Source organism: Pseudochaenichthys georgianus, chromosome 5 (assembly GCF_902827115.2).
Source record: "Pseudochaenichthys georgianus chromosome 5, fPseGeo1.2, whole genome shotgun sequence".
Classification (NCBI taxonomy): Eukaryota; Metazoa; Chordata; class Actinopteri; order Perciformes; family Channichthyidae; genus Pseudochaenichthys; species Pseudochaenichthys georgianus.
The window spans coordinates 23,782,966-23,914,221 of NC_047507.1; the positions used below are offsets into that span (position 1 = coordinate 23,782,966).

General features: G+C 41.9%; 3 protein-coding genes across 7 annotated transcripts; 1 reads left to right on the forward strand and 2 right to left on the reverse strand.

Moving 5' to 3' along the window:
* The first annotated feature begins 11,779 nt into the window (after nucleotides 1–11,779).
* LOC117447020 (protein phosphatase 1 regulatory subunit 1A-like) lies at nucleotides 11,780–39,165 on the forward strand. 2 transcript variants are annotated; one of them, XM_034083588.2, is made up of 8 exons: nucleotides 11,780–11,913; nucleotides 12,063–12,170; nucleotides 26,966–27,026; nucleotides 31,639–31,676; nucleotides 31,852–31,915; nucleotides 33,244–33,474; nucleotides 35,428–35,556; nucleotides 36,483–39,165. In XM_034083588.2, the coding sequence occupies exons 2-8, from the start codon at nucleotides 12,090–12,092 to the stop codon at nucleotides 36,560–36,562; spliced, it is 684 nt and encodes a 227-aa protein (XP_033939479.1). In that variant the 5' UTR covers nucleotides 11,780–11,913; nucleotides 12,063–12,089; the 3' UTR covers nucleotides 36,563–39,165. The 2 variants fall into 2 exon arrangements, with proteins under 2 accessions (XP_033939479.1, XP_033939478.1); XM_034083587.2 differs by having other exon boundaries at nucleotides 11,780–12,170.
* A 1,480-nt stretch (nucleotides 39,166–40,645) lies between these two features.
* Nucleotides 40,646–57,525, reverse strand: LOC117447287 (dual specificity calcium/calmodulin-dependent 3',5'-cyclic nucleotide phosphodiesterase 1B-like). 2 transcript variants are annotated; one of them, XM_034083980.2, is made up of 14 exons: nucleotides 57,354–57,525; nucleotides 52,746–52,859; nucleotides 52,301–52,483; nucleotides 51,759–51,825; nucleotides 51,507–51,623; nucleotides 50,614–50,754; nucleotides 49,947–50,047; nucleotides 46,974–47,099; nucleotides 45,265–45,366; nucleotides 44,954–45,074; nucleotides 42,713–42,794; nucleotides 42,372–42,489; nucleotides 41,989–42,125; nucleotides 40,646–41,435 (listed from the first exon to the last, which is right to left on the reverse strand). In XM_034083980.2, the coding sequence occupies exons 1-14, from the start codon at nucleotides 57,428–57,430 to the stop codon at nucleotides 41,338–41,340; spliced, it is 1,584 nt and encodes a 527-aa protein (XP_033939871.1). In that variant the 5' UTR covers nucleotides 57,431–57,525; the 3' UTR covers nucleotides 40,646–41,337. The 2 variants fall into 2 exon arrangements, with proteins under 2 accessions (XP_033939871.1, XP_033939872.1); XM_034083981.2 differs by lacking the exon at nucleotides 57,354–57,525 and adding an exon at nucleotides 54,680–54,893.
* Nucleotides 57,526–59,102: 1,577 nt separating this feature from the next.
* nckap1l (NCK associated protein 1 like) lies at nucleotides 59,103–95,301 on the reverse strand. Of its 3 annotated transcripts, XR_004552171.2 has the most exons (33): nucleotides 95,113–95,301; nucleotides 93,595–93,705; nucleotides 93,023–93,115; nucleotides 92,367–92,423; nucleotides 91,664–91,806; nucleotides 90,933–91,023; nucleotides 86,418–86,555; nucleotides 85,957–86,005; nucleotides 85,538–85,694; nucleotides 84,813–84,869; nucleotides 84,589–84,685; nucleotides 84,260–84,369; nucleotides 83,888–84,020; nucleotides 83,238–83,319; nucleotides 83,058–83,116; nucleotides 82,823–82,968; nucleotides 82,600–82,732; nucleotides 82,035–82,154; nucleotides 81,542–81,681; nucleotides 80,671–80,802; nucleotides 79,354–79,572; nucleotides 78,989–79,119; nucleotides 77,019–77,116; nucleotides 75,963–76,056; nucleotides 66,374–66,456; nucleotides 66,119–66,199; nucleotides 65,186–65,279; nucleotides 64,958–65,074; nucleotides 64,240–64,349; nucleotides 63,790–63,879; nucleotides 62,802–62,931; nucleotides 59,292–59,352; nucleotides 59,118–59,202 (listed from the first exon to the last, which is right to left on the reverse strand). XR_004552171.2 is itself a non-coding variant. In XM_034083160.2 (32 exons), exons 1-31 carry the CDS (start codon nucleotides 95,200–95,202, stop codon nucleotides 62,815–62,817), a joined length of 3,372 nt encoding a protein of 1,123 aa, XP_033939051.1. In that variant the 5' UTR covers nucleotides 95,203–95,301; the 3' UTR covers nucleotides 59,103–59,202; nucleotides 62,802–62,814. The 3 variants fall into 3 exon arrangements, 2 of the variants coding, with proteins under 2 accessions (XP_033939051.1, XP_033939050.1); XM_034083160.2 differs by lacking the exon at nucleotides 59,292–59,352 and having other exon boundaries at nucleotides 59,103–59,202; XM_034083159.2 differs by lacking the exons at nucleotides 59,118–59,202; nucleotides 59,292–59,352 and having other exon boundaries at nucleotides 62,415–62,931.
* Nucleotides 95,302–131,256: the final 35,955 nt, after the last annotated feature.

Below are 131,256 nucleotides of genomic sequence, written 5' to 3' on the forward strand. Positions count from 1 at the left end.
TGCTGCATGCTGCAGACCATCTCACGTTGGTACAGTGTGTCTGTTCTCTGTGGCGGGGTGGTGGCTCTGCTGAGCGTGTCACTTATGTACATCTCAGGGCCTGGCTTGTATACCACCGCAAGGCAGTAGTTCTGAAGTGTGAGGAGCATGCTCTGAAGGCGCTTTGGCGCACTGAGGAGGGGCTTGGTGAAGATGGACACCAGCGGGCGGTGGTCGGTCTCTGCAGTCACATCACTCCTCCCATATAGGTAGTAGTGGAAGCGTTGGCAGGCGAATACGATGCTCAGGCACTCCTTTTCAATCTGTGCGTAATTTTGCTCTGTTTGGGTCAATGCCCGGGAGGCGAATGCGACAGGTTGTCCCCCTTGAAGCAAGCAGCAGCCCAGACCCGCCTGACTGGAGTCGCTCTGTACGGTGACTGGCTTGCGGACGTCATAGTACCTTAGGACTGGCACCGCCGTGACCAGTGCCTTGATTTCCTTCATGGCGGCATCATGTTTGGGCAGCCAGTGCCACCTCACATCCTTGTCCAGCAGTCTCCTCAGCGGCTCACATACCGCTGACAAGCGTGGCATGAATCTGGACAGATAGTTCACAAATCCGACACACCGCTGGACCCCTTTTGCATCTGTGGGGTTTGGCATGTCCAGAACCGCCCTGACTTTTTCAGGGTCAGCCTTGAGGCCCTCCGCGGACAGTATGTGGCCGTGGAAGCGGACCTCCTTCACTCGGAACTGCAGCTTTTTCAGGCCCAGTCTCAGTTTTACTTCCCTGCATCTGTCCATCAGAGCGATGAAGTTTGTGTCATGGTCGCGATTGGCCTCATCCTCTGTGTCCCCACAGCCGACTATAAGGATGTCATCGGCTATGGGCTCAATCCCTGTCAAGCCGGCCAGCAGCTCATGCTGCTTCCTTTGATACAGCTCTGGGGCAACTGACACACCGAAAGGGAGTTTCAGCCAGCGTTTCCTACCCCACGGTGTCCAGAATGTTGTCATCAGGCTGCTTTCTTCATCCAAGCGGCACTGCAGGAATGCATCACGTGCATCCACCAGGGTGAATATACGTGCCTTTGGCAGCTTATACAACACGTCATCTAAAGTGGGCATAAGGTAGTGGGACCGTTTCAGAGCACGGTTGAGAGCCTTCGGGTCAATGCATAGTCTCAATTTGTCTGGCTTTTTCACTATGACTAGATTGCTAATCCAGTCCGTAGGTTGAGTGACTGTGGTCAAGTGTCCCTCCTCTTCATATCGATCAAGCTGAGCCTTAACAGCTGCCTTGAGGGCCACTGGAACATTCCTGGGAGCACACTGCACCGGTGCCACAGTGCTGTCCAGCTCAAAGTGAATATCACCGGGCAGAGACTCAACAGGGCTGGTGAACACGTCGTGGTAGGTGCTGACCAGACACTCCTTGGTCAGGTCTCCCTTCCTGCAGTGCTCCACCTTATTCAGCTCCTCAGGAATGGTGAAGCGTATCAGACCAAGTCTCTCACATGTCTCACCCGAAAGCAAGGGCCTCTGGCCAGTATGCACAATCTCAAAGTCCAGTCTGTGCGTCTTACCCCTAATGACGCATTGTGTGCTGTACACCCCTAGTGAGCTCATCCACTCACTGTTGTATAGTTTTAATCTGGTGAGACTCTTCAGAAGAGGGGTTCTAGGCGCCAGTGTTGTCTTGTCCTTGATGCTCATCACATTGCAAGTGGCTCCAGAGTCGAGCTGGCACCTCTGAACCCCACTTTGCAGTGGCAGGTTGACAAACCACTTTTTACCTCGAGTGTTCACAGCCCCCACGCTCTCCGCTGTGTACACGTCTCTCTCATCGCTGTCCTCCAGTTCCCCTGGCAACGGGTCATCCACAGCATTCAACTGACGTGCCTGCTGGCCTCTTTTCATGCATACTTTTGCAAAATGGTTAGCAGTGCCACACGAGCGGCACGATTTACCAAAAGCAGGGCACAGGTCCCGCCCACGCTTGTGCCGTGTGCCACAGTACTTGCATTCACCAGCGTCTCTCATGCTCTGTGGTTGTGCAGATGTGTTGGTGGACTCGGATGGCCTGCTGCCAGACCTCCGTCCATATCGCTGTCCTTGTGTGGCATTAATGCTGTCCCCAGGTCCAGAGCTGCCCAGTGACATGGTTTTTAACTTGCTGTCCATGACCTCGGCTGCACGGCAAATTTTAATGGCCTCGTCCAATTTAAGGTCATTTTCCCTTAGTAAGCGACGTCTAGCACCCTCGTCAGTTATCCCAAGAACAAGCCTGTCCCTTATGAGTTCATCTTTTATAGCTCCATATTCACAAGAGGCAGCCTTTTCCCTCAGCCTGGTAGCAAACGCATCCAAGAGCTCTCCATCCTCTTGTTTAAGGTTGCCAAAAACGTACCTCTCAAAGATTACGTTCTTTGCGGGTGTGAAGTATTGCTCCAGTGCCACCAGTATAGCACCCGCATCTTTTTGTTGGTCCGCGGTGAGTCCCAGGTTGTGTTTGTAAACATGTCGGCAGTCGTTCCCCATTAGCCTCCTGAGCGCAGCTGCTTGTACCGGATTTACTTTCTCGCTGAGCCCGGTCGCAAGCAGATAATCCTCAAATTCTGCTCGAAAGCTCACCCAGTTGCCGTGGATGTCCCCCGCCATCTTCATAGGCTCCGGAGGTGGGATGCTGGATGCCATTGTTCCAACGTGACGCTAATGCTAACAGGCTAACTGAAACTGCTAAACCTCACCAAAACAAATAAACGCACTCTGTCTCAGCGACGGACAGTAGCATGCAATCCACAGCTGGGTCCTATTTGAGCTTCTGACACCATGTTTGTAGATGTATGTGCATTAATGAATAAGGCAACTCAGGCTGTGTCTCAACGCCGTGTATTCACATTAAGCAGGCAATCATACAACTGAGGTATATTCACGTGAGGCAGATATATATATAACACAGGCACAATACGTCCACAGGGTGGAGCTGCAACCTAGCCTAAACCACCCTGTAACAATAAATGTGGTTTAATCCACATAATTTAGGCCTACTGTGTTAATTGTTTACTGTAGTATTGTTTAACGTGCCTGATGCAGAGTCCTGCACGGGTCTGATTTTCAAGACCCGCTCCCGCCCCGCGACGTGCAATACCGAACCCGCCCCGCTACCCGCACATATTGCCAATTAGTTCCGCAACCCGACCCGACCCGTCAGCACAAGATCCGCAACCCGACCCGAACCCGCATAGCCTAGCCTATATATGAGTAGTGAAAACGTGCAATTATTAACACACGCAGTTGCATATTTGTCTCAAAAAGCGTGGGATGTTGGTTATTTTCTCCATCTAGGATGACACCAAAAGCCTCCCAGACGTTGGATTTCGCTCTTGAGGAAGTGTTATTGAAAATGCTGTATTCTCCACTAGAGAGCTTCACCTCAGCCATTTCGAGCAGCAGATTGATGCGCTGCAGAGGTTATGATTATGCACGGTCCCGCGGGGGAGAAGTCTGAGGATTTAAACATTAAACTAAATTATTATTATTTTAGTATATTTATTATGCAATACCCGCGACCCGATCCGCATCATCTTTGTTTTACCCAGAACCGAACCCGGAAAAAAACGTTTGAAAAAATACCACCCACGAATCACCTTTTTTACGGGTCACCCGATGCAGGACTCTGGCCTGATGTGAACATTTCCAGAAGAACTCTAGCTTGAATGGCCTTTGTATGTATACAGTAGGCCTACAGTATAGCCCAACCATGTACACCTTCCTTTTTTCCCGTCCAAAGTTTGAATTGGATAAAGGTAATGATTATCGATGGTGCTTTTATAGCCTATTGTATAATAACTGTGTGATTTATATTGCTTTTCAAATGCATATATGGCCACCCATTTACACGGCTCTTCCCGTCAAGAATATGAATAGAACTTAGGTAGATCACTTTACATTTCTGCAAATTAATTTTTAATCACACACGTCTCCCCACGTCTCCCCGTCCCGAAAATGATAAATAAAATAAAAAGAGGAAACAATTTTCAAGTTCAGTTTTCAACGTTTTATTTAAAATAACTGACATAACAGACACCATACTGTAGGCCTATCTGCTGCGGAAACCAGGACGAGCTATTTCGGGATCTGTTTTTCGCGGGCTCCTCAGTCTCTCATTTACCCGGCTCCTGATCTTATGCCACTGGTCAATGTTCAGATTTGGGAACCAATTGGAAACATAGGACTCAATCTTTTTCAACCTCTTGATGGGAAAAAAGGAAGGTGTAAATGGTTGAATGATGAATAAACAGTGAGGAGGGGTACAGTATGAATACACTAGATATACACAGCAGCCCAGCCTGTGAGCAGTATGAACACCAATGAGCGCTCAGCTCGAGATACCAGCGAGTCGAGAGAGAGAATGATATCTGCATTTTCTCTTTTGGTTTGATTAGGACACATCCTGGGGATTGTGTTTACAAACATTGACCAGACCGTTCACCAGCCCCCACCCCCCATGTTGCCTATGCTGACCATTTGTTTTTCTTTATTAAAAAAGTAAACGGAAGAAGAGCGTCTGAGAGGTGTTTTTGCCCTTTTGCTTTTTACCTTACTAAATGGTGTAATGGTCAGTGGAGCGAGGGGGGAGGCCCGCGAAACTCGCGGAAGTGATTTCAAAACAAAAAGCACTCCTTTGCTTGGAACAAAGAAAACGGCCAAGACACACATTGAGTCCAGAAAATGAATGTTATTAAGTCCTGTAAATATAATAAGCCTGTGTCTAAAATTGACAACAGGCTTATTATATTTACAGCCCTTAAGATACACTTTTGTGTTTAACAGCTGACCACCATGACATACTTTGTTTTAGTAGATTTCGCATGAGAGCAAAATGTATAAATATGAACATTAAATTATATGAATATGAGAACAAAATGCATGAATGTGTGAGTGACAATATATGAATGTGTGCATTGAAATATGATAATATGAGAGCAAAATGTATGAATGTGTGAGTGTAAATATATACGTGTGTGAGAGTGAAAATGTATGTATGTAAAAGGAGAATATATGTGTGTAAGAGTGAAAATGTATGTATGTAAAAGGAGAATATATGTGTGTAAGAGTGAAAATATGCTGCATTTTGAATGTCCGATAGTCCACCATTTCCACCGGAAATATCAAACATTTAATAAAAGTGAAAAACAATGAACAAGACTTAACGTATTCATCATAATTAATTATATTTATTTCGTTTGGATGTAGGATTTTTGACTTTGTTTAGAGCAGTGATCTTCTACTATATGGACATTTTGGACCCAAAATCACAAAAAAAAAACGTAAAAACAGATTTTGAAAATGATATTATTTTTCATATAACACAAACATACACAACGAAACCATTTAAAAGCTGGAAATATATACATGGTTTGTCACTATGATAATGTGAAAGTTTGATTGAGGTAGCATGGGATTTCATTCTGATAAGGCAAAAGTGTTATTATAAATATAATATAAATATATATATATATATACACATTATGTACAAAAATCTGTTTTTTCTGTCTTTATCTGTGCCACGCATCAAAGCGGTTTCTGTCAACTACGACACAGAGGGCAACATCACAGGTTCCTCCTCCATGTCAAAAAACAAGCTTAAAGCTTGACTCACGTTCAGAGTTCTCTTCATCATAGTTGAATCTTCTAAACTCTAAATCTATATAACTATATCTAAATTCTCAATGTTTGTCTGTCACTTTACTTCAATCGCAGTCTCCCGCCGCCTCTCTTCGTCTCCCGCCGCCTCTCTTCGTCTCCCGCCGCCTCTCTTCGTCTCCCGCACAGCCTCTGGCATGTTAGATCAAGGTATGTAAGGGAAGTCGGATTTTTTTTTTGTTTCGTCCAGACATTCCAGAGACTCCCGCCGCCTCTCTTCGTCTCCCGCCGCCTCTCTTCGTCTCCCGCTGCCTGTCTTCGTATATCTTCGTCTCTCTCCATTTCCCGCCGTCTCTCTTCGGTTCCCGCCGTCCCTCTTCGTCTCTTTTCGTCTCGTTTCGTATCACTCCGTTTACCTGATTACCTCACCCCCTCCCTGGTAAATACATCCTGTTCAGCAGAATCTACAGTTTCCAGTATTTTCCGTTTCGTAAAATGATAAAATACGGCGAAGATATTAAAATATGTGCTTCCATTATTCATACTTCTGAAATATATCTGTATTCACTTTATATCATCGTATGTCCGTGTTTATTGGGTCTTTTTGCATGAAACAAAGACTGGCATATAGTTTCAAGACAGTACTTTCGACAGAAATACACATATACATCCTGTTGAGCAGGATCTACAGTTTCCAGTATTTTCCGTTTCGGAAAATGATCAAATACGGCGAAGATATTCAAATATGTGCTTCCATTTTTCATACTTTTGAAATGTATTAACTTTATATTACCGTATCTCCGTGTTTACTGGGTCTTTTTGCATGAAACAAAGACTGGGATATAGTTTCAAGCCAGTACTTTTGACAGAAACACAGGGCAATGTTGTCCAGACTGTTGTTTTTATGCGGCACCGGCTTGAACAGGTCATGTGATCTGATCACGCCGGCGTGACGGTCGACTCCAAAGGGTTAATATTAAATACATATAAGTATTTTTACAACTTGTATTTAGAAATACTCTGTTGTAATTATTGATGCATACATGTGTTCATCCATTCAATGTGGCATCTGCTATAATGGGGTTAATGTATGATATTACTTAATAATACAATACATTATAATATATGATATGATAATTACATTTTTGTTTTATTCATTTCTTATTTCAAGTTTCTCATTATTATTATTATTTTTATCGCTCATCTTATTTTTGATTTTATTAATCTGTTTGAATCTGTGCTGTCCTGTTTTTCACTCTCACCCTGTTGCTGTTTGAACTACTGAATTTCCCCACGGGATTAATAAAGGTCCATCTTATTTTATCTTAACCTGTTAAACCCCGAGCCTGTTTTTCAGGTTTCAGGCTCGAAAATGACATTCCCAGAACAACTGACTATAACTTCACTTCTAAAAGGTTTATATGAATAATTGTTGTTATCAAAGCAAGGTTACATCTGTGAGTTGGATGTAGAAGTGTCATAATCAATATAGATTTTTCTGTGTCAGAGTAAATTCAGATGGAACATAGCAAAAAAATGTAAATTCCTGTCTCCGCCTAAAGAAAACCCATTACTTATAGTGAAGACCAACCTTGAATGATGGCTTAGTAGCCTAAAAGCTTCAGGAATCCAAAGTATAACATAATAAGTACCCTGTATCAAGATTGAGGCAAAACAAGTGACATTTGACCTTTTTAGAGAGGTTTATGAAAATAAAGTCCAGGCGGAATAAGCTTTGGGCACATTTGGGCACATTTGGTTCCATCAGTGCCATTTGACCTTTTTCAGGTACCAGACTATACAAATCATTGTATTACATTGAATCATCACTATAGGTATTCATTCCACCCACAAAAAATAAAAATAAAAAAATGTTAAAAATATGTTTGTGAGTGTGTGTAAGTGTGTGTGTGTAGGTGTAAGTGTAGCTGTGTGGGTATGTAAGTGTAGCTGTGTGGGTATGTACGCACTATACAATACACATACACTGTAGGTCATTGTGTGTAGGTATACTTGCACAATAAAAAAAAATGGAAACATAGGTAACATTTGACTCCAACTGGGGCAGATTTATTTCAAACATTTTACCAACACACGATAGGCATGTACAAACAAACATTTTACCAACGTACTATACAATAAAACCACACTGTAGGTTTGTAAAAACAACAAATATTTTACCAACACACTATACAATAAAATCACACTAGGTATATAAAAACAACAAGTATTTTTTTTTTTTAAATAAACACTCACAAAATGTTATACCTACCTGAACTTTATACCTACCTAAATGTTCCAGTATTTAGGTGGTGCCACTCCCTGAAACAGTTCTTTTTGACAGTGAAGCACAGAGGGACCTGGCACTTCCTGCAGTACACAGGTGTCTTCACCCTTTTGAGTCCAGCATCTAGGCACCTCCTGCAGTTCTTCCTGACCTTGGTGGCATCTTCCCCATAATACTCGGGTATGCATGTGAGTGGTGGAGGAGGGGGTGGTGGAGGTGCAGGGCCTTCAGCAGGGCCTTCAGCAAACTCCAACAATTCTGCAGCAAGCTGCTCCCTGAAAGTATTCTGGGTGTGTGGCTTTGTCCTGCTGGGGTCACACCTCATCTAACAAATGTGGAAAAACCAAGATATTAGATTAATTCACTGGCTTATACTTATAGGATAATATTGGACTATAAATGAATAATATTACACCAAATAAATAAGTAAACACATGTATATTCATTCACTGGCCATTCATTTAGAAAATGTAACTCCAAAAAGACAAGTAACACCATTTAGCATTTTGCCTAATCATTCCTGTAGCTTCTTGGCTAAGCTAACACTGTGATGCAGTTCCACCAAACACATAAGTAATATATAAAAAGGATAATATTGGACTATAAATTAATAATATTACACCAAATAAATAAGTAAACACATATATATATTCATTCACTGGCCATTCATTTAGAAAATGTAACTCCAAAAAGACGAGTAACACTATTTAGCATGTTGGCTAATCATTCCTGTTGTCTAAGCTAACACTGTGATGCAGTTCCACCAAACACAAAAGTAATATATAAAAAGGATAATATTGGACAATAAATGAATAATATTACACCAAATAAATAAGTAAACACATATATATATATTCATTCACTGGCCATTCATTTAGAAAATGTAACTCCAAAAAGACAAGTAACACTATTTAGCATTTTGCCTAATCATTCCTGTAGCTTCTTGGCTAAGCTAGCACTGTGATGCAGTTCCACCAAACACATAAGTAATATATAAAAACAGAGAGATTACATACCTTTCCCGTGGTGGAAGTTCAACATCCGAGTCACTACTGTCCGGATCCAGGTCTGGCTGGAGGAGATCTTCATCATCCGACGAAGAGTCATCTGGTATGATCATAGCTATCGTCAGCTAGCATCTCTAGCACCTGCTCTGTGGTGAAGCTCTCCCTTCTGGCTGCGTAATGCGTAATGGAGCCGGAGCGGGTGTAGTTTATACTACGCAGGATCATATCTTTGGAACCCATTGGTCGATTTGGGTGATTGACACCTTTTCTGAACCGTTAGAGCCAATAGAATCGAGTGACAGTTAGTAAGTCCCGCTAAACACTTACGTCAAGTAGAGAGAGGTTTGCGTAAACAGCACGTGAGACAGCATTAGCTCGGGACTGCGAAACTTGAATGCTGCCATGAATGTAATGATAGATTATCAGGAACAATTCTAAAGTGACTAAGAGACATTGGATTAACCTTAAACAGCGTTTTTATTCCCTTGAACAAGAGCTTTGATCACAAAACAGCAACGGTAAGACATAATTATTGTTATGGTTTTGAAAACTGTTGTTTTTTTTCTTCTCTGTTCTGGCTGCTAGCTCAGTGAGTTTGTGTCCTACAGTGATGATACTTCTAACAAAAATAATCTGTGGAATATCAGCTTTCAGATGATATGTAGTTTGTGCAGAAAATATTAAGTTTTAAAGATCGTTTTTGCTAGTTAGCACCGGAAGTAGCATCTGCCCGTTTTAGCTAAGGGCTAATGCTAACGCTTCTTGTGAGACTTGTGTTTTGTTTCTGTAAAAATGGTTCGTATTGTCAGTTAGCTGAGATTCTTGTCATTAATCTGGTATAACACATTAATAGGTTTTTAAATATTAAGATGCCCTGAGACACAGTGTTGTGAAAAAAAAAACCAGGGTCCCCGTCGGCGGGGACCTTCGGGCTTAACAGGTATAAGTTGATTTACTTCAATCTACTGTACTGTGTAAAAACACCCCAACAATATTACGGCTGAGGCTGCTGCCCTTCGGGCCTGTCGGTACCTTGCAACTGCTTCGGGAGTACCCGGGATAACAAATCCCTGAAGGCCTCCTTCTTCAGTCGGACGGCTTCCCTGACCACCGGTGTCCACAAGGAGGTTCGAGGGTTACCGCCCCTTGAGGCACCTAAGACCTTGAGACCACAGCTCCCCGCCGCGGCTTCGGCAATAGAGGCTTTGAACACCGACCACTCTTGTTCAATGTCCCCAACCTCCACAGGAATGCCTGAAAAGCTCTGCCGGAGGTGTGAGTTGAAGGCCTCCTGAACTTGGGCCTCCTCCAGACGTTCCCAGTTCACCCGAACTACACGTTTGGGCTTACCAGGTCTATCCAGAGGCTTCCCCCGCCACTCGATCCAACTCACCACCAGATGGTGATCAGTTGACAACTCCGCCCCTCTCTTTACCCGAGTGTCCAAAACATATGGCCTCAGGTCCGATGATACGATAACGAAATCGATCATGGACCTTCTGCCTTGGGTGCTCTGGTACCACTTACACTTATGAGCATCCTTATGTTCGAACATGGTGTTTGTTATGGCCAATCCATGACTAGCACAGAAGTCCAGTAACAAACCACCACTCCGGTTCAGATCAGGGGGGCCGATTCTGATGTTGTCTTCATTTATTACATGGATGATATGATCCAGGAAGGGATAGAGGAAGGGAGTTATTCAGGTCAGTAGAAGAAAATATCCTCTTTTTTCCAGCTTACTGTAGGCTTTCCTATTCCATCCAGTTACAATTAATGAGGAGATATAGGCAAACAAAGTCGACTCGACTCTCAAGACACACATTTAAAGTCCCCCTGTGGCCTTGTGGGGCTTGTGCCATATGGCCAAACTGTGCCTGGTTTGGAGAAACACCCTCCTTCTTCTCTTGCTCTCTCTCATATTTCCTGTCTGTCTCATCTGGAAAAATGTCCTAATGTCCAATGTATGTTGCCTATATAGTCAGAGAACAGTATATACTGGTCTTAATGTGTCATCCTCTCTAAATCATCAAATCATCTTACCAGTCAGGCAGTGGCTGAATGAAACGGCTAAGATCTGTTCATCAATTTCCAAAATGAGCTTCACGTTTCTAAAATTAATGATATTGAATGAAAATTTGATTCTTAACATGATTGAACTATGGAATTCAGGTTAACATTTATCTGACACGTTTGCTTACAAAATGATATTTCTGGGGATGTCATTTTCAGGTTTTTTCACATTAAACCCTCAATATGCACTGATTATCTGACACATACAGCAGCCATATGTCTCTTTGCTGGTGTCAGGTATCAGGGCGCAGCAGACGTGTGAGGTAGGGACACTCAATCAATACAGATTGTGCTGGCCATGCTGCAGCGAGGACAAGCCTGGTCAGATGTATAACAAAGATCAGATGAGCATTTCACAGCTTTATTAGCTTTACAGTTTGAGCGAATAATGTATCCTTAAATAAAACATAGGAAATACCAACATGTTGACTGTGACTTACAGATAACATTGTATATGTGTAGGTACATAACTTAAGTGTGGAAGACTGAGAGAACCTCTTATATTACACAATGGGTGGGAAGCTGATTTAAAAAAGACTTTCTCTTAAGGCAGAGGCTGGATCATGCATCTTTTCCTACCCATCTAATACATAGGGAAAAGAGAGAGAAAGAGAATATGTCTTTGTCATCTTCTCTCTCCCATCTGTGCAGTGGCTGCTGCAGAACAGCCCTGATCTCAGACATCCAATGCAGAGAGAAGGAAATGTGAACAGGAGGAGGGGCTTGCTAGAAAGGGAGCCAGGCTCAGCCTATGAGAGTGAAGGAGAGGTATTTCAGCCCAGAATGCCCTTGCCTCAGCGCTGAGAGCAGGGGGAGACAGAGAGGAAGAAGAGTGAAGCCGGGATAGAGACACCAGCAGGTGCAGAGGGTAGAAACAAGCAGGGTGCCAAAGAAAAAGCTAGGAAATCAGGGAAAAGTGAGTTAAAAGTAAAAAAAATAGTCAGACAGAAACTATACCATCATTTTAGTTTTTATAAGCTGGAGCCCACTTATCTTCAGACAGCCTTCTGAGCTATTTACCCTCATTTACTTGACGGATTCTCCCTCCTCCTCTTCTTCATCCAGTCATCCTCTGTGACAGTCAGAGCCACCATGGATACCGGGAGCCCCAGGAAGATACAGTTCACCGTTCCCCTTCTGGACACACACCTGGACCCAGAGGCAGCAGAACAGGTGAGGGGCAGAAAGTGGAGGATGGTTTAGTTTAGAGGGACTTTTAAAGGTTTCTTTAATGTGTCAGTGGCTTAATTAGACTTTATCAAAATTATTGTGGAATAATTAGAAAGGAAATCAGAGTTTGTGCTTGTCACAAAAAACAGAGAAACATTTGTGCCAGCCATCAAAGCAAGGGCTGCAGTAATAAATGAGCATCTCAGCTGGAATAAAAAGCGCAGTGTGCTGTGTCCAAAATGCATGATGACAAATGTCCACTTTGAAGGAACCACATTTTCAGCTTCCTATTACTCTCTTACACATAATTAGCCAGCTGTGTATTTTGAATACAGCGCTAAAGTAATCATGATTAATTTAGGATTGATTCTTCCAGTTCCTCTCACAGCGAAGCAGGTTCTTGGAGACACAGTATGTCAGCACAGCAGTGATAAAAAGGGGTGTTGCAGTGAATAGATCTCCAAGGGTTTGTTGTTTTGGTTTTACTGACTGGTTGCACGCACTGTACAGCAGTGAGATACTGACAATAGTTGCTAAGTATCAAAAGATAAACTTGCTCCAAATCTGCTATCAGCAATGAAATACTTTTATCACATACATCTCAAATTGATCTAAATAATAAATTGTAACTGTGTTACATAGCTGACTTCGAAGCACATTCCACTGGGGGAAGTCAGAAAAGATGGAAAGATATTCACTTGTTTTTAAATCCTATAAACTCAACATTAAGGATTCAAAAGAAAATAACTCTTATTACTGACTGAAAAACCCAGTGGGTGCTACTCATGTGTCTTTAGAGAATGCAGTTAATAGGTGTGTCCCATTTTCTCGTTTTTTATAAATATAACATAGGCAGGTTATTAATTACAAATGAGCCTCGAGTCAAAAGATTTATGAGTCTGGCTGCACTCGTTTTAGTATCTCTCTATTTCTGCTGGTCACTCTTTTCCCAACTGTGACAGTAAGAAAAGAGATGTTGGGAAGACTGCTTTTAGCATGTATGTGAGTTTGCTTTTGAGAGGACATTTCACTGGATTGTTTGGGATAAAAGGCTCAGTTTGAGTTAGAGCTAATGAGTATTATTAGGCTCAAATGTGAGGAACACAATGAGCACACTGTTTAAATCCTCCATAATGTCCTTCTCTGCACACAAATTGGACTTGAGCTGGAAGTGTAATAACTTCCACTCAAATTGAAAGGAGAACAAGGAGAATGTAAAATGTTTACATTGTTTCTTGTGGTTTGCAATCTTTAAGTGTGAAAATAAGTGATGTTATTTCATCTTTTGTTACCATTGATACTTTTCCCTACAGTAACCACAGGCATAGCCAAATCAGCTGGTCGGAAATCTCCCGGATTTAATGAATCTGCCAGCAGTTGAGTTGCGTGATGGTTCGACGGCGTGATTATCCAGGCCTGAAACGTATTGGTTTGTTCCAGTGTGGAACTAAGAAACATTATTGCATATTTTATTGTCCTACTGTTATTTGAAACTCTGTGTCTGTGAATTGGTGCCTGTGGTACATTTGTAAAAAGGCCTTTTGTTACCGTTGATACTTTTGAAATGTTCCCAGTAATATCAAACTAGCTTTGCGTAGCTAGATATGTCATGTCAGTCATTAATACTGACAATGTTCAGCAGAAAACAAGGTCAGAGTACAACAAAATGTAACTTTGAGAGCATTCCCTGGTTACGCTTTTGACCAGTCAGGCGGGACAGCTCTCTCCATAGCAACACATAAATTGACATCTACAAAGTGATATCAATGAATAACAAATATAAAGATTACTTGTTTTCATAGGTATTCACTGGTTTTAATTGGACAAAACTAACCTTTAGGCCTTATAGCAGTAATTTACTCTTATAGCAGGGAAAGCACAATTGAACACATTTAACAGAATGAAAAACAAAGCAACTCTTTATCATAAATGGACTGACATAGAAGTTATAGTGATGTTTTAAAGAGAGTCCTTTGCTTACAAACCCCTTCTCATAATGATTGAGTGATACTGAATTACTAGAACTGAATATGATTATATTCCTTGTAAATGTTTCATTTTTCGACTCGATATATTAACATTATATCTTGTTCTATTTCTTAAGCTTCAGAATTTCTTTTGAGTGTTCTATCTATTTTAGCTTTCTGACCAGGGTTAATCTATTATTTACTGCTCTCAACAACTCTACAATGAAACGATTTGGTGGAAATTCTTGCAAGGAACTGGTGAAAGAGTTGTCCTTCCGAGTCTTTAATCATCTTTTGCAAAACAGGCAGAAAGAAAACAGAGAGCAATGTCTCTACAGCCAAGTGCAACTACTCGGACTGAAGAGTCTGCTTTTATACATTTCACAGGCATAGCCAAATCAGCTGGTCTGAAATCTTCCGGATTTGTAATGAATCTGCCAGCAGTTGAGTTGCGTGATGGTTCAACGGCGTGATTATCCAGGCCTGAAACATATTGGTGTGTTCCAGTGTGGAACTAAGAAACATTATTGCATATTTTATTGTCCTACTGTTATTTGAAACTCCGTGTCTGTGAATTGGTGCCTCTGGTACATTTGTAAAAAGTGTGTTTGTGTTGTTATGTTTGCTTCTTTGAGTCTGCATTCTTCCAGTGTATTTGTCTCTCCTACTGATTCTTCCTCTCTGTGCATGTGCCTGACAGATACAGATGTAATTAAAGATGCTCTGGTCTCCCTGTCTGTACTGTTTGTGTCTGCGTGTCAGGGAGTTGGTGTCGTCTGTCTGTATTTACTTGGCCACCCTTCTGCTCCCAGGCGGCAGCCATTCAATATAGGATCTTAAACTCCTCCAGCCTGGGGTTTACCTTTACCTCTTCTTCTTTTAGCTCCACAATAAATGCACTTTACCTCTTCTGCAAAGACTCAAGATTGTTCTTATTTGTTCTGCCGCAGTAAGCATGACAATGGCTTGGCTGATTGCCATTGAGCCTGTAGACTTTTAGTTTTAAAAAACCTGGGTGGCCTGGTCGTGCATGGCATGCTAGTGCTTAAGTAGTTCTCATTCATAACACTCCGTTCGATGTCCGTCACAGACTGAACCCAACTAATTTTCGGTCGACGGGCGTTAGCCGGCTACCCGATTCTCTCACAGAGAATATTATAGTCAACCTCGCCGTTCTTCCTCTGGAGTAAGGTAAGGTTTTGACTTCAAGTTAGCAACACACCAGTTGCTAACTTGTGTTTTTTCCCTCACTACCGCCACCATGGTAGCAAGGACACTTTTTTCTTCTCTCTTCCACGGAGGAGAAAAGGATTACAGGAATATTACCATACCAGGTAATATCCTTGAGAGAAAAAGACCCACGCTGTCCTTTTTCCCCCGGATTAAAGACAGATCGGTAAACATTTTTTCTCGAACGTACCTGTCATGAGCGGACCCTCTCCACGCCTCACGGCGAACGAGATGGATGCCTCTCTCCCTCACACCAGAGGAGTCAGGAACTCGGAGGCTCGGCGCTGCGGTTGCGGGTTGAAAGTGTCAGGCACAGACTCACACCAGATCTGTTCGTCCTGCCTCGGGCTGGAACACGCCCAGGAGGCCATCGACAACCCCGGCTCGTGCGGACATTGTGCCCGCCTCACCGTGAAGAGCCTCCACCGAAGGTTAGCGCAACAAGTGAACCTGTCGGGACGGGACCCCCTCATGTCCACTGATCCGCCGACCGGCAATCAAGACACGGGGACGTCTGCCGCAGAGATGGAGCCCCTCACTGCGGTCTGGGGCTCACCGACAGCGGCACCCGCAGAACCGGAATCCCGCGCCATATCAGGCCGAGATCCGGTGGCGGCAAAAAACGCGGGAACGGGGCCCCACGCTATACCAAGCTGGGGCTCCCGACTTGACCTCACCACGGTTTCACCCGCGGAAGATGTCCTGGAGTTAGACTGCATGGAGGACGAAGAGTACACCTCTGAGTTCCTCCTGTCTGACTCGGATGAGCAGGAAGACGACATCTTCATGTCATGGACTCAGGCTGCAAAGCCGGGAGCGATGGCTGCTCCCCCGGGCGACAGCACACCAGCTTCGCCCTGTCTCAGTATGGACCTACAAGCCGTGTGTCAGCGCGCTGCGGCCAAACTAGACATCCCATGGCCCGAAGTGGCCAAGGAGACCTCCAGGTCCCGTTACGAGGGAAAACTTTTTTCCCAAACAACTAGGGCAAAGAGGCAACTCCTCCCGGTCTTGCCGGAGATGTTGGATGAGGTGTCGGTCTCGTGGAGAGACCGGCCCTTTAGCAACAAGGCCCCAATCCAGGGTGCCTCCTCCCTTGACTGTGACGGTATGGAGAGGCTCGGCCTGCTCCACATACCACCTATGGAACCGCTGGTGGCAGCCCACCTCCTACCGAGGATGGGCCAGCCGCCAAGCAGGAACCCCACGCTGCCAGCAAAAACGGACCGATTCCAGTCTACCATGACTGAACGGGCCTACAGAGCCGCAGCGTTGTCCGCCAGGGCTCTGAACGTTTCCTCGATGCTAACCGCATACCAAGCGGAGCTCTGTGAGGATATGTCGAGCAATCCTGGACCGGCCACTCTGGACGAGATAGCCGCGGTCACAGACATTTGTCTCCGTGTCCAACGCTGCGCCGTCCAGGCCACGGGCAAGGTAATGGAGATCATGGTGGTGCAGGAAAGAGCTAGATGGCTCAACCTCACCAACCTCCCAGACCGGGAAAAGGAAGATGTGCTTGACATGCCCATCGTTCCCGAGGGGATTTTCGGCTCCGCTCTCGCTTCCATGCAAAGGAAGTGCGAGTCGAAAAAGAAGGAAGACGAGGCTCTCCACCTTTGTCTCCCCCTCGAAGGGTCCAGCCGCGGCTTTTGCAACGGCGACCCTTCGCCCACGCTGCACCGCGCTCTGCTGGGTTCAAAGTACCGGGACAGCAGAGGGCGCAGCCCGCCCCGTGTCCCCAGCCCAGGCAGGAGACGAGGGCGAGTTGGTCTAGAAAATCTCCGGCTCCGGCTGTAGCCCAGGCACAGCCGAACCAGAATCTCGGCCAGCAGGCGAGGAAGAAGAAGCGAGCGGCCTGACAGCCCCTCCTTCTCCCCTCCGTGACGGAGCTGGAAGTTCCTTCCCCGGCTCTAAATGTGTCCCCGCCGCCTCGAGAGATGCCTCAACGCCATCCTCAAGTCCGCACAAGACACATGTCACATCGTTATTGTCTGAATAAACCATTTTCCGCTGACGCATCCAGGCTCCGGCCAAGGGCGCAGCTCAAAAAAATGAAAAGAAAGACAATAAACAGTCCGTTAACCATAAATCCCCTTCTGAGAGCAGCTACGGCCTCTCTCAAAAGGCGGATAATAAACGGGTCTGTGAAGGCACCACCGCCACACGTATGTGCAGTGCCGGTTGGGGCTTTAAGGGCACTACCGCCACGTGCGTACGCAGTGCCGGCTAGAGCTGTAAAGAACGGCCCGTCAATCCTTCCCCTTTCAAGAGCAGCTACGGCATCTCTCAAAGGACGGATTATTGACGGGTCCGTGAAGCCACCGCCACACACATGCGCAGTGCCGGCCAGGGCTTTAAGGGCACCACCGGCACGCGCAGGCGCAGTGCCGACTGGAGCCGTGAGGGCACCACCGGCACACACATGCGCAGTACCGGCTGGAGCTGAAAAGGCACCTCCGTCACGCACATGCGCAGTGCCGGTCGGAGCCATAAGAGTGACATCCCAGCTGGCTCTAAGGAGCATACAGCAGGAGATACTCACGATGTCTGCCTGGGCTTCTCAAAACAGTTATAATTTATCTGTTTTCACAAACCCAGTGAGAGTCAACCCACATTCTGGAGAGAAGAGTTCTCTCTCTCCCAGAAAGAAGGGTTTTATCTATAAAGCCCACCGAGCGGAGTCAGATTACGGAGGAGAATGTCCTCGTAAAGCACCCGCTCAACATGGGCCTCATAATAAAACTAAACCCCGAATGCCACGGCTTACGGAGAGTTTTGGTGATTATGAAATGCGTAGTGGCACTACCCCCGACTTTTCCAGTGCGGGACGCGCCTACGGGTGCAGTCCTTTCACGGAAGGTGGTCACCACGGACGCAGGTCAGACGGGCTGACAGGGGACTTACGAAGGTCGCCCGGTGAGAGGTCTCTAGAACAGAGACTTCCAGCGGGCACGCGTAAATTACCCGGAGCTTTTAGCGGTGTTCCCCATCCAAAAATGCTTCCTGCCTTCTCTCAGAGGACTTCATGTCCCCTGTGAGGATAGACAACACGATATCGTGGATGAACCGCCAGGGGAGTTTACGTTGTCTCCAGTCACCACTGGCACACAAACTGATCCCTTAGAGCGGCAGACGTCTCCTCTCTCTGAGAACGACACGAGTACCGGGTGTTATGCACCTAGGGACAGAATTACTGTCAAAAGGTGCACCACTCTATGCAGACTGGACTCCTCATCCAAGGATCGAGAGTCCGCTGTGGGTGCGTTACGGCGGAGCCGCGTTAAATCTGTTCGCAAGGGGAGAAAATGCTCAATGACAGCTGTTCTCTTTAATGCACGATTTAAACGCACCGTTAGGCGGGGACGCACTCGTACACGATTGACCTCCGGGTCCTCTGTACACGTTCCCACCCCTGGTTCTGTTCCCTTTAACTCCGGCCAGAGTGAAAGAGCAACGCCACACACTTACTCTGATGATTCCACCCTAGCCCGCAATATACGGGCTGGCGGTGATATATCAGCTGTTGTGCGGGCAGCCGTGGCAGCCCCCACCACGCAGGGACAGATTGTCTCAGGCGGGGGGGGCGATCCTTCACCCACGCCCAGAGCACGGGGCACTATGGGCCTGACCCGTGACGTGAGTGGTACAATCTGAATACAGTGGGACTCCCTCAGAAGGTGATAAACACTATTCCGAGTGCGAGAGCTTCCTCCACCAGGTCTCTCTATGACTGTAAGTGGAGGGTGTTTGAGGAGTGGTGCCTTCAAGAAGGGCACATCTCTTTTCAATGTCCTGTCAGGGTGATTTTATCATTTCTACAGGACTTGATCGATAAACACAGAGCTTTCTCCACGATCAAGGTGTACCTGGCTGCTATTGCTGCATGCCATGTGGGCTTTGAGGGTAAGACGGCTAGCCAACATCCTTTGGTTTGCCGTTTTATGAAGGGAGCGCGCAGGCTCCTCCCTGTCTCCAGGTCGCTGGTGCCCTTATGGGACCTGGCAGTGGTTTTAAATGGGCTCAAAATGACCCCATTTGAACCCCTGGAGGGAGCTGACATGAAACATCTGTCACTCAAGACAGTGCTGTTACTGGCCCTGGCATCCGCCAAGCGGGTCAGTGATATCCATGCACTGCCTGTACATCCTTCATGCACTCAGTTCGCCCCAGGGCAAATGAGAGTGTTGTTGAAACCCAACCCTGCCTTTACAACAAAGGTGGTTGGTTCGTGTACCCCAATTGACATTGAGGCATTTCCTCCGCAGCTGGTTTCCTCCGGGGAGCAGCAGCAGGATTTATTGTGTCCAGTCCGGGCTTTGCACACATATATGGACAGATCAAAAGAGCTTCGTCTTAATGACCAACTCTTCGTGTCCTGGGCTAAACCTCACAAGGGTAAGCCTGTTACTAAGCAACGACTATCCCACTGGATCGTGGAGGCGATTGCTTTGGCCTATACGAGTCAGAATCTGCAAGCACCTTTGGGTCTGCGGGCTCACTCGACTCGGGGCCTGGCTACATCCTGGGCTTTGTTCAAGGGTGTTTCCATCCAGGATATCTGTGCGGCGGCAAGCTGGTCTTCGCCACTCACTTTTGTCCGCTTTTACAGACTGGACGTCTCCGCTCCAAGCGTGGCCCGAGCAGTGCTGGGCACCTTGTTGAGTCGGGACTCCACCTGTTAAATTCTAGTTGATCGGTGATCTTCGAGATAAGCTCGTCTGGCAATACGGGAGCTACAATATCCCATAGTGAGACATTGAACGGAGTGTTATGAATGAGAACTATAGGTTACTTACGTAACCCCAGTCCTCAGAGTTACATGAAGTGAGATGTCTCACCAGACGGCCCTCCTTGCTATGGTGAAGCGAGAAGAGGTGCTTATTTTGAATGACGCATGCGTCGTGGCGCAGGCTACTTATAGGGGGTGATTTCCCCTGACGTTGACGTCAAGAATCACCGGCCAATCAGGATTGGCGTAATGAGATTGATGCTTCTGTTTGCTCCGCGATGAGGCGCATCCCATAGTGAGACATCTCACTACATGTTACTCTGAGTGCTGGGGTTACGTAAGTAACCTATAGTTTTATAATGACAGCCAAACAGCACAAAAGTCAGCTATAAAGAGAAGAATATAGAACATTTTTGTTTGTGCTTTTTTGTTTGTGTTTGCAAGCACACTTATGAATGTCACGCCAGGGGGCTTCACCAATGGTTCAGTAATCTCTGCAACCTGACCCCTCACGACATGGTAAATCAGCTCCGTGGAGACGTGACCGTCATTCAGAACAGCCTCCCTGAGGTCGGACCCTCACAACAACAGCACACACTCATCCTCTTATCTACACACAGCTACAGTGTGTGCCAACGTTATCATAACCTTACGATGGAGCTCACTGTGTTCTAATAACGAGCACAAACTGACTGTACCTGGTAGTCCAAGACCTGACGGTGACCCAGGATAGTAGTATCCAGATTATTTTTTATCAAATACTCTTCTTAGTAGTAGAAGATTGTAGTGTTAGGAACAGGCTGTGTTACAGTTTGACTACTTGATAGGACATTTAGGAAATATAATTATTCTTTATGAATAACAATATCTTTAAACAGGAAGCTGGATCCAGGAGCTTTGCTTAGCTTATAAGTAGACTGGAGATTGGGATAGCGGCTTTCGGCAGACTCATATGGAAGAAAAGAGTCCTTATTATAAAGATTTAAAATGAGGTATAACATGACAATTGAGGTGCTTTACAGGTGCTGGTTGGCAGATATTATTATCTTTCTTCAGAGCAAGCTTTCCAATCTTTTTGTGAACCTATATTACAATCGTGTGGATCAAGTTTTAATAATAATCCAACAGATGGAAGCTTTTTATTTGATCTTCTCAGCTAACTCTCTGTAAGAAAGAGAATACAAAACATCAAACCCTCTCCCAAAACAACCAAAAATGGATTTTTTATTTCATTTTCCCATTTTTAAGGTGGAGGCTCCTTGCCTGAGGAAATATATTCATAGATAAAGGCAGTATAGTGCTTGTTGAGATGATGAATCGTGACATTTTGAGGTGCTGTTCTTCTTTTACAGACGTTTCAGGGCTGACAATGTCCTCCCTGATATTCCCCATGCTGATGTTTCAGATCAACTATGTCCTTGAATGAGAACATAATTACTCTGTAGCCTCGAGAGGGACATTTTCCAAGAAGACCTTACTTAATATGCAGTACATTCTAGTTATTATCACACCATACATAGCTCTGACACATTATGGCAACCAAGACCTATTAAACTACAATATATGGGTTTAAGCTGAATGTATATTAATTACTGTTTAACACAGACAAACAAGCTTTATTGTTTTCGGGAAAGTTAACACTCAAGCTAATTTGTTAAAGGCTCATGATGGTCTTGTTAAGTTGAATAACTCATACGTTTGTCCTCACCTTTTCTCATGTATTGTTAAAAGTGAAAACATAGGCTACAATTTGAAAATAGGAATAAGTATATGAGCTAAGCAGTTAAACAGGGTTATATTAGATCGAAGTGAGGGACTGAAATTACTTATCAAAGACCCATACATTACAATTCTAGTTCATTTACACTTCGGTTTCTCCTTTTGTCAATCAACAGGCCCTTGAACAGGTTAACAGGCCTGAGCAGATGCAGGCTGCATTCATTGAAAAAATAATCTCAACCCCTGATTGAACATTTTATTTTATTATAAAATGCCGCTTCTTGCCTTTGTTAAAGCGTATGCATTGCCACTTGACTCTGCTCCCCTAATGTAGCTGGTAGTATGATACTCATTGAGAGACGATGATAAGAGGGTTGTTACAGGAAGGGAAGACAAAGGAATCATAGGGGGAAATTACGGGGAGATAGAGGACCAAAAAACAGAGATAAAATAAAGTGGATGTCACTGATCTGGGGTTTCAATGTCCTTGGAAAACAGTGAATTCCCTAATGAAAGCATTCAGCTAGAGAGACCACCGTTGGAGAAGTCTGTGAGGTTTTAAGCCTGAACAATTCAAAGATCATATTTCCAATGACAGAATGAGAAATCACATGAATATGTGTCTGCATTATAGTGCGTCTCTGACAGCTCCGTACTGCTTCAGCCCACCTAATAACAAGGTGTGGGAAAGATTTATTTAACCTTTATTCCTGCAGCAATTTACTGGGTGTGAATGCCTTTTTTCTGATGTATGGTGCTGACTGGTGCAAACACATTGTTATAGTGAAGGTCACAGGGCAACACTGATAGCACAAGTATTACAAAATGACCACTGATCCTTTTCTCAAAGGATGAGCAGGGTTAGGAGGTAAAGGCTTTACACGTCAGAATTTCCCAGAGCACACTTTGACCTTGTTTTTAAACCTCTTTTACCTCCATTAGCTTTAGGTTTGGTTATTTCACGGTAAGAAAATTGTTCCTAAGGACAAATCTGCCTCAAGTAAGAAAGCCTGAACAATAGCTGTAGCTCCAGCAACACTGCTAATTAACTTCCACTGGATTTAAATGTTAATGATAGTGGGCATTCAGTACAAAACAACAACTAGAATGTTACATATCAGCACTGGGACAAGTGCATATTCTTTGTTGGGTGCTGCTGCACATCCTGGCCTCAAAACACACACTTTGTTTTTTAGTTTCAGCATCAGCAGATAGTTACAAAAAAGTGCTTAAAATCCTAATTATACAATTATGCCATGTTTCAAAAGTGTATAAAAGAAGATGAAACATAAGATCTGTTCTGGGTTTAAGAGACTCAAGCAAGTATGAGAAAATGCAAAGGTTGTTCATAAGCTTCATATATGTGATTAGTGTTCAGGGACCTTTTAAAGTAGTATTTAAAGGTCCCTGAAAAATTCCCCCCCAAAAATATTTTAGGCTAAATAAATTGTTTCTAATATGTTTTTTGTACAGACTGCATTGGAGTTTGTGTGGCCCGAAACAAGTCAGAGGTAAAGCCAATGTCAACCAAGCAAGAGTGTTAAATATGAAACAGGGCTTTGACTCTCGCTTGACTTGACCTATATTTTCGAGCCAAGAGCATTTTGTCTGCTGCCCCACACATGAATATCAGCATGCATAGCTCTCCCTGCCCACCCATCAATTTCGAAGGCTGTTTTTGTTCATTGTTGCGATAAGTGACGGAACTGCATTTTAAATGGACAGTGGGTTGAAAGGGAGGCATGGTGGTTTGAGCGGTGGGCCTGTCCAGTGAGCGGTGGTATTTGTGTGAGGGAGGAACAGGGAGTTTACTCTACTGCCAGCTGAGGAGAATAACAATGACTCCAGGCATAATCAGATGGACACAGCCATGGCTCGCTGTGCTTTGATTTGAGACTGTTTCAAGAACAGCAACAAAACACATACACATGGCTTGAATATAAGGACATGGATTTATAGTATACAACAAAAACAAGAAAAACCTGACAAAAAAAAACGAATCTACAAATCTGTAAAACAGGACCTACAGATAACCGTAGTGTCACCCCATGTGTCACCCACAGGGGAAGTCAATAACCTTGAATCCAGCACTGCAAAGCACAGGCATATGTAATATTCTTCTTTGATGTGATACAGCTGTAAAGACTAAACCTGGCCAATGACAAATATTTTAGACTGGTGTAGTTTGATTGAAGTCAGTTTTGAAGTTATTGATTACTGATAAATGTTTATGTAAATAGGTAGATTGTTAGGATCACCATTTTCAAAAGATGCTTGAGGCTGTATATAAATAATCAGGGCTGTAGATAGTGACACTCAAACATGTAGACAGTAAAAGGTTTACTATCTAAGTAATGTGCTGAATCATATGAAATAATTGGGTTTTTTTACCCAGTTGCCACCAATTTGCTTGGGATGTATTTGCATTTACACTGTCTTCTTTTTTTTGCACTTTTATTGTCATTACACAGTACAGGTAGTATGTAATGAAATGGTTTCTCTGCATTTGACCCATCCTAGTATCTAGTGCCATTATGAACTGCGCACGGCGAGCAGTGTAGGGAACGGTGCCTTGCTCAGGGACACCTCAGTAGCACTTGGTCTTGCCGGGACTTGAACTAGTGACCTTCCAGTTGCCAAGCCAAGTCCCTATGGACTTCGCCACCACCGCCCACTTCTGGTGAAGATGCAGGTGCAAATGTAGTTTGAGCAATTGAGCATTGGATTGGCCTCGAATACAATTTTGTGCAAGGAGAAACCTCCCTATGTTTATGTCGACATAAACACAGACCTACTCCGAGAGATATTAACAATAGCATCGGATACAGAAAGGCACCAAGAGGAACCTGAATAGTTGACATGCAAACCCTTTGGATAAATGTCAAAAGCTGTAAAACATCTCTGCCTGCCTGCTAAAGAAAAGTCACTCAATGCCTCTTCTTATTCACACTTCCTTCCTGTACTCTACGTCTGATTTAAAACGTAGTGAAGATGAAGGCTCTTATGATCTGAATACCTAATAAGACTGTGCATTTGAAACACTGACTGCTGATTTTTCAATTCATCCTGCAGAGCCTAATGTAATGTTTTTGTTATATGCGTTTTAGGTTTCCTCACACATTTGTTGAGCAAAGTAAAGCCTCAAAGTCAAACATGTACACTAGCTGATTCTCCTCTGTCTCTTTGTGTTTACGTTGATCTTGAAATGTACCCGCCACTAAAGGACTCTTATCTATTTGATTTGCATTGTAAACTCACAGCACAGCTCAAACCTTTATCTTTAGTTTGTCATCTTGACAGAAAACAGTTAAACGGATTTCGTTGTATCATGAAATACAATGTGATGCTACACGGTGCAGGTGGAGGTTAAACTATCTGGCTGACTACAGAACACTACACAGCTTTTTAAATGCACAAGCAGCATTTAGAAAAAGATGCATGGAGAACTGGACCTCGCATGCCAACCGGCATTAGTCAGCAACCCTGTCAGCTATGTGTGTGTGTGTGTGTGTGTGTGTGTGTGTGTGTGTGTGTGTGTGTGTGTGTGTGTGTGTGTGTGTGTGTGTGTGTGTGTGTGTGTGTGTGTGTGTGTGTGTGTGTGTGTGTGTGTGTGTGTGTGTGTGTGTGTGTGTGTGTGTGTGTGTGTGTGTGTGTGTGTGTGTGTGTGTGTGTGTGTGTGTGTGTGTGTGTGTGAATTGACTTTCTATCTAAATCCCTATATCATGGCCTTTTAGGTTTATATAGCAATAAAATGGAAAGTAATGATCCTAATCCTGGATTCCTTTCCTCCCATTTGGTTGCAAAGTTTTGGAGACGTAGATGCAAAACCGATCTCATTTGTCATTTGAAAACCTGACGACGCGTATTTAACTGAAAAACTATCCATCAACCCTGTGATACAAAATACATTTGAGATCATGGGAGAATAAAGTAAAAATCTGAAAAATGCAGATATGCTAAGCTTTTTGACAGAAAGACTATGGTGAGAAGTGTTACAGGAATGTAGATGAAAGTATTTTTCAATTAATGAAAAATAAATGTATATCAATGGGCATATTTTTGGACAATTCTTATTGCAAAAACCGGGCAAGGGGGCATATACGGTGCTGATGTTTTTTTTTTGAGACAGACAGATTTGTATGTTGCATAGGAGCAATATAAAATGTATTACTGCTGCTCCTGGTTAGGGTTAAGTTCTCTTTTCTTCTTAATTGTTTCACTTCCCTTCTCTCTATTTGAGTTAAACATAAGATAAAATAGGATAAGATAAACCCTCATTGATCCCCATACGGAAATGCAGGTGTTTTAGCAGCATCAACAATAAGGTCAAGTTAAATTCAACACGTTTTAAAGTTGTAGAATGCTTCAGGCTCATTAGCAATCCGGGCAACCAATCTTTTTTACCTGATTCAACTTTCTTAATTGAAACTTAGATCACCCAAAACCATCTTGGACACTAACAGACATGTTGGCCTGTTTGCATTTAAAATTTACAAAGGTTATACAACTCTTATTTTTACATCTACTGTACCTGGAGTGTTTCCAACAGCTTTAACACAGGTTTGGACTCTCTTCTGCACCACTTAGTGAAGTATGCAGGCTCTTATCCCAGAATAGTCCAAAGCTGCCACACTCCACTAGTCAAGAGCCATGAGGCAAGTGCTGTATAGGTGGTGGCAGGCTGCACTGCGCTCACTGTGAGACCCATCCCTGCTCAAACAGCTCAGGCATCTTCACAGAGAACAAGACTCAATTATGGATCACAGTCTGTGTTATGCGCTGCCAGCATCATGAGAGAAAGTGGATGCTGAGCTGGTCATATGGCCTGGTACCAGGGAGCAGGGCTACACTCTCACTGACTGGCTGAGCAATGCAAACGTGCACATTTCAAAGCACTGTTAATCATTTTGATTGGTTTGGTTAATATAACCCATTACAGGTTAACGTTGGTGTGAAATTACAGCCTGGAAGTGCTTCAGATTTGTATCCGTCAATATTTCACTTCAAACTTAACGACTATAGCAGAAGCGAGTCGAGCAAAGTTATAGGATGATTTTTGGTTCAGAAAGCTCTACTGTTATATTGGCAAACATTTGTGATGAAAATAGTTTTTTTTCCCCACTTAAAATCAAACTGTTCTACTTTTTCAGATCAGAAGACGCAGACCCACACCTGCCACTTTAGTGGCATCCAGTGATCAATCATCACCTGGTAAGGAACACACGCATGCAAGCACTCACACCCCCCCTCAGTAAGGTCTTTGTATTGATTTGCATTCTACATCTCAAAGCCTGGATCACATCTTTTTATTTGGATGTCATCCGTTTTGGATTTCTGTTCTCAGTTACTTGCTACAATCTGAGGACATGGTCGAATTAATAAAGTCTTATTTTTTCCAAATGATCAAAGGTTTAAATCAAACCTACTGGTGAGTGAGCATACAGACAGAATAACAAATATATTCTTAACCAAGCACCACACAACAACAAGTTAGCCACAATATGCTTCACAATATTTCAGACATTTCTATTTCTTATTTGTATTTCTGTGATGCAGCATCTGAAGTCGTTTGCAGAAAATGAACTCTCTGCTGCATTAGAGCAACAAAAACAGCTGTATGTGTGTCTGTCCTCTCATGGGATTGTAATGATCAAACACAAACGTGCCCCTCTCATTCTCTTGTGAGTCATCCCGTGGTTCCGTGCTTCTCTGCCTGCCGCTGCTGTGCTTTGCCATGAGTGTGTAATGTGACCCAAATTAATAGAAGATAAGCTGCTGAGATAAGGCGGTGAGTGTACATTTCCCAAGGTGAGAAAACAGATGGTATTTTTTATGACTTACTGAAAATTTGAAGCATTCTTGAGCATAGCAGCAAAGATGGCTTAATATATAACTCACAGCATTTTATATCTGAGAGTTGAGTGTTTTTTTATCTTGAAAACAACTGTCCTTCTAATTGGGTGTGATTATTTCCTGGGATCTGTTCGCTTAATGTGTGTCTCTGCGTGTGAGTGTGACTACATGTGTCTGTGATTGATTCAGTAATTGGACTCTGAGCATGTGGAGTGTCTCACAGTCAACCTTGATCTCTGCATTAAAGTGCAGAGAACACCCTCAACAGTCCTGCCTGCTTAGTACATCAGAGGCTGGAAGAGAGAAAAGAAGAAGAGAATTACAGTAAGATACATTAACATTAAGTAGAGATCTATTTGAAGAAGTGAAATCATTAGAAAAAATAAACTGAGAAAAAGTATAGAAGATTACAAGAAAAGAGGATGTTTATTTTAATAATATATATATTAGGTCATATTCATTTTACACGAGGTTAAACTAAACTCTGTCCCTTATTTGTTGTTGTTTTGTGTTCTGTCTGAAAATAAATTAAAAGAAGACAATTCTTCAATCTTTAGATTTTATTTCTTTAAAAACAAACATCTCTTTTGTAAGGGTTCATTGTGCAGTGCAACTATAACAGTTTCCTGTCTGGAATTGATACATTTATCCAAACTAATTGAATCTATTGTCAGATTGTTGGTGACGGTAAAACATGTTAGCTAGAAGAAAGTCGTCGGACTTCTTTATTTTTTATGTTTCTTCTCGCACTGAGATGAATCTTGAGTGCGTCTCAAAAAAGCCATGCCATGGAAATATTCTGAAGACAAAAACAATCAAGCATCAAATCTGAAACAGAGATCGACCAGAGACCCAGACAGTGTGAGAGAGAAGGGGGATTGGGAGGAAGAGTTCATGATGATGATGATGATGATGAGGGAGATGAGCTGTGCTGGTGCAGTAATGGTGTGCTCCACATGAGACAGAGCCCTGCCGATTGCTCTGTCCTGTGCACTGTGAACCCTAATAGCATATCTGAGTAAAGCAACAGATGTACAGGCAACTTAAAAGCAGGCTGTGGGATTAATAATGAGGAATCAGAAATGGTTAGAATTGGTCTGATTTGATCTTCCCTAAAGAGGAAAAGTCAGGTCTTCAAGATAAAAAAACTGTTTTTGTTGGACATTTGTTGTCAATAATACTGTATGCTTGCCTTCCTCAAGCAAAAGCAGCAGCTGCAGCTTGTCAGCTCTGCGCACAAATACAGTCTCTAGTTACAATTACAGGCACTAACATGATTAGCATTTGTAATTCTTTACTTTTGTTGAACAGATGAAGTCTGTGTTTAAAGATCTTGCTTGTTTAAACGCAATGCTGTGCAAAGGGACCATTTATTTGCCCTTTGCACAGCCACAGGAAACAACATCAAAAGAGTAAAACCTATTTTAAATGCAAGACTGCAGGACTGAAAATATAAATTGACACCATGCTTCAGGCAGCCAAATTAGAGCGCCTTGGCTGAATAAGGAGTCAGAAGAGTGTCTCTGTTCTCATCTGGCTTTGTGTCAGACAGCCAGTCCGCTGGGAGTTGCAGTGATAGACTCATCACTGCTGGAACAGCCTCTTTTCTCTCATTGTGCAGCACAGATGGGCTCGATAAACAAAGAAAACAATCTGAAAATCTGCCGTGTGAAAGCCCAATGTAATGTTTGTGACCCAAATGATATTTCAAGTATGTTATCTACTACTGCTCCTGTTACTACTACTCTCAGTTGTAACAAAGTCTGTTTTTTAAATGAAAGAACAGCTGCTTACTGTAATAAGCTGTTATGTCCCTATCTGGAGTATATTGATCCAAATTAATTATTAGGGTCAAAACACCTTGTACTTTAATTACAATACTCTCTTACTCGGTGGTACTTAAAAGCCTCATAAAACTGCAGATAAAACTGCTTCCATTACAGGAGGGGAACAGGTTTTGCTATATTATTCATACAAGAAGATACAATAAAAACCAACAAAATTATTAGCTAATGATCTGTTAATGTCAAAAACAGATTAAAGCAATGAAAAAAGTGAAGTTTAAACTACAACTTAATACGCTAACAATGATCACTACACAACAATGGCATGTATACAATAACATATATCCTACAATCTACCTACTCTAAAGAATACTTGATACACATGCATATTTTCATATACAGAAACACTTAATTTTTTATTTAAAATGAAAGTGTACTATAATTTTTTTTCTTTGTTTATTAGTAAGAATTAATGTCCCATCATCATCATCATTCCATAAGTTTACCCCATTTAGTGTAATGCTTTTTAAACACATTTAAAATACATTCACGTTAAAATTATGCTGTCTTTTTGCAAATAACTAACTTTGGCACTCCTTGCGAGAAACTCTAATTTCAGAGTTATATAGTTTGGCAGCTGGTGTCAAATACCAGATAACAAGTCTTAAACTTGACTCTGTAACTTGAAGGATAGTCTCATAATGGCCCATTTCCCGGGATTGATTTGAACCAAGATCCATAATGGTTGTATGAACTCCCGGGAGATGCTGAACATACTGTAAGATTCAGTTTCGAGCATTGCTGTAAACACGCGGCGCGTAGAGATGAATCCCTCTTGAAATGAACAACTTTAGTGTTAGGGTTTAATATACCGCTGGGTTTATGTTTGGTGCAGAGAGAGCGCGAGAGAGAGAGAGAGAGAGAGAGCGAGAGAGAAAGAGAGCGAGAGAGAAAGAGAGAGAGCGCGCGCGAGAGAGAGAAACAAGCACATCACTGGCATTTCGAACAGCCTTGCACATACTTTTAAGTAGAAATAATATATGCACACACACATACTCACACACTCACAGTGCCTTCCTAGTGCCTGGGGATGCATAGGTTGCCAAGCAACACGGTTGTGTCCTAGAAAAAAAGTTACGAGGCTGAAAAGGCAGAGTTGGCTGCAGGTTCAACGCATACTGATCGCGGTTAATGGTTGGCTCTATGAAACCTGATATACTTATATGATTATGTTTTCTTCAAGGTTGTGTCTTCCTGGTCGAATGTACTTATTGTAAGTCGCTTTGGATAAAAGCGTCAGCTAAATGCAATGTAATGTAATGTTTCACTGTAATCCAGTAAACTGTCTTTATGTTTCTATTTTAGTCCTCTCATATAGTGAACACAGAGTCCTGTTTCACATATCGACTACGGATGATAAATCTTTATCCAGTGGGAGTCACATGAGCTTTACGTGGGTGTAGCATCATGTGGGAGTTTCCTTCTTTAGCTAAAAAAGTACATGATTGCTTTAACATGCAGTGCAGTTTATTGGTAAACCTAGCCAAAATGAATGCAGACATACTGCCAAAAAACAGTATTGCAATACATAGAGAGTATTTTTTTAGCCTATCTCAGTGATATAAATAGGCTGGACAAAATAATAGAAACACTTACAACGTGACATGAAGGTACTGTTGTATTTGTTTTAGCCAAGTGTACCTAAACACTGCCAACTGACTGTAAATCAAATAAGCCGCAGACTGTATTTCAGTAGGCTACACACCTACTCTCCCATTGGGAGTTTGGGATAAACACTGTATTACTGTTTAATCATCAGCAGTTAGCTGCATGAGGGGCTTTAAAAAGATGAGTGGATTAGCATCCTCTTTGTTTGCAAACAAAAAGAGTAAGTTGTCACTCATCTCAGAGCTGAGTATGAAAAAAAACATAATTCTGCCCACCATGCTTGATAAGATATGAGAAAACACTTAGTGCATGTGTATCAGAAAACCATCTGGCCAGAGGTCACCTTCGCTCTCTGGAGACACAGCAGCTGCACTGACATACTGAACAGGTCAACTGTGCTATTATTCACATTATTCAGTCTGCCCAATATCAACCTGTTTATTCAGTTTTTGCTTTAAATCCCCTATTTTTGTGTTTTATTGTGTTAAGTACTTAACAGATTGTTTGCTCTCTTGCAGAAATCGATGAAGATCGTCTCCCAAACCAGTTGTACAAGGTAATTTAATTCATGCTCCATGAGGGTACATTTTTGTGGAATAAGGTTACAGAAATATAATTATGCAAGTTATTTTTGTCTTGTCCTTTTTTAACTTAGTTCACTGTGTATTGAAATAATCTCCTTCATTTTAGTGCTCTCTGTCCAGCTGATATAACGCATTGATGTTTTACAGGCAGCCTTGTTGAACTCCCCTCGACAACGGAGAAAAGGGCAAAAGGGAAACCCTACCATGAAAGGTAGAGTCGGTCATCTAGCTTTATGTGTGTTGACATTTTATGTGTTCAATCTCAATAAATATAGAAACCTGGTTAGAAAACGGTGGTGATGATTAAGGCAGCTGTCTTTATTCAGAATACTAAAGTCACGCATGTCAGGTCAAATTGAGCATATGTTCAAATTAAAAATAAAACTTGGAAGAGACATCTTGAATAAAAATATGATGAATCCAAATTATATAACCAGCCGGAAAATCATAAAAAAATATAAAGCGAAAAACCAAAAGTCATACGTAATGCAGTGTCAATAGTATTTTAAGAAAAACGTTTTATAAAGGCCAACCTATCTTGGTGTGTCCAATAAGAGTATAAGTATCAGATGTCAGGAAATGTAAACGTATTAGGAGAAGCTGAGCTAATGGAAGTCTGGTTTACCCTGAGTGTCCGATTTCTACCTCAAGCCAATTAGAGCTTCAATTGCCTCAGCAAGGACTCATTATCCCCTATCGCCTAACAAGAATATGTCCAAATGTTCATGTCTTTAACTAAACAAGTGGGCCTGTTTGAGATTAGGGCATTTGATACCCTGCCCACCTAAAGCAAACCCGAAGTACAAACTAAAGAAAAGCACAAAGCCGGATAAGAGATGAACTACTGGAATAAAATCTGTAGGCCGTTTGCAAATATTATCTTCAGTATCAATTTCCAATTAAGTACAAATACAGAATGTAATAATTCATGCAGGACTGCAGAAAGATAAGTTCAAACAAACAACAGAAGCAAAGGAACAATTAATAAATCTGAAGCGCAAAGATGTTAATTTATTTATTAATTAACATCTCCAAGCGTGATGAGTCACTTCTTAGAGGAAATCAGGCTGATGATCATTTCACTTTAGTTTCACACAGTAGGGAGAATAACAAACTGTGGATGAATGAGGTACAAGAATGCAATTAAACTAATACAATCCCAACTCTGATGTATCTTTACCTGCCCCCACAGCTGGGTGTTGTTTAAACTTTGCTGGTTTATTCAAATGCTTAACCGACAATATTTAGTTTAAGTGTTGGATTTCCACCTCCATCTCTCTTTCATGGTTACTGTTCATACCCCGTCCATTCCATGAGTTCCCTTCCCTCTTACTGTAATCCAGTTTCCTGTCTCGCTCCTTCTTCTACAAACATTTCCCAAATGATTTGGTGCTTTTCACTTTCAGTCTCCACTATTTCTTCCATCCACTCCTTAACCCTCTGATCTTCCCCTCTCCTTCCTGTATCAACGCTTTCCTCCCAACCAACTTGTATTTCCCCGATCTCTCACCTCTCTTATCTCCACGTCTCTCCTCACAGAGCTTCAGTTTATGGTGGAGCACCACCTGTACAGGCAGCAGCAGGGGGGGGGGGACGAGTGCTCCTCAGAGAGCTGCCTGTCGGATCGTCCCAGCCCCGACTCATTCCCCCCCGGGGAGGAGCTCCCACATGACGATGAGGCCACTGTAGAGGCCACTGCAGAGGCCACTACAGAGGCCACTGCAGAGGCCACTGCAGAGGCCTTTGAGAAACTGCGCTGCCAAATGGAGGGTATGTTTGGAGTCTGTGAAGAAGAGGATTTCATTTTCAACTGTCTACTATACATCTCCTTAAACCAAATACAATAATGACTTACTCTCAAAAGACACTGCAACTTACAATTTAGCTGGGTTGGAGGAAGTACTAGGTTCCAATACAACAATGTTGAAATACCACATTACAAAGTCCTGCAAAAATAAGCCTACAAGAAGTAAATACAAAGTATTAAAAGATTGACATAGATGTTGATGATACAATGAAAGAGAGCAGATGGAATGCGAGGAAAGAGGGAGAAAAAGCTTAGTGAAATATGTTAAGGTAAATGGATGAAACTAAATACAGCTTATACATTTTAAGGTTGTAAAAAGAGGAACAAAAAGAGGAGAATCAGAAGAAGTTAAACAAAGGTTTCTGGGAAATGGAAAGGAACACTTAAAAAAATATGCTTATTCGCTTTCTGGCAGAACATTGGAACAACACCACTCACACCAACTTTTACATGCTAAATTATGAAGCTACGGCCAACAGCTCATGTCTTACATTACATAAAGACATATCAGAAACAATTACAAGAACAATCCAACCAAGAACCTAAAAAGCTCACAATTGAAGTTTTTTTTAATTTGTTTTATCCACAAAAAAAATGGGTACCACTTTACAATAAGACTACCCTTATAAAGGATTCATAAAGGGTTTATAATTGGGTTATGAATTAGGTTGTAAACACTTTATTAATCATTAAGAACCATTTATAAACCAGTTCTAACATAGTTGTCATACATCAACACAGGTTCACTATTTGGCAAGATGACTAAGCCTTATATTGGCTACTTGGCGAGAATCAACTCAGTGCACAACAGATGCCAAGGATGCTGGCTGATGAAGGCCATTTCTCAATGTCGAGTAAACCTGCAGCAGAGCCACTAATTAAAGTATACTATGTCATCAAGTGGGGCCGCAGCAGGTATACTCGACATTGAGAAACGGCCGAAGAAGACGAAGTAAGCTAGGTAGCCAATATAAGGCTTAGCAGTACAGATAAATGTGGGCTCACTATTTGGCAAGCAACCGGTCACAGTTGGCCTGTTTATCTCATGTCTTATAAAAGCTTATTAATAATCAGTAAAATGCCAAAGCCAGCGTTACTTGAATGTTTGACATTTTTATACTTTTTGTGCAGATTAAAGAAAAAATATTATTTTTATTAAATGCCAGAGGAGCTGGTGCATGGACCTTTGTTGCTTTGCGAGCTATTTCCCCCCATGTTTTATGTTTATGCTAAGCTAAGCAAATCGACTGCAGTTCATTTTCAGCATGCAGACATACAGTTTCAAAGCTCTCATTTAACTCTCTGCCAGAAAGTGAATAATTCCTTTAATGATTACACTAAGATGGTTCAAAGGGCTGTCTTGGCAGGAACTGTCTTTTCACTTTGCCAAACACTTCAGCAGCTGATGGGGAAAAAAGAGCATCAGCTTTTTTAGCTTAGGCCAAATAATTCACTTTAATGGCAGGTCAGAGAGGACAGCACATACTGCACACACATTCAGTAATTACCCAGCACTAATGCATCATGAGGGCTGCCTTTCTGAAGTGCAAACATAATTTGTGTTAGTGTTTTTATCTATTTTTATTCACAAGAGAACTAGGTTTTGTATGTGTTGCTTCATAGGTGCCAATTAGTTTCCCTGTACAGATAAAAAGGAGCAAAGGGGAAACTAGGGGAACCATTAATGACCATTAACACTAGTCCATTGGAGTGGTGGTTTCACTTAAAGACCAGCCTTTTAAATTCACTCGGCATGATTAAAAAAAACGCAAAAGAAAAAGCAGTGAAGTTCATTACTTTAACATTATTTAACAGAAGATATTGGAGTAGTCTATTCACACATCTGTATGGTGGAAAGTAAAGCTTTCTCTCTTCACCTTCAAGATGTCTTGTATTTGTATCTCTGTCCCCTGCAGAGTTCTCGAGGGAAAGTCTCTCAGAAGCTGCTGGGGGGCTCGGGTGCCCCCTCTCCAAGGAGAAGGAGGATTGTTCCAGCCTTGCCAACGTAGCAGATCCCTCATCACAACACATCAACGTGCAAGCAGGTAAGAGCCACCTTTACACAGGAACAGTTTCCCTCAGGGGACTCTTCATCATCTGTTCACTAGGCAGGGTTTATACTTATATAGATATGTAAACAGTTCAATAGGCTTGGCTTGGTGTAATGTAATCACGGCTTGTCGACACACATAGTGGCTTTGATCCACACTTCACAAAGCCCTGCTGTGGCTGAAATACCGCCGGGAGGCAGCTCATACGGAAGTGGAAAAATGTGTTAACGGGGACTGATCTGATACTGTGGGTTTACTGTCTTTACTGTAGATTTGGTTTGTTTCTTGACTTCTTTCTCTCAATATATGTGGCCTATAAACAAGACAATTAAGTGTGTTATATAACAAATGAGTGCGTAACACAGTCTTCATTCAACTAAAATGTTTGTACTATAAATCCCAGCCATAATTGTCGCCATAAATTTAATTATAAATAATGAATAACACACAAGTCACTTCATAAATAATATTGAATGCACGATATGACCCAAAGATCTGTCCAAGTTAAAGGGAAAGTGAAATGCCAAAAATACTTCCTTCTAGTAGTAGTAGTAGTAGTAGTAGCAGTAGTAGTAGTAGTAGTAGTAGTAGTAGTAGTAGTAGCAGTAGTAGTAGTAGTAGTAGTAGTAGTAGTAGTAGTAGTAGTAGTAGTAGTAGTAGTAGCAGTAGTAGTAGTAGTAGTAGTAGTAGTAGTAGTAGTAGTAAAAACAAGAAAAGGAACGGAAAGTTTACTTTTCTCATAAATTGGAGAAACAACCATCCCTATTGTAGGTAGTAGTATATGAATATATTAAGACTTAATATATATATCATAAAGTCTTCATAAATAGTTATTGTTTAGCCGCAAGACTCCAATAGATCCCCCACTTGTCTTTATCTTATTGCCCCTAAGTGTTTTATGTCTCTGTCTATTTTTGCAGACACAAAAGCAGCAGCATCCAGTGCGAGTCAGCCAGCAGAGGAGAAGACAAAGAAATGCAGCCTGGAGAAAAAGAAATAGAGCGGTCTTCTGCACAACACAAAGCTGCTCAGCCAGCCGACACAATGACAGAAGATTGTGTCTGCAGATCCACTCTCTAGATACATCAGGGCATCCATGTTCCTCTACAGTCAGGCCTTAGTAACCACACCAAGAACAACAACAAAGGTTTCGAAAATTATTTTGTGTGATGTATTTAATTAAAATCTATTTGTTTTAGCTTCCCCTTCACTGAACTAAAACTAGCTTACTGTATCTAGTTAATTAGAAAGAGAGACTTTTGCAATCTCAGTCCAACATTCAATTTCATTAACTTCTACACTCACATGCATTATGTCCCCTTTAATGTTCAAACGCAACACCTTTTCTGTTTGCAATCATTTTTAGACCGTTTTTCATCATTATATGTGCCATGACTCCAGCAATTATTGTTACATTCAAAGCAATACAAATGTATTTGAACCTCATAAATAACTGGGACTGAAACCAAAACATTCAACTGAAGTGATTTAGTGAGGTAGATGCTGAATCTCCAGTGAGTGGGTATAGGCAACATCTAGGTTGGTTGACAGTTTAATGAAAACATATTTACACATGTGTTCACACTATTGTATTGGACATCTACAAATACATTCTTTAAGGAACACTGGAATAAAATTGCATGTTATTTTTTCTGCTACAGCATGTAGAGCTGCAAAGATTGGTCAATGCACTGATTGACAGAAAATGTATGGGTAACTATTTTGATAAAAGGCTATTGATTGACTTTTTAAAAGAATAAATGCAGACTGCTGGTCCAACAATATAACTCAATTTGAACTATAGGGAATTTTGAGAGGCATTTTTCACTATTTTCTGACATTTCATAGATAAGCCATTCATCATGAGAATGATCATCAGAAACATTGAGCCTTGTAACCCTAACAGCATTGCATATCTGCTTAGTTTCCTGTGCTTAATTAAAAGAAAACAGAAACCTGAATGGAGAACTTGATACTTTTGTATAAGTGTGTTGGAACCTGGTTGGAACACGGTTCATTCAAGTCGATGGGGACCTGGTTTCAATACAGCCGATCAAATCTCTTCATTGTAATCCCTATTTGCATAACGCATTATCAAAATAGCCATAACGCACCCTGCAACACAAAACAACCACCAAAACCTTGAACTACATACAGTTTCCTGCAAAACTCCCCTGAACATACAAACGTGAATGCATGTCTGACCCTAAACCAGCAGCTTGTTGAATGAGCGACCAAACAAACATTCACAGTTGAAAAGAGCACTGCCATCGCTAGTTTGGAGGTTAGCATGCTAATAAGCCGCTCAGCTGCAGCACATTAAACATTAAACTTACTTTCCTGCGAGTTTCTGTCAGATGCTGGTGTTGTCCTTGCAATGAAGCCTGGGCGTTAATCTATCCATGGTTATTTTCCAGCACTGCTGCTTACAAGTCTGCCCATCACATAGGCTACCATTTGTTTACTTGGTGAGGTCACCTGCTAACTGCTGACAATCACAAACACACACCCCCATCTAGTTACATTACATTACTTGTTAGACGATTTTATCCAAAGCGCTTACATACTCACAGAGGCAATTTGGGGTGAAGTGTCTTGCCCAGGGACACAACGACATGCTGACTGCAGTGGGGTTTGAACCTGTGACCCCCTGCACCACACGCCATCTAATGAGAGGTAAAGGACTTTATCTTATATTTCCCCCAAAGACCGTTGAAAAAAATTAACTATTTACTACACGACTAAAAAACTGAACTTGTTAACATTATTTCTGACTGCAAACAGGAATAAATACAAGTGATTCCCGTCAGACTTCCAAGGAGGACATATTAATCTATGCTAATATCCAATTAACATAATATCTGGTTAAAGTAGCTATCGCACTCCTAATACAAGACTTTTACCAGCAACTGTGTAGTGGTAAACTTCTAATAGCTTTGGACAGAGGGTTGAGTATACAGATATGCTTACGATTTATTTTTATTTTAACTTAGCATCATCAGTGAGCAAATTGTATCATCATATTTGACACTTTTTGGAGAAATGAGAACCTGGTCACAAAACACTTTCCTGCATGGCACTGAACGTAGAGTGACTTTATTTAATTTGTTAATTCTACTATTGTTTTGAACAGGTCATTTCAACAAATTGTAATTACCAGCATTCCCTTTTCATTCTAGTTTTTTATGAAACAAGAAAATTATAAAGTCATCACCAAACTCTTACATCCTACATGTATTTCATCAGTTATTTGTTAGCACATAGTGACATTATTATGTAGAATTTGTGACAATCCTTCCATGACATGGAACATAGACATGCCTAAAAGAAAGAAAGAAAAACTGTTAACAAACAGTAAGCTAATGCCACCCTAGTGTTGATCACAACAAGCCAATGATCACAATGACAAAATGATTTAAAAAGATGGTAAAAACATTCCTGTGCAAGTTATTTTCTTCTTCTGCAGTGTATTTATGTAATGATTTGTTCTGTTTTTGAATGGTAATAATGTAATATGTAATTGTTCCAATTTTACTTGAAATGATTGATGATTACATATGTAATCTACATTTGTTTGATACAATAAAATGTTTAAATTGGTGATTGGTGGTCTTTCTCATACTTATTTACTTATTTTGGTACAGTCCATGGATTTTGCATCCAGTCAAGTTAAGAGCATGCTTGAAATCCTCAGCTCACAAGTCATGAGTGTCAAAAGACCATATACCATGATCCGCTTTCTTATTAAAACATCAAAAAGAGATATGTTCGCGGAAAGTCTTTAAGAATTTCAAGTTAAACTTACAGTGTCTCACATCGCTGCACCACTGGTCATGTGTTTTACATTGACTTATACTAAAAATAGACACTCTGACAATACATAATTCAGTGACTCAGAGTTGGGAGTTAAAAACACATACATTTTTCATACAGAGGGCTGGTTCTCACAAAAATATGTGTACACTGCTGAAAGGTAGGCTATATTGGACATCAGACCTTTACGAGGTTAATCACTTACATTGCACAGTTTTTCTCTGACAAGAGGATATGCTGCAGCGTGTCCTGACTGTCAAAGCAGAACGTTTAAGTTTTTATTAATTTTCTATGTCAAATTGAAAGGCACTTCTATATTGGCTCCAAATAAAGGCTATCACACATGCTTCGTTGCTTTTGAAGTGTGATACTGTATACCTCATAGACAATATGGAAAGTGCAAGTTCAAAGTGACACTATTGGTCCATTTCACTGTTTTGCATATTATATTACGTATCATTTTGTAATATAGCTAGAGGTGTTTGTGTGTTGGGGGTCGGGGTGCAAGTGTGTGTATGGGGTGTACATTAAACAGTGGTATCACACCTGTGTCATTATTCCTTGTGGTGTTATTAATTTTACAGCCACATTTTTCATTTAAATGTGGAACAGCTTCATCTGTCTGTACAGTCCTAAGATGAAAAAAGCTGAAGATGCAATTACAAATTGCCTAACTGACAATTGTTAAACTAGGGAAATGTTTTTGAAGCTGATCCCATTGGGGATCACTTTGCTCTACAGCTCCTCCAGCTGGGAGAGCAGAGCACTGGAGTCATGCCACACCAGGAATGTGAGAGAGGGGCGCTTGATAATACGGCATGAATTACAAAGTCAAAGAAGGGTCTTACTAAAAACGATTTCATCTTACACAAGGTGAAGTATGAGATCAAGGCATTGGATGGAATTGGAACTTTATAGTCAAAAAGTCTTGATTCATGCTACATTTATTTGAAAAATATTGATCTCTCCCTTATTAGACCGCCACAATAATAGCAATGCAGAACATGTTTTGGAAAGAGACTTTAAATACCCAAATATACTTGCAAAAACGTGTCCTTCTTAAGTTTGAAAGTGTTTCTAAAGTTACTGAAGTGTTAGGGCAATAGTAGTTAATAGTAGTAGTAATAATAGTTTTGGGTTGGTTGAAAAAGCCACTGAATGTACTGTAATTATATTTTGGAGGACACAGAAAGGTAAAGGAAAATAATGAAAGACTTCATTATTTGACCCATTTAAAATGTTCTTAATAAAAATACAAGGCACAATATCGCACCATGACAAGGCCAGCCTTTATTGGGTTGTTTATTCTGTACACACTACATTTATTGTACGTATGTTTGTCAAGCAAGAGGAAACACCCTGTAGTTGCTCTCCCTAAGGTCGTTTTTTAAATGTTTCACTCGTTTATTGGTGTTTTTACTGTTTCCGCTGTGAGGGTCTACGCACAGAGAATGTTGTTTACTGTAGAGATTGTAAAACACCTAGTGACACATTTCTTTTTGTAATGTTGGACAATATAGTTAAAGTTTGCTTGACTTTATTGATTATAACAAATCAAAACTTCACATATGACAGACATCGGCATATTTTCAATATTGTTTTTTAATTAATAACATGATTTTATCATTTGTGTAGAGTTCAAACTAATAAAGGTACAATGTTCCTTACAAGTGTATAGGTGGCAAATTAATTTATTATAATGCATGATACTGTATAACATGGCCAGCATGTACACTTTACATTTCAATTATCACAGTATACTTCACTTGAAATAAGACACCAAGACATTCGTTTGAATATATTGCATCTTACATTGGGAAGATGATGTTAAGCCTAAACCAGCCCTCCTCTAGCTCCCTAAACCAAGATATAAGAAGGCTTTGTGGTTTTGTAACAAACAGTGACTCAGCATTAACCTCAGTTAACCTATGATAAAAGCAGATATCACAAAGAAAGTCCTGTCTACTGCTCTGAATCCGTAGTGGGGTCTTGCAGGGAGTTTTCTGACAGCTCCTCTTGCCTGGATCTCTGCCCTTTTGTCACACTGGGGTCTGAAAATCCTGGAGGATATAAGAGATTGGAAAAGGCATTGGAAAATGTTGTTAAGCTGAACAGGAAACAATATCTGTACCTACAGTATTCATCTCCTCATGAGATGTGTTGTTTATTGATATCAGACAATCTACAGATACTACAGATTATTCAATTATTAATTAAATATTTCGTTTTGTTATTGCATTCATTTGTATAGTACTATATCATGTCTGTATCACCTTGTGTTTCATTTGTATTTTCTTTGGTTTTACACGCTGGAAAAAAATTCAATAAACTAAACTAAGATCACTTTGACATGATTGTTGATAACAAATCAGATCAGAGCGACTGAGCACATTCATGGAGCTGAGTGCCTTTGTCTCAGCCAAATCAGTCACACAAGGTCTTGTACTTTAGCGGAGGTTGTCCAACTTTTCACAGGTCATCATTTCATTTCAAAAGAGAAAAGGAGAACAAAATATTTCTCAGGATTGTTAAATCGTAAGCCCTGTAGTGATAGGTGTGACTTAACAGAGTTCATACACATTCATAACATAAATGATTGAATAAGCAACATACCATTGGAGCCACTCTCCTTCCATTTTAGCTTGTTGTCTTCGGTGTGTCGTGTCCAGGTGGAGCGGAAGCTCACCAGCTCAGCTGTGATGTGAGCGAGACTCCACTGCAGACCCCTGGAGCTCTCCTTCCAAAGATTACTGTTGACAAAATACAGTGCGGTCAATCTCTGTTTAAGTTTTATCCATATTCATCTACCCATACGTTTTCTGGCTGGCCCCAGAAAGAAACTTGAATTTCAAAGAGTGACAGTTGACCATTTTTGCAGTTATAATGGTGGTCTATAGAGTCTTTCCTTTTTGGGCCATACATTGCAATATCACAAATGGGACAAACTAGCAATGGTGTGCAATGATCAACCAGTACAATGCTTCTCTGTGTGTTACCTGTGTCTGTTGCAGGGGTCTGGTGGGCCTGGGTTCTCCTCTACCAAAGGAATAACAATCTTTTCAGCCATGTCAGTCAGTAGAGAGAATGTGGGATACACGATGAAGTCTATGAAACCTGCAAGACAAAATGTCCATGTATCAACAGGAGAAAAATAAATATAGATTTTTTAAATATGATTTAAAATGTAAAATGTAATACCACGGAAAAAGCAATACAGTGTTTTATAACATATTTCACAGTATCTTTATCAAACAGAAGTATGGATGTGGAAAAATCTCTCTTATATATTGTTAGTGAGAAGAAGAGTGAGTGAGAGTGAGTGTTTTGTGAGACATACCAATCTGAGACTCGGCTACCAGGGTACTTTTTCGATCGCACAGAGGAGAGAAGGGCAGGCCGAGCTCTGCCTCTCTATCACCCTCACAAAGATAGAAAGAGAGAGAGAAGATATCTTAAAGGGCATCCCACACATGAACTGAAAATAACTTGTAAAGGTTATTGGACTCCAACACTCCCCACCTGAGACTTTTAAAGCTACCATGCTTTTGTTTTTAAAAATAATAGAACAAACATTAAAGTGCCTTTTCAGAGTGGTTTCAAAGACAAAAGGCTGCCCAACACCTCCTCTATTCTATTTTTTCAAGCTGTCAAAAAAGAGGAGAGAGGACTCTACATAGAAATGTTTTGCTGCATTAACTGGAAATAAACTCAAGCCTTCAAAATCAGCTTTACAAAACCAGCCACTATATGGCAAAAATCTGTAGGCTGGTATGATAATAATGGCATTTTTAAAGGTGATAAGAACACATCATTGACGATGTTATTCTGTGACTCACAAGTTATACGTTTAATGATGGCAACTTATGCTGAGCAGAAAAATCAGGCCAACAGTTGCACACATTTCTCCAAATCCCGAACAATAAACCAAAAGCCTTGGGATAACCAGGGAGATTGCTGCATCATGCTTCATTTGATATCTATCACAACTCAAAAGTAAAAAAATGTTTTCAAACGATCTCGTCTCAATATTTATTTAGTGAATGTTCTGGAGCAACAATCATTTCACCGAATCGATTATCAGTGGATTTTTTCTCCAGGCTTTAATCTTTAAAGAAAATCTATTGTAGCCTCAACTTCAGGAGGTACCTGTTCAATAAACGTTTAAAAGAGACTTATCTCTCTCCGTCTCTGCTACATACCTCAGGTGCTATTTTTGTTGTATACTGTATAGCTCTGACGTGTTAAACATCTTTGAAGGTTTCCCGCTCTCCCTTTCAGGCTTTGCTGAGGCTTTTACAAAATTGTACAGTTATTATTAGCAGTCCAACATCTTCAATCAAGGTAGCAAAATAACAGATCAAACTCTCCAGAATAGAAAAAGTTGGACATGAAAGAACAGAGTATGTGAAAGGAAAACCTCTCTGTACAATACCTCAGTAAAAAACACTCACAGCGAACATTGACTGTACTAACGAAAAACACTTAGGCAACAATAACTCAAAAGCCATCTGTAGCACAAAAGATAGACCTACTAATGTTGGTCTTCAACTTCAACCATGACGGGAGATTGTGTTTTACACAATTGTAAGTTATTTATGTAGTTCAGTCAGACGTGTTTCTTAATGTGTTTATTAGAAGCAGCATATAGTTTGAGTTTGGCGTCTACGCTCGGGCCTCATCACTCCACAGATTTACAAAGAACATTGAGTGATGATTAGATAACTATCCCCCGAGCCTACAGGTGGATGCTGGGATGGAACGCAGCAGTGGCAGCAGCAGCATCAAATCAAGTTTATTTATATAGCACATTTATAAACGATTTTTGGTCGAGCCAAGTGCTGTACATATAATAAAAATAGCCTACAGTAGAGACACTTTACAGCAAATACAACAGCACAGATTGTTCAGAATATCAGTATGAGAAAAAACGACAGCGACAGCATAGCGAGGCAGAGGCAGGAAGTCCTGGCAGCTTAAATAGAGCGGCATGTTTAGGAGAATGTGTTTGGTTGGTTGTAAGAGGCACGAGGTGCGTCACGTGTTAATGTATCATTGGAGCTCAAGTTGAGTTCATTTCTGCTTCACTACATTTTACAGCAAAAAAAAGGACTTTTCACTTATACATTTAAGAGCTATAGTGTGGTTCATTTTCAAATAAAAATCATACAAAACATGTATTACGTTTTTAAAATATGACCAATTCTAAGAGATTAAAGGTAGGATTACAGTGGCTCCATCTTGATGAACAAACAACATAGAAGTAGGCCTACCGCTTTCGCAGTTCATTAGTACACATACTGATCCAATACTGAAACAATAAACTGACAGTGGCCACTCTGCAGAATAACTATTATAACATTACATGTTAAATAAAAAATGTTTGCTGATACTTGGGTACTTTCACTTTGAAGTTCGAAAGCATGACCTCTACTTGTAATAGAGGATTTTTATACTGCAGTATTTCTACTTTTACTTAAGTACAGTAAGTGTTCGATTATTTTTCCACTGAATCTAATCATTGATAATACTTGCACGAGAAAGTGTCACAGCATCAGTTCAGGTCTGTTAGCGCTCCTACCTGCCTGAAGAACTCCTCCATCAGGGATTTGGTCCAGCGAGAGTGCAGCACCCAGGGCTTGGATGGATGGCTGATGTCGGCCGTGTGCAGCAGCAGAGAAAGTGCTTTGGGCTTGTCAATCCTGTCGGAGGAAATGATGCACTTCTTGTTTTAGTTTTCTCAGACATGTCGTTAAAAGGAAAAAGAAGAAGACTTGACACTTGCTGGGAGGAAATTAATGTGCCACTTGGTGAAGGTTGTTTGAATCATCTGAACATGTTATTTCATGTGACCTCTTAAATGTGCACCACCGCACAACCCATTAGCGTTACCGTTCTTGTTGCTGAAGACAGGATTTCATCCCTTTGACTTGGAGCAGGTGGGAGGACATGTCCGTGGACAACACCATCTCAATGACAAGTGATCGCAGCTCCCTTAACAGCAACACACACAAAGACACACAGTTTAGCACTTGATCTATTATAGGATGTAAATGTACAGAGGGTAACCTTTTTAGATTTCGTGAGGAATTGTACTGTTCCCATGGTAACACTGACTGCTAGAAAAAGCCTCACTTCAGCGTGATGCTGGTGTTTATCTTGAGGGATCCCTGCAAAGTGATGCCATTGCATTAACAGTCACATATTGTATCTGAGATGAAACATCCGTCTCAATGAGTATGCAAAAACTGTTTAATACGTTTATATTTTCTGACAAACTGAATTTTAAGGGCAGAAATAGCATGTTTACATAAAAACAAAACATGGGGAGAAAGCAAACTGATACCAATATCGATCCATCAAAATTGAATTTCTTATTATTATTGATTGTTAACATGCATTACGTATGACATTGCTAAAGTAAATTATAAAATACAATGATGTAAGCTCACTGCAACCATGGAGTAAATACTACATTTGCCAGGAACTTTCAGCTGCTGTGAATATTAACACAATACAGCAAATCCTATTAAATTACATTTGTTGATAATAAGAAACATTTAAATAAATCATATACAGTATATTATAGACTTTTTTAAATAATGTGATCACTAGTTCTTTTTCAAATAGCTTCCATCTTACTCGCTGCAGAAAGTGTTGTGATTTGCTTCCTTGTTGTTATTGTGGGAACCTCGGGAGGTTGTTGGCCCACATCTCTCATCTCTTTCTTTTTCAGTGAGTGAGTTGTCAGATTGCTCTTTGACAAAAAGCATGGTTGGTTACATTCAGTTATAGTTATATACAGTGGGTTCTAAAAGAAAACTCGACATGCCATTTGTTCAAAATGCATGCTGGTCTATTGGGTTCATTTAAACCGCCTTTTCTAAGATGGGTTTCTCGCTGTTTTTATCATTGAGGATCATTTAGATATTTACTGTTTTAGATGGCCTAAAAGATCCCATGGCTATCAAACTTCATAGTTCTATTGTTAAAGAACTTAGTTTAACCACTCATCAACACGAACAATATAAACAAATGACAGGTGACAGCATGATTAGAATATATAAAATGAAAGGGTTCGGTTCTTTAATTAGATCTTTCATTTGCATAGTGATGATTATAATCAACCCTGAATGCAGCAATTCTCAAGAAAGTATTTGGTTAACAGTAATTGAAGCATATAGTTTAGATAAAACACTGAAGTTGTGCTTGCATTAGATTGGCACCCGCTGTTAAATTAATGCTTCACAATCAGTGGCTTATTCACTCTTGTGACACAAGCTCAAGCTGTGTCACATCTAATTGTATTAATGCGGCCAATTTAATCTTCTTTCTCTTACTCCACACATCCCCGACTTCCTCCTGTGAAACTTCCTCTGATAGATTTTGGTTAAAAGTATTTTTCTTTATGTAAGATTTTCTTCAAAGAGTAAGTACGGGGTTAAGTCTGACCGACATCCTGCTTTCTTTAGCCATTTAAAACCTATTTTTTCCAGATCAGCTAACTTTTTTAAATAAATTATATGTCTGAACATGAGTGTTTCTAAATGGAACAAAAATGAGTTGTACAATTTGAGATAGTAAAAATAGTGTCCTCTTACATCCATTCCTCTCTTGTCAAATTAGTGAAGATGTTCATTCGGTCGTCCTGCAGCAGGCGAAACGCTGCACTCAGATGATGGCTTTCCTGTACCGACCGATCATTGTACAACAATGCAAACTCTGACCTGGTGGATAGATAGAGAACGAGCAAGAGACGAGGTGAAGAGAGAAGAAGACGAGAGTTTACAGAGTGACAGTTGTACAATTCTCCAGTGGTGAAGGGAGATGGAGTTGAGAATGAAATAAAAAGAGTCCTGAGGGGATATTTCCAGCACTATGACTGTGGGTCTGTAATGATTCATTTAGAGAGCTGAAGAGGGAGTAGGATTTCATATAAATGACTCAGTATAGCAAGTTAATTAACTTATTTTCTCAATTAGTGATTATTTGAGTAAACTGAACATAAAATTCAACAGATGTAAAAATGTCTTTACAGAACACATTTAGTTTTGTGTTGAAATGGGCTTTTGGGGACTTTTAAAAGATTGGGGAGAGAGAGGCCATGATCATTTTGAATTTGCCATGGTTGCAATTGTTTTTAATGACAACAATAATTTACTGTCGGAGAAAAATCCGTCAAGTAAAACGTTATTTTACAGATCTGTAATTTCCTGGATGCTTTTCATTTGAAAATGAATTGAGCATATTTACCAAACAATGTTACCGTGGGGACATTGTGAACAAACAAATTCCTAAATACATATATTTTGTATTATAGGATGTGCGGTAGTTTCTGTGATGTTTTTCAATTGTGTAAATGTGTGTATGCTGTGGCAATGTGGCATTGGTTAGCATCTTGTCGATCCTGTGAGGAAAGATTCATGCATAGTAAACATCTAGACTGCTATGAAGAAAACATTTCTAATAGTTGATTCACTTTTAGTTTGTAGCATAAAAACCTTTACACTAACCCCCAGATGTTATACTAACTCTTTTAAAATGTATTTATAGAAATAAGAATATATATATATATTATTTGTTATGGGAAACTTATATTATTATTAGTTTTATTTTCTGAAAAATTGCATTCTTGCGCACAGTCAACAGGTCAAGCGACCTCCTGTGCATTGACTTAATGTGTCATCATAATAATAAGGTAATAAGAAATGTATGAATTTATTAATATCCTATTATCTTTTGATCACAACTAAGAAACATGTTAAGTTATGGTTGAAGGTTAATATGAATTTAGAGCCACTCATCAGCTCCTTTTAAGGATTTTATTAAGATGTGCTCATGAAATAAACTCTTAAAGTAACAAACTTACATAAAAACAAGTAAAGGATTTTTAACTTTTGTACAAAGAAATTTCAAATTAAATCCAGTCTAGGTCTGCAGAATTATTCTATTCACAGCCTTACTCAGAGATTCAAAGCTTTCGAGGAGCACAATGCTGCACCAAATGAGACTGCTGATTAGGTCACATTTGCTTTAGAAATATCAGTGTTTGGAGCCGACTGTTGAGCTGGATAGTAATCCATTGCCTCTGCAGAAGTCGACCTCGTTTCCAATTTAAAATCTGATTGTATCACGCTGCAGCACGCACTTCTTGATTCCAAACTGCTATTGAACAGTAAGAAAACCAAACTGCTTTTTGCTCCCAAGTCAGCATCCTCTTGCCTCTCCATTGACACCCTTGATGGCGTCTCTGTTGAGTTTGTCGATACCTACAAATATCTGGGCTTTTGGTTGGACAGTAATCTGAACTTCAAACACCATTATTGAAGTTCTAACAAAGAAATTGAAATTCACTCTTGGCCTCCTTTTCAGACTTACATTTAGTTTTTCAACTTCATCCCATAAAAGGTTTGTCTCTGGCTTATTCCTGTCCCAGCTGGACTACGGTGATACCATTGATAGATTTGCCTGTCCCACTGTTTTGGCCAAACTTGACCCACTCTACCATGCTGCACTGCGTTATGAAACTAGGACTCATCATTGCAAACTGTATAGCCTAACTGGATGGTCCTCACTTAGTTGGATGCAGAATTGGTTTGTATTAATGTATAAAGCCATTTTAGGAAAGCTTCCACTGTATATATGTGCCAGATTTGCTCCAGTTTGTGACTCTTACAACCTCAGATCCAGTGCCTGGATACGGTTCCAGGTTCCTGCCGTGCAGACTGAGGCTGGAAAAAGGAGTCTTTTTTTATTATGGTCCTTGGTCTTCGAATGACCTTCAATCAAGCCTAAAACTGAGGGCACTTGTCTCAATAGCATGTTTTAAATTGAAGTTGTCTGAAGTCCTTACCACCAGCTGCTCTTGCAGTAATAAGTAGTGCACCTTTCTTACTGTCTAGACTAATGTGCTCAATGTAGTGACTTCTTTTTCGTCTTTTGTTTTTTTAGTTATGTTCTCTGTATTGTATATGTTTGTGTTATGTGTAACGTTGCTGCCTTCTTGGCCAGATCAGCATTGAGATGAGATTTTATCTGGTTAAATAAAGGTTAAATACAAAAAATGAAATAAAATAAAAACTAAAGACATTTAAAACCAACACAAATTAAAAATGACCAGAGTTAGTTAGTAAGAGCCAGTATTTCCAGGCTACATAGGTGCATGTTTGACACTGAGAAGATTTGTTTTGGGCGGAGGAGTACAACCTTCAGGTTTAGACTGTGTAACCATGACAAGTTGTGTTATTGTGGATGCTTATTATTCCCAAAATAAAGTATGATGATGATGATGATGATGATGATGATGTGTGCCAAGAGACTGCGTTCTTTAGCTGTCCTGTGTGGAAAAATGACATCTAAAAATAATGTGTTCCCTGCATGAACAGTGTTTGCTTTAGAGCTCTCTCTCTCTCTCTTCCTCTCATACCCTTTTTCTAAAATTGCATCTCAAAAACACTACCATACTATTCCTACATTTCCTAATAATTTACAAAAGTCACAACAGGATGCGGGGTATATACAGCAGTTTTTTTTTTAGGTAAGGGTTGATAAAGAAGTTTAAAAAAAGAGCTTACTTTGTGTGGATGTGGAAGTTGTTTGTTGTTCCCGTGTGTTCGTAGTCGTGAATGGCTGCAGCAAACAGTGACGCCATCACCTCAAGCTCTGTCAGCCAGTGCTTTATAGATGCAAGAGCAGAAAAAAAATCAATATCAAATGTGTAACAGGGTGCATATCCTGTACTGTGGAAGAGACACAGTGTGTACAGTGTACAGTTGTATAGTAAACAAATCCTAACAAAACACCCAAACCAACAATGAATTGATCCGAGGGGTGGTTTTGAATCAAATCGTTAAAGTTAACAGGATATATTTTCTTCATGTAAATAAACATATACATGATAACTATGAATTAAAGAGAAGTTTTAGAGGACAGGGGTTGAATATGCATGCATTATAACAGAGAGTATTTCGCAAAAAGAATCACAACTCTAAAGCTGACCATAGTAGCCTACTATCTTTAAATATGTGCGTAATGACACACAGTCTTTCCTGGAAGATATTCATACTGCGGTTGTTCACACCAAGTGAAACAAACAGGGGGCCGGACTGGCAGTTTAACAAATGGTTGGTTTTTGGTATTTTTATGGGATTTTAAGGAGAATATACGAAAACACTATCCATTAGCCTTGGAAAGATACAATTCAGCACCAAAAATAAGTGGATAAAAGTAAGCCAAATGTACCACGAGTCCAGAGCGCAGCAGCAGGCAGTGCAGCGTCTGCGTGACGTCTGCAGCATGAACGTGGCTGTGGTACGGGTTGTCGTGTTTGCAATATCCTCTCTCCAGTGCAGACAGGAACTCTGTGAGGCACGAGATTGGTATCTGCAAAGTGCATTACACAATTATTTGTTCAAAGTCGTGTTTGAAAATTCAAGGTTCAAAAAGTTAGTGTCAACAATAACAGCCTGAATTGTGTCATAAGGTTGTGCGTGAGATTGACATGGCTAGCATGTGATTTGCACATAATTTGGCAACCTTTTGTTCCCAATTGATAATAAAACCCATATGCCTGATTATATCTGCTATTACAACACACTTTTTCCAAACAGCTGAGGTTACAAGGGCAAAAGTGTCATATAACTGTAATATTTTCCCTCCAAAGTACCGACATTGTTCTCTTTGTCCCATAACATAACTTCAGTCAGACAACTCACGTGTTTCTTTAACATGTGTATTAGAAGCAGCATATAGTTGAGTTTGGCGTCTAGGCTCGGGCATCATCACTCCACAGATATACATAGCACGATGAGTGATGATTAAATTACTAACCCCCCGAGCCTACAGGTGGAAGCTGGGATGGAAGCTGGGGTGGTGGTGGGGCAGGCAAGCAGTAGCGACGTGGAAGTAGCTGCAGCAATAGCAGCAGCAAACAATGCATAGAGAGAGATCTGGCAGGTTAAATAGAGCGGCATATTAAGGAGACTCTGTTTGGTTGGTTGTAGAGTGGCAAGGGGGCGTTATGTATGAATGCAGCATAAGTGCTCGAGTTGACTGCCTGAACTAGCTCGCAGGCTTCACAACATGTATGGGAAGTGCACTTTTTAAGCTATGCAATGAAATCCAAAGTCAAACACCTTAAACCGGCTGTTGAGACCATATCTGGTGATCAGCTCAAAGAACAGAGTCTGCAGAGGGTGATCAGAACTGGCCGAGTTCAGAGCAAACACGTCAAAGTTCCAGCGGTCAACATCCTGAAAGAAAGGAGGAGAAAGTGACTGCGTTATTGATGCATACTTCTGGTGTGTACTGTATACGGTCCTTTTTGTGATGTCCGATTTATTGCACAAACACACGAGGCACAGAGAGATTTATTTGTGGAGGCTTACCCTGAGGCAGTTTACGGCCGCGGCAGGTTGGTCTGGCATGGCTGCTGTGTAGGCCCTCTTGAACATCCTGAAATAATGCAAAGTTTATGTTGAGTTCAGTTAAAGTTCAGATGTTGACATTGTGCAGCGAATTCGTCTTAGGAGCTGTTTATATAAATCCTCCAAAGTCCCTGTCCCCTTTGGAAGGATGTTTTAAAGAGAAAAGGGGCCTAATGTTTCACAATCCAGTGCAGCTGTCTGTGGTTTCTGTGGCTGTGATACTAGTAACAACTTTATGATCTTATATTAGAGTTATAGTACAGACGTGAAGATTAGTTATTTACAGTAGGAGTTTTATAGTATGAGATTATTGTTTCCCTATTTTAGTGTTATTACGTCTCGTAATTAAAAACATATCGTTTCATTCCTAGCACTGTTACTTTTCCGCTATAGCTGCTTTTTTACAGACAAGTATTCTTATAAGTAGTACTGGCCTCGTCTAAAAAAGATCATAACCACATAGTGCTGAAAAGGAGATCACACCAACATATGTGTTATTTTACCTCTCCACAAATATCCCAGCTTGCACTGCGTGTACAATGCTGCGAAACTTGGGCTTCTCATCCGAGCGTCGTACAGGCCGCCGAACCCTCTGGGTAAAAGTAGACGACAGCCAATCAGTGACCTCTGTAGGCACGCCGTCTGACTGTAACTGCTGGAGGTCATCCTCGGACTCCAGACACTGCCTGTGAGAGACAACACACAAACAAACAAACAAACAAACACACAAATACTAATTGTTAGACAGATGATATAGCAGCGGATTAATAGTAAAAAACTGAACTAAAGCACTGCAGGTGTCCAAAATCCCATATTTAATGCTATTCTATTTAAGAACCTTTTGGGCCTTTACCCCACAAGTTCAAAGTAACTATAGAGCTAAAACAGTTTGTATGTCAATTTACTCATCAGAAAATGTCAACATCATATTTTTCATCTATATCCTACCTTGATCCATCGTGGTAAACTGACTCCAGTAACGAAGCTGTGAGATCCAGATTTTTTTTTATTTCTTCAAAGTCGACATCTTTTTCCTCTAGCTGCTTCAAAATGCTCCTCAGTCTGTAAAAACAAACAATACAATAAAATAGCTGATGCCCTTTTTGAAATTAATCGAACTGCTGTTTCTTACTCTTCAAAACAGCAACTGTGTTGTGAAAATACAAGAGGTTACAGCAATTTGGCATCAAAGTCTTCACTATAATTCAAACCGGGTACAGAAAAAAGATCTTGAGTGGGTGAAGCAAAGTATGAGCAGGACTTCAAAAAGGTTGAGACATCCTGCTGAAAGCAAAGAGTTAATTTGGAAGTGATTTAAATGCCAAGCTGTCCAAAGAAAGCCAGTGGCAAGGGGGCATCATTAGTGTCACATTTTCCATGAGAGGAAAACTTCCCATGGTTGAGGTCTTATGTAACCTTCATTTTGTCAAAGTGGGCTCCAAGAAAAAGTATGTTTTTGAAGTCTTGGCTGCAATCTGATCTTGTCTGAAAAAATGTTGCTCAATTTTAAACTTTAAAATCAAATTACGATAAAAAAACAGTTGGAACAGAATACATCTCCTGCAGCGTAATAAAAAGCAAATGCTTGGAGCACATGTCACCACAGTGAAACCCACCTGCAGCGTGTTAATGTAACCTCATTATGTTAATACATCTAAAAGCTTTCATAGCATCATACAGCTCTGATGAAGAATCTCATCCTCAGTGTGTAGTGGAACCTTTCTGCTTTGATTGGGCTTTCTTTTTCCGCAGCCATTTAGAAAAAGACATTCATTTTATCTGATAACACATTAGTGCCACAGATCCTTTCAATATAAAAACATGTTGGTTTGTGTACGCTGCCGTGATCAGAGGGAGCCACAGCTTTTCAAGTCTTTATCGCGCTGGCAAGGGCTTTCAAAAGCTGTTGGGTCATAAAAATAGCATGCATCTAAATGCCATCACTCACTTTTATGATAACACAGTCTTTCTTGTTTCGGAGCCTCTGAAAGGACGTTTACAGGAAATTACCCGTCAAGTACACTCGTGAAACTTTGTTTATAGAGAGAAATGACAAATCCTCCTTTGGCTCAGACTTTGTTGAATCTAGACACTGCATAGTGTCATCCTTTCTCGGAGCACTTACTATGTGTTGAAGAGTTTGAATGGTATCAGCTTTGTCAGCACAACAAGTGTTCTGTGTTAGAGTTAATTGTATTGAGAAGTAAACACAAATCAAACCCTTATCTTGTTAGATCTAATCACCATCAAAATGCTATAATCTTTCATGGTACATTTTGAATGTGAAATGTGTGATTCTACTGCAAAAAAAGACCCAAAACGACTTTTCCGTTCTATACCCTGCAGACACTAATACTGCAATGTGTTAACCAAAACAAAACCACATAACCCATCATCTCTGCAGCACATTTCCTCCCACAGAAAAAGCACGAGTAAGATGAGTGTTCACACAAGCGCTGGCAGTGACAAGTGCTCTCATTCTGCTAAGTATAGTAAGGAAGAAAATCTTGTGAATGTATCAAATATGTAAAATCTCCTGAAAATTAAAAACAGGACACTTTGCAAGGTATGGATAAACTTCTCATTTAGTGACCTGCAACTTTGTCAACAAATCCACCCAGAACCGCTGCATTATCTCTCATCAATGTGCTGTACAGGTTTTTTTTTGTACTCGCATATTTCTATTGCTGCAAAACAAGAAAGCTCCTACATAACAGAATGTGATCAAGACAGCCTTAGTGTACCCAACAGTGATCAATCATTTTAAATGTAAGATGTAGCATGTTCTGTAAAGTCCTTCAACATTAATAAGGTAGTCACACAAAAGGCTGAACATAGATAGCTATGATATCATCTGTACATATAATTACCCCCTGTCTTACCTAGAGATGGGGATCTGCAGTCGTTTCTTACGAATTCGCACCAGTTCAGACATTCCACAGTCACGCAGTGCCCTAATGGACCCCAGAGCTCAATAAAATAACAATAAAATAACAATAAAAGGACGAAAAAACTAAAATAATTCTGAAGAGTTGGAGGCAGAAAAGTTCTCTTAACCACCAGTGCAAACTTTGTGTGTCCTGAGACAGACTTCTGTTTCAACAGCTCACCCACCCACTTCTGGGGGGACCTACTCCACTTCACTCTGATTGGCTGGGCAGTCCCAAACTGTGTCAGTGTGTGTGTGTGTGTGTGTGTGTGTGTGTGTGTGTGTGTGTGTGTGTGTGTGTGTGTGTGTGTGTGTGTGTGTGTGTGTGTGTGTGTGTGTGTGTGTGTGTGCGTGTGTGTGTGTGTGTGTGTGTGTGTGTGTGTGTGTGTGTGTGTGTGTGTGTGTGTGTGTGTGTGTGTGTGTGAGTGTGGGGGGGGGTTGTCAGAAAGTGAGTGTTTGTGTGAAGTGTGAGTGAGTTGACATCACTCATGATGAAGTGTTCACTGTAAGGCTTTCAGGCCGAGTGTACTCAAATCCCCAATGAGAATTTTCCACCGCAGCCGCAAATTAGGGAACTAGACAGAGTCTTTCACTGTAACCCACCAGAGTCCCTCGAACCAAAATACATAAACAAAGCTTGTCCTCGAGAGCCACCCACAACAGCCCGATGGGTGCTGTTCTTAAAACTGCATTGCAGAAAAAATAAGCATTTTAAATACATTTTCTTTGACTGCTTTGACAGGTTGCTCTTCTATTTCACTCATCTGCTTTGGCTCAAACAGATTCACAGAATTTGAAATGAAAAAATTAAATTAATTTGGTGTTAGAAGCGTCCTTTTTTACAAGAAACAAAACTGTAAGTGACAGGTCAATGAAAAGTACAAAGATCATGTTCAAAATAGTTTTAATTGATTTGATCAATAAATTCCATCTAGGTGTTTTCTGAGTCACCAAAAAAAGGAAAGTACAGAAACTTACAAGGTCAGATGAGACAGTGAAAGGCTTCCATCCACACGTTTTTAGATCTAAGTCCTAAATCCATTACTAGTCTTTATTTATAGAGAAGCCTATTGTGAGAGCTGTGCTACAACGTGGCCTGCATGGGAAACCCCCTCTGCCTGCTGTCCACTCCCTCCCTGCTCGTCCTGCTTTGGCTGCTGGGTCAGACTGGCTCTCATGCTCCCATGCTCTTTGACTTATTTCACATTTGAAGAGAAGTAGCATAACGACATATGATTCTCGATCTACTGTGCCACTTCAAGCTGTTTTGGTTTCAACCAAAGCAATGAGGAGAAAGAAAACAAGATGCAGAAATGTCCGAAAATGACTTACTCTCAATCCTAATGTCATATGAGTTAAGATGTACATTAAAGACAATAAAAGATCAATTCATCGAGTGTCATTTTCCAATCCTCAAATGAATTTGCCTTTAAGTGGTTGCTCGCTTTACACTTTTCGTTTTTGTTTCCATCCTCTCAGTCTGCCTCTGATGATGACGAGCCCTCTGATCTCTCTCTGTCCACTCTGACACCAGCCAATTATTACTCAGTATGCCCCACACATCAGAGAGAGACATCTGACTCTGTGGCACCATTCATCTCAGAAAAGAGACGTTTGTCTGCATGGGAACTAGATTACAGTTACAGAGACTGAGGGTGCCGAGGGGCACATAGCGCGGCCATTTTTTGTTTTTACAACAGTGGAATCAAAAACATTTTTCCAAGTTTTTTGACTGAAAAAAACCGAGGCCGACACATGTGTTTTTCTAAATGTTTTGGTCTCTGATATGGCTAACCAAAAAGCATAATTAAATCAACTTCTATGGTTTTCAGCTTAGGATGAATCTTAATGAATTTGAGGATCCACTGACTTTCCCTTTACCGCCACCTTGAAGTAGACAATTTCGTTTTTTTAATGAAAACGTTGATCTAACGTTGAAGTATCAAGATGAATTGTTATTACAGTAAGCAATCTCATACTTCCTATAAGCACTCCATCAGGTCAATTTGTTATTCTAATCAGCCTCAGCTGTACTTTTCCTTGTGTGCTACAAAAGGTAGCATTCTGAAATACTAAACTGATTTGGGAACGTCATAATAATTTGTTGAAGAATATCAGCATGTTAACATCATCATAGCATGGTTTGATGCCAGCATGAGCATGTACTAGCTTCTGGCAGCATACATCCTCCCAAAGCTGGATGGGAGTATGGATGAAGACTCTTGGAAGAACCGCAGAATATAAAACTCCATTCAACGCATTTAAATGATAAGTCATTATGTGGGTTAACTGAACCTTTAAGGTTCAAGTAATATAATTGAAATATGTTTGCAACACTGCCTTTATTAAATCATATACTTTTAACAAATCTAAACAATGACCCCAGAATAAAGTTAGAAAATCTGTCTCTGTAACTCTTTAAGAACAGAATATAAAAATACAGAATCCTAAGTACTATATCCAGGGGGGCATACAAAGTGTATTGCCAAAAAATACAGTGACACCTCACTGCAAGTACACCTTTTCTGTACATCCAATCTAACTCTGTGTCTTTATAGTCCACAACAAACTGAGGATGTTACTGAAACTGAAGAGTAAGAAAAAGAAACCATTAAAGGCAGTCTTACCGTTCCACTGTGGTTCTGCATGTCACAGCACACAGGTGTTTATCAGCTGCTCTGTGTATCTTGCAAGTTGGTGTCATGACCCGTGGATCTGAACGCTGCTGAAGACCATGTGTGTGATTGGAAGTGTTAGACACAGAATGAGCTTTGTGCCTCTGTTTGTTCCTGTAAATCCAGCATGTGTCGTCGCTCCGAATGTGTGTATATAGTGCTGTAGTTTATGTTAATGAACGCTGCTCTGTGTTTACAGTGGCAGATACATCTAGTCCTTTCCTCTGTGTGTTTATATTGGATTTTGTAGTGTGTGTGTGTGCGCGCGCGTGTGTGTGTGTGTGTGTGTGTGTGTGTGTGCGTGAGTGCGTGTGTGTGTGTGTGTGTGTGTGTGTGTGTGTGTGTGTGTGTGTGTGTGTGTGTGTGGGTGTGCGTGTGCATGTGTGTGTGTGTGTGTGTGTGTGTGTGTGTGTGTGTGTGTGTGTGTGTGTGTGTGTGTGTGTGTGTGTGCGTGTGTGTGTGTGTGTGTGTGTGTGTGTGTGTGTGTGTGTAATCCGTAGTGTCAGCAGGAGCCTCTGTGTCACCAACACAATCAGCAGAGAGTCTTTATATCAGGACCCGAGTTTCCACCATTAACTGTCCTCAGGGTCCTGGGACAGGGTTCACTGTTTATTTAAATGTAACACATTATATCACGATCACAATTACTAAAATAAAAATATATACTTTTAGATGACATTTTTTTTTTGTTAAATATAGCACTTTACTTTAAAGGTGGGGTAGGTAATTTGCGCCAGAATTTGAAAATACACAGCCGGAACAAATCTGCCACTTCCTTACAGAGCCCCTCCTCCAACACACAGGAACGCGCACATGACCAATGAGGGCACGAGATAAGTTTGTGCACAGATGGAAGGCTGACCACCTTTAAGTGCAGCTATTACGTAAGCAGCATACTGTACACACACTTAATATAGTTTATAATACTTCACACTGTTGTTATAAGCATATTTAAGGACATTTTAAGTGTTTGCCTCCACGTATGGGTGTCTACAGGAGATGAATGTAATTATATCCGTTAACAACTACATTTGAGTTTTTTTATATATGCTGGCTATTTGGTCTAAATAGGGGGGGGGGGCTAAAATAAAGAGTAACTGTGACGTCAAATGCTGGCAATAAGGCAATAAGCAGGAAGGCAAACATCTTTGAAAGAGAAAATAAATGAAAGCAGCATTAAAGATCTCAGAAGAAGCATCAGTGTACATGTCGGGGGGGGGGCACATGGGCAGCATGATGAAATAAAAATGAGCAAACCTCCCAACTGATATGTGGCTATTTCCTTGGTACACAACAGTCATTATACATTTAAAAAAAACTCCACAAACTGGATATCATTTGTTTAGTTTTGACCATTATTAATTTTTACCTGGATAATATGTAGGCTATTAGGCCCGTCTGTTTTTTCCCTGGGACTTTAGCCTTTTATAAACATGAACACTTATACTGTTTATGCATAAAGTGATTTAGTAATGTGCTGTTTTAAGTATCTGTCATTTATTTATTCATGAATGTCCAACTGCGTATTCATGTAAGTGTTGCCTGTGGTGGGAATCAAACCTCTTGTGAGAGGTCTGAGTCCCTCGGCCTTAGACGCTGGTGCCCTAAACACACACACACACACACACACACACACACACACACACACACACACACACACACACACACACACACACACACACACACACACACACACACACACACACACACACACACACACACACACACACACACGCAGCACAGCACACCAACGGATGTGAACATCCAGATCCCCAGTGTGGCAACCAATAGCTGCAGAACACTGTAGGGTGAGAAGGGAGGAGACGGAAGGAAAAGCATGAAGAGGTGCAGTACTCATTGTAAATAAAATAAACTTGAGTGCATCATTACATTTGAGCATGAAGTAAATGACTTTCATCCAAGGATAAAGCCTGGGAGGGGGGAGGATGGACTGGAAAAAGATGAGAAAAACTTGTTTCGATATATACAACAGAAAGAAATCGAATATCATATCATCATGTTTATTGGTGGAATATTTGTAAGAACACATGCTTTACAGCAACTTATTAAAATAATGATACATCTTTATTTAACTTTATGTCATGGCACTGGTATGTAAAATGAAAGAGTGATATATCAACATGTGTCGGATTTGCATTTAAATTATTCAAGCTGATTTTAGTAATACTACAGAAAATGTATAGTATAATACTTGTCAGGATTCTCATGTTTTGTCACGTTTGTAGTTTTGTATGTCTGGTTATGGGTATTTTCCTCCTTGTATATTGTCTGGTCCTTTTCCCTGTGTTTTTCCTCCCGTCGTTAGTTCCCTGGTGTGTCTAGTTGTCTGATTGTTTTCACCTGTCACTCCTTGTGTGTCTCCTGTGCTCATCAGTGTTGGCCCCACCCCTGATTGTTCCCACCTGTGTCTAGTTACCCTGTGTTTAAATTCCACTGTCTCCCAGTGTTCAATGTCGGTTCGTCTTGTGATTTGGCTTGTCCTCGGTGAGTGTTCTGTTCTGCCTGTATATATATATATATAGCCTTGAAATAAAGGAATTATTTTCACTTTAATCTGCATTTGGGTCCTACCTGCTTCCTTCGCTCCACCGTAACATTACGAACCGACCAAAGATGGACCCAGTGGATTCAGCTTTTTTGATGCCACAGGCGGCTGCTAAGAGAAGGAGGCGCAAAGCCAAGCTCGCAGCCATGCCTCAATGCTCCAGTACCGGCCCACGCAGCTTTGCGTCCATACTGGATTACCTGGCTTACACAGCCAGGGTCCAGGCTTCCGCTCCGGACCTTACAGCCAGGTTTCCGGCCCCAGCTGCCACAGTCCCCTCTCCAGTTTCCTCTGGAGTCCCCTCTGGAGTCCCCTCTGGAGTCCCCTCTGGAGTCCCCTCTGGAGTCCCCTCTGGAGTCCCCTCTGGAGTCCCCTCTGGAGTCCCCTCTCGAGTTCCCTCCTCTAGTCCCTCCTTTAGTCCCTCCTCTAGTCCCTGCTCTAGTCCCTGCTCTAGTCCCTGCTCTAGTCCCTCCTCTCGTCCCTCCTCTAGGTCCCCTCGCGAGTCCCCTCTCGAGTTCCCATCTCTAGTCCCTCCTCTAGTCACTTCTCGAGTTACCTCCTCTAGTCCCTCCTTTAGTCCCTCCTTTAGTCCCTCTTCTCGTCCCTCTTCTCGTCCCTCCTCTAGTTCCCCTCGCGAGTCCCCTCTCGACTTCCCTTCTCTAGTCCCTTCTCTAGTCCCTCCTCTAGTTCCCCTCTCGAGTCTCCTCTCGAGTCCCCTCTCGAGTCCCCTCTCGAGTCCCCTCTCGAGTTCCCCCTTAGTTCCCCTCTCGAGTCTCCTCTCGAGTCTCCTATCGAGTCCCCTCTCGAGTTCCCCCTTGGTTCCCCTCTCGAGTCTCCTCTCGGGTCCCTACTCCGGGTCCTGTCCCGTTGGGGGCTCCGTCGACTACTCCTCTGCCGGAGGTCCTGCCAATCGTATGTCTGTCCCGTTGGAGGCCCCGCCGACTACTCTCCTGCCGGGGGTCCTGCCAACCCTTTGTCCTGTCCCGTTGGAGGTCCCGCCGTCCACTCCCCTGCCGGGGGGCCTGCCAGCTCCTTCTCCTTTCTCGTTGGAGGTCCCGCCGTCCACTCCCCTGCCGGGGGTCCCACCAACCCCAGGTCCGGTCTCGTTGGAGGTCCCGCCGTCCACTCCCCTGCCGGGGGTCCCGCCAACCCCAGGTCCGGTCTCGTTGGATGTCCCGCCGTCTACTCCCCTGCCGGGGGTCCTGCCAACCCTATGTCCTGTCCCGTTGGAGGTCCCGCAGACTACTCTTCTGCCGGGGGTCCTGCCAACCCTGTGTCCTGTGTCGTTGGAGGTCCCGCCATCTACTCCTCTGCCGGGGGTCCTGCCAACCCTATATCCCGTGCCGTTGGAGGTTCTACCGGGGGCCCTGCCAGCCCCATGTCCATCACCTGTCTCGCCGGGGTTCCTGCCAACTCCTGGTCCACTTCCGTGGGGGATCCTGCCGAAGCCTGTCCGACCGGCTCCGGTTTCTGTCCGGCCGACACCGGGTCCTGCCCGGTCTCCGGAGCTGTCCCATCAGCGCTTTCCTGCCCGGCCTCCGGTTCCTGCCCGGCCTCCGGAGCTGTCCGGTCTTCGCCCTCGAGCCCGGCCCTCTGAGAGCCGGAGTCTTCACCCTCAATCCTGGTCCCCTGAGAGTCACGGCCTTCGCCCTCGAGCCCGGCCCCCTGACTTTCCCGGCCGCGGTGGCCTTCGCCCCTCCATAACCCCCACCTTGGACTCTGTCTTGCCCCCGGGCCGTCCGCCCGAGTCCACCTTCTCGGCTTCTACCTTACCCCCGGGCCGTCCGCCCGAGACCCGTTCCTGGTCCTCTGCCTTGCCCCCGTGTCGTCCGCCCGAATCCCCCTTTTTGGACTCTGCCTTACCCCCGGGCCGTCCGCCCGAGACCCCTTCCTGGTCCTCTGCCGTGCCCCTGGGCGGTCAGTTCAGTCCCGTCCTCCAGACCCCCTCCACCCACCCTGGTGGCCCTAGTTTTGCGTCCCTCCTCCGGACCCCCTCCACCCACCCTGCTTGAGGTTTTGGACTTTTGTGGGGGTTTTTTTTTAGGGACGTCTGGAATCCGTCCCTTGAGGGGGGGGTTCTGTCAGGATTCTCATGTTTTGTCACGTTTGTAGTTTTGTATGTCTGGTTATGGGTATTTTCCTCCTTGTATATTGTCTGGTCCTTTTCCCTGTGTTTTTCCTCCCGTCGTTAGTTCCCTGGTGTGTCTAGTTGTCTGATTGTTTTCACCTGTCACTCCTTGTGTGTCTCCTGTGCTCATCAGTGTTGGCCCCACCCCTGATTGTTCCCACCTGTGTCTAGTTACCCTGTGTTTAAATTCCACTGTCTCCCAGTGTTCAATGTCGGTTCGTCTTGTGATTTGGCTTGTCCTCGGTGAGTGTTCTGTTCTGCCTGTATATATATATGTATATATATATATATATATATATATATATATATAGCCTTGAAATAAAGGAATTATTTTCACTTTAATCTGCATTTGGGTCCTACCTGCTTCCTTCGCTCCACTGTAACAATACTGGCAGATAATAATAATAATAATAATACATTTGATTTCTAAGCGCTTTTTCGGGTCCTCAAAGACACTTTACAGTGGTGATAAAAAGGAAATAAAATAAAATATAAAAAGTTGAATTAAAATATTAAAACAGCAACATAAGATTAGATTAGATAAGCACCATAAAAGCATGCCTAGAGTTTGTAAAACAACACAAAACCACAGGAAGCTATGGTTAACTTGGTGGAAATGCATAGAAGTGTATGAAAAAGAGACTCAGGGCAATAAAAACAAAATATGCAAGCATATTAAAATATAGTTTGGAAAAATATAGAATACATCAAAGAAATCCTCAGCCCAGAGTGACGATGAAGCTCCGGTACACCTCTCTGTAGGCGTTTCTGAGCAGGACATACGGGAAGCAGCTCTCCAGCATGTCCTGGCTCAAGAACGGAGACTCCTCCACAATCTGAGAAGGGCAGTGTTTAAAGGGTTAAAACAAAACCCAATACAAAATAAATAAATATATCTGCAGCAACCCCATTCACTCTTTAGGTCACTAATATACCGTTTTGTAAGTAATTGTACTAATACTGATAGGCGCATTGAGAACATGTCCCACACAGGAGAAAATAATGTTTTTGATGGGGACTATTTTTAGCGGTCGATAAGTTTGCATTTGGTGTCCTTATTTAAGGCAGGAGGACATTGCAAGTGTGATTGTCTCAAACTACAGCACCCATGTTATCATTTTGAAGGAACATGTGACCTTGTGCAACAATGAGGCTAAATTATGTATTTTTAAGGGGAAGAACATTGAACAGACAATACTTGTTGGTGAGAACCAGTTCATTGCCAGTTTTTGGTATTTCATTGTGATTTGTTGACAATACAAAAAACATTTATTGTAATAATATGAACAAAATGTGCATGGTGATGACATTGCATTACACAAAAATCCTTTAATATTTGATGAGGATTTGTTTGTTTAATTTGTTTTGCACTTTCTCTACTTTAGTGTAAGCGGAGGTCTTTCTATTCTGGATATGGAAAAACCCTTCAAATAATTTGTAATTTTACTTCCACTTTAAGTTGAACATATTAACTCAATAGAGTTTATGAGTGGTCCTTAACGACTTCATTGTTAATTATTCATTTATTAATGCTTTAAAGATAAGGGAAAAGCCATTATAGAAGGGGGGATGGATTATTATAGAGAGAACACCTCTTAATGAAGGGTCATAGGTTTTCCCATTAGTCAATGCGTAAACCCACTTACGTCTTGTACATTTAAATAACACAATTAGTATTGTGCTGGCAAACCTACCAAATGTAGGAGCAGGTAGACGGACTCTCGGTTTTTGCTCTCCATTCTTTCCACATTTTGTCCCAACTGAAGCAGAGTGGAGGAGGCCAGCTGTGGAATAACACAAAGTTAAAAAAGGTCAAACGATTGAAATGTTTTCACTCTGTTGGACTCAACTGGAGCAAGGGTTGGCAGTGTGCTGAGAAAGCTAATGTGCCCCAGAAACAATTTAAAACCATTTCCTGGTGCTACTTGCCTCAAGTGGGAAAACGATCCAATATGTCACATGAAAAAGTATTATTTCTTTATTTCTTTATTTTTGTATTTATTCATATAAGCATAATTGAAACCTTTAGGTCAATTGTTTACACCAATGAACCACAGTAAACTGATTTTTTGAAGCAAGAACATAACAATTGACGTTTTAAAAATGCAAAAGGTAGGAAACATAATACAGTGTTTGCTGCTCACCAGGAGAAACTCTTTGAGGTGCTGCTCTATGTTCTTGTTCTGGACGGTGAACATGGCAGCAGCCAGCTGGTTGATAGCAGTAGCTAAACAGTGGATGTTGTTGTTGTGACCTGAGAAAATAAAATCACAAAATTCAACACTGAAAAATAAAAAGAACAGAAAAGGCAGGTCCTGTAACTTTAGCCACGCAGAGGATGTTTTCATGACCAGACAATTAGAGAAATGTACTGATCCGTAAAACTTAAGAGGAAGTGTACTGAGCGTACTTCCTCAGGCTGAAAGGGTAGATCTATTTCCGACACGCCAATAGAAAATAGAGACAAAGAAAATGATCTGAGACAAACGCCATCCTGTGCTTTGATAGAAATATTGGCTATTTGCTGCTCTTAATGTTGCAGTCCAGGCTTGGAGCCAAGCTGTTAGGGTCACCAGGGCCACATGCCAAGACTAACTGTATCAATGCACGTCAGCCAAACTTATCTGTAAACAAAAGTCTCTCAACAGAAACGTGTTTCTCGTTAACCAACATATTTGGGACCACGTCAGACGGACTGGAAAGTGTGATGCACAGAGATGCTTATAAGCCTAATGTTTCAGGGTGGAGTACCTTCTTTATACCCTATCTGGTGAGTAATAGCTGGAAGAAGAAGCGATTAGTAGTGTGTTGAGGCCTCAAAAGCAGTGTGTAGCAGCTGAAAGTCAATGAATTGATATGCACCTCCATGCTCTCGGCTGTAGAAAGAGTTGGGGTCCAGGGCCAGGGTAGGCAGGGACACGGCGACGTACACCAGCAGCAGACAGGACAGCTTGTACTCCTCATCAACTGACGTGTTATCTGCAGGGTTTTCCAAGAAGACATTCAAATATGAAAGAACACTCTCTTCCCGGTGACTAAGCCATTAGATCAAGCTGTCTACAGAAGTGGCACTAATAGTCTGAGTGTTACCTGTCTGCATATTGCTGATGGCTGTGACCAGGGCAGGATCAATATCACATGGAAAGCCTGCCGCAGAAGCCAGCTCGAAAACACTCAAAGTCACCTGTAAGATCACAAAGGATTAAATCAAGTGCAGAAGCTTCTTACATGAAGTGCAATTAAAAAGTAATGCATCATTTAAATTGTCCTAGTTTTGCTGCTTTTTATTGCTGATAAAACAAGGTCGGTAGGATGTGCGTTGTGGATTTAATGTAGCAGCCACAAAAGTGACAAACTGTATATGTAATGACACTGAATCAGCATTGGGTGCCTTTTTCCTGACACACAGGTTTTGATCTCGCCCTATGTCTGGTTGCATGAATGGTTGGCCTGTCTGGGCACAATGTTTCCACTGATGTGGTTTAAAGTGAAGCGCTGCAGCGGCCATCAGGGTCTCTCTCACGGAGACATGAGGGGGCTGCTGACGTCTTTGGGGTTATCCTGGCCCCGGCTGTCATGCCTCAATCAGAGGCCAGACGTACGTAGGGGAGGGGGAGTTCATGAGTCATGGTCACAAGGATTGCTCCAAAGGGAGATAAGGAATTTAATTTGGTTGGTACTAGAGTACAGAAACAAATATTCCTATGCAACTCTGAGATCTAATGTTGCACACTGTCTATTGTGCTTCAGTATATTCTAGATTCTTAACCTCTGGGGGCAATCAGTACATTCCCCAAAGTCTCTAACGAAATACATTAGGATGAATGTCAATACAATATGTCTTCAACCTAAATGTTCCCACAATATGTCAGCCCTGTGAAAATAAACTGTTTACATGCTATTGATAAATGTGATGGGATGATTCATGCACAGTGAAAGCTTGATTATTGCACTTCCAGTCCTCCGTGGGATCTCAACATATTGATGCTTTTTTTGATATTGCAGTTACAAGCTGTGTTTCACCTTGATGTCCGTTTCAGGAGAGATGAAGTCTCTCAGGCACTCGATGGGCCCGATCAGGTACGGACAGTGCTTATTCAGGACCTAGTTCATAGGATTACATGACACAATATATTTCTGAGATGAAGAAAATATATGTCTTCATACCTGATGAAGGAAAGACTGTAAAACCATTTCCAGGTGTTACAAACGAAAACATTTTCATCAATACTTTAGCCATCTTAGAGTTTTTATATCATCATGAAAGGTTGTTATTACTTCTTTCAGACAGTCCTGTGCCATGGATCTGAAGGACAGGATCACCCCGATGATGGTCATCCTCTTCAGCACGTTCTCTCCACCTGTGGAAGTGCATATCAAAAGATGAGAGGCTTGCTGATGGATGTGAAGCATTACATCTGTGAGCTCCAGTATTATACTGTTGCTTATTGTATGGATGTTTTTTTTGTAATAATGAATAAGTAGACTGGACTAATGATATGTTCAATCTGTAGTGACTGGCGGCTCACATAGTTATTTCCACGTCAATTAGTTCTTATTCATGCTCAAAGAAATGAGAGAGCTACTCTACACTCTAAAAACAAATGCCTTGCCTCAACAAAGAAAATCAACGCAACAGTTTGCATCGATGTTTATTGAGTTAAGACAACTTCTAATGAAATTGTCTTAAAGCAACAAAGTTATTTGAGTCAGGGGAGAAGGCTTTTCCTCTACAATCAGACGTGTTTTTAATTACCACTTACTTAAAGGTGGGGTAGGTAAGTTTCAGAAACCGGCTCGAGATACACTTTTTGTTATATTCCATGGAATGCTCTTAACATCCCGATAGCAATAAATATCTTAAGTGCTTTGACAAAAAATCCATAAAAAAATGTCATCTGTAGAAGCCGTAATACTGTAAAAAGTACAACCGATTGGATGGCCTACCTGCCTGTCAGCCTTCCATCGGGGCACAAACTTATCTCGTGCCCTCATTGGTCATGTGCGCGTTCGTGTGTGTTGGAGGAGGGGCTCTGTAAGGAAGTGGCAGATTTTTTCCGGTTGTGTATTTTCAAATTCTAGCGATCTCGAGCCGGTTTCTCAAACTTACCTACCCCACCTTTAATAATTGGTAGCATAAACACAAGTTTTGAAGTTGATTACTCAAAAGATTAAGTTGTTCCGACTAGTTTTACCGTATGATTTAAAAGACATTTTAAGTTGTATGTACTTAATTACCATCATTGTGAACACACGTTTTTAAGTTGACAACCATTTATAAATTAAGTTGCTCCAAATATATTGTTTTCAATAGTTTTTTTTCTTAGCTTTTACATGTTTTTGCCTTTAAAGTTGTGCTGTTGTTTATTTCAACACATGATGTTTCAATCAGGAGAGAATTCATTTAGTTTGAAAATGTATTGACACATGCCATATGATAAGGTGCATGAACACCTGAAATCACAGCTGACTGCAGGAGAGAGGAGAACCATTTTATAGTTTGGCTGCAACACGTTGATTGGCTGCTGGAGAATGAGGTGAAATGTAATAGGTTAAAGAGAACGCCTGTGATGAGCTGATTATATGCAGCTGCGGAGTGAATGTATATACACCCAGTCTTCCTGAAAGAACTTGCGCTGAGCTTCATTTAAATCTTGAAAAAAAAGATAAATAACACAAATTTAAATTGCCCCACAAATAATAAATAAACACATTAGCCATATTACCATGGGACATGGGGACACAGCAAATACATGCTGCCATCACAACGAAGTTAGAGGCCTTTGCATATTTAATTAAAACCAGTGCCAAATATGTAAAATCTGTAAAGTTGTTGTAAAACTACAGAAACAAACTCTCAATGGCCACCAATCTGCAGATCACACACATACATTTTACAAAAGATGTAACAAAGATGTTTACACTGCAGACAGTCATTATTTCAAACAGTATTAACACATTTAATGCAGAATGCTTGCTCATTCATTTGGCTGCCATCGTATGGTCAGATCCTGGGTGGACCGGTCACTGATGAAGGCGATATTCATGTCCTTTTGAAGCACATTAAATAATAGGTTAGCGCATAAGAGATAATGAATTAGTTCATTGCATTCTTTTTAAACTGTCACTCTTAGCTAATTCAGAGTCATTATTACCAGCTGCTAAAGCAACGCTGGTATTGTTTTCACCTATTGAGTCTGCATGTGTGTGTCGTCATGGCAACGTGGTCCTGAAGACACACAGAGGTGCTTTTGAGTACTTTGCTTAGTGTTTAAATGCATGTGGACAGATTTAGTAGATACGTTTTGGTGTACCTTCTCATCTTTTTTGCAGGTTCCATACAATATTTGAACTGGTTAAGTGAGAGCAGAAGCCACTTTTCAAATGTTACACAATCCTTTTCCCATGCCATTGCTGTCAACACCTATCCATGCTGAACGTTGCTAAGATATTATTGATTGGGGTGTGGCCAAAAGTGCAATATGCTTCAAAATGTAACTGACAGAGAGCAGTGCTTTTGTCCTGTGTTAAAAACACAGGACAAAAGCACTGCTCTCTGTCAGTTACATTTTACACAGTTACACAGTTACACTGTGCCCATGGATTTTATTTTATTTCAAGATTTGTAATTACGTCGCTAAACTCCTTGAAAAGGTTCTCTTCCTTTTCTCCAAGGTACACGACAAGGCAGCAGATGGCTATAGTTCTCTGCGTACTTCAATTGTATTGTGCTATTTTTGAAAAAGGAAAAAAAGAGAAATTACCTGAATATATTCTGAATGGGTGACTGCCAACAACTTGCATTTCAATGACAACTCTAAATAACGATCCTACCTCTCAAGAAGCATGTCCTTGATTTGCTTCACGAGATTCATTTAGAATAAAAAGCGATATCACAATAGTAACACAACTCATAAATTAATGTTTGCATCTCAAAATGTTTATCTAAATCAATTAACTCACATTTCTATCTTGCAACCATGCATTTAATTAAGTGGAGGTGAAAGGTCGCCTGAATTTCGTTTTTAGAGTGTAGTAAAGATGACCGAGTAATAGTAATTTATATATATTTATATATATATATATATAAATATTATGAGGTTTTTCCACCAAGAGATCTACAGTAGACACTTGAAGGACTTAAAATGAGGAGAAAATCATAGACACTTCTTTTAGATATATATATATATATATATATTTAGTTTCAGCAATGTGGATGTTTCCGGGTCTGCCTTCCTCATCCACTGTTTCTAAGACTAAATAAAAATAGTATAATGTGAAAGTTCAGGCCCTGTAAATGTATTTCTTCAGCCTAGAGGAGCACTTAGAGACTTGATATAAATCAATTGGGTAAAACCCATTTTCTCCTACACTCTAAAAACGAATTCAGGCGACCTTTCACCTCCACTTAATTAACCCTTGTGTGGTGTTCGGGTCGATTTCCATTTTCAATGAATACAAAAATATATAAGGATATTTTCATTCAACCTGAAACTCAATGGCCGGGGCTTATTTATAGTGAAGGACATGTGGAATTGTTTTTATTTTTTTCCACTTATGAAAAAATGCCCACCCGCATTTATGTTCTTCATAAGAGGTTCGGGTCAATCTGACCCGGATACAATACCAGGACAGACAGACAGAGAAAAACACACAGAAACACACAAACTAAAGACACACACACACACACACGCACACACACACACACACACACACACACACACACACACACACACACACACACACACACACACACACGCACACACACACACACGCACACCCCCCCCCCCCACACACACACACACACACACACACACACACACACACACACACACACACACACACACACACACACACACACTTGTATGCATAGAGAAGCTGTTTGATCCTGTTTTCCCTTCATCTTTACCCTTTGTAGTGTGTACACAAAACTATCCTAGAACATTATAAACATTTTAGATATTCCAGAAATGTATAAACATTTTACATTTTCTGCTCAGTGAGCCTTGGAGCTAATAATGGATGAGAGTGAGTGGAATGCATTAGAAGAACACGGTGAAGTGGAACAGGAAGACATTTCTGAAGATGAGGATAATGTGGAGGTAAACTCAGAATTTGACAGCAAATTGGAAGATGAACTTGACTCAGAGCCAGCTGCTGGAAGACCCCCACAGCCAGCCACAAGAAGACCCCCACAGTCAGCTTCTGGAAGACCCCCACAGCCAGCTGTGAGGTCTGTGGACCCTCAAAGGACTCTAAGACACAGACTACATGCAGCAACTGCAACAAGTACATCTGTGCTATACACAGGAAGAAGTTCTGAACATCATGTGTTTCCTAAACGGACTTGCCCATTGACTCACATGATGTTCTGCAGCGTCACTTCATCAATATATTTTTCGGATATACTGTATTTTATGAATAGTGACTGTTAATTGTTTTTATTTGCTTTGTGTTTATATCTGTTCTATGTAATTTATATGGATGTTTCATTCTCTCTATATTTCACAGCCAAATACTTTTGGATGTGTGGTTCTTGTGTTCCAATTGCTGATAAATTGCTTTATTTCCTTCAGGGCTTTGATTATTATATGACAGATTAAAAATAATAAACATTAATGAAAAAATGTTTCATTTACATTAGTCCTAGAAAAGCATGAGCAAAATGTAAACTTAGTTTTTATTACAGTGTATTTTTGTTAACATAAATTACATTTGTATCACAAAAAACGATGGACACTTCCATTGTTAAATTTGATCTAGCAAAGAGTATTTTCAAAAACTAATCATATATTTCATTTATATTGTTGGGGAATGAGTTAAAGACAATATATATAAGGAATTGTGTATGTTGAATTTAATTCTGTATTTTTTTTAAACCCTGAAATATGTCCCGGGTCAATTTGACCCGAACATTACCAAAGGGTGTGAAATGTGAACATAACACAAGGGTTAAATGCATGGTTGCGAGATAAAAAATGTGAGTTAATTGATTTAGATAAACATGTTAAGTTGCAAACATTAATTTATGAGTTGTGTTGACGTAATAATGTTGGTAATTACATCAACTTAATATTGTGTGTAATTCGAAGTCTGATTTCTGCGTTAATTGACTTAAAACAAAATTCAAGTTGTAGTAAGTAATGCAATTGGCTTGATAACTTAATTGTTCTACACCTTGAGTTAAGGATTTCAAGTCCACTCCCACTTAACGTGCCTGGACAAGTTCCCACAGTTATGACAAATAGAAATATACAAAGGACATTTTAAGGTGAGTGTCATCTTTTGTCATTCAAATACAGTAGATAGCCTTGTAGTTGCACTGTATAGGCAAATTGCTGTTTGACCAAAATTAGCAGCCTTTGAACTGTGAATAGTTCTGTGAGAGGATACAAAGTAGTAGAGGCTACTGTGAGAGTAAAAATACTTTGGTTACTATTGTGATATCGCTTTTTATTCTAAATGAATCTCGTGAAGCAAATCAAGGACATGCTTCTTGAGAGGTAGGATCGTTATTTAGAGTTGTCATTGAAATGCAAGTTGTTGGCAGTCACCCATTCAGAATATATTCATTTAGGTAATTTCTCTTTTTTTCCTTTTTTAAAAATAGCACAATACAATTGAAGTACGCAGAGAACTATAGCCATCCGCTGCCTTGTCGTGTACCTTGGAGAAAAGGAAGAGGACCTTTTCAAGGAGTTTAGCGACGTATTTAAAAATCTTGAAATAAAATAAAATCCATGGGCACAGTGTAAAAGCACAGGACAAAAGCACTGCTCTCTGTCAGTTACATTTTGAAGCATATTGCACTTTTGGCCACACCCCAATCAATAATATCTTAGCAACGTTCAGCATGGATAGGTGTTGACAGCAATGGCATGGGAAAAGGATTGTGTAACATTTGAAAAGTGGCTTCTGCTCTCACTTAACCAGTTCAAATATTGTATGGAACCTGCAAAAAAGATGAGAAGGTACACCAAAACGTATCTACTAAATCTGTCCACATGCATTTAAACACTAGGCAAAGTACTCAAAAGCACCTCTGTGTGTCTTCAGGACCACGTTGCCATGACGACACACACATGCAGACTCAATAGGTGAAAACAATACCAGCGTTGCTTTAGCAGCTGGTAATAATGGCTCTGAATTAGCTAAGAGTGACAGTTTAAATAGTATGCAATTACATAATTCATTATCTCTTATGCGCTAACCTATTATTTAATGTGCTTCAAAAGGACATGAATATCGCCTTCATCAGTGACCGGTCCACCCAGGATCTGACCATACGATGGCAGCCAAATGAATGAGCAAGCATTCTGCTTTAAATGTGTTAATACTGTTTGAAATAATGACTGTCGGCAGTGTAAACATCTTTGTTACATCTTTTGTAAAATGTATGTGTGTGATCTGCAGATTGGTGGCCATTGAGAGTTTGTTTCTGTAGTTTTACAACAACTTTACAGATTTTACATATTTGGCACTGGTTTTAAATATGCAAAGGCCTCTAACTTCGATGTGATGGCAGCATGTATTTGCTGTGTCCCCATGTCCCATGGTAATATGGCTAATGTGTTTATTTATTATTTGTGCGGCAATTTAAATTTGTGTTATTTATCCTTTTTTTCAAGATTTAAATTAAGCTCAGCGCAAGTTCTTTCAGGAAGACTGGGTGTATATACATTCACTCCGCAGCTGCATATAATCAGCTCGGCGTTCTCTTTAACCTATTACATTTCACCTCATTCTCCAGCAGCCAATCAACGTGCTGCAGCCAAACTATAAAATGGTTCTCCTCTCTCCTGCAGTCAGCTGTGATTTCAGGTGTTCATGCACCTTATCATACAGTATGGCATGTGTCCATAAATGTTCAAACTAAATGAATTCTCTCCTGATTGAAACATCAGGTGTTGAAATAAACAACTGCAGTTCAAAATAAAAGTGAATTGCCTAATAATTTTGTTGTGGAATCAATTCATTTCTTTCTTTAAAGGCAAAAACATGAAAAATCTAAGAAAAAAAACTATTGAATACAATATATTTGGAGCAACTTCATTTATAAATGGTTGTCAACTTAAAAACGTGTTTTCACAATGATGGTAATTAAGTACGTACAACTTAAAATTCCTTTTAAATCATGTGGTAAAACTAGTCGGAACAACTTAATCTTTTGAGTAATCAACTTCAAAACTTGTGTTTATGCTACCAATTATTAAGTAAGTGGTAATTAAAAACACCTCTGATTGTAGAGGAAAAGCCTTCTCCCCTAACTCAAATAACTTGGTTGCTTTAAAGGGGAAAGGAAACACCATTACAGCTATAATATTCCGGTAGTTTATTCATTTTACAATGGATATTGATCGTAATATTTATTGTATATGATATTACTCGCCAAAAGAAAATTAATTATCCGCCGGCCGGGTGGGGAATTCCGGGAACAGGCCGCTGCCATTAGGGGAGTCCCAAATGGTGACGTCACTGTGTGGGTCCTCGCTCCGGGTATCCATACCGGAAGTCAACACAACGTGGCAGATATGGCAGCGATGGAGGAATTTTGCAATGAAATCAACGTTTTGAACGATGAATTTGACTATTCGTCGGGAGATGACATTGATGTGGAAGCATCTACAGTTACCAGGCATCCCATGGCCTATGCTTATGAACCGATTCGGTCTAATACTAGAGTGGCATACGATCCGGAATCTGCCGAAAGTACCGACGGTTCTGAACTCGCCGAGTGGGATACCACCAGTTCCAGTACATTATTACATAATATATATATATATATATATATACATAAATTAATAAGGTCACACTGTGTCAGTAAATACATGTGTGAGCTAGTAATCTGGTAGTGCTGCAATATTTACCTCTCTCTCGGCAGCTGAAGCAACTCGTTTGGTGGCTCGAACTTCACGTTTGTTGACACTGGTGTCATTGTCTTGCGTGGCCGACGTGCTGGGACGGTCGGTGTTCCCGACTGCATACGATGAGAAATCGAATATTGTGGGAACAGATCCTGGCTTCAAATCCGATGTTTTGTATTGAACCAGGCAGACTCATCAAACCTCATTTTGTGGACATAATCGTCATTTGTAAAGTGTTCGCTGCACACACGTGCGTACTGATTCAGCGGAGGATCGGACCGTTTCATGGAAATAACCCATGCTTTGAGCAGCTTCTCATCTTTTAGTGGCAGCCTATGGAAATGTACTTCTTCCTTCTTTGTATAAAAACCATTTATGCAACCTGGGGCAATACAATACGCTCCTGACGACGACCGTTTTCTTTTGTTGGAAACCACTGGTGCATTGCACGCCATGTTGTTTGCAGCTGTATTGAGCTTTGGCCCAGGAAGCCGTACCCACACAATGACGTCACTGGGAAAGTCCCGGATCGATGGAAGCGCCCAAGGTCATTAGGCGCGTATTTCAAAAAATAAATGTGCGTATCTCGATCGTTTACATTGGAAATAGACTAGATAAATACATTTCCTAATGGGAATATTGTCGCATGGAAAGCAGTTTGAAAAGTGTTTCCATTTCCCTTTAAGACAATTTCATTAGAAGTTGTCTTAACTGAATAAACATCGATGCAAACTGTTGTGTTGATTTTCTTTGTTGAGCCAAGGCATTTGTTTTTAGAGTGTAAAACAAAATTGATTTAGTCTGTTTGTCCTGCATCTGACTGTTTGAGCTTTACATTCTTCTATGATGGATTATAAGTGATTGACAGAGAACAGGGTCCTGCAGTATGTTTTCCTTTACGTGAGTAAGTATAGACATGACATCTCTCAGTGGATGTCTGCTCATCACCTCAAGCTCAACCTTGACAAAACTGAACTGCTTTTTCTTCCGGGAAAAGATTGTCCCACTCTTGACCTGACAATCAACATCGGCACCTCTGTTGTTTCCCCGACTCAGACTGCAAGGAATCTGGGTGTGACCCTAGATAACAACCTGTCCTTCACTGCAAACATCGCTGCTACAACCCGTTGCTGCAGATACACGCTCTCGTCATCTCACACCTAGACTACTGCAACTCCCTCCTGGCTGGTCTACCTGCATGTGCCATCCGACCTCTGCAGCTCATCCAGAATGCAGCGGCTCGTCTGGTCTTCAACCTTCCTAAATTTTCCCACACCACGCCGCTCCTCCGCTCCCTCCACTGGCTTCCGGTAACTGCTAGAATCCACTTCAAGACACTGGTACTTGCGTACCATGCTGCAAATGGATCTGGCCCTTCCTACGTCCAGGACATGGTTAAACTGTATACCCCAGCGTGTGCTCAACGCTCTGCATCAGCCAAACGACTCGCTGCACCCTTGCTGCGAGGGGGACCCAAGTTCCCATCAGCAAAAACACGTGGGTTTGCTATCCTGGCTCCAAAATGGTGGAATGAGCTCCCCATTGACATCAGGACAGCAGACAGCTTACACACCTTCCGGCGCAGACTGAAAACTCATCTCTTTCGACTCCACCTCGAGCGATAGAATTACTAACTAAGAACTGCTAACAGAGCACTTATATACTAATAAAGGACTGGCTTATCTATAGCCAGTTGAGTAGCACTTGAAATGTTTGGCTCTATGAAACCTGATGTACTATATGATTCTGTTTTCTTCAAGGTTGTGTTTTCCTGGTCGAATGTACTTATTGTAAGTCGCTTTGGATAAAAGCGTCAGCTAAATGCAATGTAATGTAATGTAATAAGGACTTCAGCTTAGTGAGATTTATCTGCAGCACTCCTCTGCTTCTTTCCTCCTTTGTGATCTCTGTCAGCCTTTACAGGACCTTCAACTTTGATCAATTCCTTTTCTTTTCAACCCCATACCTCTCCCTTCACATCCACCCCTCTATCCACTTCTCACCTGTCAGCCTCTTCTTAAGATTAGCCATTTCCTCTGGCTTATCGAAGTTGTTCCTCATCTGTACCAAGACGTCCATATTCTCTCTCACCAGTTTCTAACACAGGGGAGAACAAAGTGAAACAAACCCCCTTCAGGTGGGAATTATGATGGACAGAGGCCTTAGCTGTGACAGATCTGCCTCTCGGTAAGTTCAGAGCTCCTCACTTCAATCTTAGGTGTAAAAGTGTGGAGCCTGACGCAGTACAGCAGTGAGAACTGCTTTAGAAGAGGTGTACAGGTTTGCCAAGACAAAGCGTCGTTTTGAAGCACTAATTCCCTGCAAAATTAGTAATTGTGTACATTATAATAATTTATTTTAAAATCATAATTAAATTAAATGTATCTCAAAGGAAACCATTATGATTTATAAATTAATTATAGCTCATGAATCTGACTATAGTAAACACAGTAGCAACACATCCAGTCATTATTGAGGTAAGACTTGAATCTGACTTTTGACACAGGTGGTTAACATTATAAGCATAACAAATATGAATTGCAATTTGCTACCAGACAGAGTTAAAAAACCATACTAACTGTACTCTGGCTTGACTTCATCAGCCTGGATCTCCTGTATTCTCTACATACAAACAGCCTCGATAGCTAAGGAAATAGAGCTAACAACACCAAAGGCTAGCTGGTTAAAAAGCCTCAGCTAGCATCAGCTTAAACTAAGTTAACTTACACATTTCTCTCTAGTTGTTGTCTATATATTACAGTTTTCAGTTGTCTGTTTTAAATCTATCCAATTGTATATAAAAAAATTATATTTATTCCAGTGTAAACATTAATAAGAGATAAATAGAAACAACTAAACTGAACTTTATTTCATTTATGGATAGTTAATTATATTAGTTTTTTAAAACGTGTTTTTCTCCTCTACACTGCTTCCAACTCTACTGTTCTCTGCCTTTGAAGGGCAAAACAAGTATATTTCTAAAGACAAGTAATACTCATAATTCAGCAGGTAATTGATCGACATCCTTAATGAGCTCATAACATCACACTGTAACGTACCTTCAGCTCACTGACTTGAGAGGTGATGTGCCACATCAGGTTCTCACTCAGAAACTTCAGACCGTACGGACCAATTAGCTCCGCCAGGGACTGTAACTCTGTTCACAAGGTGATACGAGTAATTTAGGATCATGATTAAAGGGAGAAAGAACAGACTGTTAAATTGATGTCAAGCAGCCAAACATGTTTACAAAAACAAACAACAGGAACAAGCTTAGGTGGAGGCATATTGTTACCGCAGTGGTGTTTTACAGGAGTCTAACACAAAGCTTGACTCTCTACCATGGACACAAATAAGAAAGATTAAATGAGATCTGTGTAGCTCAGGGGTGGGGAACCTGCGGCGAGACAATTTGGTGCGGCCCTCGAGGTAATTTATAAACACACGCAAAAAAGAAAAAAATTAAAGAAATCTAGACCGCAAAAAAATTAAACAAGCGAGTGCCTGTTTTTCCTGGCCAAGGTCAGGGTCCTTGAACACAACACAAGCCTTAACGTGTCATCACGTGGTATATGTCTCGTCTGACAGGGGTGCAGTTCTGACGGAGAGCACCAGAACGCCGCTCCACTCCTGCACTTCCAAAAATTGCAGTACCCATAAGGAACCGTACACATGCCGCAGTTTTTGCGTGGCTGTGTCTTTAGTTGTAAGCCTAGTGTCGATCTGTTCATCTGTCATACTGATCATACAGTCAATAACTTTGTTGTTATTAGCATCTGGTTAGCTAGCTATGCTAACAAATATAAGAAGCTTTTTCTACAACCAGTGAGGTAAAGGCACATCTTTATATGATCATATAGTTGAATAATAGAGAATAAAGTAAACAGGTATAAAATACTATATCACGGTAACAAAAAGTTGTTATTAATAAACAAGAATACAGTTTGAAAGGGGAGTGATTTGTAAAATATCCATAAAGAAAAATAAATCTGCTTCCAGTTCTGTTTCATATGGGTGTTGAGAAATGTATCCATAGATCTCTTCATGTTGCTCTCAAAGTGCAAACATCTTCATGTCCACATGAATAGGAAACTAAATTTACATTTGCACACATCTTGTGTCCATATCTTTCTGTGTTGGTGGTCATGCCACAACCGTGCACGTGCATGCATGTGCGAGTCATGTAAGATATCTGGATTAAAAGGTTGCTCTTTCTTTGTACAGCATGAAAGAAAGGTGAAATGAATGGGCTGTGATTAGTATTTTTAAGCAGAGGTCAATCATTTGTACGGCCCTCGGAGGATGTTGAAAACATTGAAATGGAAAGGACGTGTTGTTAACATTGGAGGTGGTTAATGGATTGGCCAGTGAGTCAATGTGAGGCACGCAGATACCTCACTACGGAGTAAATATAGGCAACAATGATGACATTGTGCGGGGGCGTCTATTGAGGTGTAGTGGTCTCCAAGGTAGCATTATGTTAGCATCTCTATTTTTGTTTGCAATAGCTGGAGTGGAGTGAATAGAAGCCTTGATACAGCTATAATGAGGTCCACTCCTCCTACAAGGCAGTGTGGAGGCAAAACAGGAGGCTTTGTGGAGGAGTGACAAGTCATGCTGAAATAGAACTGAACTTTACATTAGCCAGGCAATGTCAAAATAAACTGTATCACAGGCAGCATGACCGAAAAAACACCACAATAACAAGGTCCTCATCCCTTTTGAGCAATAACACTTCAGCTCCATCTGTATGACGTAAAGAAAAATTAAACAAGTTCACAGTTGTTTCTGTTGGTACTAGCTCTGTATGTCACTGATGACTGTCATCTGAATTACTTTGTCCTACGACACAATATGCAATAAAAGTCAGAGTTGATATTAAAGAAGGTGCCAAAGTAAAAATGCTAACTTTTTAAATAGAGTTATGATTATTCATCCAGATGTAATGAACGATGTACCATGAGATTCACATTGACATTATGATGGATGATAGGGATTAAAATACAATAATTTGGCTCTGGGGCCCGACCTGATATATCCGAAAACTCCTCTGCTCTGAAACTTGGCTCGTTGTCAGTAGCGGTGTTGATGAAGCAGTGCATCGTGGGACAGTGAACGATGAGGGAGTTGCTGGCCTGACGCAAGAGACTCTCTAGGTACCTGAGGTGCAGAAAGAAACAGACAAGACAACATTAGCTCAGGCTTAACTCTGAGATAAAGTCAGAAACAAAGAAGAGAGATGAGAGAGATAGAAAACAAAGCAGAGCGAGAGGAACTTGCATGCACGACACTTCCTGTTTTGTTATATGACAATGAAGCTTTATACATATGTGGATGTGTGGAATCTTTTAGGCACTTGCAGCATAGAGTAGATAGCTCATTCTGTACACACACCAGGTAGTGAAGACAGTGGTAATGGTCTGCCCTCCACGTGAGTCCAGGGGCTGTGTTTGCTGCAGCAGGACATTCTTCACCAGCCGGGTGATGTCCACATTGATGTAGCTGGAGAGGCAGTGCAGGCTGGCTGTATAGGCTCTCAACGCCGCCAGGAGGTCCGAGGGCCGGGCTATCTCCTGGGTGGTCTGGTTGTAATTTGCCATTCTCACGATGATCCTGGAGAAACATGTTTAACCAACGTCACTTATCTCCAGGACGTAGTCGGCTGAGGGCTGACAGATGGGACATTTAAACGGGTTAAACGAGCCATGGTGGCATGGTACTATACTCTCCTGAGGTCAGCCCATTCACCGCTCCAGGTCTTTTCTGCAATTGTATTTATTTTTTGACAGGGCCCTTAATGTTCCCTCTGTCCCCCTTCCTGACTTAGAGTGTATTTACAATGTTTGCCAAGGAAGGACCAATCACTGCGAGCACGCTGTGACTCAAGGGTGCTAATTTTAGGGTGACAGGGGAGATAATCATCAGCTAAGACAGGGAGACTAAGCAGAGCATATACACGGAAACACTAGGTTGCCCTGGTACCAATCCCTAATCTAAATAACAGTTGGAACTGAAATGACACAGAGCAAGGGAGTGACTTGATGGATCTCTTCTCAGGTTTTTAAGTGGGTGCAGCACAGCCTGACACAGAGGTAACTGATCGAAAAGCAGGGCTCATTATAATGATGGAGGTGACACCTAATAAAAGAGAAGCTCCTAATGATTCTCTTACTGTCAGGAGGAGAACAAAAACTGTGTGCAAATCTGTGGGTGACAATTTTGAAAAAAATGCAGCTTGATATGCCTTTGAGTTTTCCCTGAGCTCCGTCACATCCTGGTCAATTTTACAGACCAAGTTCAGCAGGGGGGTCAGCCTATTGGACAGTTACCATTTCAGAATTCAAGAGTGGACATAGACAGGGAAATGACTACAATATGTAACTACACTGAGAATTAAATTATACATCAGATTTACGCACTGGCAGAGAAAATCAATATTACATGGACAATGTGTTTCTTTCACAATGAAAGCTGGCACCCATGTCCATAATTAGCATATTTCTGACAGGAATTGTTTATGGAGTGACGAGAACAATATAACTGATGTAACATTAAAAATGCTTCTGCTGCACATGAGATAGGGGAAGTAAAGATCGCAAATGTCACCTCTGGGACTTTTTATGCGTCATGAGGACTCATCACATCATCCTCATTTGTACATGTACAGTATATAAATATATTAGAATTCCCCCCCATCCCCACTCAGCATACTCAGAGAGGCGCGTCTCCAGATGGGAAATTAGGAACTCTGTGGGAACGACGATGTGGTCGAAGACAACAAAGTCACTGCAGAGGCTGTAGGAGGAACACAGCTCTGTCAGCGTCAGATGCATCTTGTCCGCACTAGGAGAAGAAAGAAAGACAGAGAGGGGGGGAGGGGGGATTCTTTAGGACAAATATTTGGACAGTGACTGTATTATGGATGAGCTATTCTAAGAGAAATAAGGTCATACACATGGTAGAGTATTGTAAAACATCTCCAAATTGAGGCAGCAAGGATGAAATCTGAGAAAAGGGAGAGAGATAGAATCACAGCTCTTCATACCTAATTAGTGACGTTTCCAAAGTAGATGGATACAGATTATGATCCAACAATGAAAACGCCAACATGACATGTGCTGCCAGTAAAAGTGCTTTTTTAATATGCTGAGGCGTTTTGTTTCTTATTTTTAATAGCTTGATTCATTAGCTGTCAACCCTGACTGATTCAACTTGAAGGTAATAAAGCTCGAAACAGCAAATGCCTTATCGGAGAAAGCATTTTAATCCTGTCTAACTGATAACTCCAGGAGAGACACACGTGATGAGGTGAAGGAAATCATTTGGAAATGTCAGCAGATATTAATATGTTTCTAGCTACATGAACTGCATTAACCTACTTCCAACCTTGGAGGAATATACTTTGCGAAATGTTTATTTAATTGGAGTTTGACCGGAACAAATGCTGTTGATAATGCTTAATGTCTCCAGAAATCAGGGACATGCACACATTTTGCAAAAACTTCTGCCAATTCAGTGTAATTATTGAACAATCAAGCAGAGGGATAAGAATAGAACGTGGGGGAATGAAAAGAAACCTGACTTGGTAACGACGATGCGGTCTTTCCTCATGCTTTCAGCGCCTGGTTTCTCTTTCTGGACCTCTCCCTTCTTTTGCACCGGCTTCTTTTGCTTTCTGTGGCGAGCGGCGCTGATGGCCTCTGCACAGTGCCTGGGCTGCAGCTGAGGGGTTACCAAGTGGAAACATGTGTATGCAGAGATGAAAAGAAGAACAGAAAGGACTAGGAAGATTTCAGCAAACAAAACATTTCTTTTGTCTCGGATGCACTCAGTCAAAAAGTAAACACTTTCTTCATATTCTCCTCAAGGGATTACAAAAACAATCCTACATTATCAACTCCAGAGATAAGGCCCTAGCTTATCACTTTATTCAAATTCTCAATTCTGTCCACTGCCTGCAGCCAAACTCACCGATGCCAAGCTGAGACTAGTGTGATTATATTTGGATATTGAGGTTGCTGGAATCAATCTCCGCTAGATAATCAGTTTTGAAAAAATACTGAAATAGACTTCACCTGGTCATTGAGGTTGCACTGCTCAGCACATATATCTAACACAATACTGCTGGTCTGCTTGGCTATCTGCTCCAGGAAGGTCACACACAGGCGCAGACTCCTCTTCTCCATTGCCTCTGTCTAGACACACAAACACACACGCCATGTGAAACTGTGCAAATCCTGTATACAGTATACTATGATAACCATTTGTTGTGCCTTGTACATTCAACGTTAACTACAGCCTTACATGATCAGAGCGAATGATGAAGCAAAAGCTTCTCCCTAACTTCTTCTTTATCCATTTTCAAATGAAAATCAAAGGCTTGTACAAAGGCCAGACAAATCACACATTCACTCAGAGAGAATGCATATTTTTTTCACATTTCTCTCATAGCAACATTTAATAATTATTAACTTTGAACTCTAAAGGATATTTTAGTTAACACAGTAAAAACTACAGCATATTTTCAATATCCCTATACATATGCTGTCATGATGGAGCTGGTGACTTGCCGTGTAAGACGTCTTAAATGCTTCTCAGCTCCTTGTTAATGACTTGGTTATCACATAACTGAATACTGACCTCTTCTGGGCAGAGCGGGTGTCCACACTGGCTGAAGTGAGTACAGGCAATCGGGAAGGCCATGAGGTAACGCTTCATGTTGATATCCTCACTGCTCTGGCAAAACATCTTCTCAAAAACACGTGGGTAGAAACTGGAAAACAATTAAGAGAATAAACAGTTAGTGCATCCAAGTATTCAACCTTTTAAGAGAAGGGAAGAGGAGAGTAAAGAAGAAACAGACCCCAGGATGGACACCTCAGATGTTTCCTGCAGAAGATCTTCCGCACTGTCCACCATCCTTGTGTGAAACTGAATCAGGTTCATCACCTTCGCTAAGTCGGTGTACTCCCTTAGAGGAAGAGGGGCCTTGTTCACACTTGTGTAGGCCTAAAACAGAGGACAAGAACACTTTAAGGTGGCCTTCAGCAAGATTTATAATGACAACTGAATACTGTGCAATATATCAACCTAAATACCTGCAATCTCAGCCAATCCAGTCGAATTGCTCTGAAGTCAAACTCCTCTTTGTTTTCCACTGTAGATAGAGATGGAAACATCATTATTTAAATACCATTTCTTGTTTTGCATTTTCAATACCAATGAACTATTGGATGGTGAATACAAGTAAGATAACTTGCAGAATGTTGTTGTGATACCTTGTTTGATTGACAAAGCAGAGAGGGTTGAGACAAATGAAGTCAACAGGACTGACTCCTCTTCTGGACAAACATACATGTTCTACAGAGGAGGAATACAAGAGATATATGTATGAAGAAGAAGAAGAAGAACCTGTACTGTGTACTATCTACATTTAACACTTCTTATCTTGGGCTATGCTATCTGACTCGAAAGATTCTGAGTTCTACTAGAGTGGATAGACAGGTCATTAATTGGACCAGAGACCAGGTGGTTTGAATAGAACAGCCGGAAATGTACTGACGAAATAGACAAATAGACAAAACATTAAACAATGAATATGTTCCGGCGCAGACTGAAAAACTCATCTCTTTCGACTCCACTTCGAGCGATAGAATGACTAACAAAGAACTGCTAACAGAGCACTTATATACTAATAAAGGACTGGCTTATCTAAAGCCAGTTGAGTAGCACTTGAAACGATTGGCTCTTTGAAACCTGATGTTCTTATATGATTCTGTTTTCTTCAAGGTTGTGTCTTCCTGGTCGAATGTACTTATTGTAAGTCGCTTTGGATAAGCGTAGTATTTCACCTTTCCCTTGTTTTCTGATTTCTGTGACTTAGTAAATGGTATGGATAAAATAAAATAGTATGTATGCCTTCTGCTACCTGTATGGTGTCATTGAGGACCATGGCATCAAACTGTGCCAGGTACTGGACATGGTAGCGCTGAACTACGTAGTTGTACTTGCTCATCAGACCTCGTAACTTCTCCATGTGGAACAGCAGCTCTGCCATCTGACTGCAAGCAAAACACCAAACAACATGAATCACTTCTTATTACATTTCACAATTAAATGTGTACAAATAACCAACTCTAAAACCTCTATTCACACTATAGGATACTACGAAAGACGACATAGCTTCTGCACTGTGGAGAGACTTAATCATTTGTAGCGGGGGAGCTGCAACCTGCTCCCTTTGGCACAGTAAAATGACACTCCAGGCGTTTTCTCCCTCTGCACCTACAGTAGGACCTACTTGTCAACGTAGTCCTCGGGCGTCTTTATCTTTGGCATATTCTCAGAGTGCCTGACGAGCCACAGGACCTCGTCACGGGAGAATGACAGAGCCATGAAGACAAACAGGGCCTAAGGGATTTGATTGGCACACAGAACAGAGGCGTCATTCCAAATCATTCACCCCTCCTATCCAAGTATTCCCCAGAGTCCAAAATGTGTGCAGGATGGAAGCTGGATCAAACTACTGTTTTACATAAGTTATGCTATCAGAATTTCATTTTAGATTTATGACAATGTATAAACTCATTTAAATTCCTCGGCACAGCTGTTATTCCCGTTGACTTCTACCTTTGGTCCCAGAAGTCCAGGTTCATCCTCCAGAACTTTATATAATTCCTTCAGCGCTCCTCTCAGAAACTGCCTCCTCTCTCTGTGCATAGCTCCACTGGTAATAACACAGGAAATGGACATGGACATTTGGTTCCCACAGCTCATTTCAAAGTAAATACACATCAATGAATATTTATGACACAGAAATGTTCAAACTTTGCTTAGTTTCCTGTCAGTCTCACCTGTTGAGTAAAGCATGCTCACGGCATTCCTTGATGTCTGCAACTCGCTTGTTATATCTGAATTAAAATAAGAAATAGTTGTCATGGAATATCAAACATTTGAAATTGTTGACAGGAAAATTGTGGACGGATTCACCTTTTTTATTGTCATACTTGCCATGAGTCAAATCAAGCAATTTTAGGGGGAATTCACATTTGAGTTATTATTGCCTTGGTAATGTTATGTATTCTCCAACAGAACTACCAACATTAAAAACTGTTTTGTAAACTATAATATCAAATGAATTATTTCAAACAGTATGTTTCATTATGTTTTTATATTGTTTATTGCAAACATTCATCCTTTACAACCTTTTTAATTGCTTAAATGTTTTATTGTGTTATTAGCAATATTTGTTTTTGATGTGATCATTTCCAACCAAAAATCATAACATAAATAGTTGATTTTAAAAATCTTTATAGTATGTGGCCGTATTAAGCCTGCTGATAGACTCATGGTCCAGCTACTGTATTTAAATCCAGAATTAATCAAAGAAACCTGACGAGAGGTCCTTATCAGGAGATTTTAAAGCAGGCAATGAAATGAAAGTGGCTCTTAAGAGGAGATTGTTAATTGTTTGAAATATGAGGTTGAATTATCTGGCACAAATTGCCCATTATTGCTTCTTACATGTTCATGCATCACTAGTAATACTTCTCAAACTGTAGCAGTGCAGCTTACACACCCTTTGATGTTGATGAAGAGGTCCTCGGAGACCTTGTGTATGTTGAGAACCTCGTCTCTGGTGAGGATGAGGAAGAGGCCGCTCCGCAGAGCCATCTTCCACAGCTCTTGAGAGGCCTGGTTGGTGTTCAGGCTGCTGTGGCACAACAGGAAGCCGACTGCAAAGAGCACAGTCAGCCATATTTAAGAAACAACAACCTGTGGCGCTGGACGCCTTCTGCTTCATATGACAACTGGTAATGCCTCTGAGGTATAATAATGTACATAATTACATAATACATAATTGTATGGGTTGGATATCAGTATGTCTGAAATGTGCTTAAAAATGTGCAAACATTTTAAAACGCTGCATATGTTTATTACATTTATATGTTGTTAATAAATAGAACAGATGGCAGATTCAGTATGAGTAATACATACTTATTATCCATCGCTCCATCACCTCCATAGACAGGTATTCACATGCCATCTGTGATAAATAACAAGCCCATTAACTGCCAATACAAACACATTCATTATAGCCTTAAACGTGCTAAACCTACTGTATTAAAAAGTAAAACGTATCAGTTAAACGTTATGTTAAAAACATATTGATTCCTCCCGTGTTCTTTTCTTCCTTCAAGACAATATATTGTTTGTATCTTACTTGAAATAGTTACCATCATCCCTAAATATGGTAAAAGAGAAATACAAAAATCCACATTTATAATAAAGCTCAGAATACCTGGCTGTGTTCTCAAAAGACTTTCAATTAGGGCCATCTTTTGCTTAAAATAAATGGTGTCTTTTCAAAAGAAATTGTAGCCTGGAGGTTCCTTTTTTGGCTGTACTAGTGTTTCCAATATGAAGAGGCCACAGGCAACAGGATTCATAACACTCACAGTGTCGCAGCAGGCCGGGTCCAGCATGGCAGCTGGAGCACTCAGCAGGCTGAGGAGCTGGGCGCTACGCCACTGCTCTGCTGGCAGGTTCCTGCGTGGGTAGACCATCCTCAGAGACAGCAAGGCCGCTGTCACAGACTGGGAGAGACACGGAGAAGAAAAGGGAGGAAGTGAGAAAGGAAACTGGAGAGAGGCAGACACAGAAAGAGGGCACCATGACAGAGATACAGAGAGATGGCAATGCTCCACTATGAATTATAGCAAAAACCAGCTGGAGGCTGAAAAGCTGTGATTTTCGCACATAGGCATATTTTATGGTCCACTACACAGACCACACAGACGAGTCAGTGTGAAAGTGATGAATCATCTGACCATATGTCAACATGTTGTTATTTGGTGTCCTGCATCTGGCAGTTGAAACAAATAAAGTGTGATCTTGGAGAGGTTGAAAATGAAATGCACCTTTTTATCTACTGTCTATTATATCAGAATATATTGTGCAGACCTTTTGTTAAAATGTTTGCAAAAAGTCCTGATTAGTTCTGCTGAACATAGTGAGAGCAGTGTTTGCAGGAGTGCAGACAGCTGTGCCAACTCGTTCAGTTTGTGTTAGATGACAGTGCTATGGAAGTTTGATGTTTGAAAGGTACATCAAACATCACTTGCTATAACAGGCACATCTGGGCCTCAGATGTGCCCAGATGTGCCTGTTATACTGTAGCAGACATGTCCAAGGAGATTGTCCAAACATTATTTGCTTTGACGATGCTGGCTTTGTTTGACGCACATACAGGTCCATCCATCCATCCATCTTCTCCCGCTTATCCGTGGTCGGGTCGCGGGGGTAGCAGTTCCAGCAGAGAGCCCCAAACTTTCTTTTCCCTGGCGACATCAACGAGCTCTGACTGGGGGATCCCAAGGCGCTCCCAGGCCAGCGAAGAGATATAATCCCTCCACCTGGTCCTAGGTCTACCCCTTGGTCTCTTCCCAGCTGGACGTGCCTGGAACACCTCCCTAGGGAGGCGCCCAGGTGGCATCCTAACTAGGTGCCCGAACCACCTCAACTGGCTCCTTTCGACGCGAAGGAGGAGCGGCTCAACTCCGAGTCCCTCCCTGATGACCGAACTTCTCACCTTATCCCTAAGGGAGACACCAGCCACCCGGCGGAGGAAACCCATCTCGGCCGCTTGTATCCGCGATCTCGTTCTTTCGGTCATGACCCATCCTTCATGACCATAGGTGAGGGTAGGAACGAAAATGGCCCGGTAGACAGAGAGCTTTGCCTTCTGGCTCAGCTCCCTTTTCGTCACAACGGTGCGGTAAAGCGACTGCAGTACCGCTCCCGCTGCTCCGATTCTCCGGCCCATCTCACGCTCCATTGTTCCCTCACTCGAGAACAATACCCCGAGATACTTGAACTCCTTCACTTGGGGTAAGGACTCATTCCCTACTTGGAGTGGACAGTCCATCGGTTTCCTGCTGAGAACCATGCCCTCAGATTTGGAGGTGCTGATCCTCATCCCAGCCGCTTCACACTCGGTTGCGAACCGATCCAGTGAGTGCTGAAGGTCGCAGACCGATGAAGCCATCAGAACCACATCATCTGCAAAAAGCAGTGGTGCAATCCTTAGTCCACCGAACTGCAGACCCCCTCCCCCACGACTACGCCTCGAAATCCGATCCATGTATATTACAAACAGGATTGGTGACAAAGCGCAGCCCTGGCGGAGGCCAACCCTCACCGGAAATGGGTCCGACTTACTGCCGAGGACCCGGACACAGCTCTCGCTTTGGGAGTACAGAGATTGGATGGCCCTGAGTAGAGACCCCCTCCCCCCATACTCCCGCAGCACCTCCCACAGTAACTCCCTGGGAACTCGGTCATACGCCTTCTCCAAGTCTACAAAACACATGTAGACCGGATAAGCGTACTCCCAGGCCCCCTCCAGGATCCTTGCGAGAGTAAAAATCTGATCCGTCGTTCCACGACCAGGACGGAATCCGCATTGTTCCTCCTCAATCTGAGGTTCGACAATCGGCCTGACCCTCCTTTCGAGTACCTTGGAGTAAACTTTCCCGGGGAGGCTGAGTAGTGTGATGCCTCTGTAATTGGCACACACCCTCTGATCCCCCTTTTTAAAAAGGGGAACCACCACCCCGGTCTGCCACGCCTTCGGTACTGTTTCCGACTTCCACGCAACGTTGATGAGACGTGTCAACCATGACAGTCCTTCAACACCCAGAGCCTTCAGCATTTCCGGGCGGATCTCATCCACCCCCGGGGCTTTGCCACTGTGGAGTTGTTTGACGACCTCAGTGACCTCCCCCCGGGAGATTGGTGTTGATCCCCCGTCATACTCCAGCTCTGCCTCTAACATAGAGGGCGGAGTTGTCGGGTTCAGGAGTTCCTCAAAGTGTTCCTTCCAACGCCCTAACACTCCATCAGTTGAGGTCAACAACGTCCCATCCTTACTGTACACAGCTTGGATGGTCCCCTGCTTCCCCCTCCTGAGGTGTCGGACAGTTTTCCAGAACAACTTTGGTGCCGCCCGAAAGTCCTTTTCCATGTCTTCTCCAAACTTCTCCCACACCCGCTGCTTTGCCTCGGCCACGGATGAGGCTGCTGCCCTTCGGGCCTGTCGGTACCTTGCAACTGCCTCGGGAGTCCCTCGGGATAACAAATCCCTGAAGGCCTCCTTCTTCAGTCGGACGGCTTCCCTGACCACCGGTGTCCACCAGGAGGTTCGAGGGTTACCGCCCCTTGAGGCACCTAGGACCTTGAGACCACAGCTCCCCGCCGCGGCTTTGGCAATAGAGGCTTTGAACACCGACCACTCTGGTTCAATGTCCCCAACCTCCACAGGAATGCACGAAAAGCTCCGCCGGAGGTGCGAGTTGAAGGCCTCCTGAACTTGGGCCTCCTCCAGACGTTCCCAGTTCACCCGAACTACACGTTTGGGCTTACCAGGTCTATCCAGAGGCTTCCCCCGCCACTCGACCCAACTCACCACCAGATGGTGATCAGTTGACAACTCCGCCCCTCTCTTTACCCGAGTGTCCAAAACATACGGCCTCAGGTCCGATGATACGATAACGAAATCGATCATGGACCTTCTGCCTAGGGTGCTCTGGTACCACATACACTTATGAGCATCCTTATGTTCGAACATGGTGTTTGTTAAGGCCAATCCATGACTAGCACAGAAGTCCAGTAACAAACCACCACTCCGGTTCAGATCAGGGGGGCCGTTCCTCCCAATCACGCCCCTCCAAGTGTCTCCATCATTGCCCACATGTGCGTTGAAGTCTCCCAGCAAGATTAAAGAGTCCCCTTCAGGAGCCCCATACAGGACTCTTTCCAGGGTCTCCAAGAAGGCCGTATACTCTGAACTGCTGTTGGGTGCATAAGCACACACAACAGTCAGAGTTTTCCCCCCATAACCCGCAGGCGTAGGGAGGCGACCCTCTCGTCCACTGGGGTAAACTCCAACAACGAAGCACCCAACCGGGGACTTGTGAGTATCCCCACACCCGCCCGGCGCCTCACACCTTGAGCAACTCCGGAGAAGAATAGAGTCCAACCCCTATCCAGAAGTAAGGTTCCAGAGCCGACGCTGTGCGTAGAGGTGAGCCCAACCAGATCCAACTGGTACCGCTCCACCTCCCGCACAAGCTCCGGCTCCTTCCCCCCCAGAGAGGGAACATTCCACGTCCCCAAAGCCAGCTTCTGTCGCCCGGGTCTGGTCCGTCGAGACTCTCCACTTTCACTGCCACCCTTCTGGCAGCGCACCCGACCCCATCGTTGTTTCCCGTAGGTGGTGGGCCCGCGGGAGGGAGAAGCGGAGGTGTTGCCCACGTTGCCTTTTCGGGCTGGGCCCGGCCGGGCTCCGTGGCAAGCCCGGCCACCAGACGCTCGCCGACGAGTCCTCCTTCTGGGCCTGGCTCCAGAAAGGGACCCCGGGCTTCCTCCGGGCCGGGTATCCTCACTTCTTGTTCTTGTTTCTTTCACATACAGGTGCGTCATGTTATTGCTCCTGTTTGTACTGTCTTGTATAAATAATAACTTACTCACTGAAACAAAAGGTTTGTATGATTTGTGTTGTATTGTGTTAGTCTTGGGTAAAGCATCTGTAATGTACAGCTATAGTCTTCGTAGTTGCATGTCTGCATTCAACTCGGAAAGAGCTGTCACCTCATCCTCATCCAACACCTTTAGGAGGACGTCTGACCTCGTCACATTACATCAGTGCCCGTCCCCCCTTAAACTGTGCGGAAAGCTTGTGCATGCTGTTGAATAATAAGATGTAGTGACATTCTGTAACAAGACAGAAGTGTGTATCATTTCATATTTGTGTTCTCTATTTAGATATACAGCATTATTTGGACAAGGTTAATCAAATCTGACAATTTAGTTTATTTGACTGTGCCACCATCTCTGTTTAATTCATGTAAATCACAAACTGTTTATATAGCTTTGTATTGCACTGTATATAAACAGTGGCACATGGAGCTTACTTTTGTGTGAGGGCCAAACTCTTCCGTGAGCTTCTTCAAAGGATGCTCATACTCCACAAACATCTGGCCGAGCCGTGGGTAGGAGGGGTCACTGCAGGATCCAACACAGTATGCAATTAATCAAGGCGAAGGAAAAGAAGTAGGACATAATAATAATAGATCAATTCTAATACTGTGCCACTCTAGCAGTCCCTACATGGATTTTTACTGAAAATACTTAAGTCTGGGAAATGATATCATTCTTTTACAACTTTATTTTTGAGTGGTTGAAATAATGCAGAGTTGTTTCTTCTCAAGAGGCGTCCCCACGTGAAATGTAAATGTGATTCTAAAATGTACAGTATGTGTTTGTGTTCCCTGCTCACGTCTCAAACTCAGATAAATATCCTCTGAGGGAATAAATAAATATGCAAAGTGGGCAGACTCAAAATGTCAGATTACCACTTGGCACTCAGAAAAGGTTAGTGGTGGCTGCTCGATGTCTGCAGCAATTAAGATTGTAATTAATTTTGAGGATCAGAGAAGTGTTCATATTGATGGATGTGGAAACTCGTAATGGCTTTAATTAAACCACTTAAATTAAGTGTTTGTTAATTGGAAAGCTGCGCATGGCAAATGCTTTCTGAATGGGGATTCTTTGTGCATATATTTTGTCAATTTCTTTTTCACTATGTAATGTTCAATTAATGTATCCAATCATATCAAGCACTAGCAGTATCATGTTTTCTCACCTGCTCCCATTGGTCATCTCATGGGCGCAGTTGAACATTCCCACCAGTGCCTTCTTATCATCGATACGAGACAGTGTGATGATAACAGACGTATAGGTGATGATCAGATCCAAGTAGTTCTTGGTGAAGTCAAAGTTAATTGCCTAAAATCAAAATGTCAGTGTGGTCAGTGGCTCGGAAATTACTGTTAGTACTTCAGTCTCATCAGGACATATGTCAAAATACAAAAGCATATACGTAATGCACAAGGAAAGAGATCCCACGCAATTATGATAAATACAAGAACTGAACAGAAGGAGGCTGCGGGCGGTGAGGAAAGAAAACACAACCTGCATTAGCAGGAAGGAGTAAGATAAGATGGACTTTTATTAATCCCTCGTGTTTCTCTGCATTTGACCCATCCTAGTGTTAGGAGCAGTGTGCAGCCATTTTGAACGGCGCCCGGGGAGCAGCGTGGGGAACGGTGCCTTGCTCAGGGACACCTCGGTAGCAATTGGTCTTGCCGGGACTTGAACTGGTGACCTTCCAGTTGCCAAGCCAAGTCCCTATCGACTTCGCCACCACCACCCACAGTAAACAACATACAGCAGATTGAATGAAGAGACAACTGAATGACAGCTTGTCAGATTAATAGCAGATGTTGTGCGGACTTCAGTGTTTTCTCTAATTTATAAAAAATATATATTGTATTCAGTATACTTACGATATCAAAGAAGCACTGACAGGCATCTATGGTGTTCAGCAGCTCATACACGTGGTCCTAATGAGGAAGAGAGAAGGATCGGTTCAGAAAACAGACATTTACACCATGGTAAGCCTCTGAATTGATTTCATAAACACATTCTCATGTTCAGAGATTCCTGTGGCCTAAACATCATTAAACATTTGCATATTTATTTTTATAACGTCATTATTGAGTAATTTTCAATCTTACAAAAACAGATGATGCATTGGCCTGGCTGCGACCTCCATCACAGATGTATGCTAATGTGAGGGGAGGTGTGACAAACTGCACAAAACACAGAGTGAGCTAAATGTCCTCCGTATTGGGAATAAAATCAGTTATTTTCTATGTAGAAATAAGCCACTTTATATGTAAATGTATTCCGGAAACATGAATAGCGGAAGAAAGGATTAATTAAAAAAGGAGAATAACAAACATTATCAATATCTTCTATTATCAGATTTGTTTTTGTATAGGAAAGTAAGAATAATGGATATTTATCCATCATCTTTGTAATGTTTGTAAATGTAGACAGTTGTTATGTGGTGTTGATGTTTCTTCCCCTGAAGTTGTCATGTAGGTCATTGTCATGCAAATGACATTCAAACCTTAACAAGAACTCAAGAGATCCTCACCCTGAACTCGATGACGTCCAGGAACGAGTCGTAGTAGCTCGTTGTGGCTGCCAACACTTCAGATTTCTGTCGCTGGATGCTGTTCAGATTTTGCTGCAAAAAAAAGTCATCGGAACTTTGGTTTTATGAAGCAAAGCATTGTATGATATTATTTTCAAATTGTTGTTAATTAACTCCACTTGCTTGTTGATAAAACCACATCAGCTATGGTCAAATGGTTAAATTAATGGATTATTGTAGTATGTAAACAAAACAGATGATTATATGAGATATAACCCGTGCACTGATATTATGAGCCATATCAGAAAATGAGTCTTGTAGACATTGTGTTATAGTTTTGAAAGGCCAGGAATGACATGCATGGGATCACAATATTATCAATTTGACCAAATGTCATAATGTTTTTTAGTAGATCACACAATAATTACTTACTAAGACCTAAATTGTCTAAACATTTTGTCTCAAGATCCAAAACAACTTCCTCATTACATCAAAACAAAACATGAAGATATAGTAAAAGCATGTCCGTGTTTATAAAGCAGGAATGGAAAAACAGTCGCAGTTACACTCACAATGTTTCCTCTGAAGTCAATGTTGGGGAATTTCTTGTTGATGTACTTGATGGCGGTCTCCATGGATTTATCTGTCAGGAGGGAGAGCCGCAGCTTAGGGTCTGCACAGGTCTGCAGCAGAGATTAGAAAAAGATAATGAGGATGTGATGCGAGCAGTTTGTACATGATACCGTAACACTCGGCCTGATTCACCTGGGCATGTATGGCAGTTAAACCCTTCATTTTTAAACACGTCTTCATGCCCGGTGGGTTCTCCTGACAGGATAACATTGTTGTTGTTTTTTTAACATTTTGACTGGCATCCAACCACTGGTTTGCAGAGCTAGCTTGTCAGATGATCAATCCCCAGACTATCTGTGAAGACTGTGGGCAGAATGGGTAATATTTCTATCCCCGCCTCCCTCAGAAACCCTGAAGGTGACCTTGAGCAGAATAGTTATTGCTGAACTGCTCCTGTGAGGCTGACAGTAGAAGGCAGTGTGCAGCTCGTAAGTCTGACTGCAGGAATATAAAGTAATGGATGCATGTTCAGCACATCTCTACCAGGCTCAAAATAAGACTGCTCTTCCACTTCCCCTCATGAAAATACATGCTCTAATAGGGAAACTGAATAGGGGATGTGTGTGTGTGTGTGTGTGTGTGTGTGTGTGTGTGTGTGTGTGTGTGTGTGTGTGTGTGTGTGTGTGTGGTGTGTGTGTGTGTGTGTGTGTGTGTGTGTGTGTGTGTGTGTGTGTGGTGTGTGTGTGTGTGTGTGTGTGTGTGTGTGTGTGTGTGTGTGTGTGTGTGTGTGTGTGTGTGTGTGTGTGTGTGTGTGTGTGTGTGTGTGTGTGTGTGTGTGTGTGTGTGTGTGTGTGTGGCTGTGCGCACAGAACACAAAACATTTTATATTTTCTCATGAGTGAAACTTCTTGTATGTCACGTTCAGTCAAGATGAAGCAAACATTCGTTCTGTGGAATCAATCAATATTAGTTCATTCCATTAACCCTGTAATGTCTTATTTTACTGGTCTGTTTGCATCTAATCTGATTTGTGAGTTTCCTAGCATTCAGTTTAGAATAACTCAAACTAAAGTTGACGGACAGCTCAGACTGACTTCCTGTTCGCACTTCCTCTTTGGAGAAATAAGCTCACTTGCAGTTAGAACACAGTTCTGCATATACAACAAAAGCTAATTGTTTAAAAAAACTCACATTATTTCATTACAACAGTTTGAGTTACAGCTCCTACATAGTTTATTGATTTTAAGTAACAGTGCATTACTATTGTATTAGTGATGCATCCTTATAAGACGCTGTAGTACTTTAGTGCATTACAGATCAAATACATTTAAGTTTAGCTTCATACAGTCATTGTCTATCCCTTGTGTTTACTTTCAAATATATCTTGGCATTGTGTAATGGCTATATGCAGTTAAACATTTTGAAAACCAATAAAGCGTAAGCGTATAACATGAAAGTGAAGTTCCTTATTTCTGTTACTCAGACCTCCGCCTACTTAAATCTTCCTGCTCCCTCACCTTTTTGATGTAGTTCATGCGGATTAACACCCCGCTGCCTCTCTCATTGAGGATGGTGAGTTTCTCTGCCAGTTTCTGTTGGTAGTCCATGGCTCCAGAAACACCAAACCTCTCTTTCCGCTCAAGCCTTGGCCTCCTGGTCCTGTGTAGCGCTCGAACCCTCGGAAACAAGTGCACCCAGAGCCTCACCCTGACACAAGGTCACATGGGGCTCTTTGGGGGGGGTGGAGTCATGACTTGAGAGCATACACTGAAAATAAATAATACAACAAATAATTAATGTTTGAGAGTCAATTTGCAAACTTACTGTAACTGGATATCACAATGAGAATATACATGTATTGGACATAACTACCTAAAGTTACCAAATGTTGGCACAATTAATACTTTGGTACTTTTGGATTTATAGTCAGGTTTCAAGAAATAACAGTCTTTAAATCTACATATTTATCACTAACACTTTGATTTGAATCTGGACAGAAAACATATGTTGCATATACCATTATATGTAAATGAGGGGCAAGGTCGTGTTTCCTGTCTGTTAAACTGTCTTTTGTGTTGTGAATAGTTTGAGCTACTTCCTCCTGCTCTTTAAAAGGACTCCTGTAAACAGGGAACTTGGTCCAAACTATATGATTGTTATTTAAAATAGTGTGCACTGAATATATAGTAATATTACAGAAAAAATAATGAGTAAATTAGAAAAAAGAGGAACAGGATGGAATTGTCAGCCCAGACCTGAAACAAAAGGAATCTCACTCCCCACAAGATGTCACTGTCTACCAAGTGAAGCTGTGTGTCTCTGACGGATAGGGGATCAATTATGCAACCGTAGATACATTTTTCTCCATCGATTTTCATCTATCCGGGAGAATTTGATTCCTAAATGTGCAATAACTCATCTTGAGAACTCAATCTCACACCCAAAACTTGACTTGGATGAGATGCATTGAACGCTATAACCACATGTTAAGTTTTGTTTGACCATCCTTTGTTGTGACTTAATTGGATCAAAAGACTCCTGCATTTTGGGTTGGAACCTTGTTTCAATGTGTCGCCTTGCCTGCATCCTAAAAAATAACATATTTAGAAAGTGTCTTATAAATCTGTGTTTTTGTGTTTATGTGTGTTAGCGGATTTAGAGGCCTGTATAACAGGAAAGCAGCCGGGCGGTCACACTACTTCCATATCAAGCGATTGTCACATCCAGCATAATTACTGAGACTAAAGACTTTGTCATGTAAACTAGAAAGGCCCAAAGTTATTCAGCAACCAAGTGTTGTTTTCAGTTTTTTTCCCCACAATTGCCTATTAACTCCTTTTAGAATTTAGTAACAGTTCAGGAAAGTGTAACCTGAAGGCAGCAGCCTAGAGTACTGTAGAGCTTAGAGAGAGAAATTGTCTTAATGAGAGTCACTAAAGTCAACCACAGCGAGCACAGCAGTATAGCAAAGCAATGATGGATGTTAAGTGGACTTGAACAAATGATCTGTTTATTATTTGTTTGCTGGCAGAAGCTCAGAGAGCGGTAGACAAGTTAACAAGGCTGTCTGGGAAAGCACACAGGAGGATGTGGAGGTGGGAGGAGAGCAGGGTGCAGGGAAGGGGGCTTTGTGGATAGGGTCACAAAGCATATTAACCTCTGTGAAGAAATAAAAAAATGTGTGTCCTTACCTGACTCATTATGAAAGAGAGAGGTGAATGAATCTGCTTGGTTTTCAGTGCATGCATACTCATGATTTTTTAATCCAGGTACCAGATGCAAAAGCTGTAGTGGAAACAGGGTTTCTAGGCACAACAACAGATTTGACAGTAAGGCATATAGAGTACATAAAACAACTGAGATCAGAGCTACTGTAACACCGTGCTGAACAGACCTTTGATCCAGGTTGGCTTGAGTTTGAAATGCATGCTATATAGAAAGAGACATGATTTGAGTGAGATTCAAAATATGTTACAGATTTAAACCAATACTGTAGGCATCCTCGACATAAACCAATAAGCATTGAGCACTATACAAAAAAAATGTTTAAGAGCATTTAGCAACATTAAAATAGCAGTGCAGGAAGTATAATGAACATTTTGGTTCCTATTTCTTGTTGTAATTGTATGTAATGTATGGTAATGTAATCTATTGGAGCACTTGTTAGTGTAGGCTTGAAGTATGAAATACTGTTTGAATGACAACAGAAATGTAGGTTCAGTCAGGAAAGAAAGGATCTAAAGATTATGGACAATTCTTTCAACGTTTGACTGATTAATGTCAACCATTATATATGATTTTATAAGTCTGGATGGATATTCCACACAAGATTTCAAAGAATATGAATAGGTAATGGGCTAACTAAGAGTCATAATGACTACTTATATGATTAAACTAGTAAAAGGGAACAGATGAAATGGCCTTAAGGACATTAAGATATCTGGTGCCATCTGTGTGCAGGAGGAGGTAAGGGTAATGATAGAGGGGCTGCAGCCCAGATGTCAAAAGAAAGATGGAAAAGCGCAGATGCCTGCCTTATAAATCCAAAACAGCCAAGTATAATATAGGATGCTGTGGTATATTTGTTACCCTTCTACCAAACGTATTAGCAAAACTATCTGAGAGTCTTTGTGAATGGTTTTTCAAATGTTTGATAAACTTCAGTTTATTTTAGCTTGAAGTCGCTAAATAGATATGTTTTGATTCATTCAATCCAAAACCTTTAAATATCTGTCTGTACAGGCACTACTTTTACTCAGGAAATAGGACCAAAGCAGAGCTGAAAGGTGAGTGAATACTGGATGTATAGCTACAGTATATTGCTATGACTGCTGCTTCATAGCAACACAGTAACCTTAGAAAACTTGCTAGCATTACTGAAATCAGAAAAACCAGATCGTATCAACTACCACAAAACACAAAAGAGTACTTACTCGCTTTTGTTATTAATCCTCTAGTCTAAAAGGTATTTAAGAAGAGGAAAAGATGCATGTCAATATTTGCTTGGTCACACATCTGACAATAAAGTGGAAGTAACTATGTCAGTTTCTCAGGTCTTCTGAGACCAAACATTTAGTGTAACATGCTAAACATATTAAGTCCATTAAGCTCCGCCTTTACACTCGTTACAATAAGGTGCTCCTCTGGTGCTACGCATCGGAAATATTTTCTAACCAGTATGGCTAAAAATGACAGGTCTGTTTCCAGCGTGTAAAGTTGACTAGGGTTTGTTGATATAAAACAACAATGAATTGATATACAGTATTCAACATGTGAAACTTACATTTTTGGACTTCTTTTGAGTTCATTGCAATCTCCCACATTGTTGTGTTAACATCAGACACCGAGGCGCATGGGCATATTCCCATTCCCATATTATCCACAGCTGCATGTTTCTGCTTTTGTGTATTCCCAGGCTTTCATCAGTCATTTGCATCTCCCTTGATCTACATGTATTACATTTGGAGAATCCAGATGGCCCAACCCAGGTCATAATGACTGGCAAGGCATTCAGCTGAACTTAATTGGTGTATTTCTTGGCAAATGGCACAGAATGAAAATAATCCTGCCAGCCATGCATGAAAGGTAAGAAAGTGAGAAATTGTGAGGAATATTTGTGTTAAAAGGAAAGGTTCAACTGCTACTGATTTGGAAATATCCCAGTAGGGGTGCCGCTATAGCAACATCATTTTGGAGTGAGACCACCTGCTGGGGGCAGAATACAAACTGTTGTCATGTTTGTTATCAAAGAGTACACTGCCCCTCATGTTGGTATATGAACTACTGCACTAGCCCTGTAACTATCTTTGCATTTCTAATCCTTTGGCCTTTCAAAAAATCAAAGGAAGTGGAATTTCTCTTTTAAGAAAACTGGAGTAGATTCGGCCCCCGGCTATGACATCCTGCACAGCATGTAATTACACATCTAAATGGTTAAACATATAGAGGAGTTAAAAGACACGGCATTCTTACTTGGCACGTCAGGACATGGTACAGAGACAGAGAGAAAACAACTGGGGGTAATGTATAGCCCTGATGAAAAGACCTAAATGTTATTGGTAAGCAGCAACAACACCCCATTAAATCTTAACACTTTGACTGCTTACAGGCAGCAGGGAACATGATGAGTGAAGATACATGCAAGTTCAAATACACATGACTGATGCTGATCCCCTCAGAATCAGACGCACTTTATTTGCTAGGTATATAAATCACAAGGAAAACAGGCTTTTCAACGTTAAATCTTTTTTTGTTTGCTGGCTGGATATCTGCTGTAATTATGTTCCAACACCTAAGGGGACTAAAGTCTCTGAAAAGAATGATCTTTATAGCTGGCAGGAATTATGTCTAGTGCCTATAAACAAATGTTTTCTATGAACGTTCTAATAAAACATGTAGTGACAAGCTTTAAAAAATATTATAATGTATCATTGGAAATATGTACGAGTATCAGCAGATCAGACTTGTAAAATAAGTTACCCTTACTTTGGTATAGGCAAATTAAGTGTACTGCAATTTGAGGGGAACCATACAATATACTTTCAAGACGAAAGCAATACACAATTAAATATATGTGTTTTCTACAGGCAAAACATATGTGCATGATAAGCACAGAAGCATTGGTTTGCGAAAACAGTTGAATTGCTTCTGCATTTTCCATTTAGGTGGTTAAAGTAGACTAAATTCTAACAACTTGTTAGGTGTTAAATCTCTAAGTAAACTGACTATATGCTGTATGTCGTATATCAAATCAGAATCTGAGGAAGAAATAGTGACTATATCTTTCAGACAAATTCAGAGGATGTAAAAAGTGAAAGTACAGTAGAAGTTAGAAATGATAAAACTAAGTTACACATTTTCCTTAATAAATGTAATTGTAATGCCAAAACTAATATACTGTATGTTCCTCAGTTATTCCTGCTGTTTATTGAATCAAAGGTAGGTATTTATGCTTATTATGCTGATATTATTAATAGTAATTAGAGTCTTTGTGGTTATCGATGTTGCAGGATTAGTAGCTTGCACAGAGTTTAAATTTAGAACTTTTTTTTTTAAAGGAATTCCTATAACACTCCTCCTATTTTTCTATAGTTTATTGTAGTTTCCTGTATGTTGTCACTTTCCGTCAGATGGTATCTCCACGTTGAGTCAGTCGTTTTCTCTACTCAGGCAGAGAGAGAGAGAGAGAGAGAGAGAGAGAGAGAGAGAGAGAGAGAGAGAGAGAGAGAGAGAGAGAGAGAGAGAGAGAGAGAGAGAGAGAGAAGGCCATACAACTGGAAGGGATGTGACCGAATGACCTAAATGACCTGAGGCTGGTTTCCTCAAACTCAGGAGGAGTGTACCTGCAAGACGCCAGAACTGCCCTCCTACTTTGTCCAATAATTACTAATGTGACCTGAGGTAAAAGGTGGAGGGAGAATTATGACGAGGAACTGGTCAAATGTGCATGCAAGTACGGACTTATACACCCTTCACAGTGGGCAGCTCCAGTAAGTGCATGCCAGAGGGAAATTCACAGACTTGTAAATCCAATAAACTGGAAAGACTTCACACAGCCAGCTGAGAGAGAGAATGAGAAGCAGGCACATAGACACATAGACACATAGACATTATAGTAGCCGGTCAGGGGACTGAAATAAAGGGAGGGGGTAGTACCTTTTGAAGGATGGAGTTAGACAGTAATCCCCTCAACTAGCCAGGGGTTCAGCTACCAACTGTTTGTTTCAAATTCTGTCTGAGAAAGTGACCTGTAAAGCTCGGTCAAAACATTTTAGATATGAGAGACGATAGTGGAAAAGATATTTATTTTTACAACAAGGGAATAATAAATCAACAAAGTTGATAGTTTGAGCATATTCATAGCAGAAGCTGTGAAATGTGTGGAATTGCTCAATGGTCCCCACTGCACAGATGGTAAGACTATCAACTCTGCAACACTTTCCAAAATACTGCACAACTGTTATGTGATAGCTGCATTTGCCGGCCCCTCTCTATGCATGATCAAGCACAACTCCAGAAGACCACATTTAGAGGTATTGATAAAAAAAATCATTAAATAATAACATTTAACTAGCCCCCTACAGTAATTCCCCCCCAAAAACCCAATTCACAAAAACACTTGAGTCGGAAGCCAGCACATAATGTGTATGAATCTCTACAGGTAAAAGTATATATCACAAGGTTTGTTTTCTTTTTCACAAAAATCTTTCCCCCCCCCGTACCCTGCTTTGCTCTGGCGTCTCTGAGAGCCTGTCAGGGCTCATTTAGTCAGGGTGTGTCCCCTCACTGCACATTGAACTTTTCAAAGACAAATTAGAGCTATATTAACAGAGCAGTTTCTTCTACTCAGAAAAAAACCACCTCTTTATATTTTCCACCTACTCTGTCTCAGTTTAGTGACCAAGATAATGGTGTGACTGCCCAAACACAGGAGCATGAAATAACTCAAAGTCAATTTCAGAGGTAAAAGCAACAGTGCTGTGCTTATAAAGGGCTACAAATATATCAGGTACCATAAAAAGGGTGACTTTTATAATTGGTCAAATGGCAAAGCCTTTTGCCTCCGAGGCTGATGTTTTTACTTTTATTATATTAACAAGATTGCTAAAAATTGTCAAAGCTTCAGTTAAAAGAATGCAAATTGCTCACAGACGGCCTGGCCCCACATCGGAAACAGGTCAGCTGTCTGCCAGCCGCTCAGCTGGTAGCACAGATTAAATAACAGGTGGTTTCATTTGCACATTTTTCTCTTTACCTCGGCAGGAACCGACAATCAGACTTTTAGATGATCTTTTACACTGACTGCACTAACCACAAATGTACATACAATTTGATTTGGCCCATGAAGCGTGTTTTACAGTAAGTAGGGCTTTGATTTACATGCAACAAAGACGACAGTTGTTTTTAAAATCTTGTTTTCCTGAAAGACTGTACGCTTGTTTAAAATTATTAAGGACTCACTCAAGTCAATCAGATCGGCTGATATTTGGAATGAAAGAAAATGATGAAGGTAGGAGGAGCTAACAAGAAAACAAATAAACAAGGTATCAAACGACTGGGCCAGGGGAGGGGGTGAAAGGCAAAAAAGTGGAATGTAAAGAGTGAGAGGGGGGGGAAGAGGTACAAAAAAAACTAGGTGACAGGGAGGAGGCAAACATGAAAAAGGAGGTGAGGAGAAATTCCTTCACTGATGTGGGGTTTCCTTCCTGAAGAAACTCCATCTGAACATGGAATGTAGCAAGTGACTGAGGGAGTATTTGCAATGTATTGTGGATGTTTGTGTTCTTATAGGCTTTTTACGACACTTGGCTTCAGTTCATTTAGAAAAAGCCAAATGTTCCATTCCCCGTCTCTCTTCTCATCTTCCTCTCCTACGTGCCAGGGTTTTCTCGTCATGAGAGGAGAGTTAAGGTGTGCCAAAGGGAAATAGCTCTAGCAGTCATGCATCCAAATCTTCTCAGAGCTGCAGCAGGGAGGCTCCTTTCTTTCAAAAAGTAAAATAAAATAAAAGCTGCAACTGACTGTGCAGAGGACGGCAGTAAAACGGTCTTTAAAAATGTGGCAGTTTTACTGCTTCTAGGTCCTCACTCATTTCATTTTTATAAAAACCTAATGACTCCTTTTATGGTTGATGTTAAATGTTTCCGTCTTGCCCATCTTTCTTTACATTACATTACATTACATTTGTTAGACGCTCTTATCCAAAGCGACTTACATACTCAATACTGTGGGCAATCCTCACAGGAGCAATTTGGGGTGAAGTGTCTTGCCCAGGGACACAACGTCATGCTGACTGCAGTGGGGTTTGAACCTGTGACCCCCTGATCCGAACACCAAGGCTCTATCCACTGCGCCACACGCCTCCCTTTCTGTCACGTATATTACAGGTGATTCCTTATATGTTTGACTGGTGGCCACTTTGATGAAAAAATAATAATGCTAGCCTATAGTTTTCTTATCGACTAAAAAAACTGTTAATTATTTTGTTTCAATCCCACATACTGTACACGGTGTGTGCGTTAATACTCAATAGAGCATCATATGTGTAACATGTACAGCTAAAAATAGTCCCAAACAAATGCATGATTAACTCCCGATAGAGTAATAGTGGAGCAAGTGCCCAGCTGTTAAAGGAAATGATTGACTCTTTAAAACTTCCAGCCCTTTTTTAACAATGCAGTAGGAATAGTGGGCTCAGTACTGAGGACCACAGACAGGTTGGGGAAGTCAGAAAGAAACACATTTTAAAGATATATAACAAAAATGTGGAATAACCCCACTTTTCCTAACGCCAAATGAAGTATGTGCATATGAATAAATGAAGCAAATACGACCAACTGCTCATAGAGACTGCTCTGTGTACCCATTAATAAAAGTGTCATTACCCCCACCCTCTTACTCTGTTAGCACCTGTAGGTGGCGCACTCTTCCTGGCTAGCTGTGGCGGAGCACTGTCATGGCTCAGAACTGAGACCTGTGGCTCTGGCCCACCGTCTGCTGTCTATGAGGCCATTGTATCAATGAGGTAAAGATAGCATCTCTCAGTAGACATCACCTCCATGGACACAGAGCGCCCAGTGTTCACGTCCAGCCGCCCATGAATGAGAGCTCAGCGGCTGGCTGAAACTTTGCTCTGCTCCCCTGACAGGTCTCTCTACTCTATTTCTGTTTTTTCTTCTCCCTGTGGTTACCCCCTCACCCCCTCATCTTCTCTGTTTGGCTCTCTCTGTCCTCATTACACAACACACTTATAGTCTCTTTTTCTCTCATCCCCCCATCATTTACTGCCACTAACTGAGCTGTAATATACTCACACACTGTTAATAATATAAAATAATCCTAATAATTATTTCACCTAACCTAAATGTTTCTGAGGTGACAGGATCACAGATGATCTGCTCACTAATTTGACCAGTTGGAAATATTGCCTTTAACCTGTGCTGCCAGTGTATCAAGAAAAACTGACATGGCTATCCATCTGTTTCTATGGCAACTTTCTCCCCTGATAGTGGAAAGGTCAGTCAGTGAGCTGAAGGTCGGCCCAGGTGTGTATTAACCTGTCATCACATGAAGATGGCCGCTGATGAGGCGGCGGCAAGAGGGAGGTGACGACGGATGAGATAATTGTGTCTGTCAGACTGAGAGATCTCTGCCTTCTCTGGTCTCCACGGTAACGCCCAGGGATGCACTTTAACATGCAGTTATCTAAATGAGCATAGCCATTTAATGGATGACAAGCTACATCATGTAATCACATTTAAATAAAATATGGAAATAAGTGTATATTTTCTACAAATCTCAGTTTCACTTTAGAGTCCTTTGCTACTTTATTAAGGCCTGACAAGTGATACAAAGTTCATTAAATAAGATAACTCATATGACTTTCAATGCCGTTCATCTTCCTTTTCAATGTTTATGAAGTGTAAGTCTGAGTCTCAGTAAGCCATGAATGTTATAAAAATAGGATAAGTGAGGCTATGGCCAACTGATGAAAGCTATTGCATTTGCAGTAATACAGTGGCGACAGTAGCAGAACAAATCAAAGGCAGTGAAGTATTAGCCGTGGTTTCTCAGGCAAAGCAACAGACTCACTATTCAACTCAGTTGTGTGAAGGTGCCTGAAATGAAAATTAATCTCAAACTGGATAAATTAACAATTTATTTTGTTTCCCACAATCAGCATGATTAGCATTAGTATACTTAGGTTGAGGCACTCAAAGTACTTGATTACAGTAACAATAAAATGTGGTATTGGTGTAGTTTTTCAATTTTGTCAAATTGTTTTCATTCAGGACTAGGGATGAGACAAAGTCAAACAATAACAACTCTCCTATGCATTCTTGGCAAGTCAAATTGTTGTCAGTTTAAGGTATTTGCAGGCATCAATTACGTTTCCTTCAAACCCTGTTAGGTAAAGCAATATAGTAGTATTTCAATGTAAGTTTGGTGACAAGGTTCACATTTTCTCTTTCAGAATTGTGGGCTAATCTGCACTATTCTAAATGTGTCCTTTCCGGAACATTCCGATTGTGGTTTCCCTAATAACACTAGAGGGACTGTTGCAGGGTGAACTGAAGCAGTCTGTAAGGTACCTCTGTCAGCCAGGAGCGTAGCTCTTTTTTTGTTCTGTCATTCCTCAGGTAATTCCTGAGACCCAGCCCAGCTGCACTTACCCCGTCCATCCCCTCCACTATTAACTCAAATTACCACATTCCTTTCCCCACAACCTAAAAGTGAATAGAATAGGGTGCCAGAATATAAATATTAAAGGAAGTGCACAGAAAATACCTGCAAACAGTAGAAAGACTCAGCATTGAGTGATTGGGGGATTAAGGAGGTTCAATACTGCACACAGACTACAAAGCCCCAATGAGATGGTTCTTGTGTTGGTCATCTTCTGTATCTGTGATTTTAAGCGTTTAATATTATCATTGGTGCATTTTTTGGTTCGTTTGTTTTTACAGTTTGAGTCTTCAAGTATCCAACATTAGGGAAATTATACTCACCAAGTTTTCAGCTCTGATTTTCTGGCCATTCGGGGGCATTTAAAAAAGCTGTAAATACAATGTTGACATATTATTTTACAAGGTTGTTTTAGTAAACTTGATTAAAAAACAATGGCTAATGTATGCATATGGTAGACAGATAATGAGTGTTTATCTGGAGTCATGTTTTTGTCCACCTGATGAACATACATATGGTGCTTCAGCTGGTAAATGCTCCAATACGTTCACCATCTAGTAGAGAGTCTACACTTGGTTGTTGGCTTGGCTTGGCTGAGCATAAAGTTATGATAACTGTGTTTTAGCTATTTAAACATACTGTATATGGTACAGTGGTATTATTAGGGGAACACGGTTTACATGAATGACATCATCATCTTTATAGCCCCCAGGACTTCAGACACTGACAGCTGAGATATATTTATCTAATTAGTTCCTCTGTGCTGGCCACTTTGATCTCACATCCAATTACAACACACGCACTTTTAGAGAAATAATAAAAACATCAACATTCGTGGCCTTCAAGTTTCTCCAGCGCTGTGGGCAGCACTCCGGGACAGACAGGAGAGAGAGAAACATCTTCCCCTCAGGAAACAGGATGTCCCGACTCACACGAGCGCCCTCAGCACAGAATCAGACCCTCAAACAAAATAAAGTTTTTCCAAATCACAATATGGGGAAATCGGAAGCTCGGGGGCCACCCAAAGCTGTTTCAACCTTTTGATCATCCCTTCCAAGTTAAACAAGCTTTCTGCAAACCCATTTATAAGATAAAGAGGGATTGTGCTTTGATCACAAATATTATGTAAATTCTGAACATCCTGTTATCAGTCCTGTGATCAGACTTAGATTGTATCTCATTTTTGCTGCTGCCTGTCTTTCTTTATTTGTGAGATAGAGAGGAGAAATGTATATCATGTCATTGTGTTACAGAATGTGTAATAAAGTGATGTTAAAACTGTATGTATACTTTTCATTAAAGGTCCCCTGTTGGGGAAATATTCTCCTAGGCCCATAACTTTGACCCAGTTTATCAGTTTGTACTGCCCTTATGAGCGTCGGCTCTGATCTCAGTATTTTGTCTCCCTGCCTGTTGGCTGGACATCTCCTATTATACAGTTTATCATCAATATATTATAGGTCTCAGATATATACAAAACATGTCTCTGAAGTGTTTGGCTGAAATACCAAACAGATTGTGCATTGTAGCATCCCATAAACCCCTCTGTTTCAGCCCTGTTTCAAAAGTGCTGATTCTCTGTCTGTTACTTTAGATGAAAAATAAGGAGCCACTCCCCACGCCCCTCTGAGAGATATTTAGTTAAAAAGAACACAATGTGCTCTATGAGGAGATTCAGGTGATTAGGTGGGGGGGGGCTACCTTGGTTGTTTATTGGCTAATAACACAAGCCAAAACATCGTTATGACGTCATACTGTAAAGTGGCCAAAATCTGATCAGCTCATTTTCAGACAGGTTTTTATATAGATGGATCAGGACAAAAAGTGAGCAAATCTTTTTTCCTGAAACTTTCAGATTCTCTTAACGCAGAGGGGACACATGCTTATGTATAAAATACCTGAAAAAGTGGATTTTGCATAATAGGTGACCTTTAAATCAGATCCCAATCTTGCTTGGTTTCATAAAATTTTTTTGCATAATCACGTTTGGTTTATGTCATTTAGCTTTTGGTTTATAATTCACTGAATTGTTATGATTGTATGCCAATAATTAGGGCTATTAATAGTGTGCCCTTGTCAGTGACTTGAATAACCCACTAATGTTACCACTTTTGTAAAAAAAAAAAAGAGCCTCAAATAAAGGATTTGGGACCATAAATACACCAAATGTAAAGCATGAAGTAAAGCTGTTATTCACTAATACCCAGGAACATTATAGGGAGCACATCCAGACGAGGTCCCCCTGGCCTCCAGGACCATATGATCCCCCAGCCCATGGAGGAATACGTTCTGGCCTTCCATTTTCTCCCTGCTCTGCCCTCTGTGATGCAGATGCCTGGTTCCTCTCGCCCGTGTGGAAATCTGACTGTGGATCACAGCGAGCAGATCCTAATCCACAGCGGCAGGGACCTCTCCCTGTCTGTTGTCTTTGCAGATTTGCCCCTTGCTCTGTTTTCAGCGTCGGGGAGGAAACGTTTTCCATTACTGGGGAAAGAACATGAATGGTAGCTTTGTTGGTTGGTCTTCGTGTTGGTTTGGTCAGGTCTTTGAGCCCCCCTCCCATCACCACCACCACTGCATACCCCTAACACTCATTACCACATTAACTATCCATCTCTTACCTCATTGTTGTTTTAAATTATCTTTCTTTCTACCCAACACATTTTTTTCGGATCAAAGGAAGAAGAACAAGGCAGGAGACTGGTGTAGCTTTGATGGAGATGGGGCCGTCTGAGAGCATGAGTAAGACCTAAGAGCTGGAGCTCAACAAAGGAAGCTCAGTGCTGCGGGCCTGGCCAACTTTATTTGATGAAGAAGAGGAAAGACTCTGTTTTCATCTCCCATATGTACATTTCAGCACATTCTTGACCAAGCAACCTTGATTTAGACTCAAATGCACACTATGTATACAATCTTAGAAATGATCCATTCACGTTTAGCCTCTTTGGTCCAGAATGAAATATGTCAAAACCTTTTTGATATATTACCATGACTTTGCTACACATATTAATGTTACCTCAAATATGAAACTCTTTCTATTGCATCACTATGAGGTCAGTGTGTGTTTTAGAGATGATTTGTTATAACTTTGGTGATCCTCATCGATCAGATCAAAGTCCAATTTGTTCGCTTGGTTTATGAAACTCATGTCTTTAGATTGAATTAAATGCAAGAACATTCAACATGTTAATCAGTGAGCTTAGTTTTCTGACCGTTCTACCTTTGGACTGAGCCATTACCCCGTTTGCAGTCCTTATCTTCATACAGTATGTCCTGTGTAGACATCTGCGTGGTTTTGAACTTCTCATCCAACTCAGGCAGGAGGGCAAAATACATTATTTTTCAGGATGTCGAAGTAGTGTACAGAACTTAAGTCCAGATAATGTAGTTCACCTAAAACTATGTATAACACATACAGTATAGCTTCACGTTATTTTAAAAAAAGGTGCCATTGCTCTGATGAATAGGACAGAAAATGAAACAGATGTTTCACACATTGCTAAACTCCATTTACACCTAAGATGCTTCGTACCGACATCAGTGGTCAGAGTGTTCAGAGAGGTCAGAGAGGCGACCTCTGTTTGTGGGAGGGCCGACGGTATCCAGGGATTTTGCTGGGAGAAGCATGCAGAGAGAGGATAGTGGGAGGCAAACAGAGCCGAGGGTCAGTTTGTTTGGGATTCTTGAGTGGAGATAGCAGTTCACAAAGCCTTTCTAATGGGAACCAGCTGACCACTAATAAAGCTATAGCCAGGCTGGGCTATTTGCTTTTGTTGTGGACCTTTAGAGGACGGGGGTTCTGTTTATTGTGCTTTATTCTCCCAAGCCCCTCAAAAGAAGGCAAGAGAAATGTATACAGGGCTGAGTTTACTTTGAGTCCAGCGGACTTTATCGAGCTTTCCTATGAGTTTTCCCAGAGTGAGAGATTTGCTGATACTCCATAAAATGAAAGCTGACAAATCCCCATTGATTAGCAGACTTTGTTATACACTTTGAGTTTTGAGGTTATTCGGATAATGTGTTTCAAGACAGGCTGGTCTAAGCTACCTACCCAAATTCATTTCAAAGGAAACATATTTTATCCTGGATTTAGTTTGGAGCTTTTGCAGGTACATTTCTAACAGACTGCGGAAGGTGTGGCACAGAGTGGATCAAAGACTGGAGTCTCATCCAGGAGACAAACGTTTGCGTAATCGATAAAGTAATTAAGTTGTAATAAAACATTATTTTGTAGGAGATGTGATTCTTCAATTTGTTTGTGCAGTAACCTTTGCTTAGCTTTGGTTGTAAAGCAACATACAATGTCAGTAATGTACTTTAATAAAGTGTGAATACATACATGATACAACTTTCATGAAGGTTTTATTGCTGGACTGTTAACATTACACTGCATTCATTTTAGCTGTACAACTTATGAATGGGCAACTGAGGGCTAATACAAATAAATAAATACATTGCTAGTAAAAATAATAATGTGAAAATGTGTTCTAAATTACACTGCTTGCATCACATGAAGCATAGACAGGAAATGTTTTTGTGACTGATATAATAATAGTGGGAAGGAGATAATATAAGTGTGTTTTCCTGTATGCTGTGTCCCACTCTAAATGATGGGATAGGTCCTTTCTGCGGCTCATCCAAAATCAACACGGAGAATGTGTTCAGTTTGCAAAGAGGCATCTGATAAAAGAAGAATTAGTTCTCATTCATAACACTCCGTTCGATGTCTCATCACGGAGCAAACAGAAGCATCAATCTCATTACGCCAATCCTGATTGGCTGGTGATCTTGCCGTCAGCGTCAGGGGAAATCACCCCCTATAAGTAGGTTGCGCCACAACGCATGCGTCATTCAAACACCTCTTCTCGCTTCAGAGCACATCTCTACAGTAGCCGGGCAAGCTTCACTGTCCACAGACTGAACCCAAATACCCATTTCGGTCGACGGGCGCTCGCCGGCTACTCCTTCTGCTTCGCAGGAAGACGGTAGTACTAACGCTGTTAGTATTTAAAATCGACCTCGCCCTTCTCTACCCGAGAAAGTAAGGTAGGTCCAATTTTTTCAAGCTAGCAGCACACCTGTTGCTAGCTCGCTCCCTCTCTACCGACACCACGGTAGCGAGGAAGTTTTCTCTTTTCTCTTCTCCACGGAGGAAGAAAGGATTTAAGGAGCATACTGCCACACCAGTCAGTGTTCTCCGGGAATAAAAGACCCACACTGTCCTTTTCTCCGGATTAAGGACAAGGTGGTTTTATCTTTTCTCCCGTCCCACCTGTCGAGAGCGGGCCCTCTCCACGCCACGAGGCGACCAAGATGGACGCCCCTCTCCCTCACACCAGAGGAGTCAGGGACTCGGTGGCTCGACTCTGCGGCTGCGGGTTGAAGATCTCGGGTACAGACACACACCAGGTCTGTTCGTCCTGCCTCGGGCTGGAACACGCCCGAGACGCTATCGACAACCGCGGCTCATGCGGACATTGCGTCCGCTTCACTGTTAAGAGCCTCCGCCGAAGGTTAGCTCGACAAGCTAGCCTGTCGGAACAGGACCCCCCCATGTCCACGGATCCGCCGACCGGCAGTCAGGACACGGGGGCGTCCGCCACAGAGAGTGAGCCCCTCTCCGTGTCGGTCTGGGGCTCATTATCTGCGATGGCTATAGAACCGGAATCCCGCGCCCTGGCAGGCCGGGACCCGGTGACGGCAAGACACGCGGGAACGGTTTCCCGCGCTCCACCAAGCTGGGGCTCCCGGTTAGACCTCACCATGGTCTCACCCGCGGAGGATGTCCTCGGGCCTGACTACGAGGAGGACGAAGAGGAGGACGCCTTGGCGTTCCTCCTGTCCGAATCGGATGAACAGGAAGAGGACACCTTCATGTCACCGGCTCAGGCTGCAAAGGTAGGTCCCGCTACGAGGGCAAACATCTTCCCCAAGCAGCGGGGAAAAAGAGACAACTCCTTCCAGTCTTCCCGGAGATGTTGGATGAGGTGTCAAGGAACTTCAGCAACAAGGTCCCAATCCAGGGTGCCTCCTCCCTAGACTGTGACGGAATGGAGAAGCTCGGCCTGCTCTGCATGCCGCCCATGGAACCGCTGGTAGTGGCTCACCTTCTACCAAAGGTGGGCCCGTCACCAAGCAGGAACCCCATGCTGCCAGCAAAGTCGGACCGTTTTCAGCCTACAAAGCGGCAGCGTTGTCCGCCAGGGCCCTGAATGTGTCCTCGCTGTTAACCGCCTACCAAGCGGAGCTCTGCGAGGACCTGTCGGGTGACCCGGGGGCAGCCACTCTGGACGAGATGGCAGCGGTCACGGACATTTGTCTCCGTGTCCAACGCTGCGCCGTCCAGGCCACGGGCAAGGCAATTGGGATCATGGTGGTGCAGGAAAGAGCGAGATGGCTCAACCTCACCACTCTCCCAGACCGGGAAAAGGAGGATGTGCTGGATATGCCCATCGTTCCCGAGGGAATCTTCGGCTCTGCTCTCGCCTCCATGCAAAGGAGGTGTGAGACGAAGAAGAGGGAGGACGAAGCACTCCACCTCTGCCTCCCTCGTAGGGTCCAGCCGCTGCTCTCGCAGCAGCAGTCCTCTGCCCAAGCTACCTCGAACTCTGCTCGGTTTAAAACACCGAAGATGCAGAGGTCGCAGCTCACCCCGAGTCCCCAGCCCAGGCTGGAGACAAGGGCAGGCTGGCCTAGAAATTCTCCGGTTCCGGCTGCAGCTCAGGCTCAGCCAACCCAGAATTTCGGGGTTCGGCGTGACATCCCCTCCTTCTCCTCTCCCTGAATGTGTTCCCGCCGCCTCGAGAGATGCCTAAACACCATCCCCCTTCTGAGAGCAGCTACGGCATCTCTCAAAAGGCGGATTGTTGACGGGTCTGTGAAGGCACCACCGTCAAGCGCATGCGCAATGCCGGTTGGGGCTTTAAGGGCACCACTGGCACGCGCATGCGCAGTGCCGGCTGGGGCTGTGAAGGCACCACCGCCACGCGCATGCGCAGTGTCGGTGGGTATTGTCGATAAGGGGCACCACTGTGTTCAGACACTAGAGGGCCCCATAACACAACAAATAGAGACTCAGAGAGGAGGAGATGTGACATCCTCACTGGCTCTAAGGAGCACGCAGTGGGAGATGCTCACATCATCCGCTTGGGTTTTCAAGACAGTAACACGGGGCTAAGACTCCAGTTTGCTGTCACCCCTCCTCGCTTCTCGGGCATTCTGCACTCGCAGGCCCGAGGAGAGTCAGCCCACATTTTGGAGAAAGAGATTCTCTCGCTCCTAGAAAAGAGGGCTATATCTATTGTACCCGCCGAGCAGAGTCAGGGCGGCTTTTATTCCAAGTACTTCCTCGTTCCCAAACGGGGAGGGAACGGGATTCGGCCAATACTTTATTTAAGGGCTCTGAACAAATATCTAAAAAGATGTAAGTTCAGAATGCTCACTCACACATCTCTGCTGCGGCTCGTGCGAAAAGATGACTGGTTTACATCAGTCGACCTGAAAGATGCGTATTTTCACATCCCAGTATATTATCCACACAGGAAATATCTGAGGTTCGCATTTCAGGGGATCTGTTACGAATACAGAGTACTTCCCTTCGGTCTGTCTCTCAGTCCAAGGGTGTTTGTACGGCGTACGGAAGCCGCGATAGCCCTGTTGAGACAACAGGGTATTCGCCTGGCGACCTACCTGGACGACTGGCTGCTTCTCGCACAGTCGGAGCAGGAGGCTGTTACGCAGACAAATGTCCTCGTTAAGCACCTGCTCAACCTGGGGTTCATAATGAACACAGAGAAGAGCATGTTGTGCCCCGCGCAGACTATACTCTTCCTGGATTTACGCCTGAACTCGGTGCCCTTTTCAGCTCGCCTGTCAGCGGAAAGAGTGAAAGCTTTCAGAGCTTGTCTTGCTCTTTTCCAGCTGTGCAAACATGTTCTTTTCAGATCATGCTTGCGATTGCTGGGGCTCATGGCGTCAGCCATCCTGGTCGTACGACTGGGACGCTTACACATGAGGGAGTTTCAGCGCTGGGTAGCCGCCCTAAAACTAAACCCTGCGCGTCATGGTGCGCGGAGAGTGATGGTTACTGTGAGATGCGTAATGGCACTGCGCCACTGGCTGCACCCGACTTTTCTAGTATGAGGTGTGCCTATGGGTGCTGTCCTTTCACGGAAAGTGGTCACCACGGACACATGTCTGACAGGTTGGGGAGGTATTTATGGAGGTCGCCCGGTGAGGGGTCTCTGGAGCAGAGACCTCCAGCGGGCGCACATAAATTACCTGGAGTTCTTAGCGGTGTTTCTCACCCTGAAACGCTTTCTGCCTTTCCTCAGGGGACATCACGTCCTCGTGAGGACAAACAATACGGCCACAATATTGTATATTAACCGCCAAGGGGGTTTGCGTTCTCTCCAGTTACACATGTTGGCGCGCAAACTTATCCTATGGAGCGGTAGACGTCTCCTCTCTCTGAGAGCGACGCACGTACCGGGAGTGATGAACCTCGGGGCAGATCTATTGTCCAGAGGTGCACCACTCTATGCAGACTGGACTCTACATCCAAGGATTGTGAGCCAGCTGTGGGTGCGTTACGGCAGAGCCGCGGTGGATCTGTTCGCATCGAAAGACAACGCTCAGTGTCAGCTGTTCTTTTCGATGCGTGATCTAAATGCACCGTTAGGCGTGGATGCACTCGCGCACGATTGGCCCCCGGGCCTTCTGTACGCGTTCCCACCCCTGGCTCTGATACCTCCAACTCTGGCCAGAGTGAGAGAACAACGCCACACACTTATTCTGATAGCTCCACACTGGCCTGCAATGTACTGGCTAGCGGAGATATATCAGCTGCTGTGCGGGCAGCCTTGGCAGCTCCCACTACGCAGGGACATACTGTCCTAAGCGGGGGGGGCGATCTTTCACCCACACCCAGAGCGATTGGCTCTATGGGCCTGGCCCGTGAGCGGTACCATAATCGGGGGTGCTTTGTCATAATGACCAAGCCCCCTGTGTCCTGGGCTATCCCTTACAAGGGCAAGCCTATTACTAAGCAACGGCTCTCCCACTGTTTTGTGGAAGCAATTGCTGTGGGGCCCATACAAGTCAGAGCTCGCAGGCACCCTCGGGTTCGCGAGTTTTCTCTGGACTCAGGGTCTGGCGGGATCCTGGGCTCTGTCCAGGATGTCTCCCATTCAAGACATTGGTGCAAGCGGCGAGCTGATCCTCGCTGCTCACTTGTGTCCGCTCTTTAAAAGCCTGGGCGTTCTACTCCCAGGTTGACTCAAGCAGTGCTGGGCACCTGGTTGAGTCGGAGTCCTACCTGTTAAAGTTCTGATCGGTTGGCGATTTTCGAGATAAGCTCGTCTGGCAATACGGGAGCTACAATTTCCCATAGTGAGACATCGAACGGAGTGTTATGAATGAGAACTATAGGTTACTTACGTAACCTCAGTTCTCAGAGTAACATGAAGTGAGATATCTCACCAGACGGCCCTCCTTGCTATGGTGAAGCGAGAAGAGGTGCTTATTTGGAATGACGCATGTGTTGTGGCGCAAGCTACTTATAGGGGGTGATTTTCCCTGACGCTGACGTCAAGATCACCAGCCAATCAGGATTGGCGTAATGAGATTGATGCTTCTGTTTGCTCCGCGATGAGGTGCATCCCATAGTGAGACATCTCACTTCATGTTACTCTGAGACTGGGGTTACGTAAGTAACCTATAGTTTCCTCTCTAAAGCTATCTTTTATGTTTGTTCTGAAGAGAGTGAACGAGTGTTTTGTTTGGTCTGAGCTTCTGATGAGCTGTAGAGCATGTCAGTATTCCTTTCAGAAGACGCGTGATTCATTTTTGGAAATGATCCAAGATGCTGTAGGTGTTGAACTGGAATGGGTGAGGGTTTTCTCTAAATAAAACATGTACACAATGCTTTGTACAGGCTTCTAATCACTGCTCTGATAGATAACACAAACTCAAACAGACACAGAAATTAGTCCAGACGTTTGTGACATAAGCCTGTTTCATGATCTTCAATTAAAAGCCAGTTCTCATGAAAGAACTGAAAAACATGAAATATTGAGACTAAAGCCTTGATGCTAGCTTCAGAGGAGCTGTTTGTTCCTCACCATTAATCTGTTTGCATTTCCTTGTCTGATTATCGCTGCAGTCACTAATGTTATCGTTTTATTTGCTCCCTCGCCCCTAAGAAATATCTCTTTACAATAACTGAGCTTGTTCAAATTAAAATCGAAAAGAACTGGGAGATTCTTTGGAAGACTGGTGTGTGTATTGTTATACTGTATACTATACTATCATTTTAACTCTATTTGTTCAGTGCTGTCTGCAACAAATTGTCTTCACTCCCCTGTGCATACAGCGAAGACTAGCAAACACTTTAATGAAAAATTGTTCGAGCTGTATCATGATTTTGGGAGTCATGCCACTGAAGTTAAGCCTCTCAGTCTAACAATAGGAACACTGTAATACAAAAATGAGAAATGAAACTTGCAAAGACCATGTCTCAAATGAAAAATGATGTAACAATGTTTTGATTTATGAACTAATAGTGCAGCCCACAAAAGTTTAAAGCGCATATTGATGGAGTAATTCAACTGTTTAGAAAATGAGGTTCATATTGGTAGAACCTTGCTCAAAGGGAATGAAATAACAGCAAAGAGGACATTTGGGAGGGTAAAGGTGTAAAATGTAAACAACTAACAAAATGTAACTTTGTCTTGTGTTCAGCGTATTATAAACATGTATTTGTTTCACAGTACAACCTGATTGAGTTATGTGTTATTAAATTAGAGTTGAAAAAGAAAACTGAAAATAAGGTTTGGACAAGCCACTTGAATATAGCAGCCGATGTGTGGAGAGATTTGTGGATGTTGTAATGTTATACACAAAGAGTTCCTCACTTCAGAATACTGCACCAGCTGGGATCGCTGCTTCTTCATTTCCATTGGGAACCTTTCAAAGCCACTCTGCTCACGGCTGGAAAATAAAAACAGAGTCATTGCTTCACGTACTTTGAACTGATTGATGTTGCAGTTATTATAAAGGGAGTCCCGTGAGAAACATAGACCCACTGAGCTGAAACCCTCCCTACTCGTGTATTCCTGTTTGCATACCACACCTAAGGAAATGTTGTGCAGCAACTGGATTCCTTTTCATTTCACTGTAAGTCATTCTTGAATATGTAGGCATTGCAGATAGGCCATGGAAACAGGTAATTCAGCTAATTCTACTGCGTCAGACTCTTGGATAAATAAGGACCTTGTTTTGCCCAGTGTTGACAGAGGGCTGTTCTCTGCTGCTTGAAAAGCGTTCACTGTCTGTACGAGGTGAACACTTCCCAATCCAGACTTTTACCTACCTGAGCACTGCGTAGTTCCACCTCCACGACCAAAGGATCCCACAAGCAGGACATACTGTATAGAGGGCTCTCTGTGGAGAAAAAACGTTTTCATGACGAAGGATTTATATAAATTATTCAACATAAGACATAGGAAGGTCTATAAGCTAAGTGTGAAAATTGAACACAAGTGAGAGTTATACTTTTGTGTTATCCTGTTCATTTAAGCGTTTCAAGGATAAAAGTGTGGATGTGATCTGATTGTCTGACCTTGCAGTAAAATCACACTTCAGTGCTTCTATTTTCAGACTAGTTAAGCTGTGCTCTCTTTAAATGTGCTGTTATGAAACACAACAATCTAGGCAGTAATTGTCCAGACGTGGAGCCAAAGTCTAATTAGTGTGAAATACTCTGCCAGTGTTACACATAATCAGTGAAATAAAGCTGTTTTCCTTCAGAGGGGACCACAGAAACAATTGATGTATTTGTCTGATTGCCTGGCAGTCACATTAATAGTAGAGTAAAGACGTTGCTTGTGAAGTGAAGGTGCAACCCACTGCTTAGACACAACTGCATCTGTTATCTCTGTATAATTGCTTTGCAAAGGTTTCACCACACATTTCATTTGTAATGTAATAAAAATGAATATTGAGATGCGGTGGATGGAGGAAGTCGCTCTCCGTGAAGTCAGGGAGAAGAACATAACAATACGTTTCCAGTCCTTGAGATAAAAGGACAGCACAAACTGCAGAAACACCCCAAAAACAAGAGTATAAGACACAATCTAACAAAGAAAAAGTTGCTTTGGATGATTTTGAATCCAATTCACTCACACACTATAGGAACATTGTAAATAATGGTTAAATAACTGTCCAAAAGGGTTATGTTAGAACAAAATTCCTACATAATCTTACATACTTTATTATATCTAAATTAAACACCTTACCCAGTGTTACTTTCTAATCAAAGAGTCAGCAAATCATAAGCTAACGACAGTGGGATTCAAGTAGTGTTTAAAAAAAAATACATGAATAAACCAAACCAGAGTAATCTCTGACTTGTCCAAGTAAGCACAGCATCCAAAAACAGTTATGTAAGAACAGAAGTCCTCTAAGATCTTACATATGGCGTGTGGCGCAGTTGATAGAGCCTTGGTATTGGGATCAGCAGGTCACAGGTTCAAACCCCACTGCAGTCAGCATGTCGTTGTATCCCTGAAGACACTTCACCCCAAATTGCTCCTGTGGGGATTGCCCACAGTATTGAGTATGTAAGTCGCTTTGGATAAAAGCATCTAACAAGTAATATGATATGGGGCTTATCAAAAGGTAAAATGGGTAATTTCCAGACACAAGATACAGATGTAGCATGCTGCTGTACATACTTTCTGTTTCTGTGGGCCTTGGCTTTGACATAATTATCTTTATTGCATCGCCCATTAAATCAAACATCAAGTAAAAATAAATGGGGCATTATGGTCCTGCTAATGAAGCAAATCTCATGAAAATGTTGTAGATTTATGCCAGAGCAAGCAGTATTATGATTGCAGCCAAGGATGGTTTATTTTTCTAGCTGGACCTGAGGCTCTCATCAAACATTTGCTGTGTTGAACTCGCTCTCTGGTGGAGCAAACAGAGACTTTATGGCAAGCTACTTTCATCCCAGTTGCCTGAGTTTGTGCAGCGTCAGAAAATACCTCCGTTCCAGAGCTGAGTTTACCTGTGGAAACATCAGAAACAGAGGGACTTTTTAAATCCCAAATTCCTGGCCCGCTCAAAGAAAATAGAGTTGCCAGAGCGGGAATTTCACTTTCTACTCCAACAATAAACCTGCAGTTGGATTTAGTTTCCAGGGTGGGGGGTAAAATCATCACGACTGGCACCCTAACAAAGCTCAACAGCTTCTTTACTTTCCCTCACTGTTTGGAACCAAAACATGGAGAGGATATATGTCATCCCCCCACTCAAACAGTCCCACCCTGTCCCCCTCCTCCTCTGTCAGAGGACACATGAAAATAACCCATTGGAAACCGAATTTGGGTTTGGCAGCATTGTCATGCCCTCCTCTGAGCAACTATTGTACACATTATTAAAGAATTACAAATGTCTGGAAAAGCTCAAGTGTTTATCTGAAGTAAAGATAACCATACTTGTCCATCAACACCAGAAATCATGATTAATAGCTCAGAGTAATATCCTGATTGGTGTTTGAATCACCAACTAAAAAAGTAACTCAGTTATTTATTCCATTCGAAGGCTTCACTGATTTAGGTATGCAGTCAGTCAAGGGAACAGAAAGACGAACATTTGGAAGCAGTGCTCACTTAGTCCTTTTCTCCATCAACCTTGGATAGATGTCTTTAGTAAAAAGGGATGTATTGTCTTAAGTTAAAATACATGAGTATAGCATTTACTCAGAAAAAAGTGATTGTTTTATATTCCTGTTAGATCTGTCAGTTACCAGCACAGGGGGAAAACAGTTGCACAAATTCAACGAGTGTGCCAGTCAATGGGTATGATCCATTTAAACCAAGAGCAAGAACAATGCAAAGGGTAACTATGACAACCATTAGCCAATCAGTTATTTCTGTGTGTCTCATGTCATTCATGTTAATAATGTGTAAAATCCTTGACCGAACTGCTTTTAAAAAAGCAACTCTGGGCCTATGGCATTGTATGATTTGTTTTAACCCCTGCGTTTGTCTTTTACTGTGAATCACATGGTTACATGGAATCTGGAAAGACACTCAAGACATACATTTTACTTACTAGCTAAACCGTAATGTACAGTTTTGCATCACCATCTTTTCAGTATTTGGTAATAAATATGTTTTAAAACAGTTTTGTGTAAATAAACAGCAATAATAAAACAACTCCATATCAGGTGTGGTTATCTTCTTTCTTTTGTGACCACTGCCTTTGGGGCTGATTAATTAGTTTCTGTCGGGCTTCTGATTCTTAACTCCAATGTCAAACTCAGCCCACTTTCCCTCTAATCACTGCATGCTCTTCTCTCTGATCTCTTTGGACTGTTTTTATGAAAGTTACTGGAAAAGGCCCCATCTGACAACCTCACAGGTGAACAGAGCAGCCATTGAACTCGTTTCAGAAGTTATTTACTGGACCTCTGCCACAGGCCGATTAGAGCACGCTGGTCTACCAAACTAATCTGCTGAGGGGGGTCCATGCTGGAGCTTTGAAACACACTGTACCTGCACAGTGAGGTGCTAAACAGATGTGACTGGATTGCTACATTTCAAGGTGCAATGATGGGGAACTGGATAAAGTAACAGTTGTATTGAGTTTTTGCCCAATATAACAATCAAAATGTAAATTAAATGTGATGAAAATGCTCTCAAAACAAGATGCACTGGCCAACATAATAGATTCCTGCATTACATCCTTTTTTTGACATTTTGTATGGTATATATTGAACCACAGTTGTAGTCTCATAGAAAAGTATTGTCCATCAAAAACATACAGTACCTGTATTCATCACAAAAGGAATTAAAAACAGCAGACCTCTCCATCGAGACTTTAAAACCCTTCGTGTGACTGAATTCATTATACTGGAATAAGCCCATTAAGAACAGCTGATAACGCTAGCAGTGCTATTCTAGATAATTATGGGTTGTTTGGCAAGAATGTTTAATTCCCGATTCATTTTGTTTAATGGTGCACTATAATCAGCTTAGAGGATTGCTGCTCTTTTGTTGAAATGGTCAACAAGCATTTCTTCCACAAGGGGGCCTTTAAATCTCAGCCGATTCAGAACTACACTATGCTGTACAGTACTGTATATTGGTACACACACACACACACACACACGCACGCGCACACGCACACACACACACACACACACACACACACACACACACACACACACACACACACACACACACACACACACTCTTCAGGAGGCTGTGAATTGCACTCTCACATACATACATAGCATTATTCCCCACAGTATTCCAAAATATAACTCTTCACAATTTCCAGTTCTCAAACACACCTCTCTGTGGAGAAGATTCATATTCATATTCACACACACACACACACACACACACACACACACACACACACACACACACACACACACACACACACACACACACACACACACACACACACACACACACGCACACACACACACATCCTGAATAACTCCAACCATAAGTCAAACATGCCAATGTGTGTTTGGTTTTTGTGTATCTATTTAGGAGTTATCACCATGTACAGAATATGAACTGAACACTGTTCTTTTGTCCGCCCATGCAGGTAGCCCTCTCTGTGGCCCAGTGACCTGCTTCCTGGATTACGGATACCTGCAGAGCTCCATTTAGGTGGATCTTAAAATGTTGTGGTGGAACCAATACACACACTTTTTCAGCAATATGGATTCAACCAGAATGTGAAGGCACACTGAACACAAACATATAAATCAGTATGATGCATTGTATTTTAATGTGAGATTAATCCAGAAAGAGAAGGAATCCACCTGATGTTATTTGAATATTTGAACATTTTTCCGACTGATTGGAGATTTGGTAAATCACATTTTTAACGCTTATTTTTTATTTTCCAAACTGACACCACGATCAAAGCTCTATCCTAATGCTCCTCTATGTGAGTCACCATATAGCACATTGGGCTGCGGCCACACGAGGACGAAAACGGTCGTTTGCGTTACTGTTTAGTGTCATATAGACCGTTCGGCCACACGAGGACGACCGAATACGGCACTAAACGACTGAGGAAACGATAACGGGTCCCAAGGTGGATAGAACGGCATACGCAACGCTCTGGGGGGTCCAACGGCTCCGTGTGTCGCCCTATGATCATTTTCTGATAATGATGAGGCAATAGCTGGGGAAGATAGATGAACTAACATCTCTGTTAACCGCCTTTGCTTTCTCACTATCTCCGTCTCCACCGACTCATAAAGCTGGCAATGTCCTTGATCTCATATTCTCAAGGCACTGCTCTACTTCTAACCTCTCTGTAAACCCGCTCCACACCTCCGATCACTTCTTCATTTCATTCTCTCTACCCCTTTCCAAACATAACAAACTAATCTCTTCGCATCCTGCACTTGTCCGCCGTAACCTCCGTTCCCTCTCCCCCTCTACCTTTGCCTCCTCGGTGCTCTCAGCCCTCCCTTCCTCTGACTCATTCCAACTCCTGCCTCCAAACTCTGCTGCAGAAACTCTCCTCTCTACTCTCTCATCCTCTCTGGACTCTCTCTGTCCTCTCACATCTCGGCAGGCTCGCCAGTCCCCTCCTGCTCCCTGGCTTAATGACGCACTGCGTGCTAATAGAACCGTCCTTAGGGCAGCAGAGCGGAAATGGTGGAAATCCAAACACCGTGACGACCTCCTAACCTATCAGGCTCTCCTCTCCTCTTTCTCTGCTTCGATCTCTCAGGCAAAAAGCACTTTCTTTCAAGATAAGATCCAATCTTCCTATTCCAATCCTAAAAAACTATTTTCCATCTTCTCCACCCTCTTGGACCCTCCCAAAGCCCCTTCCCCCTCCTCCCTTCTGTCAAGCGACTTTGTTAACCACTTTGAAAAAAAGGTTTACGACATTCGCTCTTCTTTTTCTGACTCACCCCTACTCACCGCCGGATCACCTGAGCCACCTTCAACCGGCACACTAACCTCCTTTTCCCCTCTCTCTCCAAGTGAGGTTCTTACCCTCATTACCTCTACCCGCCCTACCACCTGTCCTCTGGACCCTATCCCTTCAAACCTCCTTCAGACTATCGCTCCTGATATTCTACCGTTTCTCACCCATTTCATCAACACTTCTCTAACTTCTGGTCACTTTCCAAACAGTCTCAAGGAGGCAAGAGTAAACCCTCTCCTAAAGAAACCCACTCTCGACCCGTCTGATGTTATAAACTACAGGCCTGTCTCTCTCCTCCCGTTCCTGTCTAAAACACTTGAACGCGCTGTCTTTAAACAACTCTCCTGTTATCTCCATCAGAACAACCTTCTGGATCCGCACCAGTCTGGTTTCAAGGCAGGTCACTCCACCGAAACTGCTCTCATTGCTGTCACTGAGGAACTGCACACTGCTAAAGCAGCCTCCCTCTCCTCTGTCCTCATCCTGTTGGACCTGTCTGCTGCATTCGACACGGTGAACCATCAGATCCTCCTTCACACTCTCCAAGAACTTGGAGTTTCAGGCTCTGCACTTTCCCTCCTCACCTCATACCTCAAAGACCGCACCTACAGGGTTACTTGGAGAGGGTCGGAGTCCGACCCTTGTCAATTAACTACAGGGGTCCCTCAGGGCTCTGTTCTTGGTCCTCTCCTCTTCTCCCTGTACACAAACTCGCTCGGATCTGTCATTAGCCCGGATGGTTTTTCATACCACTGCTACACTGACGACACCCAATTAATTCTGTCCTTTCCCCGCTCAGAGACCCAGGTCGTCGCACGCATCTCTGCTTGTTTAGCTGACATCTCTCAGTGGATGTCTGCTCATCATCTCAAGCTCAACCTTGACAAAACTGAAGTGCTTTTCCTTCCGGGAAAAGATTGTCCCTCTCTTGACCTAACTATCAACATCGGCCCCTCTGTTGTTTCCCCGACTCAGACTGCAAGGAATCTGGGTGTTATCCTAGATAACAACCTGTCGTTTACTGCAAACATCGCTGCTACAACCCGCTGCTGCAGATACACGCTTTTCAACATCAGGAAGATACGCCCACAGCTGACCCAGAAATCGACGCAGGTTCTGGTCCAGGCTCTCGTCACCTCACGCCTAGACTACTGCAACTCCCTCCTGGCTGGTCTACCTGCATGTGCCATCCGACCTCTGCAGCTCATCCAGAATGCAGCGGCTCGTCTGGTCTTCAACCTTCCAAAATTTTCCCACACCACGCCGCTCCTCCGCTCCCTCCACTGGCTTCCGGTAACTGCTAGAATCCACTTCAAGACACTGGTACTTGCATACCATGCTGCGAATGGATCTGGCCCTTCCTACATCCAGGACATGGTTAAACCGTACACCCCAGCACGTGCTCTACGCTCTGCATCAGCCAAACGGCTCGCTGCACCCTCGCTGCGAGGGGGACCCAAGTTCCCATCAGCAAAAACACGTGGGTTTGCTATCCTGGCTCCAAAATGGTGGAATGAGCTCCCCATTGAAATCAGGACCGCAGAAAGCTTACACACCTTCCGGCGCAGACTGAATACTCATCTCTTTCGACTCCACTTCGAGCGATCGCATGACTAACAAAGAACTGCTAACAGAGCACTTATATACTAATAAAGGACTGGCTTATCTAAAGCCAGTTGAGTAGCACTTGAAACGATTGGCTCTTTGAAACCTGATGTTCTTATATGATTCTGTTTTCTTCAAGGTTGTGTCTTCCTGGTCGAATGTACTTATTGTAAGTCGCTTTGGATAAAAGCGTCAGCTAAATGCAATGTAATGTAATGTAATGTAAAATAGCCCCGCCTCTCCCCACCTGTGCTGCTCACCCCCACGTTGACTGGCGAAAAACTCTGCCCGGTTCCCTCGGCCCCCACCGCGGAGAATAAACAGAAGGGCAACCATGACAACCATGCTTCTTCGCTGCTTTTGTGGAGGAAGTTACAGCGCCACGTACAGGCTCCTGCATATGTACTGCAGCTTCTCCAGCGGTTGGAGCTAAACGGAGCGGTCTCGTGTGGACAGACACTATCCGGATAACTATTGCGTGTGGACGGAAGCTTTTTTGCGATTGCGTTTGCGTTAATCCTATGCGTTTAGCCGTTTTCGTCCTCGTGTGGCCGCAGCCTTAAACTGCCCTCAGCATTTGAGTCCCAGTCTCCCTTTAGACCCCTGGAGCCTGCTCAGTATGGGGGAGTCTGTAAACAAATCCGCCATCACCTCTCTCTCTCTCTCTCCACCTCTTCCTCATCCTTCCTTTGCCCAACACATACCCTGATTCCATATTTCATTGCCGTTACTCACCCCTGTAGTACTCAAGCTCCTCCTTCCTAAAGGTCACCCCAGACATCAAAGTTTCCTCTTAAATCTTTCTCTCGCTGTCTTCATCTGCCTTCAGTCGTCATTGAGATATGTGCCTTCAAACATCTATTCCTTAATCTTATCCACTGTTTTCCACCTTTGCCTTTCAGATCAAGCTTTTATTGCTTTACCTGATTATTCAAGGAACTCATCTCTTCTAACCTGTCTTGCGGTTGAAGTACTTTTTTCATTGCAATGATACAGTATAATAAATTGTCTGGTCTATTTCGAAAGTGAGGAAATGCTGTAGAAGTATAACGGAGCCATGATATAAAAACAGTAACATGCAAGTATCTAAAACATTTTTGACAGAAAGAGAGTTTCTCTTAACTTTAGACCTCAGACTTCATGTTTGCATAAATAGGCTTATACTGCCTTAACCTTAACCAACCTCCTTCTCATCTTCATATTATAATAAGGAATATACTTTATGGTTGAAATCATTTTGAAAGAGATTTAATATATCAGAGAACAACAATGGGCCGAGCAGGTTTGTAAATGAACACCCTTCAGAAAAAGGACACATTTGACCGTTTAACTAGTAAAATGGACCTCTATGGATGGAACACATGGCTGATCTTTCTCTTTATTATGGTGCACTAAATCTTAAAGGCTCATTACTGCCCCCTGAGGCAGGAGTTAAAAAACAACCCAGTGATATTTAAAGTTTTGGGCCCAAATGTTAAAGATATAACTTATAACCTTTATTAACTCAGATACAGTTGACCCTATACGTCAGATGACTTTCATATCTTAATTAAAAGAAAGGCGCGTAGCGAGAAATATATTATGTTTAGGTCAAAAACTATCATTATCCTTACAGTATATGCAATTCAATTTATAATACATCCTTCATCCTACAAGAGAGAATTTGAGACATATCGCATTCATTCACACACACATATAAACTGTTCTAAAATATGAAAGATGTAGCATTATATATTAAAAGAAAAAGAGAAAAAGTAGAGAGATAAAAGTAAATGGCACTGGGCAACACAACAAAGGCACATATTCTATATATTCCTTAACCCTATATATATCCATACATACCCAACCCTTCCCTCCTCTCTCCCTCCCAAAAAAAAAACCTTTCCTCCCAAACCCTGCCATCTCCCAGCATTCCTCAGGTCCGCCACACAGAGTCCCATTGTGTCAGTAAGGGAGGGAGCGCACAGCACACCAACCTCTCCCCATGTGCTGCCGCTCTGCTCATCTTAGGAGACCACCAACTACTGTATACACACACACACACACACACACACACACACACACACACACACACACACACACAGAAACATACACCTTGCTTCTTTTTGTCCCCATTTCCTCTGTCATTCCCTCTCTTCCATCTCAAATTCCATCTTTCGTTCACTTTTTTCCCCTCACACTTCCACACTGCTTTTGGAAATCAGCCACCATCAACACACATCGTACAAACAGCCCTTCTCAAAAAGGCTATTGATGAGTCTCAAAGTAAGGGAGCGAGGAGGAGGAGGAGGAGGAGGAGGAGGAGGAGGAGGAGGAGGAGGAGGAGGAGGAGGAGGAGGAGGAGGAGGAGGAGGTACACTTTGAGGGGCCATTCTGTATAAAAAAGTGCCAGAGAGAAGACCTGCACCCTGTCCTGCCACTCAAACAAGGTCTGAAACAGGCACGGCTGTATTGTAGAGCCCCAGCGGCCCGGCCTGCTGCTAATCAACACGGTTTCCATTCGATAACTTTGATGTGACTTTTCTGAAAATAGCAGAGGCTCTGGTGACATTTCAAAATAATACATTTCTGACATTTCCTATTGGACTTAAATAGATTTATGAGCCTTTAAAGGTTACTTTGTAAAGACTGCAAGTCCACCAAGGCCCTTAATTATGAAACTATTGTAAAGAGCTTTACTAGAACATGTTTTCTATAAACCTACTTTCATTGTCCTTTTGACCTTTTTTCAGTTCAATTTCAGTCTGTAAAAACAAAAGGTTGAGCTACAAAACATTGGAGATCTCCATAAAGCAGAGTTAAGTCTCTGTGGTTCATGATCACACTTTTTTTTTCACATTTGTTAAAGTAAACATTTGATTATTCTGGCTCTTTATTAATAATAATAATAATACATAAGATGGTGGTGAGAGGACTATGACATTTATAAAGATGGCACAACTTGAAGTTGGCAGGATGGAGAGGAAGCCACCCAAAGCTAATTATGAATTACAAAAATGTAATTGCATCAAAATGTGCATTATAAAAGTAGAATTATACATTGTTTGATTTCTTCTCTTTTTTAGTTTTGTTGCAATTATATATTCACTGCTATTAGAAAGCACATTGAAATCCTATAGGGCAACAACAAGGGACAGTCTGTGCAAGAATTGACCCATTTTACACCAGCCTCCAGGTTAATGAGTTCAATTGGACCCATTTGAGAGATTATCACGTGTGAATGAGAAACATAACTCTGTAAGACTCTGAGAGTCCAGAAGGGCCGGCAGTCTAAACAACAATGTTGTTTTCCTCTTACTAAAAGCTCTACATGTTGGAGCCGCTTGTTTCTGTCTAAAAGAAGAATTGAGAGTCAGGCCTATATCACTCTGGTGTATCAGTCCAATTCAATTAGAGAAGGCTGCTACCTACGATACTGTATGCAATCATCATGAACGTCATATACACTGGCACACACAGACGCTGAGGCTCAATGTCTAACTCCGCACACTTTGCACACTCAGTCCGGTCTGAGAGTTCAGCATTCCTGAGCGGCTTAGATGGCGGCTGAAAAGAATGAGCAGCCACACAGAGGGATCTCCTCACGAGATAGAGAGCCATGTGGCCTGCTCTCAGCCAGATTATTGAGTCGAGCACTCACCGTGACCTGAGAACTAGGAGGATAGAGTATCACTTCAAAACAGGCAGATTAGTGTGTGCTGTTGTTGTATGTTGTGAGGATCATTTACTTTTGCTGTGTTACACTTTATTTTGAGCTGTGGGTTTGTGATAGAGGGAGAGATATGTTTAAAGATACATTCAATTTATTTATTCAGGCAGCACAGCTACTGTAAATATTCAAACTAAACTAATGAAAGGGTATTCTGGTTCATATTTGAAATGTAACACCTTTACTGTTTATGTTTTTATGAAGCACTTGCATGATATTATACTTGAGGGTCACCTCCAAGAGAATCTTCTTGTCCAAAACAATTATCAGCTGTAATTTACCAATTAACCATGTGTGCTTTATTTCATATCAGACAAATATTATTTCTTGTCCTGAAGTTAAAACCTACTCTCTAAAGATTCATTCAACACCCTCAAAACAAACTGCTGGGTGTTTTCTAAGCATTTTCATGTACAGTATGTAAAGATTTGTACCAGTTTAGAAGGTATATCAGTAAACTGATCAAATTATACAACGTGACTTCATGGTCAAATTGTATCATTGATGTGTTTCATGAAAGATATTGCAATTATCTTTCTGAAATAATAAGAGCTGGACATACGTGTTCAAAACAGACAATTTAAACTTGACTTTCTTTACCATAAAGAATAGGATAAATAGGAAATAAAACAACAATCAATAAAGCAGCAGGGCAATACCATTTGAAAAATCATGTAAAAAGCACAGGTTTTCTCAAGAATGAACTGTAGCTTGGATTTTGATGAACTGCCGAGCAACATGTTTTGCCAGAACTACTCGAGCCAGAAAAGAACATGAATTGGTTAAAGAGTTTAACTTAACCATGAGAACTCACTTTGATCGACTCACACATGTAGAATCAAGGAAACACTGCAAAACATGCATCTCTTAAATGTTCTACATAGCACAAAACGCAGACCCGACTTAAACCCACACTGTGGATGGACACATGTGTGTCTAGCACTCATATTTACATATTAATCAGTTACATATTTACCACTTGTCCTTGTGCTGGCTATTTTAAAGCCCCCTCCTCTGTTAGGATCTGATTGATGACTATCTGTTGCCTGTCACTGCAAGCTGTTAGCCATGGATGATGTGATACAACAAAGTGAGGACCACAGGGGGCCTTTCAATTGCAGAGGGATCCGTTAAATGAGCACAGTTCACAAGCTGTTCTACAGTATTCAACAAGAGGCTCATGGTCTATCCAGAAAGAAGAACAGATTGTGTCATGTCATGATTTCTTCCACAATGACGTAAAAGTAGCAAATAATATGCAAGCTTTATTTTTCAATGACTATTGATATCAAATCAAATGAAATCAAGTTTTATTTATATAGCACATTTAAAAGCGATTTTTGGTCGAGCCAAAGTGCTGTACATGTAATAAAAACACATTACTACAATCACAATAAAAGACAATAATTTACAACAGAAATATAAAAAACAAAAACACAGGGAATAGTCGGTGTCATGCTCCGCTCTGACTAGAAGGCCAGGGAGAAGAAGTGAGTCTTTAGTGAGGATTTAAAAAACCCTAGTGTCTGGGCCGACCTCACATGGAGGGGCAGTGTTCCAGAGCCTGGGGCCAGCTGCTGCGAAGGCTCGGTGCCCTCGGGTTTTGAGCCTGGTCTTGGGCACTATCAGCAACAGCTGGTCAGCATACCTTAAAGTTCTGGCTGGGGTGTAGCGATGGAGGAGTTTGGCTATATAGGCAGGAGCCAGCCCATTTAGGGCTTTGAAAACAAATAAAATGATTTTAAAATCAATTCGGAACCGAATTGGAAGCCAGTGTAGTGAGGCCAGAATTGGGGTGATCAGAAGACGTGCAGCTGCGTTTTGGACTAGCTGCAGGCGTTTGATTGAGGCCTGGTCCATACCCACATACAGAGCATTGCAATAGTCCAGTCTTGAGGTAACAAAGGCATTAATAACCCTTTGTAGGTCTTTAAAAGATAAATACGACTATTTGGCCAATAGTCGTATTTAAAAAAAGCAGGATTTGACTGCGGTGCTGACCTGCTTGTCAAGTGCTATTGAAGGTCACTCCAAGGTTCATGACAGAGGGGAGGATGTTTTTATTGAGAGAGCCCAGAATATCAACCGGAGAGGCTGGAGTCCAAAAAAGATGACCTCAGTCTTGCTCTCGTTGAGGTTAAGAAAGTTTTTGCTCAGCCAGGATTGTATCTCTATGAAGCAGTCCATCAACTGCTGTAGTGAGTGTTTGCCATTTGCTTTGAGAGGCAGATAGATCTGTACATCGTCGGCGTAGCAGTGGAAGGGAATATTGTGTTTAGTGAGAATTGAACCTAGGGGCAGTATGTACAGTAAAACGAGGATGGGGCCCAGGATATAGCCTTGGGGAACCCCACAGGTAAGAGGGGCTTTAGCAGAGCAGAAGGCACCAAGCTGCACTGAGAAGCTACGGTCTGTCAGGTAGGACCTGAACCATGCAAGGGCAGAGCCTGTGATGCCTGCGGACTGTTCAAGCCGTGACAACAGGATGCTATGTGTCAAAGGCAGCTGTCAGGTCTAACAGCACCAGGACAGCTGGGCTACCTGAGTCGGTGGCTAGGAGCAGATCATTAAAAACTCTTAAAAGGGCTGTTTCAGTACTGTGCATAGGTTTGAAGCCAGACTGAAACTTTTAATGGATGCCATGCGTGGTTAAGAACGACTGCAGCTGGACATAGACTACTCGCTCCAGGGCTTTAGATAAAAAAGGTAGCTGGGAGATGGGCCTAAAATGTGCGAGAATGGAGGGGTCGAGATTTTTCTTTTTAAGTAGTGGCTGGACCACGGCATGTTTGAAGGCAGCTGGGACACATCCTGAGCTAAGAGAGGTGTTTATTAGTAATAAAATACTTGCTCCAACTAATTCGAAAACATGATCAATGATCAATACAGACCTTTATCCTATTCAAGTTTATGGTGAATTGAACATTAACAAAGCTCTAAAAGCTTATAAGACAAGCCTATTGTGTGTTCAAAATTAAATGACTATCACACAAACTGATTTCCAACATTATCAGGAGTGAAGGTTGATGCTTTGTGCATCAAAATCTGGATTGCGTTTTAGTTTCTTTTAGTTTAGGTCTAGTAGTGGTGGGTCGGAATCCCATGTGGAAAGGGCCAGATGTTTGGCATGACATATAAATGAAGAAATAAATAATGAATGAATAAAAATAATAGCGATGGATCCTGATTGACAAACTTGAAGACTCATCACCTTTGGTTACTGCTCTGCTGGGTTTATAGGTGACATTTTCAAAATAGATAATATTTTTGGCACATAAATGCATTTAAGATAGCAATATAGTTTTGTAGTATAACCTGGAAAGCGCTACAGCCGGAATTCCATCAATAGGGTGGACAACATGATGTCAGCACTTCTGTGCAGAAACATAAAATGTATAGAGGTGCACGGCTGGACTCATGTAACAAGACTCCTTGTCCAAGAGGGCACGAGGCCGAGGAAAGAGCGGAGGATCTCATTTGAGTGTGAGGAATGTACATATTTGGGAATGGTCTGGTGTAAGTGTGAGTGTGTCTGTGTCTGTGTGCCAATGCCTTCCTGAATGACTAAGCGTATGTTTGTTTGTCTGTGTTGTGTGTGTGTGTGTGTGTGTGTGTGTGTGTGTGTGTGTGTGTGTGTGTGTGTGTGTGTGTGTGTGTGTGTGTGTGTGTGTGTGTGTGTGTGTGTGTG

Bases quoted from the DNA above. Each gene is read 5' to 3' on its own strand.
- LOC117447020 (XM_034083587.2), top strand. From the start codon at position 12,090: ATGGATACCGGGAGCCCCAGGAAGATACAGTTCACCGTTCCCCTTCTG. The intron at 31,677-31,851 runs GTAATTTAATTC...GATGTTTTACAG, and splicing joins TCCCAAACCAGTTGTACAAG to GCAGCCTTGTTGAACTCCCC. The intron at 35,557-36,482 runs GTAAGAGCCACC...CTATTTTTGCAG, and splicing joins ACACATCAACGTGCAAGCAG to ACACAAAAGCAGCAGCATCC.
- LOC117447287 (XM_034083980.2), bottom strand. From the start codon at position 57,430: ATGACACCAACTTGCAAGATACACAGAGCAGCTGATAAACACCTGTGT. The intron at 52,484-52,745 runs GTAGGATATAGA...TGTCTCTCACAG, and splicing joins GTTTACCACGATGGATCAAG to GCAGTGTCTGGAGTCCGAGG. The intron at 50,755-51,506 runs GTGTTTGACTTT...TGCACTTTGCAG, and splicing joins GTCTCAACAGCCGGTTTAAG to ATACCAATCTCGTGCCTCAC.
- nckap1l (XM_034083160.2), bottom strand. From the start codon at position 95,202: ATGGACTACCAACAGAAACTGGCAGAGAAACTCACCATCCTCAATGAG. The intron at 93,116-93,594 runs GTGAGTGTAACT...TTTTTTTTGCAG, and splicing joins TTGACTTCAGAGGAAACATT to CAAAATCTGAACAGCATCCA. The intron at 62,932-63,789 runs GTAGGTTTGCCA...TGCCCTTCTCAG, and splicing joins TCTACCTGCTCCTACATTTG to ATTGTGGAGGAGTCTCCGTT.